Source organism: Callorhinus ursinus, unplaced genomic scaffold (assembly GCF_003265705.2).
Source record: "Callorhinus ursinus isolate GAN/ISIS: 27379988/994484 unplaced genomic scaffold, GSC_fseal_2.0 scaffold54, whole genome shotgun sequence".
In the NCBI taxonomy this organism is placed as follows: Eukaryota; Metazoa; Chordata; class Mammalia; order Carnivora; family Otariidae; genus Callorhinus; species Callorhinus ursinus.
Genome location: NW_027397116.1, coordinates 7,094,448 through 7,238,626, shown reverse-complemented (window position 1 = coordinate 7,238,626; position 144,179 = coordinate 7,094,448). Strand labels below are relative to the sequence as shown.

At 36.3% G+C, this 144,179-nt stretch overlaps 1 protein-coding gene and 2 long non-coding RNA genes across 3 annotated transcripts; 1 reads left to right on the top strand and 2 right to left on the bottom strand.

The window, feature by feature from the left end:
- Positions 1 to 15,881: 15,881 nt before the first annotated feature.
- On the bottom strand, positions 15,882 to 38,884 carry LOC141371046 (uncharacterized). Its single transcript, XR_012375655.1, has 3 exons — positions 38,808 to 38,884; positions 37,269 to 37,435; positions 15,882 to 16,108 (listed from the first exon to the last, which is right to left on the bottom strand). It is a non-coding gene; the product is annotated as an uncharacterized lncRNA (long non-coding RNA).
- A 3,428-nt stretch (positions 38,885 to 42,312) lies between these two features.
- Positions 42,313 to 102,415, bottom strand: LOC141371024 (uncharacterized). Its single transcript, XR_012375626.1, has 3 exons — positions 102,301 to 102,415; positions 100,768 to 100,862; positions 42,313 to 42,433 (listed from the first exon to the last, which is right to left on the bottom strand). It is a non-coding gene; the product is annotated as an uncharacterized lncRNA (long non-coding RNA).
- A 52-nt stretch (positions 102,416 to 102,467) lies between these two features.
- On the top strand, positions 102,468 to 137,509 carry LYPLAL1 (lysophospholipase like 1). The gene is made up of 5 exons (XM_025892084.2): positions 102,468 to 102,604; positions 107,694 to 107,793; positions 124,795 to 124,964; positions 136,243 to 136,358; positions 137,156 to 137,509. The coding sequence occupies exons 1-5, from the start codon at positions 102,511 to 102,513 to the stop codon at positions 137,393 to 137,395; spliced, it is 720 nt and encodes a 239-aa protein (XP_025747869.1). The 5' UTR covers positions 102,468 to 102,510; the 3' UTR covers positions 137,396 to 137,509.
- Positions 137,510 to 144,179: the final 6,670 nt, after the last annotated feature.

The following is a 144,179-nucleotide window of genomic DNA, read 5'->3' as shown; positions in this document are numbered from 1 at the left end:
ATAAGGCAGCCTAAGACTATAAGCAGATTGGGGCACCTGGGTGGCCCAGTTGGGTGTCAGACTCTTGGTTTCAGCTCAGGGATGATCTCAGGGTCATGAGATCGAGCCCTGCATCAGGTTCCATGCTCAGCACAGGATCTTCTTGGGTTTCTCTCTCCCTCTCTCTATGCCCCTCCCCCAACACTCTCTGTCTCTCACTCAAAAAATAAATAAATAAATAAATCTTAAAAAAAAAAAAAGACTATAAGCAGACTTTTCAACAGAAACCATGCAGGACAGAAGAGAGTGGGATGATATATTCAAAGTGCTAAAACAAAAACTACCCACAAGAAAATACTATATCTAACAAAACTTCCCTTCAAAACTGAAGGAAAAATAAAGGCTTTCCCAGAAAAACAAAAGCTGAGGGAGTCATCACCACTAGATCTGCCTTTCAAGAAATGCTAAAGGGAGTCCTTCAAATTGAAATGAAAAGTGATTAGATAGCAACATGAAAATATATGTAAGTATAAAGTTTGGTGGTAAAGGTAAATATAGAAACAAATATAGAATACTGTAATACTGTAATGGTGGTGAGTAAATCACTTTTAACTCTAGTATAGAATTAAAATAACAAAATTATAAAAAATAATTATAACTATAAAAATATTTTAATGGATGCACAATAGAAAGAGATGTAATTTGTGGCATCAATAACATAAAGTACAGGGAGAGAATAAAAGAGTAGAGTTCTTGTATTTCATTGAATTTAAGTTATTGTCAGCTGAATATATATTATTATAAATATAAAATGCTTTATGTAAATCCCAGGGTAACCACAAAGAAAATACCTTTAGGAGATACACAAAATAAGAAAGAAATCAAAGCATGTTACTACAAAAAAAAAAAAAAATCAGTGAAACACAAAGGAAGACAACAAGAAAAAGAGCAAGGAAAGGACAAAAAAGTTACAAGACAGAAAACAACAAAATGGCAATATTAAGTCCTTTACCATCAGTAATTTATTTAAATGTGAATGGATTAAATTCTTCAATCAAGAGTGACTTAATGGACTTAAAAAAAAAAAGGCAAAACCAAGATCCAACTATACATGGCCTATAAGAGATGCATTTTATTCATTTATTTTTTAGATTTTATTTACTTATTTGAGAGAGAGAGAGGAAGAGAGCAGGGGGAGGGGCAGAAGGATAGGGAGAGAAGCAGTCTCCAGCTGAGGATGGAGCCCAACATGGGGCTCAATTCCCAGATCCTGAGATCATGACCTGAGCTGAAATCAAGAGTCAGACACTTAACCAACTGAGCCACCCAGGTGGCCCAAGAAACCCTCTTTAGATTTGAAAACACACATAGGCTAAATGTGAGGTATGGAGTAAAATAATCCATGCAAATGATAAACAAAAGAGAGCAGAAGTGGCCATATTTATACTAGACAAAATAATCTTTAAGTCAAAAACTTTAACAGGAGACATAGAAGGGAATTACATAGTAATAAAAGGGTCAACTTACTAAAAAGATATAACAACTGTAAACATATAAAAACCCCAAATATATGAAACAAAAATTGACGGAATTGAAGGTAGAAATAGACAGCAACACAATACTAGTAGATTGCAATACCTTTTCAATAATAGAACAACTAGACAGAAGATAAATAAGGAAGTTTTAGAAGACTGGAACAACACTACAGAACAAATGGAACCAAAAGACACATTTAAAACATTTCACCCAAAGGCAACAGAATTCACATTCTTCTCAAGTGCACTCAGAATATTTTCAAAGGTATGTTAGGGTCACAAAACAAGTCAACAAATTTAAGAAAATTGAAATGATGCCAAGTTTTTTTTTCTGACCACATGAAATGAAACTACACAAATATATGGAAACTTCCACAAATATGTGGAAATGAAACAATGCAATCCCGAACAACCAATGAGTCCAAAAAGAAATGAAAAGAAGAAAGATCCCAAATAAACAAACTAAGTTTACACCTCAAGGAACTAGAAAAAGAAGAACAAATGAGTCCCAAAAACTATCAGAAGGAAAAAATAATAAATATGAGAACATAAATAAATGAAAAAGAAAAGCAATAAAAAAATAAAAAAACTTAGTTTTTTAAAAAGATAAACAGAATTGGCAAGCCCCATATAGTTTGAGAAAAAAGAGAAATTTTAAATAAATAAAATCAGAAATGAAAGATGAGACATTGCAACCGATGCCAAAAATTTAAAAAGAATTATAAGAGACTACTGTGAACAACTAAATGCCAAAAAATGGATAAATTCCTAGACACATAACATCTACCAAGACTGAATCATGAAAAAAGAAAAATCTAAACAAACTTATAACTAATAAGGAGATTGAATCATTAATAAAAATCCTCCCAACAAAGAAAAGCCCAGGACCAAATGGCTTTACTAGAGAATTCCATGAAACATTTACTTAGAATTAACATCAATCCCTCTCAAACTCTTCCAAAAAAATAGAAGGAATGCTTCCAAACTCATTTTGTGAGGCAAGCATTATCCTGATAACAAAGCTAGACAAAGACATATAAGAAAATTATAAACCAATACCCTTGATGAAAATAAATGCATGAATACTTAACAAAATATTAGCAAACGAAATTCAGTGGCACATTAAAAGGCTCATAAGCCATGACTCAGTGGGATTTATCCCTCGGATGCCAGGATGATTCAACATATGAAAATCAATCAATGTGATATACCATATTATGTAACAAAAAATAAGAATCACATTATCATCTCAATAGATGCAGAGAAAGCATTTGACAAAATTCAACACCCTTATGTGATTAAAAAACAAAACAAAACTGGTCAACAAACTAGGAATAGAAGGTAATTACCTCAACAAAATAAAGACCACATATGTAAAGCCCATGGTTAACATCACACCCAATGATGAAAAGGCAAACACTTTCCTCTAAGATTAGGAAAAAGACAAGGGTTCCCATTCACCTCATCTACTCAATGTTGTACTGGAAGTCCTAGATGGAGCAATTAAGCAAGAAAAAGGAATAAAAGCCATCCAAATTGGAAAGGAAGAAATAAAATTATCTCTCTTCATAGATGGCATAATCTTATACAGAGAAAACCCTAAAGATTTCACCAAAACAACAATAACAAGAACCTCCCCCCAAAACCGAAAACAAAAACACTCTGTTAGAACAATCAAATTCAGCATCATTTTAGGATACAAAATCAACACTCAAAAATCAGTTACCTTTCTTTTTTTTTTTAATTTTTTTTTATTGTTATGTTAATCACCATATATTACATTATTAGTTTTTGGTGCAGTGTTCCATGATTCATTGTTTGTTCATAACACCCAGTGCTCCATGCAGAACGTGCCCTCCTCAATACCCATCACCAGGATAACCCATCCCCCTCCCCCCCTCCCCTCTAGAACCCTCAGTTTGTTTTTCAGAGTCCATCATCTCTCATGGTTCGTCTTCAGTTACCTTTCTATACACTAACAATGAACAACTTAACCAGGAAACCAAGAATATGATACCCATTTACAATAGCATCAGAAAGAATAAAATACTTGTGACTAAACTTAACCAAAGAGATGAAGGACTAATGCATTGAAAACTACAAATCATTGCTGAAAGAAATTAAAGAAGACACAAATGAATGGAAAGACAGCCTGTATTCATGAATTAGAAGACTTAATATTATTAAAATGTCCATACTACCAGTGGATTCAATGTAATCTCTACCAAAATTACACTTTTTTTTCAGAAACAGAAAAACTATTGAAAATTCATATGCAAACACAAAGTTTCCAAGCCAAACTATCTTGAGAAAAGTGAACAAAACAATCTTGAGAAAGAAGAACAAAACTGGAGGCTTCACAGTTTGTGATTTAAAAACATTACAAACCTGCAGTAATCAAAACAGTATGGTGCTGCATAAAGATACACATATTGACCAATAGAAGAGAATAGAGAGCCCAGAAATAAATCCATGCATATACTGTCAAATACTCTTGAACAAGAATGCCAAGACTACTCAATGGGGAAAGGACAGTCTTTTCAACAAATTGTATTGGTAAAACTGTATATCTAGGGGTGCTTTGGTGGCTCAATCATTAAGTGTCTGCCTTTGGCTCAGGTCATGATACCAGAGTCCTGGGATTGAGCCCCACATCAGGCTCCCTGTTCCGCAGGAAGCCTGCATCTCCTTTTCCCACTCCCCCTTGCTTGTGTTCCCTCTCTCATTGTCTCTCTCTCTCTCTGTCAAATAAAGAAATAAAATCTTTAAAAAAAATTGTATATCTACATGCAAAAATGTAACTGAACTTATCTTATATTGTATACAAAAATCAACTAAAAATGTATTAAAGACTTGAACATATATCTAAAACTATCAAACTCTTAGAAGAAAACAAAAAGGAAACTCTCCATAACATTGATCTTACCACTGATTTCCTGGATATGATGCCAAAGCATGGGCAATAAAAACAAAATAGACAAGTGGGACTATATCAAACTGAAAAGTCTTCTGTGTAAAGACAACATACAGAAAGGGAGAAAGTATTTGCAAACCATATATTTGATAAGGGTTTAATATCCAAAATGCATATGGAACATCTACCAATTAAATAATGGGCAAAGAATTTGAATAGACATTTCTCTAAAGTAGACATAAAATGGTCAATTTGTATAAGAAAAGATGCTCAATATCACTAATCTCAAGGAAATACAAACCAAAACTATAATGACAAAGCACCCCACCACTACCTATTAAGATGATCATAAAAAAAAAAAAAAAACAGAGAATAACATGTTTTGGTGAGGATGTGGTGAAATTAGAGTCCTTGTGCACTATCTGTAGGATTGTAAAATGGGTAGCTGCTACATAAAACAGTATGGAAGCTCCTCTAAAAAGTAGAAAAAATAGAACTACTATATGATCCAGCAACCCTACTTTTGGGACTTATCTGAAAGACTTAAACACAGGATTTTGAAGAGATACTTCTGCTCCCTGTTCCTTCAAGCATTGTTCATAATAGTCAAGATATAGAGAGAACCTAAGTGTCTGTCAACAGATGAATGAATAAAGAAAATGTGGAAATGTGGTATACAGGTACAATAGAATGTTATTCAGCCATTAAAAAAGGAAATCTTGCTGATGTGACAACATGGCTGAGCCTGGAGGACATTATGTTATGTGAAATAAGCCAGTCACATAAGACAAATACTGCATGATTTCATTTATACAAGGTATCTGAAGTAGTTAAATTCATGGAACAGAAAGTAGTATGGTGGTCACCAGGGTCTGGATGGCAGGGGGATAGGAGCAATTACTATATAACGGATATAGAGTTTCAGTCATGCAAGATGAAAAAGTCCTAGAGATCTGCTCTATAAAAATGTGCATCGAGTTAACAATACTGTACTATACACTTACAAATTTGTTAATAAGTTAGATATCATGTTATATGTTTTCACCACAATAAAAAAGATTGAAACCATATAAAATATGATCTTTGACACACAACAAAATTAAACTAGAATTCAATAACATGAAGTTATCCTAAAAATCCCCAAATACATGCAAGTAAAACAACATACTTTTTAATACCCTTTTTGTCAAAGAAAAAACTACAGGGGAAATTAGAAAATATTTCAAACTGAAAGAAAATAAAAATACAAGTGTATTCAATCCAGTTCCAATCAATAGCTAGAGATCACAGAAATATACTGAATAGACAAAATTCAATGTAAAGAATTATTAACTAGTAAAAGGTGTTTAACTATAGAATATAGGAATAGCCAATGCAGAAACCTTTTCCTATCTCTAAGCTAAGGGAGAATCCACAAAGAAAAAGCTTAAAATTGGGGAGAAATCCACCTCTGCTAATACTAGTCTAAATTTAAGACCTTATTGGAGAGAATATGATGCCAAGGAAACTGCAACCTGCCTATGGCAAACAAATTTGCAAGAGGTTGAATAAAAAACTAGTCATTAAGAGAAGCCACTAAGTGTTCAAGAAACTCAGTTGAGGGTGCAGACAGACTGGAGCTGTCCTATCGAGATTAGCTGCATAAAGATAATAAAATGAGCCAAATAGTGCTGGCTGGTCAGGGCTGGTCAAAAAAAAGAGCCTATATGATGGCCAAGAAATTTATTGTAGAGTACCAATGGGCCAGAGTTGATCCACTATCAGCAGACCAAGAAAAGTTCACTGGTACCATGGAGTGTCTCATCTTTTTTGCAGTAGGCCCCCATTGGGTGCTGGCTGTATGGAGCTGTTCCACTAGAAACAGCCCACATGAGTGGTGAAGAAATTCACTGATAACTAAGCATTGTCAGGCCTCCCTCACATCTCTGGTTGCTAAAGAGGAAAAAGGAAAATGAAGACTATTTCTTTTCTTTTAGTGTTCCACTAGAATCCACTATTGACAAAGCTAACAACATGTCACTCATCAAAGGGAAATTTTTACAGGGTTCATCTTCTGTTTCCTAAAGTAAAACAAAGAAGGGTAGATACAAGATGAGAAGCAATAAATTAATAAACAGCATAATATATCAAAATTTGTGGACGACAACAAAAAGCAGGGTTTAAAAAGATCTTTATAACAAAAAAGAGCATATACTAGAAAAGAGAGCAAGGTTTCAAATCAGTGATATAATCTTCCATATTAAAAATGAGCAAATTAAACCAAAGTAAGCACAAAAAGGGGGAAAAATAAAAAATAAGCATAGAAATTAATGAATTACAGCAAATAGAAAAACAATGGGAAAACTGATGAAACCAAAAATTGGTTCCTTGAAAGGACCAATATAATTGACAAATCAGCCAGACTTAACACAAAAGAGTATCAGGAATAAAAGAAGGAACATCACTACATATCCTACAGAAATCAAAAAGATAATAAGAAAATGTTCTAAATATAGTCCTATACTATAATGAAGTGTAATTCATAATTTAAAAATCTTTGCACCAAGAAAACTCTAGGGCTAGATGTTTTCATTGGTGAATTAAAAAAAAACATATTTAAGTAGAAAAATGACTTAAGAATTCTGCACTAATGTTCAGAAAATGGAAAAGGGAACACTTCCCAACTCATTTATGAGGTAATCAGTAACTTGATATTAAAAAATATCAAATACATTACAAAAAACCAAACCCCAATATCTCTCCCTGAACATAGACACAACTGTTAATTTAAGAAAATTAAATTAAGAAATACATAAAAAGGATATTACATCACAATCAACTGGCCTTAATCCAGAAATGCAAGATTAGTTTTACATCTGCAAATCAATCCATGGGGTGGTGCCTGGGTAGCTCAGTCATTGAGCTTCTGCCTTGGTTCAGTTCATGATCCCAGGGTCCTGGGATCAAGCCCCGCATTGGGCTCCCTGCTCCGCGGGAAGCCTGCTTCTCCCTCTCCCAATCCCCCTGCTTGTGTTCCCTCTCTTGCTGTCTTTCTCTGTCTGTCAAATAAATAAATAAATAAAATCTTGAAAGAAAGAAAAGAAAGAAAGAAGAAAAAAAGAAAAAGAAAGAAAGAAAGAAGAAAAAGAAAGAAAGAAAGAAAGAAAGAAAGAAAGAAAGAAAGAAAGAAAGAAAGAAAGAAAGAAAGAAAGAAAGAAAATCAATCCATGTAACTAACTCACTGTTTATAAGAACAAAAAAACACTATGACCTACCAGTAGATGCAGAGAAAACATTTGACAAATTTCAACACTTATTCATTAACAAAAATTCTCAGCAAACTAAAAGTAGAAAAAAATTTCCTCAATTTAAAAGAGAACATTTATTTTGTTTTTTACTAGAGCTAATTTAATACTTATTGATGAAAAACTGAGGGTTTTCTCTCAAAGATCAGTACCCATTCATGATAAAAACCCTCAGCAAACTAAAAATTGAAAGAAACTGTCATTCTGAAAAGAACTTCTACAAAAATCCTAGTGTTGACCTTATACTAATGGTAAAAGAGTAAATGACCATAAACAAGGCAAGAATGACTGCTCTCATCAATTCTTACATTATACTGGTAGTTCTAGCCACAGTCAAAGGTAAGAAAAAGAAACAAAACAATCAGATTGGAAAGGGGAAAGTAAAAATTTCTTTATTAACAGATGCCATAATTGTCTATGTTGAAAATCCTAAATAACCTACCAAAAATTTACTAGAATTAATATGTGAATTATCAAGATTAAAGGCTATAAAGCAATAGTGAAAAACAAAACAAACAAAACACACACACACACAAACACATGGCGATGTTTCTAGGAAGAAGTTGCTGTGGCTGAGGTGGAAGAGGTTGCTGCCTGTGTTCTCCTTTAGGATTTTGATGGACTCCTGTCTCACATTTATGTCTTTCAACCATTTTGAGTCTATTTTTGTGTATGGTGTAAGGAAATGGTCCAGTTTCATTCTTCTGCATGTGGCTGTCCAATTTTCCCAACACCATTTGTTGAAGAGACTGTCTTTTTTCCACTGGACATTCTTTCCTGCTTTGTCGAAGATTAGTTGACCATAGAGTTGAGCTCTCTATTCTATTCCATTGATCTATGTCTGTTTTTGTGCCAGTACCATACTGTCTTGATGATGACAGCTTTGTAATAGAGCGTGAAGTCTGGAATTGTGATGCCACCAGCTTTGCTTTTCTTTTTCAACATTCTTCTGACTATTTGGGGTCTCTTCTGCTTCCATAAAAATTTGAGGAATATTTGTTCGATTTCTTTGAACAAAGTGGATGGTATTTTGATAGGAATTGCATTAAATGTGTAGATTGCTCTAGGAAGCACTGACATCTTCACAATATTTGTTCTTCCAATCCATGAGCATGGAAACTGTTTCCATTTCTTTGTGTCTTCCTTAATTTCTTTCATGAGTATTTTACAGTTTTCTGAGTACAGATTATTTCCCTCTTTGTTAGATTTACTCCTAGGTATCTTATGGTTTTGGGGGCAATTGTAAATGGGATCGACTCCTTAATTTCTCTTCCTTCTGTCTTGCTGTTGGTGTATAGGAATGCCACTGATTTCTGTGCATTGATTTTATATCCTGCCACTTGACCGAATTCCTGTATGAGTTCTAGCAGCTGTCGGGTGGAGTCTTTTGGGTTTTCCACATAAAGTATCATATCATCTGCAAAGAGTGAGAGCTTCACTTCTTCTTTGCCGATTCGGATGCCTTTTATTTCTTTTTGTTGCCTGATTGCTGTGGCTAGGACTTCTAATACTATGTTGAATAGCTGTGGTGATAGTGGACATCCCTGCCGTGTTCCTGACCTTAGGGGGAAAGCTCTGTTTTTCCCCATTGACGATGATATTCACTGTGGGTTTTTCATAGATGGCTTTTATGATATTGAGGTATGTAACCTCTATCCCTATACTTTGAAGAGTTTTGATCAAGAAAAGATGCTGTACTTTGTCAAATGCTTTTTCTGCATCTGACGAGAGGATCATGTGGTTCTTGTTCTTTCTTTTATTAATGTATTGTATCACATTGATTGATTTGTGGATGTTGAACCAACCTTGCAGCCCAGGAATAAATCCCACTTGGTCATGGTGAATAATCGTTTTAATGTACTGTTGGATCTTATTTGCTAGTATTTTGGTGAGAATTTTTGCATCCATGTTCAGGGATATTGGTCTGTAATTCTTTTTGATGGGCTCTTCATCTGGTGTTGGGATCAAGGTAATGGTGGCCTCATAAAATGAGTTTGGAAGTTTTCCTTCCATTTCTATTTTTTGGAACAGTTTCAGAAGAGGTGTCAATTCTTCTTCAAATGTTTGGTAGAATTCCCCTGGGAAGCCATCTGGTCCTGGGCTCTTGTTTGTTGGGAGATTTTTGATTACTGCTTCAATATCTTTAGTGGTTATAGGTCTGTTCAGGTTTTCTATTTCTTCCTGATTCAGTTTTGGTAGTTGATACCTCTAGGAATACACCCATTTCTGCCAGATTATCTAATTTGCTGGCATATGGTTGCTCATACTATGTTCTTTATTTGTTTGTATTTCTTTGGTGTTGGTTGTGATCTCTCCTCTTTCATTCATGATTTTGTTGATTTGGGTCATTTCTCTTTTCTTTTTGATATGTCTGGCCAGGGGTTTATCAATCTTGTTAATTCTTTCAAAGAACCAGCTCCTAGTTTCATTGATCTGTTCTACTGTTCTTTTGGTTTCTATTTCATTGATTTCTGCTCTGATCTTTATTATTTCTCTTCTCCTGCTGGGTTTAGGCTTTATTTGCTGTTCTTTCTCCAGCTCCTTTAGGTGTAGGGTTAGGTTGTGTATTTGAGACCTTTCTTGTTTCTTGAGAAAGGCTTGTTTGCTATATATTTTCCTCTTAGGACTGCCTTTGCTGCATCCCAAAGATTTTGAACAGTTGTGTTTTCATTTTCTTTGGTTTCCATGATTTTTTTTAAATTCTTCTTTAATTTCCTGGTTGACCCATTCATTCTTTAGTAGGATGCTCTTTAGCCTCCATGTATTTGAGTTCTTTCCGACTTTCCTCTTGTGATTGAGTTCTAGTTTCAAAGCATGTGGTCTGAAAATATGCAGGGAATGATCCCAATCTTTTGGTACCCATTGAGACCTGATTTGTGACCTAGGATGTGATCTATTCTGGAGAATATTCCATGGGCACTAGAGAAGAATGTGTATTCTGTTGCTTTGGGATGGAATGTTCAATATATATCTGTGAAGTCCATTTGGTCCAGTGTGTCATTTAAAGTCTTTATTTCCTTGTTGATCTTTTGCTTAGATGATCTGTTCATTTCAGCGAGGGGGGTGTTAAAGTCCCCCAGTATTATTGTATTGTCGTCAATGTGTTTCTTTGCTTTTGTTATTAATTGCCTTATATAATTGGCTGCTCCCATGGGGAGCATAGATATTTACAACTGTTAGATCTTCTTGTTGGAGAGACCCTTTAAGTATGATATAGTGCCCTTCCTCATCTCTTATTATAGTCTTTGGTTTAAAATCTAATTTGTCTGATATAAGGATTGCCACCCCTGCTTTCTTTTGGTGTCCATTACCACGGTAAATCGTTTTCCACCCCCTCACTTTCAATCTGGGGGTGTCCCTGGGTCTAAAATGAGTCTCTTGCGGACTGCATATTGATGGGTCTTGTTTTTTTATACAATCTGATAGCTTGTGTCTTTTGACTGGGGCATTTAGCCCATTTACATTCAGGGTAACTATTGAAAGATATGAATTTAGTGCCATTTTATTGCCTGTAAGGTGACTGTTACTGTCTATTGTCTGTGTTCCTTTCTGATCTATGCTGCTTTTAGGCTCTCTCTTTGCTTAGAGGACCCCTTTCAAGATTTCTTGTAGGGCGGGTTTCGTGTTTGCAAATTCCTTTAGTTTTTGTTTGTCCTGGAAACTTTTTATCTCTCCTTCTATTTTCAATGACAGCCTAGCTGGATATAGTATTCTTGGCTGCATATGTTTCTCGTTAAGTGCTCTGAAGATATCATACCAGTCCTTTCTGGCCTGCCAGGTCTCTGTGGATAGGTCTGTTGCCAATCTAATGTTTCTACCACTGTAGGTTACATATCTCTTATCCCAAGCTGCTTTCAGGATTTTCTCTTTGTCTCTGAGACTCATAAGTTTTACTATTAAATGTCGGGGTGTTGACCTATTTTTATTGATTTTGAGGGGGATTCTCTGTGCCTCCTGGGTTTTGATGCCTGTTTCCTTCCCCAAATTAGGGAAGTTCTCTGCTATAATTTGCTCCAATAAACCTTCTGCCCCTCTCTCTCTTTCTTCTTCTTCTGGGATCCCAATTATTCTAATATTGTTTTGTCTTATGGTATCGCTTATCTCTCGAATTCTGCCCTCGTGATCCAGTAGTTGTTTATCTCTCTTTTTCTCAGCTTCTTTATTTTCCATCATTTGGTCTTCTATATCACTAATTCTCTCTTCTGCCTCACTTATCTTAGCAGTTAGAGCCTTCATTTTTTATTGCACCTCATTAATAGCCTTTTTGATTATGATTTGGTTAGATTTTAGTTCTTTTATTTCTCCAGAAAGGGTTTCTCTAATATTTTCCATGTTTTTTTCAAGCCCAGCTAGTATCTTTTTAATCATCATTCTGAACTCTAGTTCCGACATCTTACTAATGTCCATATTAATTAGGTTCCTGGCAGTCGGTACTGCCTCTTGTTCTTTTTTTTTTTTTGGAGGTGATTTTTTTCTGCCTTGTCATTTTGTTCAGAGGAGAATAGAGGAATGAGAGAACAAAATGCTAACAGAGTAACACCGACCCCAGAAAAATATAGACTAAACAAATCAGAAGAGACCTGAAACTGGGGGAAAAGAAAGGGAAAGAAAGAAAAAAGAAAAAGATAAAGAAAAAGAATATGATCAAATATGATCAGGCTGGTGAATAGATCAGTGCCACACATTAGATTTTGGGCATATTTTGGTCTGTTAGAAGAAACTGCCTCCCAAAATTTTGAAGAAAGAAAAGCTTATATATGTACAAAAATAAGGGTAAATACAATGAAAGGATGGAATATGACTGTAAAGATGAAAATTATAAAAGATTTTATAAAAGGAATTGATAAGAAGTTGGTTGAAAAAGGAAAGAGAAATTAAAAAAAAAAGGGAGAGAATGTGATCAGTCAGGACACTAGAGCAAAGCCATACACTAGAGATTTAGGGTATATTTTGGTCTGTTAGAAGAAACTATATACCAAAATTTTAAAGAGAGAATATATATATATATATATACACACACATATATATATATACCAAAAATATGGTTAACTACTATGAAGGGATAGAATATGACTCTAAAAATGAAAAATAAAAAATATTTTTAATAAAGGGATTGATAAGATGTTGGTTGAAAAAGGGAAAAAGAAAAATTCAAAAAAAAAAGAAAAAGAAAATTAAAAAATTGAGTTTGAAAGACTAATGAATCATGGTAAAAAAGCCATGAATTCTATGTGCTGTATTCCCCTAGTGCTGGCATTCTGCCATTCTCATTGATTGGTAAACTTGGTCTTGGCTGGCTGTGCTTGCTGATCTTCTGGGGGAGGGGTCTGTTGCTGTGGTTCTCAAATATCTTCCCCAGAGGCGGAATTGCCCCACCCTTGCCGGGTCCAGGCTAAGTAACCTGCTCGGGTTTGCTTTCAGGAACTTTTGTTCCCTGCAAGCTTTCCTGTATAGCTTTGGAGGATGAGAGTGAAAATAGTGGCCTCCCAATCTCCACCCCGGAGGAGCCGAGAACTCGGGGCCCCGCTCCTCAGTGCACCCTCAGAGAAAAGCAGTCAATCACTCCCATCTCCCTGGTCTCTGGCTGCACTCCGTGCTCACCTGGCCTGGGACCAAGCATTTCTATCTCTGGCACACGACCCCGTGTGGAGTCTCCAAACCCAGCAGATCCCTGCGGTGTGCTCCCGCGCTGCTCCTCCTGGGGGATGAAGGGGAGTCTCCCTGGATCTGCCACTTCTTGGGTCCCTGCTGGAGGAGCAGTGGCCCGACTGTGCCACAGATCACTGTTTATGGCAACCCAGAGCTGAGAGCCCACTCCTCGGCTCCATCTAGGCAGCCAGCTTCCCCGCTCCAATAACTGGGAGCTCTACTGCATTCAGGCACCCCCAGTCTTTCTGTGACCCTGAGGGTCCTGAGGCCATACTGTCCCAGCAAGTGTTCCACCCCCTGCTTAGCCACTGGAGCAATGTCCCTCAGCAGAGCAGACTTGTAAAAGTTCCGATTTTGTGCTCTGCTGCTCTATCACTTGCCGGTAGTGGCTGACGGAGGCCCCCTACCCCACCATCTATCTTCCCGAATATCGCCTCGGATTCATTTGTCCGCACGTCCTACCTTCCAGAAAGTGGTCGCTTTTCTATTCAGAGAGTTGCTGCTATTCTTTTCTTCGATCTCCTGTTGAGTTCGTAGATGTTCAGAATGGTTTGATCCCTATCTAGCTGAATTCCTGGGACCAGACGAAATTTAGGTCTCCTACTCCTCCACCATCTTGCTCCTCCCCCCTCAATTCAAATTCTAACAGGTTTAGTCATTGAAATTGACAAGTTAATTCTAAATATATGCAGAAATTCAAAGAATCTTGAATAATTAAAAATAATTTTGATGGGGTGCCTGGGTGGCTCAGATGGTTAAGCAACTGCCTTCGGCTCAGGTCATGATCCCAGGGTCCTGGGATCAAGTCCTGCATCGGGCTCCCTGCAAGGCGGGGAGCCTGCTTCTCCTTCTGCCTCTGCCTCTCTCTCTCTCTCTCTCTGACTCTCATGAATAAATAAAACATTTAAAAAAATAAATAAATAAAAATAATTTTGATGAAGGACAAATTTGGAAGACAAGCTATCTGATTCAAGATTTACTTTACTTGTATAAAGATAGACATACAGATCTATGGGCCAGAATCAAAAGAACAGATATAAACACATATATGGCTAACTGGTTTTCAACAAAGATGTCAAGGTAATTCAAAGAGGAAAGGATAGTCTTTTCCACAAATGCCACAACTGGATATTCATATGCAAAACTAACAAACAAACCTTCCTTATTTCATATAATGCAGAAAAGCTAAATTCTAAATTCATGCTACATCTAAATAATAGAACTAAAATTTTAAAACTACTAGAATGAAGCAGAAAATTCTTATGACCTTGAGTTAAAGATTTCTCAGATAGAAATAAGCAGCATAAGTAATAAACAATGCTAAGTTAGACTTCATCAAAAATTTTAAAAATTGCTCTTCAGACATAGCATTTAAAAAAAATAAAAGGGAAGGTTACATACTGATAGTATTTTCAAAATATGTATCTGATAAAGGGGTTGCATGTGGCATACACAAACAACACTTGTAACTCTGTAATTTAAAAAAAATAAATTACAGTTAAAAAATGGGGAAAGATTTGGACAAATTGTCAAAGGAGATATGCAAATGGAAAATAAGCATACATAAAGACACTAAACATCAATAATGATTGGGCACTAAACATCAATAATGATTGGGCAAATGGAAATTAAAAACACAGTGACATACCTCTACACACCCACTAAAATAGCTGAAATTTAAAAAAAAAAACACAATTTCAAGTGCAGAAGAGGAGATAAAGCAACTAAAAATTACATACATGTATTGCTAGTGGAAATGCAAAATATCACATCCACTTTATTATTTTTTATTTTTTTATTTTTTTAAAGATTTTATTTATTTATTCATGAAAGAGAGAGAGAGAGAGGCAAAGGGAGAAGCAGGCTCCCAAGGAGCAGGGAGCCCGACACGGGACTTGATCCCAGGACCCTGGGATCATGACCTGAGCCGAAGGCAGATGCTTAACCATCTGAGCCACTCAGGTGCCCATCACATCCACTTTAAAAAACAATTTATGTCCCAGCAATTCTACTCCTAGGTGTTACTTGAGGAAAAAAAAAATAGATATATATATCTCCACAAAATAAAAAACAAAACAAACCAAAACTTTGTAGTTAAATGTTCATAAAGGTTTACTCTTAATATAGCCCCAAACTGCAAACAACTAAAATGTCCATCGCATGGTGCACAGATATACATATTTTATTATACGTATATAATAGATTATTATTCATTACTAAAAAAAGGTTGAACTCCTGATAAATGAATCTCAAAAGTATTATGCTATGTCTTTATACTGACATACTACATGAGCTGTATGATGCTATTTATATGAAATTTTTTAAAAAATGACAAAATTGGAATAATAAAGGAGATGAATGTCTAGGTTTGGAGATTTGGAGAGGTTTGGAGATTGACTCAGAACATGAGGAAAATTTGGGGATGATGAAAATGTATTATATCCTGATGATGGTGGTGGTTACACAACTGAATGTGTCAAAACTCATCAAATCATACTCTTAAAGTTGGTACATTTTTTGTATGTATATTACATGCCAATAAAAGCTAATTAAGTTAAAAAATCAGAGTAATGCCATAGCCTCATCATCTCCTATTTATTTTTATATCCCCAAAAGTAACAAGTGAGAGGAATCCTCTGGATTCTCTTCTTCTTCAGTAATAAAGTTCTTGATGTTTTGATGTTGAGAAATCTTAAGGTGTCTCTGACATCTTTAGATTACACATCCTATCTTCAAATTCCTGTGGCCTTAGGGAAACAAGAGGAGCTGTTAGGATACAAAGAGACACTCAATACCTAATATAATTATTATTGTCTAGAGTAATGTTACAAGATGAATGTTGCAAGGAAATGTTGTAATACTTGTAGACTGAAAATGTATCATCCCAAATAATGTTTTAAAAAGTAGTATCAAGTGTTTCTTTGTTGGCATACCTAATTATTGGTCATTGGTTTCCCTGAAAAAGCACTTAACTTTTAAGTTATTTTCACTAAGGATACATGAAATTTATTCTGTTGATTAGCTGAGAAGTCTAATCTCAGTATCTGTCTACTAAAGCCTGGAATTGTTCATGCTAGAAAATCCTCCATATTACAGACATTTTTCCTGTCATGCTTCTTAAGCATTATATTTAATCTGTTTTTGTGTTTGTATAAAATTTCAAATCACATACTATACTGGTGTTTGGATTTTCTGTGATTTGAAAATAATCTGTAATTAAATCACATTTTGAGTTAATAAAAAGTGATCTGCAAGACTACAAAGGATAGGCTATATACAATTCAGTTTCTTAAAAACTGTTAAAATAAAAATTAAACATAGAATTCATTAAAAGAATGAGAGCATATAACATTAGAATTTCTATTTCTGTCACTTTCTAATACAAGAAGGGGAGTAATTCTAAAACTAACTGAAAATACATACCGAATGAAAACACTTACTTATGAAATTACGTATTTCCACTTCAAATTGCTACTTGGATAATATGTTTTCCATATTCCCACACATTATAATACTGTAAATATTTTTATGCCCAAATTTTTCATCTTCATGAAGAAAAATAATGAGTTATGAAGAGAAATAAAACAGATCTTATTACTCCCCGGTTTGGTGTTTCAGGGATCAATCTATCTCTTCCTCTTAAATATTTGGCTGCATTTTGGTAAAGAAAGTTCTGTACCAAGGGAATACATAAGGCTAAAGCTGTACAAAGATGTTCACATTTTAAGTGTAGTTTGGTTCCCATACTCATGGTCTCTTCCTCACTTTCCTACTTGCACACTAATTTGTTCAAGTCCTGCCTTTTGAGCAATGTTGTCTACATTCATCACATTTCTAGACCCCAGACTGAGAAATGCTTTGTCATTGCACCCAACCCTACTGCAAAATGCCAGACTTGTCTTGTACCTTGGCCTGGCTTGGCATATGGAATGCCAGAGGTCCACTTAGGGAAGGGCGTTCGTTGTTTAAATGGACCACATCAGACCACAGAGAAAATGAGCCCAGTGAACAACCAGAATTGGCTCATCAGAGGAAGAGCTAAGATGTGGAGCTGTCCAAGAGAGAGACGGGTGAACTATTTTGTAGTGGAAACAAAGCCAAATGGACTGATAGGGTTCAGGAGGCAGCAGGAAGGTGTAACCGAAGTACAAGCAAGTGATACCTAAGATTGATGGTGTGGAATTGGGCTACGCTGCCTGAAACAACAGTGATGTTTTCTTTATTTCTCTTGGGGAGGCAACAGGGTCAAGGCCTAAACATTGTATAAGAACCATTTTGCCATTTTAAACAAATCAACACTCTCAAATCATATCCCTCCCTACCCCAAGGTTCATCTGCCCTGTGTAATCCTTCGGTTACAAAAAGCACTTCAGAACCCCAAATGCAGACCAGTTGTAAAGCCTTCTTTCACCAAGGCCCAGCCTCAGGGTTAAATGGGAGAGTTCTGCCAGCCATCAAACTTAACAGCCTTTAAACATGTGCAACATTTCTCTAAGCAAAGTGGTTCCTTAATATGGTAAAATGTGTGGCACCCAAGGGGAAATGCTGGTGATCTCATAGCCCAAAACTGATGGAGTCACAGCACTGTATTCCTGAAAAGCACTCATAGTTTCCATTTTGATAAAACCAGAAGCAAATACAAGAGTCAGTAGGTTTTGACATCCATTGTTCATTCTCACTGAACTTTTCTTCCTATATAGCAGAGCACAGTGGTTTAATTCATAGCTTATGAGATTTTTAAAATATAAGCCATCCTAATTTTTTCTATATTAATCAGTGGTTTCTAAAGATCCACAGGGATAAATAAACCCTGCAAACTGCAGGGGGGTTTTGTGGCATAACCGCTGGTAGTTATAAACAGTAAACAAAACATAGTAACCATTTTAAGCACAAGAGATTGCTGTATCACAGGGGGCATAAATCATTAGCTTAATAATTTCAGCAGCAGTGTCTCCAAAGCAAAATTAAGCCAACAGTTCCCCCTGTGGCAATAATGAAGTACTGTAATGCTAAAAGAAAAAAAAAAAAGCAACCAAGAGAAGGCATTATTGTGCCTCGCAAATGATTGAAAATCCAAGTTCAATAAATAACTGTAGAGCTCTTGTCTCTGTGCTGTTCTTCTGAGAGATGGGAAAGGGGTTACCTCTAAACCCCATGTCTATTCTTGTAGACAGTTTGACAAACACAAGTGCGCTTTCATTCAAGCCCCCGATGGCTAGGATGTGCTGTAGGTATGGGATGAATGTGATGACATATCACCATTGAGAAGATGACAAATTTCTCTCAGTTGTATAGGCAGACATTATTCACAGATTTAGAGAGAGCCAAAAGAATGTTAGGCCCAGGATAGGACAGAGAGATGACAAAGCTCCCCTCTCAGGGGCTCTCAAGCTACATGCCGATAATCTGAAAGAAAGCACCTTCCAATTGTGAACTGGGCCACTGCACCCAGCCACAGAATAAAACCATCATGTCCCCTCCCCCCCCATGAATTTCCCCAAGTGCCAAAGTTCATGTTTTTCTAACTGGCTAATGATTTGTTCATTTTGGAAAAGTGTACTTGGCTATGGGACATTATCAAACAAGAGGAATCAAGAAGGTCTCTGTTGTGTTAAGTCTATAGAGCCTTCATTTTTCACCTTGATTTTTTTCATCCATTTTATGAAATCAGTATAATCTTGTCATTATCCTCAAAAAAGAACGTTCTGATTGAAGACAGTTTTTTCCCCCTCAATAATACCATTTCTTTAATGTAGCATTTTACCTACTAACAACATTCCCTATGTTTTTGGAGTACCTATTATGGATACAATGATCTCTTAAGAATGGATTTGGTTTAAAAATAGTATGATTCAGTCAAACAGAAGCTGTATTATTTGCACCAAGTTAACCATCACCTTGACTACTTTATTTAGTGGATTGAGGTGGTGATGTGTTTGACAATATAGGGATACAGATTAAACTGGAGTGTATAGGGTGAGAGTCGCTTTTATTGGATAAACACACCTAGGCACTTTAGAAGTGGTCAAGAAATGTCTTTTTTTCCTCATCTTTGTTATACTTTGTTTTCAACTATGATGCTTTAGACAAAGTTGTCTTAAGGAACCCAATGATTGTCCTCTGAAAATTTAATTATAGATATCCTTTACTTTGAGATACATAGCCTTTTATCAATCTGAAATGAGAAAACGGGAAGGAGAGATGGCTCTCTCTGCACCTATAGAAAAATAACCTTTCTTCACCAGCTAAATAAATTATTACATCTTGTAGTTCCCTTAAAAAAAAAAAAAAGACACCTCTAGCATAATCACTATACCATGTATTTTAAGTACGGCACGGAAGTAATCTTGCCTACAAAGCGGTGAGTAGTTCATCTCACTAATGGTCAAAGCTGGATCCTAAGGAAAATTGTGAGGGAAATGTGTTTGTCTTTATTGCTCCTTTCTCCCTCCTCCAGACTCTCCCCTCTCCTTGGCACTTCAGTATTCCACCTTCCGTCTTCAGGGAGTCTGCTGATTAATGCCACCATTCTTATTTAAATTTGGTATCCTCCAAAGGTTCCCCATACTCAAGCCTAATAACAGGATATAACCTAACTCCAGCAGCCACACAGAAGACAAGCCCATCTGACACACAGTGGAGGAATAGGCTAAGAATGAACCTAACCAAAGTCAACTAATCAGAATGGACTGGTAATGCTCTACTCTAACAGGGCACAAAGATCTCCCAACCAGAATAAGCACCAAATTTACAAGCCGTGTCCAGAAAATGGGAGATTATGTATTTTATGTATTTGATAAGAGTCTAGTATCCAAATATATAAAGGAAACTTATAATTCAACAATAAAAAAACCAAACAATTAACCTAATTAAAAAATGGGCAAAGGATTTGAATAGACATTTCTCAAAAAAAGACATACAAATGACAAATAAGCACTTGAAAAGATATTCAACATTATCAGTCATTCAGAAAGAATATGCAAGTCAAAACCACAATGAGGTGCCCACTTGACACCCACCCAGGAAGTCTATAATCAAGAGACACACAACAGCAAGTGCTGAAGATGATGTGGAGAAATTGCAGTTTTTGTACCTTGCTGGTGGAAATGCAAATGTTGCAATTGCTTTAAAAAACTGTTTGGCTATTTCTCAAAAAGGTAAACATAAAGTTACCTTATGTCCCAGCATTTCCACTCCTAGGTAGACGTACAAGAGAACTGAAAACATATGTCCAACAAAAACTTGTACACAAATTTTCATAGCACCATTATCCATAATAACTAAAAAGTGGAAATAACTCAGATATACACGAACTGATGAATGGATAAACAAAATATGATATAATGATATGAAGGAATAAAATCCATAAAAGGAAATGAAGGATTGTTACATGCCACAACATGGATGAACTTTAAAACATGCTAAGTGAAAGAAAGCCTACATAGGAGGCCACATAATGTATATTCCATCTTTGTGAAGTGTCCAGAACAGGTGAATCCACGATGACAGAAAGTACATTACTAGTTTCCAGGGGCTGAAAGGAAGAGATAATGTGGTGTGGCTGCTAATGGGTATACAGTTTCTTTTGGGGGTAATGAAAATGTTCTGGAAGTAGGCAGTGGTGATGGTTGTACAACCTTGTGAATATGCTAAAAACCAGTGAAATGAACACCTTTAAAAAGATTAAATTTATGGTGGGTGAATTATATCTCGATTTTTTTTTAAGTATTAAAGAAAAAGTATTAGTTACCATTCCTGTTTCAACCTACCTACACCAAAGCTAATAATTCCCCTTTCCTCTCACCCTGATTCAGTGCAAAATAGGGTTTTAATTAAGCAATATCTTTATTTCTTGCTGTGTCTAGAAATGCCTCAGATACCTAAAAAGGCAAATAGGTTGTAGGTTCCTAGAAAGAGGTTATAGAAAACAATCTGAATGGTACATACCAATGTACTCAACTACCTTTTCCTAATTCAGTGCTCGCTTTTCTGGAAACCCATCCCAACACCCTCCCCTCACTTACTCTCCTTGATTTTTCTTCAAAGGATTTATAAAAATGAGACAAATCATGTATCCATTTTTTGTTTGTTGCTTATTGCCTATCCTCCACTCTAGAATGTAAGCCCCATAAACCAGGAAGTTAGTTTTGTTCCCTGTTGTATCCCTGTCACTCGGAACAATGCTTGGCACAGAGCAAGGCAGGCACTGAAGAAATGTTCGTTGAGTGAGAAAATTGGAGTAAGTTTCTCCCCCCATCAGATGAGGAAGAATAAAAATGGTAGCAGCATCCAGTACTTGCAGTCAAAAACATCAAGTCCTCCCTCAAGCCTACACCTTACCTTTCTCATGTTATATGCCCATATCCTTGTGGACCTCACCACTGAGCTCTTAGGCACCCCTGGTCCCAAGGGCTCCAAATGTCAGCATCCCCGTCTTCATCTTCTGTTTTCTGTATCTGTTTCACTCAAAGATCCCTTCAAGTGTTTCTGAACCTAGGTTAAAAACCTAACTTCTATTCCTAATTGAACTATTTGCTTGATAGTTTGGCTTGGGAATCTGAGGTCTGACTTGGAAATGAATTCTGACTACTACTGTTCTTGTGGTCAAACCAAAAGGCCAAAGGTTTGGTTTCTGCTACTCGTTTCTTTACTATGTTCTCGTTTCTCGTTTCTACTACTCATTTCTACTACTCGTTTCTACTCGTTTCTCATTTCTACTACTCATTTCCACTCCTCTCTACTACTACGCATTCAAAATCATATTGTAGAAAAACAACAACAACAACAAAAGAATACAAAATCATATTTTGGCCAAACAAAACATTCTATTATGAAGTTTAAGGGGTATGTAAGTCAGCCTTTGGCCTTAGGAAGAAGCTAAACTTGTCACAGAGAGTTTCTCAAAAAAAAGAAAACAAAAACAAACAAAAAAACAAACAAAAGAACACTCTGTGGCTTCATTTTGATGGTACACTTGTTTTGCCCTAAGTTTTAACTTAGACTTTATTTTTATTTTTGTAAAGATTTATTTATCTATTTGAGAGAGAGTGGGGAAGGGACAGAGGGAGAGAATCCTCAACCAGACTCTCTATCGAGCACAGAGCCAGACATGGGGCTTGATCCCAGAATCCCAAGATCATGACCCCAGCTGAAACCAAAGCCAGACGCCCAACCGAATGAGCCACCCAGAAACCCTTAGACTTTATTTTTAAATGTCACATTGTATAGGCCTATGTTGAATTATTCCAGATCATTCGGTTCATTTATAGCTGCATTTTTATATTTTTCCTGCCATTACGTATTACGTAGAACTCATTGTCTTTCAGAAAATAGGATTAAAAGTAAACAACATGAAATTTACTTTTAGAAAATTAACCCTTCAATAATTTCTAACATACAATTATCTCACTAGAATCAAACAAGTCAAAGCCCCTGATATTGCTCTAAGGGCCACTAAGATAAAGAGTGGTAACTGCTCCCCACCTTTCCATAAGCTCCTTATAGGCTGATCATGCAGAGCTCTCCTACGACTTATTTCTATTTAAAATTCCATTTCAGTATGATTTCAACTGAATAGAAGTATTTGAAGGGAGTGTGGGAAGACTGATATTTGCCTTCACTCTGCCCCCGCCCCCACCCCGTGATGACCCTGATGACAACACACATCTGGCTGTTTTGAATCATCCCAATGATTGATTTGATTTTTCCACTCTTCACCTAGGCTTTTGGCATGCCTAGACAAAGCTATCTCACATTGGGCTTTTGTCCCCAACTCGCTTCCAGCTGCATGCTTTGCACTACACTCTGCTTCACCTTTCTTCTTGGCTACACTCATCCCAGCCTCAATATGCTTTTTTTCCCATATGTCATCCCAGCCCAACTGAGCACCAAACCTCACTCTGCTCCCTGTCCAAGACATACTTCTTCCTTGAATCCTGCACAGGGATTCATAGTCACAAGTCACTGTGTGTCTAATTACGCCTGGATAGCTTCACAGGAGATAGCAGTGCGTAAAACTGGTATGAAACGAAATGCCTGCCCCCAACTCAGCAATTGACTAGCATTGATTAAGTGTTGCCTTTATGTTTAGCATGCAAGCAGGTCCTGAGCATCCAAATTATGAAATTTCACTCTGCAATCTTACCTCCTCCCAGCATGAACTATATGGAACAATTCCACTTCATTTAGGCAATGCTGACTTGAATGTCTATTTCTTCAAAGGCTACTGCTAAGATGTGTTAGGGATAAAGAGCATACATCCCCTGCCCTCAGACCAGTTTCACAATACATACAGATGAGATTCTAACTTATGAAATAATTGAAACTATGGGATTAAAGTAATGTTTATACCAATTTTGAACTGATTTATTTAATTCTTGCAGAGTTGCATAATTTGAAAACTGAGTTAATTGCAACCTGTGTTTATGTTATTGCCATCACCTACGAGACCAGTGAAAAGAAACAAACACTCCTTTGTCAGTATTATGAGAACCACTCTTGATTACTTGCATCAGAATTTCTAAAAGTGACTTTTGGTTCCATAACCTAAGCAAGCACTGTTATTATCATTTCAAATCTCATTTTCTGTATCTTTTCACAGTGTTATCCAAGTTCATTAAATGGTGCTGCTAAAGCTAACGCTGAAAAAAACCCAAATTCAAGAACTTTAGAGTGGAAGTAAGATAGGATAAAGCACCACAGAGAGGAAAAAAAAAAAAAAAACCACCAACATTAATTTAGAAAAGAGCCCTCAGTCATGTAAAAAGTAACTTCAAAGAAAATATACACTAAAATAATTATAAATTTATAAGTTCCAAAACTGCATCCCCCCTTTGGGAAAATTCGTTTTGAATTATTTGAGTTTTCCAGTTGTACAAAGTCTCCAGGAATAACATTTCTCTCATATGAAATGCAAGTGCCCTGTACTTAAATTTTATTTCCCACTGATCTACCTTACAATCCCCACAGTTTAGTTAGAAAAATCTCTTTATTATTCCACACATCCTCTGCCAAGGAAACCAGTATTATTCCTTTCACTATTTCTTTTATTATGCTCCTCTTCCTGTTTTAAATATCTTCACTCTTCCTACCCACTAATCCAAATATACGGCCCAGCTTCAAAGGCCCACTCAAGCCCCACCTCATCTGCAAAGTTGTACCTGACTTAGTAGAGTCATCGGATTTATATTTGGAATGGATCTTGGAGATTATCTAGCTCAAATATTTTCCAACTGTGCAACACAGAGACATTTAGGAGCCTTTTGAAAAAGCATCAGAAATGGGAAGAGAAGTGTAAATGGGCAGCTGAGTCTCAGGGCTCTCACCCTCCCATCCGGCCCTGCTTTCAGCATTTTAATTGTTTTACCTTTCCAAGAAAGAAATTGCATGAACAACAGATTGCTTTGGGGATGGGAAAACCCATAGCCCAACATGGTAATGAAGAAACTGGGGCTGTAAGTTAAATGTCTTATCCTGGTTTACAAACAGCCGAGGGGCAAAGTCAGGCTAAATCCTAGGACCCATGGACTCCCGGCCTAGCTACACTGATCTATTGTCTTTATCACTAAAATACTTCAAATTCGCGATGGATGATTCAATGGCTTCTTGTGTTAGTTGCATATTTGTGTCTTGTCTGTCCAATGCATTGAGTGAGGCTCCAGCTGCCCCATGCTGGGGTGTAATTTATACTCTTCTGTTTTTCTCTTAGCAGAGCTGTTGTTTCAGAAAGTATACTTGCTCCGTCTTTCCTTCCCAGAAGCATGGGCATTCCCGCTTCATTTATAAAGTTGGATAACATTGAGAAATCAACATTAGGGTATTAACTGAAATACCCTAAACTCCATCCTTTACAGAAACTCTCTCTTCTATTTCCAAACTTTACTCATTAAAGTTGGCATAAATTGTATTCGGTACAGCCTCTTTTCATAAAAAAATAATGGATATTTCTGGCCTCGTTTCTATTTTTACTGTCATTGGGTTTACGAATCTTGGGTTTAATCAATTAAACTTGTTCTAAATGGCACTATATTTTTTACCTCAAGTCTCATTTTGGTGATCTTTTACACTTGTAACAAGATACTTTAACAAGAAAAACTGACCGCTACTCTTATTAAAAAAATTTAATTTTTTAAATAATTAAAAACTTTACTCAGTTCTTCATCCTTTGTAAGCTTTTCTTCCAGCTCTCGTTTCTTGTGATAAACTTCTTGAAAGGGTACACTGTATGTGTTACCTTTCGATCCTCTCCTCTGAGCTCCATCTTTAGATTCTATACTATTTACCTCTTCCATGAGGTTCTATGGCTCCATCTCTTTTCTTCCTCTATGTAGTCTATTTCATTTGCTCCCCCGAGTGTGTGAGACTCCAAATCTACTTTTCTAGGAGTGTCTTCTCATCACTGCCTTTAGACCAGGGCAAGAGGAGCCCTCTTCTGGACTCCAGGCTTTAGATACTCCACAGGGTGAGTAGTCTGCAGGCGCAATAGGATGTGCTCACCTTAGGCCTACACCCTTCCATCCAAACTACCCTCTGATGTGTGCAATGTATCCCAAGGTACTAGGGATGGCCAACGAGTGGTTGTCTGTGACAAGGGGGGATGTAGGCAGTGAGGGTGTGGACAGGGCTTAAGCCTGCAAGCTGGAGCCTCCCAAAAGGGCACCTGAGGCCCATGCTGCATAGACAGGGCCAAGATAAGAACCAACAGGGATGGAAGGCTCTTCCGAAGCTACTGTCATCACATTTTAGCACAGAATTTTAATTCAAACCTAGCCATCAAGGTTGATATGAAGGCAATTTGGTCACAATAGGAGGTTAAACTATATTTAACAGTTTGTGGCTTGGTTTATAACATTTATTTATTTATTTAAAATTTTGTTTATTTATTTGAGAGACAGAGCATGAGCAAGGGGGAGGAGCAGGGGGAGAGGGAGAGTGAGAATCACGAGCAGGCTCCACGAGACCCTGAGATCATTGTGACCTGAGCCGAAATTAAGAGTTGGCTGCTTGCTTAATTGACTGAGCCACCCAGGCACTCCTTGATTTATAACTTTTAAATATTTAACATATGGAATGTAATCCTCCAATTTCACTCTTACCCAAGGACCTACCAATCTTACAGGAAAATAAGGGATTTTTCTATTTAAATCAAGATTAATTTGTGACTTCATACTTGTCTTCTTTTTAAAGGTGCACATGCGACTTAAAATATCAAAAGCTAAGTTAATATTTTCCTTCACATCTTAGACCTGCTTGTCCATGTTCGTGTCTTTTCTTAGTTAATAGAATCATGATCCACTCAGTTACCAGCCAAAAGGTCTTGAAGTTATGTTCAACTTTCCTCTTCTCCAAACCTCAGGATTTAATCAGAGAGAAGATATATCTTATGCCTAAAATGCCTGATTCCATATTTCAAGCCCCATCTCTCAGTTGATTCATTATAGCAGCCATTCAACTGCCCTCTCTGTTTCTGTCCCTCCTTTCTTAATCCACAGACTACATTTGCACCAGAATGATCACACTCACATTGGTCACCTGTCTCCCATCCCTGCCCCATTTTCCATGGAATGGAAAACTAATTCCTTTTCAGTTTCAAGGTCTTCACAATCTGACCCCCACCCTTCCTACGTTACTTACTTTCCATAATCATTCTTGTTTCTTAGTCTTTATGCTTTATAATCTAGTCACTTCAGACTATTTACTAATCCCAAACGATTGGCTAATTTACAACTTTGTCATAAATTTTCACATAAATGAACATTTACTTACACTATTCTTCTATCTGCACTTTCTTCTTAGGTTTCTCTAAAATTCCAATTAACTGTTCTATTGCCATTTATTCCATGAAGTTTTCCACAAATATTCTGCCAAAATTACTTTGTCTCTTATGCTCACTTAACATTTATTTATGCCACTATTACAATGCTTACATTTTTTGCAAGTTATGAATGGATGCCTTTGTATCCCTTACATACAAATTCCTTTTATGGGGGAACTAGTCTGTACTCATTTCTGTACTAGTGTATTCCTCGGGCCTTGCATAGTGTCCCACACATAGTAAGTGCTTTGTAAATGTTTGTTTAATTTCTAAGCCAAATTTAAACAGAGATTGGTTTTAATAAAAATAAAAAACAAGCCATACACCATATTCACTCAGAGAGGACTATCAGAATGTCTTTGTTCTATTCCAACCCACTGTGCAACTCTCAAACATGTACTTCATTAGGAGATTCCAAGATTTCTCTCTCCAGAATGGGTTTAACATCTCCTCTAAAAGCTGCAGTGGTGTCTGCAAAGCTTGTCAAGAAACCCTGATGAAAGGCAGTGCAGAGCTGCAGGCATTATTACAAAGACAGGTACAGTGTGCAGTCCAGAACCAGCCACCTGCGCGTCCTTGGTTCTCAGAGATGACTTGCACATGTAGGCCACAGGTTTCCCCAAGTCACTTATCACCCTATACACAATGCTCCTTAGATGGAGACCATCTGGGATTGCAGTTTTCAATCCTGAACTTGTCCAATGTTTTGATCACCTGCTCTGACAGAAGTCTGGTTTTGTTTCGTGTTTATAGTGTGTCTCCTGGGCAGTTTATGGATCTGTTTCTGGCATTTTCCCTCAAATCATCTTGGGAATCACAGGATGAAGTAAGGGGAGCAAAACCCTAAGTTGCTGCTTTAACTTTCTGTTCTGGGATTTCCATATCATTTTGGTTTTTAGAACCAGTGACAATAAAATGCTGTGTCTTTACTCAGTGAATATGCAGATGAAAACCAAGTAAGCCTATCAAATACCTAGATAATGGTGACAGCATTACCAACATCTTGGGAGTTCACAGGTGACTTTCACATATATTATCTAATTTAATTCCTATTATAATCCTGTGAGGTACATGTTCTGTTTTATAGCTCAAAAACAATGGTTCACAGATTTTTCTTTTTTGGGGTTACAGAGCTAGTTAGTGATTGAGCTAGGACACAAGGCTTCTAAACCCAAATCCCATGATCTTTAGCAGAGCAGAACATATAGGAAATAGCCAAATAATTTTTAAAAATGTATCAGCTATCTTTCAGAATAAAGGATGCAATGTTATATTTATTTGAAGAGCTAAGAGTTATTTAAAGCACAGCAAATTCTCACTCATATGTCACAAAGTGTGTTTGTGAAAAAGTACCAAAAAGGGGAAAAAGTCCAAATTGCAGTATTTTAAAGCAGTTTTATTACTGATAAACATGATGTGAACGATAAACTAAAATGTAAATGGATAATAAGTTAAATACGGTCAGTAAAAGAGAAAGAATAATTTGAACCAGGCCTTTATTATTGCCTTCAATTACCAAGCTCAAAAATATTAAGAATTACTCAAACAATTTTATATATCCTATGTAAAAATTTTCATAGATTTTATAACGCTAAACAAAGTTTATTACAGGCTGCATTGAGCTCTGCCTCACAGCATGATGTTTGTTTTTTCTCAATGTAATTATTATTTATACTATTTCAAATATTGTTCATTATAATGCATTAAAGAAACTGATCTTTAAAAATCAATTTATCAATATTAAGCCCAAGTTTTATTTTATTTATTTGTTTGTTTTTTGAGGGGGAGAAGGGGCAGAGGGAGAGAGAGAATCTCAAGCAGGCTCCATGTCCAGTATGGAGCCCGACTTGGGGCTTGATCCTAGGACCCTGAGATCATGACCTGAGCTGAAATCAAGAGTCAGACGCTTAACTGACTGAGCCAAGGAGGTTCCCAAGCCCAATATTTTTTTTTCCAAGCCCATTTTTTAAAGAAGTAATTGCAATGGTACTGATAGCAGTAATAGCATCGATTTCTGGTACTACCTTCTTGACTTTGGGAATAATTTGGTCTTTTTAGGCCTCTTTTATTTTTCTACATGTAATATCAGCCATAAAGTATGATTTTTTTTCCTGTGGGTGATAAGATTGAGAAGAAATGGAGAATGCCCAAGGTCCTATGTATATGTTGTGTTATTTCCTGAATTATCTGAGGGACTATTGATGCCAATAATCTAATCAAATGAAGTTACTTCACCTTCCTTCTACTTTATGAGAATTTACTCCTTTTTCATTTTAATTCTTGTTGTTTATACGTGAAGTGAATCGTAACTTCTTTTCAGTATATCTTCTTTTCTAACTTAAATACCTAAGGATATAACTGGCCACCAATACCTTGCTTTAGCGGTAGCGTTTGGGCATACAGCGTTTTCACTGGCATTCGGTATTAAATGCTGTACAATCGCCCTTATGATTTATTTTCACCCATAAGTTATTTAGACTTGTGTCTTCTGGTGTTGAAACATAGGTGAGGGAATAGAGCTATGTGTCTTATTCATTTCTGTGTTTATTTCATTGTGATCAATATACATCAGCTACTTAGATACTGACTGGTATGTGTGGAGACTTCCCTTGTGTTCCAATATATGTTTCGTTGTTTTAATTTTTATTTTAATGTCCCAGGGGTGCTGTAAAAGAGTGCATTGCCAAATTATACATGGTTCTCTATATGCTCATTAGATTGAAGTGGTTGTTCAAATATGTTCTAACTTTACTAATTTTTATTTGGTTTATCAGTTTCTGAGAAAGTTGAGTTCAAATCTCTTACCATATTATTTTTAATAGTTTTACCTATTATTTACGGACACTTTTTTCAACTATTTTCTAGATATTGAAAATTACCCTATTTTCCTAGAAAAACATCACTTTTATCACTAAGTAATGAAAGTGAGAATGCTTTAAGCCTTGAATATACCTTGTCTGATATTAATATTGCTACCCCAGGTTTTTTTTTAATGAACATTTACCTGAGAGATTTCTTTTGTACCCTTCCACCTTCAGCTTCTCTGCACCTACAGTATGCTTTAGAAATCTCTTCTAGAAAATATTCTTTCTTATTCATTCAATATCAAATTTTTTTTAAAGATTTATTTATTTATTTTGAGAGAGTGAGAATGAGAGAGAGAGAAAGAGTACATGAGAGCGGGGAGGGTTAGAGGGAGAAGCAGACTCCCCGCTGAGCAGGGAGCCCGATGCGGGACTCGATCCCAGGACTCCAGGATCATGACCTGAGCCGAAGGCAGTCACTTAACCAACTGAGCCACCCAGGCGCCCCAATATCAAAATTTTTAAAAGGCAAGTTTAGATGATTTACATGTTTTGTAATTACTTATATTTTGGGATTTATGTTGTTTTTCATTGCTTTTTGTTTTCTCTTTTCTACCTTCTACTAATTCAGATCTAGTCATTTCCTTTCCTCCTGCTACAGGTTTATGTTAAATATCTTGTTTCTATTCTTTAGTTGTTGCCCTAAAAATTTTAACATATAGGCTTAAATTAACAGCCTAATTACCAATATTAATTTTCTTGAGCAACATAAAAACAAATTTTTTTAATAAAATATTTCTCCCAAAATCTTCCATGTTTATGCCTAGTACTTAATTACTAACTTTTTCCACAGCTTTATGGAGATATAATTCACATATCATAAAATGCACCCATTTGAAGTACAGAAATCCATAATTTGGCCATTGTAGATAATGCTGCTATAAATTATTAGGGTGCATGTATTCCTTTGAATTAGTTCTCTGTATCCTTTGGGTAAATATTTAGCTGTGTAATTGCTGGATCATAAGGTAGTTCTATTTTTAAATTTTTGAGGGAACCCCATACTGTTTTCCAGAGTGGCTGCACCAGCTTGCATTCCCACCAACAGTGTAAGAGGGTTCCCCTTTCTCCACATCCTCGCCACACTTGTTTCTTGTGTTGTTGATTTTAGCCATTCTGACAGGTGTGAGGTGATATTTCATTGTGGTTTTGATTTGTACCTCCCTGATGCCGAGTGATGTTAAGGTTCTTTTCATGTCTGTTGGCCATCTGTATGTCTTCTATGGAAAAATGTCTATTCGTGTCTTCTGCCCATTCTTTAATTGGATTATTCATTTTTGGGGTGTTGGATTTTATAAGTTCTTTATATATTTTGGATACTAACCCTTTATCAGATACACATTTGCAAATATCTTCTCCCATTCCTGGAAAACATCAGAAGTGTCTGTTGAGTGATGAATGGATAAGAAAGATGTGGTAAATATTTACGCACACACACAAGCATACACATATACACACATAAAATGGAATATTACTCAGACATAAAAAAGAATGAAATCTTGGCATTTGCAATGACATGGATGGAACTAGAGAGTATTATGCTAAACGAAGTAAGTCAGAGAAAGACAAATACAATATGATTTCACTCATATGTGGGATTTAAGAAACAAAACAAATGAGCAAATGGGGAAAAGAGAGAGAGGCAAACCAAGAAACAGACCCTTAACTACAGAGAACACACTGATGGTTACCAGAGGGGGAGGTCCATGGGGTGATGGGTGAAATAGGTAATGGGGATTAAGGAGTGCACTTGTGATGAGCCCTGGGTGTTGTATGGAAGTGTGAATCACTATATTGTACACCTGAAATTAATATTACCCTGTATATTAGCTAACTGGAATTTAAATAAAAACTCAAATTAATTAATTAATTAATATGGTATACAATTCACAGCCTTTTAATATATTCACAGAGCTCTGCAACCATCACCACAAAAAATTCTAGAACATTTTCATCCCCTCTAAAAAGATATTCAGCATCGCTTAAAATAAGTCCAACCCCTGGCCCTGGGATACTGCTAATCTAATTTCTCTCTATAGATTTGCCTACTCTGCACATTTAAAAAAAAATGAATCATACAACATGTGTTCCTTTGTGTCTGACTTTCACTTAGCAAGATGTTTTCAAGTTTACCCAGGTGGCAGCATGTATTAGAACTTCATATCTCTATTTTGCTTGAATATTCCATTGTATGGATATATCACATTTTATATACCATCCATCAGTTGATGGACATATAAGTCATTTCCACTTTTAGCTATTATGAAGAATGATGCTTTGAACACATACACGTTTCTGTGAGGATATATATTTTCATTTCTCCTAGGTATACGCATAGGTAGGAATGGAATTGCTGGATCACATATAATTCTATATTTAGCCTTTTGAGGAACTGACAGAATATCCTCAAGGGCAGCCAAAGTATTTTACATCCTCAATTTACATTTACTTTTATATCACCTTTTACAAACTAGCAGGTTGCATTCCCACCACATTCTAACACTTGAAATTATCTGTCATTTTGATTATAGTCTCCCTAATAGATGTGAAGTAGTATCTCATTTTGGTTTTGATTTGCACTTCCCAGATAACCAATCATTTTGAGCATTTTTTCGGGTACTTATCAGTCATTTGTATATCTTCTTTGGAGAAATCTCTAGTTAGATCCTTTGCCTATTTTTAATTATTTTTCTTTCTATAATTTAGTTGCAAATTTTCTGTATAAATTCTAGATACAAGGTCTTCATTAAATCTATGATTTGTGAATGTTTTCTCCCATACTGTGGGTTGGTTTCTCACTTTCTTGGTAGTATCCTTGAAACACAAAAGATTTTTAATTTTGATGAAATCCAATTCATCTATTTTTAATTTTGTTTCTTGTGTTTTTGTGTCATATCTCAGCTTCCATTGTCAAATATGAATATAAGATTTATCCCTATATTTTCTTCTATGAATTTTATAGTTTTAGCTTCTACATTTAGATCTTTGATCTATTTTGAATTCATTTATATGTATAATGTGAGGTAAGCGTCCAAATTCATTCTTTTGCCTGTGGCTATCCGTTCTCACCATGTGTTGAAAAGACTTTTAACTCACTGAATGGTCTTGACATCCTAGTTGGAAATTAGTTGACCATAAATACATGGTTTTATTTTATTCTGCCCTCTATTCCATTGATCTATATGTCTATCTTTATGTTAATACCACACTCTTTTTTTTTTTAAGATTTTATTCATTTGAAAGAGAGAAAGAGAGACCATGAGCGGAAGGAGGGGAAGAGGGAAAGGAGAAGCAGACTCCCCACTGAGCAGGGAGCCCAATGTGGGGCTCAATCCCAGGACCCTGGGATCATTACCTGAGCTTAAGGCAGAGGCTTAACTGACTGAGCCACCTAGGTGCCCCAGTGCCACACTCTCTTGATTAACATTGCTTTGTAATAAATTTGGAAACTGGGAAGTGTGAGTCCTCCTACTATGTTGTTCTTTTTCAAGATTGTTTTCACTATTCTGGGTCCCTTGAATTTCCATATGAATTTTAGGACAACTTGACAATTTTTGCAAAGAACCCAGATGGGAGTTTGACTGGGATTACATTCAGCTATACATAGATCATTTTGAAAGTATTGTTATCATAATAATATTGTCCTGCAATCCATGAACATGGGATGTCTTACCATTTATTTAGGTATTTCTTAACTTCTTTTAACAATATTTTGTAGTTTTCTGAATATGTTTATACTTCTTTTGTTTACTTTATGCTTTTTGGTTATACTGCAAATAAAATGTTTTTAAATTTCATATTTGGATTGCTCATTTCTACTGTATAAAAATACAAATTGATTTTTGTATATTGATCTTGAACCCTGCAGTTTTGCTGAACTTTATTAACTCTAATAGTATTTTCTGGATTTTGGGAGTGTTTTCTATATACAAGATAATGTCATCTGCAAATAGAGACAGTTTTAATTCTTCCTTTCCCATCTGGATGCCTATATTTATTTTTCTTTCCTACTTGCCATGGCTAGAACCTCCAGCACAGTGCTAAATAGAAGTGAGACTGGACATCCTTGTCTTATTACTGATCTCTAGGGGAAAGCTTTCAGAGTTTCACCATCAAGCATAATGTTAGCTGAGGTTTTCATTGACACCCTTTATTGGGTTGAGGAAGTTCATTTCTATTCCTCTTTGTTGAATGTTTTTATCATAAAAGGGTGTTGAATTTTGTCAAATCCTTTTCTGTTTTTAAAACCCTCTTAAAATAATCACTGTAATTTTAAGTGTTTTACAGTGAAGTGTATTTATATTCACCCACTTGTTTACAAACTTTTAAGCTCACCACTGCTTCTTGTATTGCATTCTTTTCTTTGGGCTTAATCTTATTGAGGGTCTTAACGGAGAAGATCTTTCAACAAAGCTCTGTGAGTTGCAAGCTTATTCATTCTTTATCTGAGAATTTTTCTATTTTATTACCTTTCACTCATGAATAATTAACTGGATATAGAGCTCCAAGTTAATATTTTGTTTTCCTCAGAATTTTTAAAATATCTTTCCACTGTCTTTTTTGCTCCTCTAATTACTTATGAGAAGTAAATTGTCATCATGCTAATTGGTAACTTTATTTTCCTTTTTTGCTGCTTTTTAAGATTTTCTCTTTGAAGTTGATATTCTGCACCAAATTCATCTATGCTGTGTCTCTATGTGAATTTGTTTTCTTCATCCTACTTGGGAAATAGTATGCTTCTGCAATCTGAGAATTCAAGTCTTTCTTCAATTCCAAATAATTCTGTCTCTATTTCTTGAAGACTGTCACTCATCAAATTCTTTTTATCTCCATTCCATGAAAGTCTTTCTTAGTAAAAGTATCTTGAACCTTATCATGCTATTTCCCATGTCTCTTGACTTCTTCATAATTTAAATTTATGTATATCTATGTTTCATTCCAAGTGATTTCCTCGGAACTATGGTTATTAATTCTCTCTTCACTTATATTCAATTTATACATCCATGGAGGGTTTTGTTTTTTCAATGACTACATTTTTACTTCAAGTAGTTTTATTTTATTTTTCAACTATTCTTGTTTCATTAGCATTTATGATTCGTCATTATATCAAATTATTTCTTCAATTACTTTAACAAGATTATATTTAAAAAACTATAAACTTACTTATTAATATCTTTCAAATTATTCTATTAACATTATTTCTTAGTATCTTATAATCATATTCTCTCATTCTCTCATCTTTAGTAAGTAATTTATTTCTTTCCTTTGTTCCATGTATCCAGGGGTATAGAATTATTCTTATAGAGTGACTGAGTTTTTTTGTTTGTTTCCTTAAGCCTGACAGTCCAGTGTATTCTTCTGGTCTCAGATAAGTTTTTAAAATTAATTTCAAAGCTTGTTATTCCTACTTTATGCATTGACTATAAATTTTGACCACATACTTGCTTTTGGTGCAGACTTAGGTTCTTGATTTTTCTCTCATGAAATTATTTATAATTTTGTCCAGAACAAATCAGCAACATTTTTTGTTGTTGTTGTTCTTGCCTAGGTCTGTCTGCAGGGATTTCTCTTCTAATGGCCTGTCCTCAAGGGACTCTAGGCTATATATGATAGTCCTCTGAGCATCACTTCAAGGTTCCTTCTGGATTTGAGTTATCTGTTAGTTTCTGGCATTTGGATTTAGAGATTTCCTTTTCTCTGTGTTTGGCTATGTGTTTTCTTAGTTTATATGGTATTATATCTAGTATTTTTTTCTGTGTTTATAGTTTAAGAGTGATCATGAAAAAGGATTCATGCAAAATTAAATTCAGTTTGTGCTTAGTAGTAGTTTAGACTAGAAAATTAAATAGGGGGAATGGCTTGACCAACTATTTCACTCCCTGATTTTGTACTTTTGGACACATTTTCTAGAGTGCCTAACTCTGTATGGTGACAAACTATGAAGACATACATAAACTTCAGTTATTCAATCCTGATTCAATCCATATTCAAGCCTCATTTATGAACCAACATGTTTCATCTTCACCTTATAGTGAGAAATCAGCAAGAGAAGTCCAAATGAGAACAAAAAACTACTTAACTTCTATATCATACCTAAAACTTTTGTTCTTGCTTTCTTGCACACATAAAAGAGATATAGACCTCAGAGAGTATTTTTATGGACCATGGTCTCTCAAATTGAGAACCTCGATAATGATACCACTACTTTTCCCCCACGACTGCCAGCCAGTATGTCTTAAAATTTAAGTCACATCATGTCACTCTCACTGGTTCCCATCTCATTAAGCATAAAAAATTTAACTCAGTTCTATGAGCCTAAAAAGGCCTGTGAATCTATCCCTTGATACTTCTTTATCCTCATCCCCTTCTACAGTCCCCTTAGCTCACTTCACACCAGTCATACTAGTTGTTTATTTTTCCTCTATATGCTAAGCAAGATCTAATCTCAGAGACTTCACACCTGCTCGTCATTGTATTTTGAACCTATTGAAGAAACCATTTACTCTCTAACTTTCCTCAGTACTCTGGTCAAAAGCTACCTCTCATGCAACCCAACATAAAATAGAAATCAACACACACCTCTCATTCCCCATACCCTGTTTTTTTCCCCCTTTCACAGCACTTATCAGCAACTGACACAGTATCCATGTGCCTGGTTATTTGTTTATTGTCTGTTCTCTTCTCATAGAATATCCATAGATTCTGGGAAGACAAGTTTAGGTTTTTTGTTTTGTTTTTTGGGGTTTTTTTTGCTTGCTTGGTTTTTAGTTTTGGGATTTTTGTTGTTACTGCTGCTGCTGTATCCCTAGTGCCTAGAAAATTGCCTAGCATATAAAAGATTTAACCTGAAACACTAAAGGAATACCATAATTTACACTTTTTCAAAAGTGAAAAAAACAGATGTATGTAAATAAAATTTGTTTATGGATATTATTTGAAGAATAACACACACTCATATCTGTATTAGAATATATATTTGATAAACATTTTATTTATTCTATGTATTTAATATATTAAGGTTATATTAATATATATTGTAGATTTTAATATATATGTGTGTATAGACATACACACACACACACACACACACACACACACAGAGAGAGAGACAGAGACAGAGACAGAGACAGTGACAGAGGGAGATCTATCAGCTCATTGTCTGATCCAAAAGTGTGGACTTAGGGATAAAAAATCCTAAGTTAAATAGTAATGGAGGAAAAGTGCTCTTACTTCTCAAGTAATTTCTCCAAAGAACCTTCCATCTTCAACTAATCCATACAGGAAACACAAAGAGCCCCAACAGAATCTCACTATCTGAGTCATTGCCAGTGTCCTCTTAGAATATGGAAGACTGGGTTTGAGGGCAATGAGCTCAGTATCATCCCAGGGAAGAGAATCTAGAGAAAGAGAATGTTAATGCAGGAAATATTCTGATAAACTAGTCCATGCTGTTTATGACTCAGAAAAAGAAAACAAATGAATATCAGGATTTTAAATAGTCTGTTTATGTAAAGCATTAATGGTTGAGGAAAACAGATATTATCATGCCTTAATATATATTTCAACTATGAGTTATGATTAAATCTTAGAAATGCTTTTGAAATAACCAGTTTACTGCCAAAACATTAAAACTTAAATAATAATAAATAGCAGCAGACGGAGGGAGGAAAATGTAGAGATAAAGTTATTTTTAAATTCCTGATTGCTCAGAGAGCATTACTTTTATTTACCATTAATTAGGAAACAGAAATTTTAAAGAAATGGTAGGTTTTTGAGAAAGTTAAAAAAAACTCAGACAAGAGGCACATTTTGCTAATCAAGTCACCCAACTCAGTCACATGGATTATCAGTGGCATATGATGGAAAGAAAATGGAACATGGAGAGAACATTGGAGATGTAGGTCCACCATTGGTTTAATTTGGGGATTTTAGCTATAAATATGTCAATGTACTCAGCTTGAACCATGAAACAAGTTAGGTGGACAATTGCACCTTTCTTTTCTTCTTCAGTTATTTCCATATAACTGTATCAGCAATCTTTGCTACTCCTCCTTCAGTTTGATTAATTTGGCTGCTGACATCAGCCAACAAATGGCCAATCCATTATTTCATTTGTCTGCCATAAACAGAGTCTGAGCCAGAGTGAAACAATGAATAAGCAATCAGATTCCCTTCAGAGGCCATATCTAATGAAAAAAAATTAAAGGATGATCGAGATCCCTTTTTTGCATATCCACTCCCTATCTTTTTCTACTTAATTTCCTACACATTTAAGATACATAAGCCATGCTAGAGACAAGTCCCACAAATTATCCCTTTAGTCTCAGAAAATAACAACAGAAATACTGAGGATGAGGAGTTCTTGGTTTTCATCCCAAAATGGATTTCCCTAGGTCACTTCTGTGACACTTCTCGTATTTGTAGAGATTTATATTCTGTGTGCCTAATTTTCATGGCTTTTTAAGTCACGTGAAAAACACTATTATTTTTACCAGAATAATTCAACTGGTATGTGACAGCTGAAATTAACAGTTGGCCCTTAGCCCTATATTCTCCTTCTACTCTTAAAAAAACAAAAACAAAAACAAAAAAAAGAAAAAACAACAACAATCCCTGTTGACAGAGAAGAGTTTAATTTGATTTGTGCACCTGGCCACCATTTGTGGGACCCTATTAATTTCTCTCTTATAATAGAATTTGAATTGCTGTGGCACAATGTCTCATCTCCATTGGCAAGAAGAGAGACAAATACTAACAGTTAGCACTTACCTATGTTACTTCTTGCCAAAGGGTCCTCACAGCTCTACTCCACTTGTGAATGTACCACTTAAGGCACTAAAGTATTCTGCTAGTGGGAAAAGCCAAGAAATAACTTTAAATGCTGGTAATGGGTGATTTGACACCAAACATATTTAAGATGAGGTTAAGAGTTATATACATATATGTGCATTATTGGTAGAGTAAACTTTCTACATCAACAAAAGAGTAGTTTTCCACTGCAAATTAATAGATTATAAAATCAGTAGGCTTTTCATGAAAGCAACTTAAAAAAATGGGGGCAGAAATAACTTCAATCTTTCAAGAATATTTTGCCTTTAAAACAACTTTCTGTAAAATCACCTAAAATAAAAGTTAACTCTGATTCTGTGAGTTCAGTGGAGTCAAATTTAACTTTAAAACATCTTTCATTTCTATAGCTACTTTATTATATTTATACAAGACTACAAAAAATTAATTGGGTGATTTAAGTGAGTCAACTGTCACATATATTATGAGCTCTGCATGTGTGTGTTATGAAGCAATGTTGACTATGAGTTCAGCCTTTTACCAATTTATTTAGCCAAGGTTGCTAGAAGTTACTTAATGAGCATGAACACACAAACTGTCAATAAACCTACAGGAGGAAAAGGGGCCCATGACCTAAAAGGACCCCTCTGTTAGGCCAAGGAGATGATGAAGTATGTTAAGTCACCAGTCCCTCTGTGTGATGCTTGTTTATGCTGCCAAGGCACGTGTGGCAAATTTGCAGAGTTGGGGGAGAGGGGGGAAATAAGTGGGAAGGAGAAGGTCAGTTTCTAAAAATTCATCTCACGGCATGTATTAAATAAAAAGCTTGAAAGAAGTACTTTTTCCCATTAAAATGTAAGAAGGTATGAATATTTGTAACATCTACTCTTTGACCTCTCAGTACCTAAGCTACTCCTTGACTACACTTGGCAATCTATTTGATGCTTTCAGCTTATAGAACGTTAGAGTCAGGGAAAAAAAAAAAACCTTACAAGTCACCTATTGAATGAATAATAAATAAATATGAATGAATGGAAGGGCTAAGTGTAGTGGTTCAAGAATCGGGCAGAGCTGGCTTGCACCCTGGCTCTACCACTGACAAGCTGTGTGGCACTGGACAAGCTATTTAAACTGCTAAAGCCTGAGTCTCTTCATCTGTTATATGAAGAAAATAAATAATGCCAACTAAGTGAAATAAAACAAAAATCCATATACTATAATTGCCTCAGAAGTATTACCTCTTTATAGTTGCCAGGGTCCTCAGTTTTAAGCAATAGAGACTGACTTTGGTTTAATTAAACAGAAAAGGAAGGAATTGACAAGATATCAATAACTCAGAGAATCAACTGGAAGAGTGGAGAATGAATCTCTGTCAGAAAACCAAGGGACGCAGTTATAAGAGCAGAGGACAGGAACTGATATTGCTACTATTGGATTCTTGCTGTCATACCATTGGGCTCCCAACTCCTCCATATTGGCTGGGAAAAATCTCGAACTGACCCCATTCCCACATAATTCAAAGCCAAAGACAAGGGAATATTATTAGCTAAGCTTAACACATATATCCTTATTGTACCAAAGAGTAAATAAGGGCCCCTTCTGTTTCTATAGTGGGAGATAGGGCCTGTCTCCCCATCTTAAAAATTCCTCCATGTAGGAATAGAATGGGACATAGAACACACCACTAGGTTGTAAAATAAGACTCATTACATTTCAAAGGATCAATATCAAACAGAATGTATTCTCTGACCACAATTCCAATTCCAATAAATTAGAACTTGTTAATAAAGGATACATTTTTTAAAACTCTATATATCTGTAAATTGTTTAAAGTGCATTTGAAAATGATTCAGCCAAAAAAAAAGAAATTATAGTGGAAATTATTAAATACTTAGAAATGGATGAGAATAAAAATATCAAAACATAGGACACAGAAAATATTTTGAGAGAAATTTATAGTCTTAATGCTTACTTTAGAAAGAAATAGTCTATATCAGTGACCAAACTGTCCAGTTGTTAAGAAGTTAAGGACAGAACCACGTTCCTTCACCTATCTCCCTCTCCTTCACCCTCCCTATTCCCTGGGACACAATATTGAAATTAGGCCAACTAGGGACCCTACAATGGTCTCTAAGTGTTTAAATGAAAGGAAGAGTCACATGTCTCTCATTTTTAATCAAATGCTAGAAATGATTAAGCTTAGTGAGGAAGGCATATTGAAAGCCAAGATAGGCCAAAGGCTAGTTCTCTCGCACCAAACGATTAGCCAAGTTGTGAGTACAAAGGAAAAGTCCTTGAAGGAAATTAAAAGTGCTACTTCAGTGGACATGCAAATGATAAGAAAGTGAAACAGCCTTATTGCTGATACAGGGAAAGTTTGAGTGGTTTGGAAAGATCAACTTCTATCCAGAAGTTAAGCCACAACATTCCCTTAAGTCAAAACCTAAGAGCAAGGCCTTAAATTCCTTGGATTCTGTGAAGTCTGAGAGAGGTGAAGGAGCTGGAGAAGAAAAGTTCGAAACTAGAAGAGGTTGGCTTATGAGGTTTGAGAAAAGAAGCCATCTCTGTAACATAAGAGTTCAAGGTGAAGCAGTGAGTGCTGATGGAAAAGCTGCAGCAAGTTATCCAGAAAATCTAACTAAGATAATGAAGGTGGCCCCACTAAGCAACAGTTTTTCAATATAGACAAAACAGCCTTCTACTGGAAGAAAATGCCATCTAGACTCTGAAAAACATACTGAGGGTTCTAGAGGGGAGGGGGGTGGGGGGCTGGGTTAGCCTGGTGATGGGTATTAAAGAGGGCACGTTCTGCGTGGAGCACTGGGTGTTAGGCACCAACAATGAATCATGGAACACTACATCCAAAACTAATGATGTAATGTATGGTGATTAACATAACAATAAAGAAATTTAAAGGAAAAAAAAAAGAAGATGCCATCTAGGACTTTCACAGCTGGAGAGGAGAAGTCAATGCCTCGTTTCACAGCTTCAAAGGACAGGCTGACTCTCTTGTTAGGGACTAATACAGCTGGTGACTTGCAGTTGGAGCCAATGCTCATTTACCATTCTGAAAATCCTAGGGCCCTTAAGAATTATGCTAAATCTACTCTGTGCTCTATAAATGGAACAACAAAGCCTGGGTGACAGCACATCTGTTCATAACATGGTTTACTGAATAGTTTAAGCCTACTGTTGAAACCTACTGCTTAGAAAAAAAAACAATAACTTTTAAAATATTACCTCTCATTGATAATGCCCCTGGTCCCTAAAGAACTCTGATGGAGATGTACAATGAGATCAATGTGTTTTCATGCTTGCTAACACTACATCCATTCTGAAGCTCATGGACTGGGGAGTAATTCAGACTTTCAAGTCTTATAACTTAAGAAATACATTTTTGTAAGGTTGTAGCTGCCACAGATAGCGATTCCTCTGATAGATCGGGGTGAAATAAATTGAAAACCTTCTAAAAAGGACTCACCATTCTAGATGCCAAGAACATTTGTGATTCATGGGAAGAGATCAAAATATCAACATGAACAGGAGTCTGGAAGAAGTTGGTTGAAACCCTGACTTTGAGAGGTTCAAGACTTCAGTGGAGGAAGTACCTGCAGATGTGGTGGAAACAGCAAGAGAACCAGAATTAGAAGTGGAGTCTGAATATGGGACTGAATTAGGCAATCTCATGATAAAACTTTCACAGATGAGGAGTTGCTTCTTATGGATGAACAAAGAAAGTAGTTTCCTGAGATGGAATCTACTCCTGGTGAAGAGACTATGAAGACTGTTGAAATGACAATGAAGGATTTAGAATATCACACAAATTTAGTTGTAAAGCAGTGTGAGGGTTTGAGAAGATCGACTCCAATTTTGAAAGAAGTTCTACTATGGGTAAAATGCCAACAAACAGCATGGTATGCTAAGAGAAATCATTTGTGAAAGGCAGAGTCAATCTATGTGGCACACTTCATTGTTGTCTTATTTTAAGAAACTGCCCCCACACCCCAGGATTCAGCAACTATCACCCTGATCAGTCAGCAACCATCAACATCAAGGGAAGACCCTCCACCAGCAAAAAAATGATGACTTGCTGAAAGCTCAGATGATGGTTGGTATGTGTTTTTAGCAGTATTTTTAAGTTAAGGTATGTACATTTTTTTTAGACATAATGCTATTGCACACTTAATAGACTACAGCATAGTGTACACATAACTTTTGTGTACACTAGAAAATCAATAAATTCATTTGACTCACTTTATTGGGATATTCCCTTTATTGTGGTGATCTGGAACCAAACCTGCAGTATCTTTAAGGTATGCTTGAACTTATGAAACATTGATATATGAGATACATATACTGCAGGTGAGCAGAGAAAGGTGGGAGTCTTCAGTAAGTGGTACCATGACAACTCATTATCCATAAAGGGGAAACATGGAAACTAATTCTAGGTAGGTCAAGAAATTCAATGTGAAAAGCAAAGCATTTAGTTGAAAACACAGGAGAATATTTTTCTGACCTTTGGTTAAGGAAGGCTTTTTACGTAAAACACAGAATCACTAATCCTAAAAGAAAAAATATATGATAAAAATTAACTACATTAAAATAAAGAATATGTGTTCATCAGAATAAGTCACAGAGCAGAAAAGAAAAAAACTAGCCATGAGCTGAGAGAAAATATATGTAACATAGACTTTCCTTGACAAAAAATTGTCAAGGAAAGTCCAAAATCCATCAAGAAACCCCTACAAACTAATAATAAAAACACACAACTAGCAAGTCAGGAGAAAAACTGATATGATCATACACTTCACAGACTGGGAATGGCTAAATATATGAAAAGATGTTTAACTTCATTAGCAACCAAAGAAATAACAAAAAATTTAATGTGCAATCGATTGGCAAAAATTTGGAAGTCAGACCATATCAAGTGCTAGTGAGGCTATTCCCCCACACTGCTTTTGGGAGTGTAGACTGGCACAACCACTTTGGTGCCCTGTTTAGCTTCACCTCCCAAAGTTGAGCACTGCGTACTCTACAACCCAGAGATTTTACTCCTGGGTATACACCTCAGAGAAACTCTTGTTCATAAGTCCCCGATGACTGTAAGATAGGCAACGTGTTTATAGCAGTCTTCTTTATAGTATCAGAACACTGAAAGTCACCCAGTGTCCAAAAGAAAAAGATACAAAACTATGATACAGTCACATAATTGATATCATAAAATAGTAAAAATGAAGGAACTAAAACTACATGCAATAACATAGATGAATCCTAGAAGCATAATATTGGATTACAAAGCAAGGCCCAGAAGACTACACGCAATATGAGAGCTTGCTTGTAAAATGTGAAACCGGCTAAACAAACAAACAAAAAAACAGATAGTTTAGGCATACATGCTTATGTGATAAAGCCATTTTGTAGAAGGAAGGATAAATACAAAATTCACAGGGAATGCTGGGAAAGCACAAGTGCTATAAAAGAGACTCAGCTGTATTCAAGTTCTGATTTAAAAACCCCCATCATGATTTCTCTAAATTAAGCTACATTATCCAGTACAAATGTTTCATAATCAAACAAAATTCTTATAACAAATTCTTCCTGTGCACCCTCAGTGTCCTCTCTCTCTTCTTTAGGCTCTAGCTGCACCAGGGAGCTGAGGCTAAGATAAAGTGAACATAATTTTAAGTGCTGGAAAATATTATGCAAGAAACAGAGTTAAAAGAAACAGAGCTGGCAAATAAACCATTCAGCATTTGGCTGATTTTGGCAAATTGTTCTAGAGCTAGTTAAGAACAGAATTAGTTATCAGTCAGGGGGTAACTGCAATGTTCCAGGTGAGGGAGGACAGTAGCCTCGAAGAGGATGAGATGGACATAGAAAAAAACAGATTCAAGAGGTATCATCTCTGTCACTGTTGTCATAGCAGTGACAGTGACAACAGTGGAAGTGTTCTCATCATAGTAATCATCTAATCCAACTGACAGTCTCCAAGAGCTGATAGAGCCTGGATCAGGTGATCAGACATCATCCCAGACCAGGATGCTTACGTCACTTGGTGGTTGGGTCCGGTACTCAATCTCCACAAAACAGTTGTGATCTTAAATTTCCTTACATATATGTGGTATGCATATACAATGGAATATTACTCAGCCATCAAAAAGAATGAAATCTTGTCATTTGCAAGGACGTGGATAGAACTAGAGGGTAGTATGCTAAAGGGCATAGGTCACTTAGAGAAAGACAAATAGTCTGTGATTTCACCCATATGTGAAATTTAAGAAACAAAACAGATGAACATAGGGGAAGGGAAGGAAAAATAAAATAAGACAAAAACAGGGAGGGAGACAAACCATAAGAGACTCTTAACTCTAGGAAACAAACAGGGTTGCTGAAAGGGAGGTTAGTGGGGGGATGGGGTAACTGGGTGATGGACATTAAGGAGGGCACTTGATGTAATGAGCACTGGGTGTTGCATGCAACTGATGAATCACTAAATTCTACCTCTGAAACTAATAATACACTATATGTTAATTAAATTGAATTTAAATTTTAAAAAGAAACCTTTCTTATCTCCATTTTCTTCAATGTTTAACTGACTTTCCTGACCCTAACACTGACCCTGCTCTCAATGTCTCCACTCTGCTTTAAATCTCTCAGATCTGCTGCTTCACAGGCAGTCCAGGCCCTTAATCCCCTACTTTGTTCCGAATATTCCCTTTAACTCCTTGTCTTAATGCAATAATTTTCAATCCTCAGTGCACATATGAACTCTCTGGGAAAGTTTAAAATACTGTTGCCTGTGCCCTAGCCCGAGAAATTATGATATAATTTATCTGGGGTGGAGCCCAGGCATTGGAATTTGATTAAAGCACCCTCTGAATTGCTAATGGGCAACCACAGGTGAGAACTATTAACTGAAACCTGGATCTCCTTTGCAAAAGTGAAGATGAAGCCTATTGATCCTTTCATGCCTTCATACCTCAGGACTGTATTCTCAACTTCTTGCTTTCCACTGCCTCTTTGAAACCAGTACTCCCTGATCCTAAACATCCTTGCTCCCATGAGCCTCAATCCATAGGAGATTATTTAGATGTGACATCAAAAGCATGATCCATAAAAGAAAAAATAGTAATAATTTGGATTTCATCAAAATTTAAAATTTCTGCTCTCCAAAAGATACATTAAGTGCCTGAAAACACAAGCCACAAAGTAGGAGAAGATATCTGCCAATCAAATATCTGATAAGGAACTTATAACATAGAGAGATCTTTCAAAATTAAGTAACAATAAAATAACTCAGTTTTTTAAATGCGCAAAAGATTTTAACAAATATTTCACCGAAGATGTATATTTGTCAAATAAAAATATAAAAATATACTAAGCATCATTAGTCATTAGGAAAATTTGAATCAAAACCCCCATGAAATATTACTATACACACACCTATTAAAATAGCTAGAATTAAAAAGAAAACTGTACCAAGTGTTGGTGAGGATATGCACTAACTTGGTGGGAAGAGAAACTGGAAAATCACTTTGGAAAACAGTATGGCAGTTTCTTAAAGAAGTTAAAACATGCACTTACTTGTGACCTAGCCATTTCACTCCTAAATACATGCCCCAAGAAAAGAAGGAATATATCCATGCAAAGACTGGTACCAGAATATTTGTAGCAGCTTTATTAATAATAACCAAAAACTAAAAACAACCCCCTGTTCATTAACAAGTGAATAAATTATGGAATACCCACACAATTACATATTATTCAGCAAGAAAAGATAATGGTTATCAATACATGGAACAGCACAGATGAATCTGTAAATAACAATGCTATGTGAAAGACATCAGAAAGAAGAAAGGATACTGAATGATTGTGTGTGTGTGTGTGTGTGTGTGTGTAAATGCAAACTAACTCATAGTGACAAGCAGCAGAGCAGTTGCTTGGGGAGGGTGGGACAGAGATTACAAAGGGGCACAGGGCAACATCTGGGATAACAGATATGTTATATTCACTGTTGCTTCTGGTGAAGGTTTCATAGGTGTATACATATGTCAAACCTTATAAAATTGTACTCTTTCAAACTCTTCAGTTTACTGAGTTTTTATTATACTTCAGTGATGCTGTTTAAAATAGTAACTCTAAAAAAGAGAAAAAGTAGCTCCATTCCAGATATTGGTCAAAGAAAATAACTTCAAATTCCAAGCCAATATCCAACCATCAAAACTCAGCTAGGGGCACCTGTGTGGTTCAGTTGGTTAAGCGTCTGCCTTCGGCTCAGGTCACGATCTCAGGGTCCTGGGATCAAGCCCTGCATCGGGCTCCCCGCTCAACAGGGAGTCTGCTTCTCCCTCTCCCTCTTGATCTCCCTTGCTTTCACTCACTCTCAAACAAAAAAATAAATAAAATCCTTAAAAAATAAAACTCAGCTAGAGATACGATGGCTGCATTTTTCATTCACTATTCATTCACTCAGTCAAGAAATATTTCTCGAGCACCCAATGTAGCACTGGGGATTTTAACAGTGAACAAAACAAACTGCCTGCCTTCTTGGAGCTCATATTTTAGAGGGGTAAATTTGATAGTAAATAAAGATTAGCTATGTACAATGTTATGTTGATAAATATGATAAAAAAAATACAGCAGAATCATCTTTCCTGACACCATTAAATTTTCCTCCGAATTCACCGATCTGCATTCTTTTTGCCTCCAGTTGGATTGTTTTTATGCAACCGCACGTTTGAAGTGTTGTGACCAACACACACTGAAGGATCCATTAGGAACAAGTGCACAGGAGTCATACATAGAAGAAAAGATAGCAGACAAGCTCACTTGCAGTGGATTTTACATTGTAAAAATTTCATTTAACAAATAATTTTATAGCACTTCCCACATGCCAGACACAAGAAAGCTTTAATAGGGATGCCAGGTTTTTTTTGGTAGATTTCAGCAGTGGTATGTAGAATAGGCATATTCCAGGAGAAGTGATAAAGAAAAATAATGAAGGCTAAGAAGAAAGAGCATTGCATAGGAAAAGAACAATTGGAGCAAATAACACAAATAGGAACTGCCAAAAAAAAAATTTAACTTTTCAACCAATATTTAGTAAATGCTAACAAAAGGGGACAAAACAAATGGGTCAGAGGCAAATCCAGCCAGCAGACAGGGTCAGCTTCTCACATTTATGTCACCATCCTGGCCTTTGAAAGCATGATCTTCTCAGTTCCTGACTAGGAAGATCATTAAATGTTGGGAAGGAAGAGAGAAAGAAGACCAGTCTCTGGACCAAATAGCTCATTACGTTTATTCATTCATTCGTTCATTCATTTGTTCTTACACCGGTCAAACTCATTACAAGTATCTATTATGGGCAGGGTCAGAAGAGGCACATGGCTATACAGTAAACGAGATAAACAGTCTCTGCCTTTCTGAGGATTACATTTAGCTTTCTAGGAGAAGGTGCAAATGCTAAACTAGGAATTTAATAAGTAATTATTTAAAGTGTACTTGTTACAAATTACCATAGAGAATAAGTTCAACTGCTGAGGAGATATGAACACCGTCACAATTTGGCGCTGAACACTAAGAGTGTCAAACACAGGGGGGTGAGGAGATGTAGAAGAGGGTCACCAAACCGATCTTGGCAAGACCAGGGAGATGGGGCGAATGGGGAGGGGGCAGGGGGGAGTCTGGGGAAACATTTCGGAGAAGCAACCCATTTCAATGATCGAGGTCAAAAAGAAGGAAGGAGACTCGAGCTTCCATTTTCCCCTCCATACAGGCTGCAGAGATGATTATGGAAAGCAATTATCTACTACCCCAAATTGTTTTGTTTTACTGACATCTAGGTTTGTCCCAATTTTAATATCCCGTTCACCCCCATATGCATCCGGGAGGGCGTGCAGCTCCCTGTGCCCTAACGGCACCACCCTTGCACCATCTGTTTCTAATTAGGTGGTAACTCAGGCTCTCCCTGGGTGAATGACTTAGCATGACTCTGCAGCCTATTTTTTTTTAAAGGAGCCCGATTATTTTATGACACAAACAAGTGATACGAAACACGGCTAACCCATACCTTACTGAACAAAAAATATATTTCTTACCTGTGAACAGATAGGTTAAATGACTTGTGCAAAGTGCCTGCACTGACAGCTGGATTTTAGGTTTTCTGTTTGTTTGTTTGTTTTAACCTTTAAGACTGTGCTCTTTGATAAATCTGAGAATGCATTTTCTGAGGGCCCTTCTTGCAGAACAATTTCTTTCAGCAGCCTCCTTTGTTCATTTTTATGAGTTAAATCCAAGTTGCAAATAAATGGATCTGTCATCATTTCTCAGAATGTGTTGTTTTCAACATGACCTGCTGATTTTCCCAAGTGCTCACTGTTATTGCGGAGTCATGGTAGCATGGCCCATCAACCCCATGTGCTTGCTTTTTGGCCACTGAATCCCTTGCCTTTCCTTTGACCTCCACCCAAGTGTACAGCCTTGCATCATTCTTTTCTCCAGATGTCTCCACTTTTTTTTTTTTTTTGATTCAAGTCCAAAGTATTTTAACTTGGATTTCTTGACTTATCCCAAGAATAAGAACAGCTGCTGGAAAAAAGCCCAATCTTGCACAGTCAAATCTAGGTAGCAAGACTCCCTCACGTGCACAGCAACCTCACTGTCATACTTCTGTAAACATCCCCTCTACTTTTCTTTTACTCCCCGCAGTGTTGTGGAGAAACTCAAATGAGATCAAGTATGTGAAACTGCTTTGTATATGGTAAAAATATGAGGAGGGATAACTGTCCTATGGCTTTCTTCTTTATTTGAGTTGGCTTTGTTAATCTGGTCAACAGTAAATTGAATGCATGGTTTGTTAGATTGTGATGTAGATCAATCGACTGGTTGTGACACTTGCTTTATCTACTTCAAGGTTTCCCTCAAGGGATCACCTCCTCCACGAGCCTATGGTTGAACCTTGATTCTCCACTTAGCTGCACAGTAGAGTCAGCAGGGAAGCTTTTTATGCCCAGGCCACATATCTCAGAGTGATAACATTACACATTCTGGAAGCAGAAGCCAGGCATCAGTACTTTTTAAAGCATTGCAAATGATTCTAGTGCGTGGCAAAGCATGAGAAGTACTGGTCTGTGCTCCTAAACACTGTAAACAGACCCCTGTCACAGCCCTTAGCACATTGCATCAAATCTGTCTGTCCGTGTGTCCATCTCTCCTCCCAGACTATAGCCTCCTTCTTTATTTTACTTGATTTCACATCCAGAGTCGAGCACAATGACTAGCACATGCTAAGTGTTCAAGAAATATTAAATTAAATAGAAGGAAATTACAAATTGCTCCAGATTCTTCTGGATGATTTTTTCCTTCTGTACTGACCAGTAAAATGGCTCAAAAAGAAGACTGGGTAAAAGATGAATTCTTGTTTGTTTCGAATATTTAAGCTATTGGCTGTGAATTTTAAAAGATAGATTGAAAGAACTATTAAAATTTCATCTCTGAGGGAAGAACATCTTTTTGATATATAGTATTTAACTTTTTGAGTGAAAGTCATCAGACCGAAAACTGGGTGGTAAATGTATTAACAAATTCTTAACAACTTTAAAAGAAATGTATTAGAGTTCTCTAAAAACAACTTTCTCTCACTATTCTAAAACACTAGTCCTAGTACTCTAGTATGCTAATTGAACTTACAATTTTGTTAAAAATTCAGGGTCTGGGTGTTAGTACCAGAATTTCAGATTCAAGAGGGCTGGTGTGGAACAAAAAAACTTGCGTAGGTAACTTTGTGGGGTTTTTTTTTTTCCCTATGCCCAAGGAATGTTTCATTCTCTACACAAATGTATACTATCTCAGGCTCTAATCAACATGTTAAAGAAGCAATGTCAGAGATTACCATTTTGGAAAATAAGATATCACCATCAAAATGCTAGACTAATGTCAAAATACCTCTGTGTTAAAATATTTCAAGCTCAGTATTCCAAGTCACAACAGAGGCTTTATTTTATATGAAATTAATGGAAGACATCATCATTTAGAGGCTCAAATAATATTGTTGGCCATACAACATTAAATTAATACAGTCAAAACTAGTTAGATCACTCTCTCTTTCAAAAGCATTTTCCTTCCTGCCTGTGTTCTTGTTATACAATTTGGTTTGTTCCCAGTTGAAAGGGGCTGCCAGGGTTGTCAATCCTACAAGAGCAATTATCAGATAGACTAACATTCTTAGTTGTGATAACAGAATCTACTCCAGTTACTTTAAGAAGAAAGGGTTTTATTATGAGATTTGGGTGGCTCACAGAATCATCGAGAGGCCAAGGAAACAGACTTTAGGCTAAGTTCCAGGAACGACTCCCAGAATCACACTCCCAACTGGCCCACCCAGGAAGCTGAGGCCTCTGCCAAAATAAGGAAGCTAGAGATTCAGTAAGCTGCTATTAACAGCTCTGCCACAGTCCACTCTGAAAAATGGAGGCATCACATCCATTAGTTTTCTCTACATAATTCAGTTCCAAACTCAAGTCTTCCCCAGATGCATCTGTTTTCTAGAAACCTAATTAAACGTTTGTTCCCAGCAGAAAGGGAATCTACCTTGGAAAGTGGGATTGACTGTAGGGAACTCTAAAAGTGTAGAAATGGCATTCCCAAGTTTATGGGTAGCTGATGCCCCTGTACAAAGAAAGTCATCACGATGATTAATTTTTGCATTCTGAAACACTCTTAAATGCTTTTCAATTTTTATTCAATATCCTGAAATAAAAATCTAAAAGTCCCTAGATCTTCCTCCAAGCATCATGCCTGCTTCAGAGTCAATGATTGCAATTTTTTTTTTAGTTTCACTCGGATTATTCAGTCTCCCTTGGAGCTGTGTTTATTTTCTGGTTTTGTATGGGTAGCAAAATAGATTTTGATGGAAATATTTGAGTAGAGACTCCATGTAGATACCTTCACCTTTGAAAGTAAATAGAAATTTTTTTCTCACTTTGTGAATTGAAAGCATTTTAAAATGTTTAATTCTTGGAAAGAAGTAGGGGACAAAATATTTGCCTACAGTGTGTACCGGAAACAGAATAGCCAATGCCCTTTAGTTATGCACACCTACAGCATAAAGGGTAAAAATATATCAACGTGACATGCTTATCAACACTACCCTATATTCACTAGCACGAGTATGATCCATAATAATAATAATAAAAGAAAGAAAACAAAGAAAAGACCATTTGCCTTAGTTTTAGACAAAGCTACCTGACATTTGGGATGGATGCTAATTAAAGAAATAGACAAAATTCAGTCAAACTTGACAACTATATAAAGCAGCATGGGTTTCCTTTAAACAAAAAGGGAGGTGGCTTGAAATTAATACTGGGCTTAGCTCATCGCCTCTCTCTTGTGTGAATTATCTAGTACAAATACAATGCATGTGAAGAGCTTCTAGGAGTCCATTATCACTTGCTATTGGAATCTCTGCATGCGCCCTTGATGAAAACTTTCCAAATCATCTCACGAAACTCAATCTGCCCAAACTTCCTTTCTAATGGAAGGTTTCCTTGCCTTACTATATCACCTGGTCAAAATTGTGAAGTTGCCACAAAACTTTTATTCTCAGTAACCTTAAGTCTCCCTATCTGGGAACATAGCGAGCTCCTTTGCTATTGCCTATGGGACCAAGGTCTTTATACATCTACTTATTCCTCATTCCAAATGTATTACCTGATTTCATTCATGCTGAGAAGAAAATAATTCACAGCTTAAGGGTCAATATTTTATCAGGAACTAACAGAGCCAAGTCTTAAAAAAAATGGTGGTTCAGAGTATCACCCAATTCATAAAAGGATTTTAATATGGGTTTAGTAGAAAGATCATATATATACAAAGAATACATCTCTCCATTTACATGTGAAGCTGAATGTGTAGGTAAAAGAACACAGGTAATGCAACTGCCTTTTTAAAAAGTCTTTAAGTCACATCTTTTTAAGAATAAATAATGAAGGAACAAATTAGCCTTTCCCTGTATCTGCCTCCCATTGACATGGACTTAATTCAGATAAATCATTACTATATAGCTTATAATAAGGCAAAAGCCTCCTGAGGAAATTCTAAGTTTCCAACCCCTCCATAACACCTCCAGAGTCATCTTTCAAAAATAAATGTTATGTTTGGTCACTTCTCAAAATTCTACAAAGTTTCCCAGTTACCCAAGAGATAAAGCCTAGATTTTTTTATGATGACATAGCAAACTCTTTGATCAATATAAATCACAGCCTATTCAGGTCCTACTCAGCCATAGGTCCTAAGAATTTTTTACTCCAAAGACTCAGCCCTGACCAGGTTTGGATCAATCCTGCATGAGCCAGTTATACATTTTGCAGGGGATCAGACCTTTAGGAACTAATCTTGCTGCCCTAACATTGGCAACTAGTATATCCTAGTTTAACCTTCAATATGCACAAGCCCACCAAGATTCGTCTTCTCACTGACCTTCCAATATTTATCTCTTATTACTGTGCCTACTTTAATTTCCTAGTTTACCCCCCACTTCTATCACCAGGACTCCAGCCTTACCCAAAAGGCCAGCTTACTCGGATAGGTCCATAGAACCCCATAAACCCAGGGCAAAAGCCATATGACTGGGTCTTCACCGCTGGCTGGAGATCTGACCCATCTTAGATGGTCACCTACAGGACCCTTCGTTATTACTGCCACCTTGAGATTCTTGGTGCTGTGTTCTGCTCAAAAGGCTAGATTCTTTAGTACATCGCCGCCTTCCCAGATAGCACCAAATGAGCCTTCTGAAGCCAACAGTATGGTTTCCTCCCTGAATCCTAGCCCTACCTGTTCTGGGATTACTCCATCGTTACTAGTTTGTACTTAAGGGGCTCCAACATGCTTTTGGCACATTGCATATAAGTTATGGCTGTACAGTCTAGCCCCTGATTCTTGAATGCAACATGATGCTCTTTTTACATCAGTCCTGGCCCATGCTCTTCTCAGGCTTTCCTTACCTTTTTCCAGTCGACTAACTTACCAATCTTTCAAACGCCATGCTTATGAAGTCTTCATTAAAACTCTAAAACTTGCTCCCCCTTGGCATATGCCTTGATTATAGAACTTCTCAGATTGCATTGTAATTTTTTTGTTCTCACATATGTTTACCCCAAAAAAGACTGAGACCTCCTTAAGGACTAGCTGAGCCCTTAACAGCTCCTTCCTCACTCACAGCTGAGACCATATGTGCCCTATAAAAATGTCCCTGGGGCTACTCCAACATTTCATGGAGTATGTCCAGGATACACTCCCACTCTTTTGTCCAAATCCTGTTTTAGTCTTGTACTCACTTGCTTCATATCCAAATGCCTTCTTCTTGGATAAATGGTGGATTCTGCCCCTCTGCCTTGCCCCTTAAGTTTGAGCCCTTAAACTGTATTCCTGGCTTTTGATTTTGGTTCCATCTTTGGATCTACTCAAGCAACGTGCTCTTATACCCACTGGCCAGAAGCACTCCAGTCTGTATCCAGCCTGGCCTCTGGGGACCCTAACATCGGTCCTGTTTGTACAGGCAGAGAGGTTGGACAAAATAAATAAACATATTTGAGATCTGTGAAGCTTTTCCTAATGAAAGAGAACAAGACTCCTCCTTCATTAAGGAACAGTTATTGATTTATGTCTTAAAAAATAGGATAATAAGATATCTGCTCCACAACCCACGATTTCAAGCCAAGCCAAGGGCTTTAGAGGTTGCAGAGATGAAACCCAAAGTGACATGGGGTAAAAATGAAGACCATTTCAGGTATTAATTTATTCAGTGAAAAAGACCACAGTATGATTAGTAATGGAAATACTGTAATCATCACTTCATCCCTCATACTTCCCACCCCTTCACACTGACCTATCTATGTTCCTCAAATGTGTCATGGTTTTCTCATGCTATTGAGCCTTCTATGAACACCTCCAACAGTCTGGCTTCTACTTTTTTTTTTTTTCCCCTGATTATATCATTTTCATCCTTCTGATTTCAGGTAAATACCTTTTTTTTTTCTTAGAATATGCACATGGTACTCCTCTCACTGAAGACATTTCTTTTTCATTTGTTTGCAACTCTTACTAGACTTTAAACACAGTTAGGACAGGGATTGTGAGTCTAGATACCAGAATATCTGGTACAGGGTGTGGCATTTAGTTCATGTTCAATAAATATTTGTTGAGTGAATGAATGGACAACAATCATTGCTATCTCTTAAGTATGATGTGGCTGGTCACAGGAGGAATGACAGCATGTGTACAGATGGAACTCAAGAGACTGGATGTGTTTACTTTCGAGGAGGAACAATGGGAAAGTAGGGGAGAACAAAGACTAGTGATCCAGTGAGACACCGAGCAGAGACTGTGATGACTGGTAGAAGACGTCATGGCCAGAAGAAATTGTTGGTATCAAAAGATATAGCTGAGATCACAGAAGATACTGGTAGATGAGAACACAGTAATAAAGAACCTTTGATTCAGCAATGTTTACTATTTGAGTCAGGTAATGAACTTCAGAGGTATCTTTGGGAAAGCAACTAATGCATAATAACAAAAATGGAAAGTCAGTACATTTCAATTATCCCATAAGCTCACAGGTGTGATACAGAAAGGCTGGGGAACTGCACAGTTCAGCAATGTCTGTGTACAGTAATGGGAGGGGGAAGGGCAAATATCCAATTATAAGAATCATGCCACAAAATAATGACTTCATGTCAAGAGCCAGTTAAAAGTCCAGTTATTAAGTGTTATATAGAGGCAGCAGCATGGAAACTCATCTTCCATCTTTTTCTCTTTCCTTGGTCAGAATATACTAGACACAGAAGCCTCCGCTGTTCCTTTAAAATGTAAATCAGATCCCATTACTTTCCTAGCTAAATGCCTTTAATGGCTTCCCATCACACCTAAAACAAAGTCCAAAACTTGATATGGCTACAGGAACCCTACTTGATCTGGCTATTGCTTGCTTCTCTAGTTTACCCTGTAATGCACTTTTTCCTATAATCTCAGCTCCAGTTATTCTATCTTCTTACACACCTCAGACACATTAGGTTTGTCCCAGTCTCAGGGCCTTTCATATATGCTGTTTTCTCTACCTTAAATCCTTTCCATCAAATATTTAGATGACTTCGAGTCAAGTCTTAGGCAAATGTCATCTTATCAGAGAGAGCCTAGCTAAACTAAATATCATTGCACTACCTACTTTACTCTTTATCCCCCACTGTGCTTCATTGTCATAGTCAGTATCTCTTAACATCATACCATATATTTATTTTGTATCTATTCTCCCAGAAGAACATAAGCCAGTGAGGGCACAGGCCTTGTCTGTCTAGCTGATTACTCTATCTTCAGTGCCTTGTGTATTGTAGGTACTCAGTAAGTATTTATTAAACAAGAATATAAGTTTTCCTGCTTCTTTCATTGCCAATTTGGTTGTTTTCCTTTTCTTCCAATGCTGCATCTAGAATGGAGTAATCACAACAATTTTTTTAAAAATGTTTTTCATTTTTAAATGTGGAAAAGAAGAGGGAAAGAAGTTGGGGACAAAGCTAGAATCCAGGGGAAAAAAACCATTGTTATAGGAAGAATAACGATCACTATGTATTAAACTACAGGTCTGGATTTGGCAATGGATAGCACCAACTCTAGGGAGGCATCTTGAAAGCGAGCAAGACCCAGAGGCAGCAGTCCCGCAGACGAAGGGCTTTTAGGGGATAAGGACACGAAGACAGAGGGTCACTACCTTTGTACAAGTGGCAGTAAGAGGAAAAGAAGAGAATAAGAGGAAAATCTAGGATCTTGTAAAACAAAAACAAGTCACAAAACATGCCAACCTCTACCCATTCCTACCACCAATATCACCCATTAAAGAAATTAGGCTTCACTGGTCTGAGAGAAAGATTGCTATTAAACTAGAACTTCTATCTACAATATTATTGTAAGTAGAAAAAGGCAGTCAAACTCCATGTAAAGCTACTTTTTGAAAAAAGCAGAGGTTGGCAGCTAAATACAGAAGAATGAAACTCGCCCATTCTCTAACACCATACACAAAGATAAACTCAAAATGGATGAAAGACCTCAATGTGAGACAGGAATCCATCAAAATCCTAGAGGAGAACTTAGGCAGTAACCTCTTTGACATCGGCCACAGCAGCTTCTTTCAATACACATCTCCAAAGGCAAGTGAAACAAAAGCAAAAATGAAATTTTGGACTTCATCAAGATAAAAAGCTTCTGCACAGCAAAGGAAAGAGTCAACAAAACAAAGAGGCAACCCACAGAATGGGAGAAGATATTTGCAAATGACACTATAGACAAAGGGCTGATATCCAAGATCTATAAAGAATTTCTCAAACTCAACACCCAAAAAACAAATAAGTCAAAAAATGGGCAGAAGACATGAACAGATACTTCTCAAAAGAAGACATACAAATGGCTAGCAGACACATGAAAAAATGTTCATCATCATTAGCCATCAGGGAAATTCAAAACAAAACCACACTGAGATACCATCTTACACCAGTTAGAATGGCAAAAATGGACAAGGCAAGAAACATCAAATGTTGGAGAGGTTGTGGAGAAAGGGGAACCCTCTTACATTGTTGGTGGGAATGCAAGTTGGTACAGCCACTTTAGAAAACAGTGTGGAGGTGCCTCAGAAAATTAAAAATAGAGCTACCCTGGGGCGCCTGGGTGGCTCAGTTGGTTGGGTGACTGCCTTCGGCTCAGGTCATGATCCTGGAGTCCCGGGATCGAGTCCTGCATCGGGCTCCCTGCTCGGCGGGGAGTCTGCTTCTCCCTCTGACCCTCCCCCCTCTCATGTGCTCTCTCTCTCTCTCTCACTCTCTCTCTCAAATAAATAAATAAAATCTTTAAAAAAAAAAAATAGAGCTACCCTATGACCCAGCCATTGCACTCCTGGGTATTTACCCCAAAGACACAGATGTAGTGAAAAGAAGGGCCATATGCACCCCAATGTTCATAGCAGCAATGTCCGCAATAGCCAAACTGTGGAAAGAGCCGAGATGCCCTTCAACAGATGAATGGATAAAGAAGATGTGGTCCATATATACAATGGAATATTACTCAGCCATCAAAAAGGATGAGTGCCCAACTTTTTCATCAACATGGATGGGACTGGGGGAGACTATACTAAGTGAAATAAGTCAAGCAGAGAAAGTCAGTTATCATATGGCTTCACTTATTTGTGGAACATAAGGAATAGCACGGAGGACATTAGAAGAAGGAAGGAAAACATGAAGGGGGTGGAAATCAAAGGGGGAGACAAACCATGAGAGACTATGGACTCTGAGGAACTGAGGGTTTTAGAGGGGAGGTGGTTGGGGGAATGGGTTAGCCCGGTGATGGGTATTAAGGAGGGCACGTTCTGCATGGAGCACTGGGTGTTATATGTAAACAATGAATCATGGAACACTACATCAAAAACTAATGATGTACTGTATGGTGACTAACATAACATAATAAAATTAAGTTAAATTTAAAAAAAATCAGAGGTTGAGAATCAAATTATTTTGCTGAATGAAAATTTCTAAAACACATTATGAATTATTGTATTACAAGCACTCCAAACTGAATTTAATAAATGAAAACAATTAATGACTTAAAAATTGGACATTTAAAAAACTAATGTCAAAGGCACCTCGGTGGCTCAGTTGGTTAAGCGACAGCCTTCAGCTCGGGTCATGATCCTGGAGTCACGGGATCAGGTCCCACATGGGACTCCCTGCTCAGCAGGGAGTCTGCTTCTCCCTCTGACCCTCTTCCCTCTCATGCTATCTCTCATTCTCTCTCTCTCAAATAAATAAATAAAATCTTTAAAAAAAAAACTAATGTCAAAATGGACAAAAATATTAGGGAAAATGAAATGTGTCAATTGATTGACACCCTAAAAGACAAACCCAATTCAGAAATTTAGAATAATTTTTAAGGTAACAAAGGAAGACCTAAATGAAATTTGAATGAAAATATAACAAGAGGCATTGAAGAAAACTAAAGCAAAAACAAGAGAATGAAAATGAAATAAAGTAAAAAGTAAAAAATAACTCAGTTTACAAGTGTTGAAATTAAAGAGAAGATTAAACACACATGTAACAAAACCATGGAACACAGCTAACAATTAATGCAATAATATCGAAAACTTTCCAGAAACAAGAGATGACCTAAGTCTATGTATTGAAAGGTTTAACCATTAGGATATCAGGAAAAATGACCTAGAATGATCAATTTTGAGACAGTATAGTTATATAGTAAAACTATACAACTTTAAAGAAAAAAGAAATTCTTCAGGACGTTCAGGCTACAGAAACAAATTACAAGGACAACAAAATTAGATTGGCATAAGGCTTCTCTAAAGCAACATCAAAGCATAATAATAGTGACACAGCATTTTTAAGAAATTCAAGAAAAGAAAATATGAACCATTGAAGTTTTGATTTGGATTTCCCTGATGCCAAGCGATGTTGAGCACTTTTTCATGTGTTTGTTGGCCATTTGGATGTCTTCTTTGGAAAAATGTTCATGTCTTCTGCCCATTTCTTGATTGGATTATTTGTTCTTTGGGTGTTGAGTTTGATAAGTTCTTTACAGATTTTGGATACTAGCCCTTTATCTGATATGTCATTTGTAAATATCTTCTCCCATTCTGTCGGTTGTCTTTTGGTTTTGTTGACTGTTTCCTTTGCTATGGAAAAGCTTTTTATCTTGATGAAGTCCCGATAATTCATCTTTGCCCTTGCTTCCCTTCCCTTCAGCCTTGTTTCTAGGAAGAAGTTGCTGCGGAGGAGGTTGAAGAGGTTGCTGCCTAGTACTAAAAAGGGCACATATTGAATGGAGCACTGGGTGTTATACGCAAACAATGAGTCATGGAACACTACATCAAAAACTAATGATGTAATGTATGGTGATTAACATAATAAAATAAAAATTTTAAAAAAGGAAAAAAAAGAAATTTTACTATGTAAGGAAAATAAAAGAAAATATGAACCAAAGATGTTTTTATGTACAATAGAACTCTTCTAGTCACAGAGAAAGAAAAATGGTTTTAAATATGTAACAGCTAAGGTAATATTATATTCACAAACTCTTTCTGAGAAATCTATAAGAAAAGGGACTTCATCTAACCAAAAGATAATTGGAGAGACTTTGGCAAAAGGACAGAAAGTGAACATTTAATATGTGTAATTGCAGATCTAGAATGAAAACAAGGATGAGTCTATGAGTCCAAGAATAGTACAAAACCGTTATGTGTTCCAATAAAGTAGAAAGTAGAATATGATCATTGATTTTTCCATAAGTACTAAGTGGGAGTCAAAAGATCGAACTTAAAATTTATAAACCAGAGTGAAAATGATAAAAGGGGGATTAAAGGCACTATAAAAGGTATGGATACAAAATGAACCATTAGGACAACAAAACATAAGTCCTTTTTATTTTTATTTATTCTGTTTGTTTTTTTAAAAATGTCAGCTTTACGGTGGTAAAATTGATATATAAAATTCTAAGATTTTTAAAATGTACATCATGGTGATCTGATATACCTATACCTATCCCTATACCTTGTGAAGGAATTCCCCTCATCTAGTTAATTAACACATCCATCACCTCACATATTTATCTTTTTTTTTCCCCTTTGGTGAGAACATTTAAGTTCTACTGTCTTAGCAAATTTCAATTTATAATTGTTATCAACTATAGTCAACATGTTTTACATTAGATCCTTAGACATCGTTCATCATATAGCTGAAAGTTTATACATTCAGTTTCTCTACCCATTTTTTAATTGATGTTTTTTGTTTGTTTTTGTTTTTGTTTTTTGCTGTGGAATTGCATGAGTCCTTTATATATTTTGGGTATTAACCCTGTATCAGATATATTTTCTCCCATTACAAAGGTTGTCTTTTCATTTTGGGGCACCAGACATGTGCACCCTTTAAAAAAAATTTTTTTTAAGAGAGATAAAAGAGACATTTCATAAAGAAAGAAACATAGCATAATATATGTTAAAGTAAAATTATACTATACAATAGGAGTCAAGACTAAAACTCACTAAAAGAAAAAATGCTTTCAATTTGACTTATCAAGTAAAACTGAACTCTATGATAGATAAAAGTAACACTTAAAATGACTCCAAAAGGCAAGGCAATGAGCAAATTACAAAAGATGCAAGTAGAGACAGAAAGAAACACACAAATCATAGTAGATTTTAATACATCACTCCTAGGACATGACAGGTCAGATGAACACAAAATATGAAATTTAAACAACATAATTAATAAGGTAGATTTTACTGCTATATAAAGAATATATCTTCTTCTACACCTCAAAAATACAAATATCCCTTCTCAATGGCATAAGGAATATTTACAGAAATTGAACATGTATTAGATCACAAAGAAAACATCTATAAATTCATAAAATAAACATATCACTGACACTTTAACCATAATGAATTTAAAAAAATTAGAAATAAATTCGAAATCAAAGGACCTTCACCTTAAAATTTTAAAACGTATTATGAAAGACTTTTGAGTAGGAGGGGAAATACAAACAGAAATTAGAAAGCTTCTGAAAAACAATGAGGATAAAACTACATATCAGAATCTATAGGATTCAATTTAAAAAGTGATGAGAGCAAAATGTATCACCTTAAACATCTATAACAACAGAATAAAAGAATGAAAATAAGTGAAATAAACTCAACTCAAAAAGGGAGGCCAAAACAAATTAAACAAAGAAAGTTCAAGAAGGAAATGATAATGATAAAGCAGAAATTAAAGAGATAAAGAAGTGGAAAAAATAGATTAAGTTAATGAATCAAAATCCTGGTTCTTTGCAATTCAACAAAATACAGAAATCACTAGCTAAATGGATTGAAGTAAAAGGGGAGAGAGCACAACAATGTAAGAAATTACACTGGGAAAAACTATTGACAAAGAGGAAAGTTTAAAAGTCATGGTAAACTATTTTTCTCATCTCTATGAAAATAATTTTGAAAAACTAGATGAAATGGATCATTTCCTAGGAAAATACAGTTTATGAGAATTATCTCCAGGATAGAAAGTAAGCTTAGTAAGATCAATTTGCATAGGAGAAATAGAGAAAATGATCAAAAATGACTCCACAAAAATGTAACAGGACCAGATGGCTTCCTAGGTAAATTCTACCATACACTGAAAGAACAGTATTGGGAGAAAGTATCTGCCAAGGATCCTGAGCTTCCTGCACATTCTTGTTAGGTATGCCAAGGATGCAAGACCTTGACCATTCTTTACTTGAGCCATTTCTCCAGATTATGTTTCCAGTGACCAGCTTTGATGGATCAAGTAACTTCTCCCACACAAAGAACAGGTTTGTTTTTGCTTACTACAGAAGCAGTGGTTCTCCAAATTTCAGTGCTCCTCCTCTGTAATGATTGTAGGCAACCATCTAAGATCACCAACATAGACACTGTGGGATTTATAGGGGATCAAAGGGAAAATGAAACTCTGGCTGCTACTTTTGCCAATAAAGTTCTTTGTCTCTGACCCAAGAATTTCATGTCTTCTACTAACACCCCATGAGAGAGGAATAGGCTTATAAATAGGGAAAAATTACAGACCTATATAGTTGTTGACAATGAGATAGTCCCAATATTATATAAAATATGTCAGATCATGAAAAATGAAAGAAAACTTCTAAGTTATTTTTACAAAAAAAAGTAATGTCAATACCTAAGCCTAATAAATATAGCATAAAAATGAAAATTACAGTCCAACACACTTATTAATATCAATATAAAAATAATATGTGAAATTTTTACCAAGACTCGAAAACCATGTTAAGAAAATAATTCAACATGACCAATTGATGGGATTTATATCAGAAGTGTAAGAATTATTCATTATTAGAAATCTAATAATGTAATCAACTACATTAATAGATATAAAGAGAAAATAATATAATTATCTACATAAATGCTAACAAAGTCTTTAATAACATTCAATATCCATTCCTAATTAAACCTACTAAAGTCTACTTCCTTAATATGAAAGAATGTATATGCCTCTTTCCTAAACCCAGCATATTGCTTAAAAGGGAGTGTGTGTGTGTGTGTGTGTGTGTGTGTGTGTGTGTGTGTGTGTGTGGAGGGGGACTACAGGCATTACTATTAAGGAGAGAAATAAGGTGAGGATACCCACCAGCTCCACTACTATTTAACAGTTGAACTAGAATTATTAACCAATGCAATTAGATAAGAAAAATAACTAGAGTCATAAAACTTAGAGAAAAACCGTTTGGAGATAACAGACTATAGCTAGTAAATGTAGAAAATGAATAATAAAACTAGGTAAAACAATAAAAGAATCCAGGTACATAGTAAAATATAAAATAAACACACAAACAGTAAAAAGTAAAAATGCTTTATTGTACATGAATAACAACCAGGTAGAAGATATAATGAAAGAGAAAATTCCACTTGCAACATTTTCATTAAAATGAATAGAATAGTCAGGAATGAACTTAGAAGAAATGTGCAAACTAACATGAAGAATCCTATAAAACACTACTGGAAAACCAAAAGTAGACATGAACAAATAGAAGGATCTCCCTTGTTCTTAAATAGTACATTTCAACATCATCAATTATATCAGTTATCTCAAAGTTAATTCATAAATTAAATATAATCCCAATAAAATACCAATAAATTTTTTCCTTGAGCTAGGAAATAGGTGATTTAGTTGATATTAAAATTCATTTTAAAAATAAACACACAATAGCCAGGAAAACATTAAAAAGGAAGAGAGAAGAGGGAGAATTAGCTGTATCAGACCTTAGAACATACTACAAAGCCTCTTTAACAGCACTGTCCAATATAGTAGTCATTAGCCATATGTGACTAAATGGAAATTTTCTATATCCACACTGTCCAGTATGGTAGCCACTAGCCACATGAGGCTAAATGAACTTAAAATGTAGCTAATGCAATTGAAGAACTGGATTTTTAATTTTATTTAATTATACTAAATTTAAATAGCCATATGTGGCTGACTACTGTATTAAATAAGGATAGCTTTATAGTTGAGTAAGAATTGTACTGTGGGATGCCTAGGTGGCTCAGTCATAATCTCAGGGTCCTGGGACTGAGCCCAACATTGGGCTCCCTGCTTGGCAGGGAGCGGGAGCCCACTTCTCCCTCTCCCTCTGCCCCTCCCCCTGCTAATGCTCTGTCTCTCAAATAAACAAAATCTAAAAAAAAAAAAAGAATGGTACTGGTGCATAAATAAACAGACCAGTTAAGTGGAATATCATGTCTAGAAATAGATTCTCACATAATATAAATATAATATTTCATATATATATATGAAAATTTGCTATGTGAAAGGCATCATCTCAAATCAATGGGGAAAAGAACTTCATAAAAAATGATGCTGAAACTGGATAGTCACTTAGTAAAAGGAAAAGCTAGATTTATTCCTTATGCCATAATCAAGAATAAACTCCAAATGTATCAGTAATGTAAATGTAATAAATGAAACCATACAAGTACTAGAAGAAAACATGAGTGAATTCCTCTTTATTAACCTTGGGATAAAGGAAAACTTTCTATCTACCAAATTCAGATGCAATAAAACTGATAAATTTGACTATATAAAAATTTTAAACAATTTTTTGAATGGCAAATCAAAGTATCATCATAACCAAATCAAAGACAAATGACAGAAAAATATCAGAAGAAATATTATTTGCAACAAATATCAGAGTTAAATATTAATATCCCTCATATATAAAAAGCTTTGAAAAACTGAGAAAAAAAGTTTTTATAAATGCTATGGGAAATGAGCGCAACTATAAAATATAGTTGACCAAAACCCTTAAATACATGAAAAGATGCTCCATTTTACTCAAAGGAATAGAAATGCACATTAAACTTCACTGAGATAATTGCTTTCATCCATTGTACTGACAACAAAACCTCAAAAGCTTATAATACATAGTTGGCAAGACCTGCTCACATATTGCTGATGTTAAGGCAAAATGTCACAACTCTTGATGTGGGGGGGCGGGATTTAGCAGTATTTAACAAAATTCTATATGTAGTTGTCTTTTAATGCAGTAATTCCACTTTCTGGAATTTACACTAAATGACATGAACATACATGAAGAGATTATTCACACTTCATTATTTGTAATTGCAAAATACTGGAAACTACCTAAATGTTCAAACATAGGAAATTGGTTGAATACACTGTGTTACATGCATACAATGTAGCAGTTTATTTTTTTCTTACTTTTATTTAAATTTAATTAATTCACATATAGTGTATTATTAGTTTCAGAGGTAGAGTTCAGTGATTCATCAGTTGCATACAACACCCAGTGCTCATTACATCAAGTACCCTCCTTAATGCCCATCACCCAGTTACCCCATCCCCCCACCCACCTCCCCTCCAGCAACCCTGCTTGTTTCCCAGAGTCAAGAGTCTCTTTGTCTCCCTCTCTGATTTTGTCTTATTTTATTTTCCCTCCCTTCCCTTATGATCCTCTGCTTTGTTTCTTAAATTCCACATATGAGTGAAATCAGATGATAATTGTCTTTCTCTGATTGACTTATTTCACTTAGCATAATACCCTCTAGTTCCAACCATGTCATTGCAAATGGTAAGATTTCATTTTTTTTTTCTGATGGCTGAGTAATATCCCAATATACCACATCTTCTTTATCCATTCATCTGTCGACGGATATCTGGGCTTTTTCCATAGTTTGGCTATTGTGGACATTTCTGCTATAAACATTGGGGTGCAGGTGCCCCTTCAGATCACTACGTTTGTATCCTTTGGGTAAATCCCTAGTAGTGCAATTGCTGGGTCATAGGGTAGCTCTATTTTCAACTTTCTAAGGAACCTCCATACTGTTTGCAGAGTGGTTGCACCAGCTTGCATTCCCACCAACAGTGTAGGAGGGTTCTCCTTTCTCCGCATCCTCACCAACATCTGTTGTTTCCTAACTTGTTAATTTTAGCCTTTCTGACTGGTGTGAGGTGGTATCTCACTGAGGTTTTGATTTGTATTTCCCTGATGCTGAGTGATGTTGAGCATTTGTTCAATGTGTCTGTTAGCCATTTGTCTGTCTTTGGAAAAATGTCTGTCCATGTCTTCTGCCCATTTCTTGACTGGATTGTTTTTTTGGGTGTGGAGTTTGCTAAGTTCTTTATAGATTTTGGCTACTAGCCCATTATCTGATAGGACATTTGCAAATATCTTCTCCCATTCAGCAGGTTGTCTTTTGATTTTTTTTGACTGTTTCCTTTGCTGTGCAAAAGCTTTTTCTATTGATGAAGTCCCAATAGTTCATTTTTGCTTTTGTTTCCCTTGCCTTGGAAGATGTGTCTAGAAAGAAATTGCTGCAGCTGAGGTCACAGAGGTTACTGCCTGCGTTCTCCTCTAGGATTTTGATGGATTCCTGTCACACACTTAGATCTTTCATCCATTTTGAGTTTATTTTTGTATATGGTGTAAGAAAATGGTCTAGTTTCATTCTTCTGCATGTGGCTGTCCACTTTTCGCAACACCATTTGTTGAAAAGACTGTCTTTTTTCCATTGGATATCCTTTCCTGCTTTGTCAAAGATTAGTTGCCCATAGAGTTGATGGTCTATTTCTGGGTACTCTATTCTGTTCCATTGATCTATGTGTCTGTCAGTACCACACTATCTTGATGACTACAGCTTTGTAATACAACTTGAAGTCCAGAATTGTAATGCCACCAACTTTGGTTTTCTTTGTCAACATTCCTTTGTCTATTTGGGGTCTTTTCTGGCTCCACACAAATTTTAGGATTATTTTTTCCAGCTCTGTGAAAAATGTTGTGTAGATTGCTCTGGGTAGCATAGACATTGTAAGAATATTTGTTCTTCCAATCAATGGGCATGGAATGTTTTTCCATTTCTTTGTATCTTCCTCAACTTCTTCCATAAGTGTTCTATAGTTTTCAGAGTACAGATCCTTTACCTCTTTGGTTAGGTTTATTCCTAGTTATCTTCTGGTTTTTGGTGCAATTGTAAACGGGATCAACTCCTTAATTTCTCTTTCTTCTGTCTCATTGTTAGTGTATAGAAATGCAACTGATTTTTGTGCATTGATTTTATATCCTGTCACTTTGCTGAATCCCTATATGAGTTCTTCTGGGTTTTCAACATAGAGTATCATGTCATCTGTGAACACTGAAAGTTTGACTTCTTTGCTAATTTGGATGCCTTTTATAAGGTCTTTTGGTTGAATGCTGAGTCTAGGACTTCTAGTACTATGTTGAACAACAGTGGACATTCCTTTCCTGTTCCTGACCTTAGGGGAAAAGCTCTCAGTTTTTCCCCACTGAGAATGATACTTGCTGTAGGCTTTTCATATATGGCTTTTATGATATTGACATATGTTCCCTCTATCCATACACTACAGAGAGTTTTAATCAAGAAAGAATGCTGTATTTTGTCAAATGCTTTTTTGCGTCTATTGAGAGGATCATATGGTTCTTGTCCTTTCTTCTATTAATGTGGTGTATCACACTGATTGATTTGCAGATGTTAAACTTGCAGCCCAGGAATAAATCCCACTTGGTCATGGTGAATAATGTACCTTTTAATCACTTTTGTATCTTATTGGCTAGTATCTTAGTGAGAATTTTTGAATCCATGTTCTTCAGGGATATTGGTCTGCAATTCTCCTTTTTGGTGGGGTCTTTGTCTGGTTTTGGGATCAAAGTAATGCTGGCCTCATAGAATGAGTTTGGAAGTTTTCCTTTCATTTCTATTTTTTTGAAACAGCTTCAGAAGGATAGGTATTAATTCTTTTTAAATATTTGGTAGAATTCCACTGGGAGGCCATTTGGTCCTGGACTCTTGTTTGTTGGGAGAGTTTTGATTACTGCTTCAATTTCTTTGCTGGTTATGGGTCTGTTCAGGTTTTCTATTTCTTCCTGTTTCAGTTTTGGTAGTTTACATGTTTCTAGGAATGCATCCATGATGGGTGTATGTCTATAAAAGACTCAAGATATAAGAATATAAGTATAAGATACAGATAGTGACCAGATTGACTTTGCATCCCATGACAAAAAGTGGAATGGGTAACCACTTAGAACGAAGAGAGCAGACTGCAACCCTTTCCCCTGGCAGGCCCAGCCAGGGGAAAAAGAAGATGAGTGAAATTCAGAAGGAGAAGTGGCCATTCATTCTTCCATTTGATGAGTATTCATTATTTTTAAGGTGCTTATTTTTAAACATGTCTAGAAAATATATCCTCAAATTAGTAATAAACACCTCTTTCAAAATTCCCATATACACAGTTGTCTACATGACAATGCACCTGTAAACTATTTTTATTAAATAACTGCTTATTCAATATTTATTAAATACCTAAGAAATGCCAAATACTATTTGTGTACTGGGAATATAAGCAGGAAAAAAGGCAAAGACAAAATCTCTGTCGTCAGGGGCTTCCATTCAAGTAGGGAGTGATAAAAGTGAAGGACATATCTAAGTTTATGTGTGCGTGTGTATGTCTTTTTTTAAGATTTTATTTTTAAGTAATCTCTTCACACAATGTGGTGCTCGAACTCACAAGCCCAAAATCAAGAGTTATATGCTCTACCGACTGAGCCAGCTAGGCACCCAGACATATTTAAGTATAAAACATGGTCTCTTGGTGGTGGTAAAGAGTGCAGAGAAAAATGAAACATGAGGGGGAGAGGAAGGGTTGAGGCAGCTGCAATTTTAATTAAGGTTTTCAGGAAAGTCTCACTATGAAGGTGTTTGAGAAGACTTGAAAGATGTGAGGGATGAGTCATTTAGAGAGCCAAGGAACAGTGTCCAGAAAGGAAGGAGGGAGTACCCAGGACTGACCTGGTGTGTCCATAGAGAGCAAGGAGGGCAAGCAGAAGGGTGGTTGAAAGAGTCAGCAAGGAGCCTGAGCAGGAGACTTGGCCATTTTAGGTAAGGATGTTGGCTTTTATTCTGAGTAAACTGAAGAGCCAAGAAGGATTCTGAGTAAAAGAATGACATGACTTATGTTTTAGAAAATCACTCTGGTGGCCATGTAGAGAATAGATCAAGGAAGCAAAATAAGGAGCAAGGAGACCAGTAAGGAGGTTACTGAAATAATCCATGAAGGAGATGATGCTGTCTAGGTAAAAGGACATGCAGTGAAGTGGATGTATTTTGAAAGTAGACAGAGAATTTTTTTAATCTATTTGTTTTCCTCTTAGAAGAAATATTTACATTGAGGGAATGGGTGTTTTCTATGAAGTATCTGAAAGGAAGGAATGTGTGGACATAGAGCAAAAAAAATCCCAGGCTGCCTAAAAGACACAAAAAGGAGCACCTAGAAGGGAAAAATGGATACAGAAAGGTAGGAGCACTTCAAACAGAAATTGACAGGGGCACCTGGGTGGCTCAGTCAGTTAAGCATCTGCCTTCAGCTCAGGTCATGAACCCAGGGTCCTGGGATGGAGCTCCATGTCGGGCTCCCTGCTCAGTGGGGACTTGGCTTCTCCTCCTCCCTCTGCCCCTCTCCCTCCTCATGCTCTCTCTCTCTATCTCTCTGTCTCTCTGTCAAATAAATAATAAAATCTTTTAAAAATTTTTTAAAAAGAGAGAAATTGACCACTTTGTAGTTTTTTTCTAGGGACTGTGTGACAGCAATATCTATTAAGCCACTGGGTTTTTCCCCAATTTTTAGCAGTTAGCACGCCCTCTCAACCCCAGCTTAATGCCTCTGGGAGAGCTTAATTAGGCCCATCACTAGGAGCTCTTACCAAAGTAATCAGAGAAGGAGTAAAAAGAGAGAGAACTGAAGAGAAAAACAAAGAAGAAATCCAGAGAAAAGGAATAGAAAGAGGAGACAGAAGGGAAGGAAAAGCTTCAAGAGGAAAAGAAAGAGGAGCAGGGACACTATTCTAACAGTGTCACAAGCAATTGCTCCAACTGCTTTTCAGTGGCACTCATGGTCCCAGCAGCCAACATCTGATGGAGGGCAAGCAAGAATATGGTTGAGCAGGGAGAAAAAGATTTCTGCCTACACCGATTTGACAAACTTTGTGCATCTAGGTAGAACAGACTATCTGGTTATATTTCAAATATAATCATTGACTTTTTTTTTTTGTAATAGCAGAATAAAGACTAAAATGCATTATGCTATCACTAAATTAAATCAGATTGTTTTAATTCCCTTTGATTGTACTGTTATTTTCAGCTACAGATGTGGAAAATAATTGAATATAGAAATCAGAACCGGATGAAATTCAAACCAAAACTTCATTGGAATTTGGTTAATCCAATCAATTGAGACAGCTAAACTAGATAATTCAAGCTTCCAAGTGGATTTTTTGGATCAAGTAATCATACAAAAATGAGTAGTCCAGTTTGGCTGTCAGAATTGATCAAGCAAACTGGATAATTGCAAAATTTCTCCCTTATTTGTGCTGTATAGATAACAGTTCAATTGTAGAAAGGTAGCTTTTAAAAATCCTAATGGAATTACATTGGCCATGGAGTTTTTAATTGTCAGCTCTTCTCCTAATGACTTGTTTAAACAGAAATGTGGTTTGCAATCCAGGGTTGAGGACAAATGGTGCTGGAGTGTTTATTATTATTTTGTGGGCTCTTTCAGCTTTTTATCACAGTTCATGTCCCTGTCATGATCCTAACACAGGTTGTTAGGTCATTACTTTTCTTCCTCCTCCTCCTGACATGCATCTGGAAGCTCACCAGCCTTTTTTCCTATTCAACTGCTGAGTAGGCCTATTTACGAAAGTCAGTGCCAAGCAGCAATTGTGAGTAACCACCCTTCTCCCTGCTCTTGAATTTCTCCCCTTCCCCTCCCCTGCACAAGCTGTGCACTCCTCTACCTGGCTCTACTTTGGGACAGATACAAGGGCAAGACACTAAGGCAATGCAAAGCAGTGTCAGGAACAATGGTACCTCTACACATCTGACTACATTACACTCTCTCTAATACCTCTTTTCTATCGCTTATGGGTCATAGGCCCTAAATCCCATTTGTTTCCTGCTCCCCATTATATAAGTAGTTGCCTTGTATAATAGCCAGCGTATCAGTGCTTAATAAGAGCCAGGTACTGTTTTAGCCACAATATACATATTATATATATATTAGCTCATTTGATCCTCATTCAAGTACTACGCAATAGACACTATTATTGGCCATCTTTTATAGATAAGAGAACAGAAGTACCATTAAGTAACTTGCCCAAGGTCATGCTGCTCACAAGTAGGAACACAAGGCCCCATGATCTGGCTGCAAAGTCCATGCTTTTTTTTTTTTTCTTTTTTTTCTTAAGAGAGTGAGAGAGAGCGAGCGAGCACAGGCAGGTGGAGGGGCAGAGGGAGAGGGAGAAGTAGACTCCCCGCCAAGCAGGGAGCTCTCCACATGGGGGCTCAATCCCAGAACCCCAAGACCACAACCCGAGCCAAAGGCAGAGACACTCAACTGACTGAGCCACCCAGGCACCCCAAATTCCATGCTTGTAACTACTCTTCCTCAACTACATCTCAGCAGATCCTACTACAGCTATATGCACATCTCCTGGCCTGGCAAACAACTGAGTGGTTTTCTCTGCTGGTTTTCCTCTAGGAGTACAATAAGCATTCCTCTAATGCATGCAGGGAACTTGGAGATTTCCTCTCTTCCCAGTGCCTGGGGGTCACAAGTGCACCCCATGGCACCATGAGGGTAGAATCAGGACCAGTGCTGATGCTGCTGGAGTCCCTGCTTCCTCTAAGTTTCCCCTACCCACTCTTCTGAAAGGCTGTGAAAGCACTGGAGGAACTAATGAGCCACTGTAAACTGCTGAATCCTCATTCCAGTGGCCAAAAAAGTCACAGGTTAATGTGTGGATGTCGATCCCAAGGTCTAGCTAAAAGGAAGCCCACAGAGCTGTAGAGTCACTCAACTGCACTTATGTGCCAGGCACGAGGCCAGCTGTTGGGTGTTCTCAGTATCCTTGTCTGTTTCATTCCATGACAATCATTAGCCCTTCTTTTTTTTTGCTCACCTTGTTGTATTCACTCATTAATTCATGTAGCTTTTATCAAGGACCTATTGGGTAGCATCAGATAATATGCTAAGGTGGAGTAGACAAAGTTGAAATGTAATCTCTGGAGTGCAGTTCCTCATAACAGCTGAGGAGTCATTGCTTGGTGACTCGTACCATACTTGATATCCTTTTTGGTGGTAGTATGTGTGTCTTTGTTCACACAGGTTCAAAAAAGTAACTCCCTGAGTACCAAACCCTTGACCATTAAGAGGCCCTTTTAATACTAAACTACAGCCAATACCTGCAAGTCAGAAAGGCCAAAATTAACAAGTTTAGGGCTTTCATTTCTCTGACTTTTGAAAAATTCTCCATTTAAGAATGTTGGTTGTTGAAGCAGAAGAGAGGATAGAGGGTATGTGTTGATATCTATTTCTCAGTAATTGTCCCAAACCAGTTTGTAACTGAATCAGTTTGAGAAATTAATCTTTGAAGTCTCAATTTCCTCATTTGTAACACTGGATAAGAATATCTAATTTGAAGATTATAGTGAAGATTATAATGAAATGATGTGCATAAGATGCCTATGTAATCGATACTAAAATGGCAGTGGAGAGGTGTGTCTGGGTGGCTCAGCTGGTTAAGTGTCTGCCTTTGTATCAGGGTCCTGGGACTGAGACCTTTGGAGTAGGGCTCCCTGCTCAGTGGGGAATCTGCATCTCCCTCTCCTTCTGCCCCTCCCCCCTGTTCTCTCTCTCTCTCTCTCTAATAGGTAAATACAATCTTTTAAAAAAAATGGCAGTGGAGAAAGAGGAAAGGAAAAGGAGGGGAGAATTTGTGCCATGTGATTTTTGCAGGAGTAAACATGTGATTTATGCCATGTGATTTTTGCAGGAGTAAATGTGATTTATGTGATTTATGCCATGTGATTTTTGCAGGAGTAAACATGTGATTTATGTGATTTATGCCATGTGATTTTTGCAGGAGTAAACATACTGAGGTAGAGTAACCTATAGGACCAGTGAAGTATCAGGATGACGACTTTCATAAAGAAACAGAGGGGTTTTTTGGTGGTTGGTTGGTTTGTTTTTAACTTCAGAGATCTTTTTGTCAAAGTACAAAAATCTTTTCTATATTTTTAAGTGCTTTAATTATACTCTTTCTTGGCTTTCTGTTCTCTCTAAGCCTTAATCTGATCCCCCATATTATTTGGGAAATTTTCAGTAGTCCCTATTTTCCCAATTCCCTCACAGGAACACAATGCTTTATTTTAGCATGTGGTGCTTTTTTCTCTCCATTTTAAAATACCTCTGGGACAAGAGATGAGCCCACATATTTCTTTTTAATAAAAAAGCAGTTCAGAATGCCATGGTGACAAATAGATTGAGAAAATGCAAGATTCCTGGTTTCAAAGACCCACTTTTATATTAAGTAGAAAGTATTTGAGACCAAGAAACCACAAAGAAAAAGGGAAAGAAACATATTTTATCCACTTTTAGGAAAATATACATAAGATGAGTAAATATGAGTTCAATAGCCAGCTCAGAATACAATAGGAATAATTAGGGAGCTGGAAAGACTAAAGCACCCTGACCTGGTTTTCTGGGGCTCTGGAAAGCTTACTATAAGAGATGAAATATATTTAAGAAACTGCTAAAGATCCAGCAATTGAAAATGTTTCAAGTTAAAACCAACCAGAGTAAGAATAATAATACAGGCCACTACAGTAAAGTGGGGAAAGGGATATAAAACTTTTATATGCAGAAAGCCTTCAAAAATATATATAGAAATCTAGTACAAGGGGCTTGGAGGTGCCATATGTAAAAATAAGTAGAAGCAAGGCCAGAGATTTTAGCTTTAGCAATGACTGAAAAGATAATATGCCAAACCACGGGAAAATATTTTAGTGGAAAATAGTGGGCTCTTGAAGTATATTTTCAGAATAAAGGAGCAAAGGTAAAAGCTGTTCTCCTGACAAAATATAATGAGGAATTGAAGACAGGGGAGGAAGAAATGACATGAATAGTAGTAACCCCAGTGATTACTTCCTTGAGAAGGAATACCAAGAGAAGGGGAGCTGGCCAGCACTGGGAACCCATTTCCTGGAATTACTGGGAAAATGTTTTAAGGCGAGATAGTAGAAATAAAAACTGCAGGAAAAGGCAGGAAACTGATAAGGCAAAATATACACCAGGTCTTAATAATGTATCATTATTATTATTAGATTGATAGCATATTCTTCCACTATATCAAAACCTTTTGTTGTAAAGGGATCATATAAAAGGATCAATAAAACAACTCTTTAAAACAATAAAGCAAACATATTCCATATGTTTTAGAGGAAATGAAGAAAAAATTAGTTAAGATTTAAGCCTGTTTAGGTCTCTTTTGCCAGGTTAGATTAGTAAAAATTCAAAACAGAAGTAAACATTATTTTTCTAAAGATTGGGAATCCAAAATCAGAGGAGCCCAGGCAATAGGTACTGAAGATCTGGCAGTTTTCTGGTTAATTTGTTTAACGTGGATAGCCTCTAAATCTTTTTTTTTTTTAACTTGTACTATTAAAAATTATCTTTCTAGGGGCACCTGGGTGGCTCAGTCGTTAAGCGTCTGCCTTCGGCTCAGGTCATGATCCCAGGGTCCTGGGATCAAGACCCGCATCAGGCTCCCTGCCCTGCAGGAAGCCTGTTTCTCCCTCTCCCACTCCCCCTGCTTGTGTTCCCTCTCTCGCTCGCTTGAATTCGAGTGAATTCAAATAAATAAATAAAATCTTTAAAAAAAATTATCTTTCTATAATATTAACTATGTATTGCCAAGTTTCCACTTTGTGCTTTATGAATATAACAGGATTTTTCAGCAATATTTGCAACAATAAATTATGAAATAAATACATATTATACAAATATTATATATTAAGTTCTGTGGATACAATAAGGGAAAATACTTACAAACCTAAACCCTTTCCATGTGTATTAACGTATTTATTCCTTACAAAAATCCTCTAAAGTAAATTCTATTATCATCCCCATCTTATAAGTGAGAACACAAAGGTTCCAAGATTAGACTGAATCTAATTTGCCCAAAATCACAGAGCCTGTAGCTTTGATTTGAATCTAGGTTGTCTCATGTCCATGGTCCCCTACCCACTGTTATGCAGCTATCAAATAAATAGGGATCTCTCTGTTAAAAGTATGAAAACCATGGTATGAGGGCAAAGGAAGGCATAGCTTACTGTGTGGTAGGAGGGAGGCAGGGTTAGGAAAGTCTGAAAGTCAAGTAGGAAATCACTTAGGTAGTAAGTTGGAGAATGACATTTCTTGCAAACATGGTCTGAGAGAGCATGTATTTTGGGGAAAGGGAGATTACAAATACTTAAATGTCACCAGTACACAAACAGAAACATGTATATTCACTATTTTTTTTTTGCAAATGTGCTCCAAAATGAGTTTTCATATTCAAAATGTATTCTCCCTAACCTGAAGCCAAAAATGTATCCCCTTCAAGTGAGGCAGACTTACATATTAACTCTTAAGTGATTATAACTGATTAGTGTGCTGGAGGTAGATTATTCAGGATGGCTAACCACTTCAAATTCCAAATATTTTGATTTTACCAAAAAGCAAAAAGATAAAATGTTTGACCAGTCTAAACTGCACAGAGACAGAGAATTCAAAAATTCATGTTTCTTCTATGTTCTCTCTGTGTAAGCCAGCCTTAGGAATATTCTATCTTCCTAGTAAACACAGTTCTCTGTTTCCATTAGCATGTCTGCTCTTATACTCTCTGTTTTTAAGTTATTTGAGCATTTAAAAAATATCATATTACGGTCTATTTTCTAACAGAATCTTTAATGAAATAAATATGAATACAAATACAGACCACAATATAATGAAGTCACTCAGTATTATTAAAATGGATTAGGCTGCTAACTTTTAAAATTTTTCTATTAGCCCTCCCATACTTAAAATCACTGGGGTCCTTTTTCTTTACTTCTTAGAAAATGAATCATATTTTCAATGAACTAGGTTTCCTGAAATGCCTTAGAATTTCCTCTTAAGAAAAGGAGTTAATGTTTAATGTTCTAGTGCATAACTGATGTCCCAAATAAACAGAACTGGACAATTAGTTTTGAGATTGACCAAACTGCATGAAAAGCATGGTTTGAGGGCAAAGGAAGGCATATCTAAGTGCGTGTTGGGAGAGAGAGAGAGTTAGGAAATTATGTCACTTCTGCACATGCTTTGGGGGGGGGGTAATAGACTCCTCTCCACTTTAGAAGAGTCGCTTTATGAAGAAATCCTATAAAATTGCTTTAAGCTGTGTAGTAAGGAATACCAAACCTCTGAGTTTATGATAATTTAACATAGGCTAAGTTGAAGTCTTGTATACTCCATGAGAGCATGATCCATGTCCACTTTATTTATTTTTTTTTACATTTGCCTGCCCCCAAACACCTAGGGACACTACTTTAAACAATACTAAATATTGATGAATAAACTAAAAGAGTTCATGTACTTGAAAGGATTTAAATTCAATATAACTTCAACTTCACTATGTCACAATTTAAGCTTCTTTGTAATTGGACCAAATTCCCTATAGTTTTTAATACATTTGAATTATGTCTAACTTTGGTATCATTAGCTGAGATAAATTTCATTACTTGGTATTAATATAACAAGCGAGATTGATAAATTCATTGTAATACATTTATTTATGGATCTATCACATCCCATAAAAAGGTAAGTTTAAAGTAAAAGAGAAAATATACTATTAAAGGAGAATAAATTGGAACAGACGCACTAGAAAATGTTAAACTTTTTTGGTGGATTTTGGTTTTGTTAAATTCTTAAATATGTTTGGCCTAACACATTTCCCTTTAATTCCCTTAATATACCCTGCGGATTTCCACAGAAATGTGAACCGTATGTTTCTGATTCATTTATACTTAACTCATCAACATGTTTGGTAAAAATGATTTGAAGCACAAAGCCCCACGAACAGTTTTTGTGGGCTCTTTTATTTTAGTTAGTAAACAACTGGAATCTGAACCCAGAAATCTTGGGGCTTCATGTAATACTCAAATTCCATAAAGAATGAGGGAGTTCTTAACTCAAAGGATCAGGCACACTTGGCCTTTGACGGCGCCTTGCTCCAAATCTTGCAGCTGGGAGGAATTATTTTGATAGTTAACTCTATTTCTTGTCACTTTTATTTTAGAGAATATAAGCCTTTGATGGTGCAAAACGTGTTTGAGTTCGGGGCCAGATGACACCCCATCAGCTGCGTCTGTTTATGTAGGTCTAGGTAAGTGCTGTAAGTGCCCTGCTCATGAAGGGAGTCTGAAGAAAGGAAGGCTTTTTCTCTCTCGGTGGAAAATTAAGAGTAGCAAGCAGTGTAATTCTGTAATCTCTCAGGATCCACCCACTACAATTTGTTTATTTATGTAGGGAGAGAAAGAGAAATTTTTACCTGACTCCCCAGGATGTGAGGGAACAAGTATAAAATCATCTATTTAATGACTATTGTTATCAAGCTAATTATTCCTTTGTTTTCTAGACTAACACCAGCATCTTTGATAAAGCATAGGGACACAACAATTTCCTTTCTCTCCCAGCTTGGGAAAGCATACACAAAAGGTCTATGAGTATTTAATGAAAAATGGTTAGTCCCAGCATTCTGGCTAGTTTCTCTCTGCCATTAGTCTATCACCCCATGGGGGTTTATTTTTCTCATTGAAATGGCTGACATCTTGTTTTTTGAAAATTAGCAACCACACCTCCTATTCCTCCTTCTTTATGGGCATTCCTCCAAGAGCTGTCAGATCCCGGTTACCCTGTGGTTTGTATTTATAAAGAGCTTAACACTCTGTAAAACATTAGAGATAATCTGCTTATACCGATGTCTACTTTCCCTCTACCCACCCCCACTACTCCATTACCCAACCCCACACCTTCCCTGTTACTTCTAAGGACTCTTTGGGAAACAAGATCTTAGGTCTACAGGCATTCCTTTCCTTATGCTACTCATTGCAAATTAGAAAAAAAAAAATCCTCTGGCTATGAGATATATGTAATTTCTGTAGAAGAAACTTAAAAACAGAGGATTAGCATACTGAAGTCAGAATAATCCGAAGGAAATGCCTAAGGAGAAAAATAGCTCCCTTTCATCAGCTCACTTTGGAATTAGAGATAGATGAAACAGATATGTGTGGTATTTGCAGAAAAAAGAGTGCTTTTCAACACGGAGCATAAAATCTACCTTCTAAATTTCATAAGCAAAGGTCCTGATCGTTTATCAAACTAGAGTGGTTTAACTTATCAGGAAAAAAAATACAGTGAAAGAAAACGGTGGAGAAATGGGTCCTGAGCCACTCATTTAGAAATATTTCTGGCCCAAGGTATTGTAGAAAACAAGGCATTAGATGGAAGTGTGTTGCCCATACCTATAATCATTAAGGACTTTTTATTCCCCTATTTCCATAGATCATTCTGCCCTGTGAAGACAAAAAGTCTGAATGGCCTCACTTTCCAGTTGGGAAGAGGAAGAAATTCCTAGTACATATATATAAATATGTACTATTACATATTATATATATATGTATATATAATAAATTATATATATCATATATTCTTCCAAGAGCTATCAGATCCCAGTTAGTCTGGAACTATATATATATATATATTTTATATATCTTTAATATATATAAAACTATATAATTTTAATATATTTTGTATATATTAATATAATATATATTTATATTATACATATATATGTTTACACATATATAATACATTTTATTTTTAACTCCATCTTCTAAAACTTTCTTTTAAGATATATTGTATAATATGAAGAATGCACTAGTTGTGTAGTACATACATACATTTTACAGGTAAATACACAGATATTGAAAGAACAGGATCAAAATGCTCTTTGTTTTGTTTTGTTCGACTAAGAGGGAGGCATAATCAAAACTATGCCTGGAGCTGACTGACATAAAAACAAATCTTGGACTGGTCATTCTGGATCTGAAGCATAGGTCCAGACCTGTTACCACTTAGCTGCTTTCCCCTGGACAACTCTTAGGTCTCTCCAAATCTCCATGTGAAATTCCAATATTAAATTAGATACTGCCTAAGGTCCCTATTGGCAAAATGCTAGTCACGTGTTATACACATGCTTGTTAGAACCAGTAACTTGAAACTCAGAGTGACTTGCAACTGAACAAATTGTAGAGGTGAACAAGACAGTCATCAAAGAGCTGGGAGTATAACAGTAGAAAAAAATTAAAAATCTTCTATTCTAGCCTTTATAATGAGGCCACCAGGAACAGCTCCATTCTACTGTACTAGATGGTTGCATGTTGGATACAACACAGTAGCTGTCTCAGGAGTTTCCTGGTGGTGAGTTTATGGACATAGCTTATGCACACAGCACAGGGAAAACTCTTAATTGTCATAAATCGGGAAAAAATGAAGGCTCACCTGTTAAAGATGAAGAAAGAAAACAGGTAACAAAATTTGGAGCCAGCTTTGGTAAGTATTCTTCTAGATCTTCATTATTTGCATCCTCATATTTCTATTGTAGAGAACTTTTTGGACTTTATGGTTTATTCAAAACCATTTTCTTAAATTCTTACAATTCATGTTCTTAAATTGAGATTCCTGGATGTATCCTTTGTGAGTTCAGAAAGTCAGTTCTTATGTTCACTCAGCTGATCAAGGTCTACTCTTTAAATTACACTGATCAACTATGAATTACATGAAGTACATTTCACTCATTGCCTTTTAAAATTCAAAGATATATATGTGACATATTTCCCTTATTATATCTTTGATTTCTTGAAAAGAAAAGTCACTGTTTAATTCACTTTGGATCCTCCAAAGCACCAAGCATGATATTTTTCACAGAGCAGGCACTCAACACATATACTGAATGAGTGAATGAATGTGCAAGAGGAGAGCAGTATCTTTCCAAAATCTAGAACTTTCCCAAAATGTAATCTGTGGACCATCTGAATCATTCTCTCTTTTGAGACCTTGTGTAAATGTGCTTGATTGGGCTCCACTTCAAACCTATTGAGTCCCTCAGTAATAAGCTCACCAAGAGATTCTGAGCATGCAACATTTGGAACCACTGACCAAGAGCAATGTCAATGAGGTAAATTGACAGTAGGCATCTTATTGTAATGGTGCAGGGGTATGGGGCCAATTGAAAGTAGACTGTAATAATGGCTACAATGATTGAGTATTTATGACATGCCAGGCTTTGTTTTAAGCATGTTTTATATAGGTTTATTTATTTAATCTTCATATTGACCTCTATTTATAAAGTACTGTTAGTAGGTCCATTTCAAGAAAACACAGGCACAAAAAAGGGTAAGTAATTTGTCCATGGTCACATAATTAGTAAATGGTAGAGCCCGGATTCAAACCCAGGCAATGTGGTTCTAAAGTACACACACTTAACCGCTAGGTTAAACTGCCTGACAAGAGAAGGTGGGAAAGAACAAAGTTCTAAGGAGTTCAAGGGAGAAAGAGATCACTGTGCTGCCATAAAAAGAAGACTTCTCACTGAGAAAAAAGTAATGATGCGCTTTGGTGACTGTGAGCTATTAAAAGCCATTGTGAAGATATGATTTGATAGCCTGTGCCTGAACAGCAGTTGCCCAGCTGCTCATACACCCACTACGCCCCAAGCACAAATGTCATTCTTGGAGTTGATGGCTCTGGCTGACCTTAGTATGAGCTGTCACCCAGGAAATCTGGGTTCTTAGTGAGGGGGAAAGTTTAAGAGTTACAGGAAAGTTTAGACAAAAGACAAGACACCTAAGTGGAATTAAAGATTCCATATAGAGCACAAATAAAAATGTAATCTTAACAAAACATAATATGTTCTTCACTGTGGACACATTACAAAGTGGGAGCAAGGAACTTCTTAAGAGTGCCTTGATGCTGGCCCATGTTATACGAGATTTATCAAAATGAAAGGAATATGGAAATAGCGACTCCAGACTAAGTCATTCTCACCAGCCTGAACAGAATGCAGTTTCCAGGGAGTTGGGAAAAGTCACTGACTTGAGTTTAGGGTAGTTAGGCCAGAGAAGGTTCTGACAGGCACTTCACACTTCAGTCCTCTCTGAATAGGAAGCGCTGAGATCCATTCACTTTCTTTATTGTCTAGTTGTGATACCAAATTGTCATCAACAAGAGGGATATAATGTCAAATATGTCCTTCTGAGGCAGCTTCCTGATGCTTTGCTTACTTTCAATAAGATATGAGGAACTTTGATCTTAGTAGTCAAGGGGAACAGGTTTAGAAGAGAACTAAGAACCAGAATTACCTGTGGCATTGAGATGGACACACACTTCTAGTCATCAAGTTTTCTGAATGCCTGCTATATGCCAGGCGTAATGCTGGTCTCCAGTGGGAGAATTTCCCGCAAATCACACAGAAAAGTATCTAATAGGGCAAGAAGTAATGGGAATAAGCCAGATTCTGGTCACTAGATCTGGTGAACAAACACAGGAAGACACATAAAGTAGATCATTCTTCTGAGGGATGCCCTTAACCAGATTAAAGTCCCATGGTAAGGTTTAAAAAAAGAGAGAGAAGAAAAGTTGTGTTCTCTTTCCCTCAACAAGGTAGGATGATTTTTTAAAAGCAAATACTAAACATAAACTTGACAAAGGGGAAAGATCTTTGAAAAAATATGCTTTCAGCATGAATATTTCAATATAACTCAGCATGCATTCAAAATGAAATGTGAATTATTCACTATCAAGAAAGTTCGAAGCCCTCCAACTGAATTTGTTTGACCTATTTGGCAGCAAAATAAATATGATGGGTGGTCTGGTTCAGGCACCTGTCCAAGTCCAATCCCATTTTCATAGTATCAACATTTAAAAGCCCCATTCCCGCTGCATCAACAACAGCACATGGGAACATCTCCTGAACACATGGCAACCAACACATTATACAAACACGTTTGCTCCACAAGCCAGAACTGTAGTTTTCCAGAAAATACAAACTCAGCAAATGAAGAAGGGATTTGCATGTTACAACTCAGTGCTCTACCACTTGAAATACATCACATGGATTTCAGGAGTTAGGATTCATCTCATTAAGAGTCATGCTGAGGGGCAACTGGGTGGCTCAGTTGGTTGAGCGACTGCCTTCAGCTCAGGTCATGATCCTGGAGTCCCGGGATCGAGTCCCATATCGGGCTCCCTGCTCAGCGGGGAGTCTGCTTCTCCCTCTGACCCTCTTCCCTCTTGTGGTCTGTCTTTCATTCTCTCTCTCTCAAATAAATAAATAAAATCTTTAAAAAAAAAGTCATGCTGAGTGAAATAAGTCAATCAGAGAAAGACATGTATCATATGACCTCACTGATATGAGGAATTCTTAATCTCAGGAAACAAACTGAGGGTTGCTGGAGTGGTGGGGGGTGGGAGGGAGGGGGTGGCTCGGTGATAGACATTGGGGAGGGTATGTGCTATGGTGAGCGCTGTGAATCGTGCAAGACTGTTGAATCACAGATCTGTACCTCTGAAACAAATAATGCAATATATGTTAAGAAAAAAAAAAAAAGAAGATAGCAGGAGGGGAAGAATGAAGGGGAGTAAGTCGGAGGGGGAGATGAACCATGAGAGACGATGGACTCTGAAAAACAAACTGAGGGTTCTAGAGGGGAGGGGCGTGGGGGGATGGGTTAGCCTGGCGATGGGTATTAAAGAGGGCATGTTCTGCGTGGAGCACTGGGTGTTATGCACAAACAATGAATCATGGAACCCTACATCAAAAACTAATGATGTAATGTATGGTGATTAACATAATAATTAAAAAATTTAAAGAAAAAAAAAGAGTCAGTACACTTTGCAAAAGCATGGACATCATTTTCCAGCTCAAATGGCAGAGAAGAGGCTAAAACACAGGTCTTCTGACTTTTAAATCAGTCTGTTTTCTATTACACAGGATGCTTCTCAGTTCAGTTTTCCAATCACTGAAGCCTGGTATAAAGCTCCTATCGACCAACCTCCCCCGCCCTCCTTTAATGTATAAGGTGTAGCCTATAGGTCAAGTAACCCAGATTTGAGTGCACAACTCTGTCATTAATTCTGTGTACCCAGATAAATCCCCTAAGTTCTCTTAAATCCATTTTTTTTTCTAGCCTAACTATACTGACTAAATTGAAGAGGTTTTGAAAGGGCTGTAAGAAGAGTCTCAAAAATTACAAGCACCATGCAAGTATGTTAGTATTAATAATAATCATCTTCCTGAGGTTAAAGATTATATAAACACTTGTTCAACTGAAATATCTTGTTATAGTACTAATAATAACTCAACATTATTAAATGCCTGCTATGCATGAGGCACTGTTCTAAACTTGTGTAACCTGATTTAATCTTTATCACAAGCCAATGAAAGAGTTGCTATTATTATTCCCATTCTGCATACAAATGTCTGAGGCTCAGAGAGGCCAATAGGGGAAGTGAGATTCTAGGCCTAAAGGCCCCACTGCATGGTTACTATTACATAAAGCGTATGATATAATTACTAGAACCAGACCAGTAGTCAACAAACCTTCACTCTGTTTCTGGTCTCAGGGACCTCCTAGCCAGAACCTAGAACCAAACATGCGTTCATGAAACACTTGCCAACTCACTGATGAGCAGCATGTTCTTTCACATGTTTCTGAACCCCACTTTGCCCACCTACCTCAATGACTGTGTGAAGTTCAGTGAGAAAATACATTTTGTACAGGTGTAATGGGCTATTTGCAGTATCTGTTAAGAAACAAATGCCTCAAATTAACAACTAGACTGGTTTGTTCCACTCTTGCTTTACCGCTTCTGTGGTCTAGTCTAGCAGGTGGTGATTTGGTTTTGATATCAAGGTAGAACTTGCTGATTCTGTTCCCATGCATATAAGAGTCAGGAGATGCTGTAAGACATGCAAGGCCATAAGACTGCTGTGGATCCATCCAATGATTCTGCCATGTCATGCAAGGTCCAAGGAACGGCTCCAATGCCAGATCACTTCCTGTGCCATATCCTGATGTCTCCACATTTTTAGCCAATCACCCCAGTAGGCCCTCCCCTCTACAACTGGTCTGGCTGACAACTTTTAAGGCATGAAATAATTCAAGCTTGAGCTATTATCATGACCACTTGTAGTGGGTCAAGTGTTGTCCTCTCAGTATGTTACTTTATTTGGAAATAGGATCTGTACAGATGTAATTTATTAAAAATTTTGAAATAAAATTATCCTAGATTTAGGGTGGGCATGAAACCCAATGATGCGGGTCCTTATCAAAGAAAGGACAGGGAGATTTGGGCACAGAGACACCCGGGTACAGAGGAGACAGAGATAGAGGAAAGAATGCCATGGGAAGATGGAGGCAGAGATTGGACTGATGCAGAACAAACCAAGAAATACTAAGGATTGCCAGGAGCCACCAGAAGCCACCAGAAGCTGAAGGAATCTTGGAAGAATTCTTCCCTAGGCCCTTGGGAGGGAGGATGGCTCCCGCTTTGGTTTCAGACTTCTGGCCTTCAAATCTCTGAAGAATAAACTATCTTTTTAAGTAACCCAGTTTGTGGTAATTTGTTACAGCAGCCCTGAGGAATTAATGTACCACTCCTACTACTTATTCTATAGAGAATTACACAAGGTATTTCAATGACTTTAGAGTTCACCAAAGAATCAGAGATTCTAAGTACAGGAGTCAGTTAAAAATTCTGTAAATCATACTACGCCTGGGAAAAAAATTATGTTAATCATATTTCACATACAGAAAACACAAGCCATTACTGGCAACATTTATTTTCACTTTTGATGGTCCAATAATGAGAACAAAATCTATTTACAGTCGAGAGACTTTTTTCCCTTGTGTAGCATACTTCTACATAATTATCACATAGCATACTCTTAAAAAAAAGTCCTAGAAAAATAAACTTAAAGGAAATAATTTAGAAAAAACTTAATTCCAAGAATACAATAAAATATTGTCATATTTCTGCAATCAAACAACCATTTCAAGACATATTTTCATTACTTTTGGTTACAAGTGATCTATCTAGCCCAGTTTTAAATCTATTACACAGTAAAGTTCATTTAAAATATTCACTAATCCACATTTTTCCACAACCTAAATAACTAAGAACCATCAAAGATGATTTTTTTAAACATATTTTAACTGGGTCCATTTATGCATTTTGGACTATTTTGTCCTGGATTATTACCCAAATGAAACATAGACGAGACCCCAAATTTTCACTTATTAGGGGAAAAAAAGCCTGTAAAAATTTTATGCTTTGCAATCAAAGGTAGTGCTCCCAGCACGGTGCCTGCTACCCATGTGCAGCTGTGAATGAAAAAATCAAGGTGTGATTAAAGAGTCTTTTTCATATTATCCTCCCTTAAAGGTTTTTTAATTGGAACACAGCCATCATTAACAGAGCCTGTTCACCAGAAGTCTTTGCTCCAAGTGACGAAAGGAGCCACCCAACTTCTGACTTCTTCTTGCCAGGCTGATGCCTGCTACTAACATCTCAACAGTGTACCCATGTCAGTTTTAATAAAAGAAATAATATAAAAATAACTCTATTTATAAGCTTTTGACGTCCTGTGGCTCCATAAGAAATTTCATTTTCATAGCAAAAACAGGAAGCCCTGGGGTAGATTTCTCTCCTCTGTACACACCTCTCTCTCTCTCCCATCTCCACTCTGTCCCTCCCTTCCCATCTCCCCATGTCCCTCAGTAGTAGGACTGTGTTCTGGTGGCCTGGCCTGAAAACTTCAGAATCACTTTTGTGCTTCCTTCTGTGTGTCCCCTGCATCTAATTTGTCGTCAAAACATCCCTTAACTGAAGCTGTGCCCATGTGTGTCACGGCTCCAGCTCTCAGATCTCCTACTTCCTGTCACCTGAGTCTTCTCCATGACAACCTTGGGCAGGCAGACTTCTCCCTGCTGGAATCCCTCCCACAATCTCCTTCTAGGCAAATAATGCCCAAAACATTACCTTCTTCATGGCATTCCCTTGCTTAATATTTTGTTCTGGTTCCCAACTGCCCACTAGATAAAAGCACTAATCTCACGATGGGTTTTCAGATCCTGCTACAATGTTGCTCAATTTGTATGTCCATCTTTCTTTTTCTTGTAAACTCTAACACAGCTACTGTTCCAGACAGGTCAGTGTCCACACTGCTTCCTTTCCAGCTGCACCTCCTCCTTCTCCAGGTCTCATGATTACTCTTTCAGCCTGTCCCAGGTTCCTCTTTAACTTTGGGTAGAGAATGTCCTTCCTCTTACCCACCATCAAAACTACCAACTCTTTAAGACCCTGCTCAGTCATACTTCCTCAGGGAGTCTTCTCACACTACTCTAAATAATAATTTTCCACCTCTGAAATAATTAATCCCTGTCTTTTTTTTTATATGTGTCTTCCTGTCCTTCCTCTCTCACATTCCCTCATGCTCAGACACCTGGTTGAAGACCTGTAGGTTTTATCCTCTCATTATTTTTCCAGTTTATCTGCCCTTTCTTGGCTTAATTCTTTCCTTGTTCAGCCTATACGGTATCCCATTCTCATCAATCTGATCCATAGTCCCACCTCACCTTGACCTTCAGCCTTGCTATCTCCAATACTGATTAATGAATTGTTTATTTCTTCTGTTTCTTTTCAGTAGCTACTAGTACAAATCTGAGGACAATGTAGATTAGTTCCTTTAAATTTTCTGTATGCATTTCTGTCTATTTAACAAATCTTTCCCACTCTTATTCAGCTTCCTTTTCTTTTAAGTCTTTATAGGGTTTCTTAAGTGCCTAACCTATTCCTTTTTCCTTTCATTCTTAGCAAATGGCCATCAGAAGGTATAATCTTGTTCAGTGTCACTATTGTCACATTCAGATTTGCCTATATTTCTTCCTAGTCTTCTACTCTCCACGGCTGCCACTCCCTTCCCTTTCCATCTTCTCTGGGTTCCATTGTTTTGATCCACCCTCTCCCTTGGCTTCTCTTGCCAATTTATAACAGGCTCAAAGCATCCCCATATTTTGTGTTTTTTAAAGATAGATTTATTGATTTTAGAGAGACAGAGAGAGAGCATGTGGGGGGAGGGGCAGAGGGAGAGAGAGGAACTCAAGCAGATTCTGTGCTGAGCATGGCGTCTCACATGGAGCTCAGTCTCATGACCCATGAGATTATGACCTGAGCTGAAATCAAGAACCAGACACTTAACCAACTGAGCCACCCAGGTACTCCAGCATCCTCATATTTTAAAATGTCCCCATCTCCTTCTTGGTTTTACAAGTAAACTTGTTAAAGGAATAGCCATGTTCACTTTTTTACTCTTGATTCCCAACCTGAGCCACTGCAATCTGACTCCTACCCCACTATTCCACTGAAACGACTCTCAAAAACATACATATATACACAATGGAGTGCTATTAAGTCATAAAAAAGGAAAGAAATCCTGCTATTTGCAACAACATGGATGGACTCTGAGGGCATTATGCTAAGTGAAAGCAGTCAGCCAGAGAAAGACAAATACTACATGATCTCACTTACATGTGGAATCTAACAACAACAAACTCATAGAAAAGGAAATTAGCTTTGTGATTACCAGAGGAGGAGGATGGGGGAATTAGATGAAGTGATCAAAAGGTACAAACTTCCAGTTGTAAGATAAGTAAGTACTGGGGATGGAATGTACAACATGATGACTGTATGGTATATTTAAAAGCTGCTAAGAGAGTAAATCCTTAAAGTTCTCATCACAAAAAAGGGGGGGGCAGGTTGTACCTATATGAGATGATGGATGAACAAAACTTACTGGGGCAATCATTTCACAATATATGTTAAGTCAAGTCATCATGCTGTACACCTTAAACTTACATAGATTTGTATGTCAATTATATCTCAATAACACTAAAAGAAAAAAACACTTAAAACATTGCTAGTCACCCCCCTCCTAACCTGCCAAATCCAATGGCCTCATTCCATCCTCATGTAGCACTCCACAGTTGTTTGCCTACATCTTCGCTTTCATGACATACTTCCATATTTCCTTCTACCTTCATGATTCCTCCTGAGAGTTTTTCACTGATTTCTCTTCCTTGGCCTAGCCTTTAAATGTGGGTCTTTGAAAAAATTATTCCTAGGTTCTCCTTCTTCCTATGAAATGATTTCTTTGATTCCTATGGTTTTATCTGATTCTTATGCACTGACTACTCTCAAGATTTACTTCCATCCCTAATCTAAACTTTAGACCCATATTTCTAGCAGTCACCAAATTTCTCCTGACATCTCCATAGCCTACAGAAAGTTGAACTCATTGTTTGCACTTGACACTTGCTCCTTCCTCTGTATTCTTTATCTTTGTTAACAGCTTCACCAGAATACTTGGAGATAGTCATTTGAGGCTATTTCCTATACCATACCTCCGAGTCCAGTGGGTAACCAAGTCTTAACCCATTCTACCTTTCCAATCCACCCTCACCCCCATCCTGAAAACCTAAATTCAGGTAATTCCTGAATCTCTCTCGTCTATTGAAAAAGACATCTAATGAGTCCCTCCTTCAAAAGAGTGCCTCCCCCTTTCAATCTACTCAATATGCCAGCCCTAAAGTTTTTGTGTTGCTAGAGCTACCTTGTTACATACATGATCATGTCATTTTTTTATTTAAGAAAATCAACTTTGATCTGAGAGATGTTTCTAAAAGCTAGCCTGTCTTTTATCTTCCCAAGGTAAAATATTTTTCTTCAGTCTTCTCCAGGCTGGTTGAGAAGACCAGTGTATAACGTTTGCCCACGTGCTTTGTATTTGAGAGATGGTTCCTATTTTCTTCTATTGTTCCAAGTAGCAGGTGCCATCTGTGAAACCATTTCTTCCGCTTTCCGGATGCAATTCCCTCTACTCCAAAAAGGGTCTCTCCTCATCAGTGGTTACATACCTGCCTCATTTGCCTGCTGTGGGGGTACGGTTGTATCTCATGGCCATGGTCAAAGGTTGGCATTTGGGCTTCCGTGAGCTCTCTTAAAGATGTTATATTTATTTCTACAGGAAAAGTGTTTTCACTTGGCCATAAAATTAATGTCACTATTAAAATGCCTGCTGCAAATCTAGTGCCTGGCTTTCCAGCTGGAAGAGGATAACCAGGATTAAAGGAACTCACCTAACTGAAGACGGTCCTGGATTTGCAGGCTTATTTTCGAAGATTTACAATTGTTACTTTGCATTTTACATGTGCAAACAAAACGAGCAAGCCAATTAAACCTGCTTCCAGTTTACTCTGACAGCATAGGAAGGTGCTTATTCACTGTCCGTGCCAGCCTGGGCATCATGCAAGTCTTAACACATGGATCTCCCCTCCCGCCATGGCTGGGAGAATTTGAGGATTTTTTTCAAACCTTAAGATGTGGAAAGGCTGTCCTTCCACTCAACCTTCCAATGTAAAGCCCTACTTAGCAGAAGACTGAAAGCCTGATTTTGTGTTGACTTTTAAGCCTTTCACACAACATAAATACTAAGAGCTTTATCTGAGTTTACTTGCACTGTCTTACTCAAGATGGATCTTAAAAAATGCCTTAAGGATCTCCCCCTGGTTTGTCATGTGTTAGGGCGTGTGTGAGAGCAGGAAAGAAGCAGCCAAGGATTAAGGTTGTTGATCTTAAAATTTTTAGCTTGCAGTCAATCATTTTGTTTTAATGTGCTACATCATACCCCAGTAATTGTTTTAACCCATTTGTGCCAGTCATACCAAACTTTCTGTGAAATCAACTTACTTTGTCTTTTTGAAACTGCTCCCCAGAAAACAAGGGAAATGAAGATTTGAAGTGATCATATGAATAATTACATCAAAATCCCACTATTTAGGTAGAGTTTGAGCTTGTATTTTTCTCTATTGACTCACAATTTCGAGCATATTTGTCATGCAAGGCCCTAGCTATCTATATTTTGCAGGATATAAAAACGCTCTATCAGTTCATTAACTAATGGATTAATTAACTTTTAATGAACTTTCTGTTTCACTTGTCCTCTAATGACACAGCTGTCAACATTTAAGAGAGCCAAACATGATATACTGATAATCATTTTCATAAGCCATTATTCCATGTTTTAGAAGTTTTGGGATACAAAATCATACAACTATGATGTCCTCTTTAAAAAAAAAAAAAAGACACCCTTCCCCCATGCTAAAGAAAAGCTATAAATTTAGGCCAATATAAACTTGTCAGAGTTCTCCCTCTCAATTTCACACCAGGGCGTGGTGCTACACAGCTGGGGAGCTGAGCTAATAAGTGTTGAAAAATGAAAAATGCTGCTTTATGGCATCACATAAACTGGCAAAAAGATTACTTTTCCCTCCACCCCATTTTCGACAAACAAATGCCAAAATGTAGATGCTCTAAGAATGAGACTTTATGGTATTAGACCCATGGGGCAAACAGAGTTGTCTTGTGGGATTTTCTTTTTATTGAATACTATATGTAATAAGAAGTGGCATAACATTTATAAAATCTAATCACTTTTTGTTCCTTTTTGAACCTCAAAGGGGTCATTTCTAGGAAAGCTGTTGGAAACACTGCATAATGATCTATTTATCCAGTAGTGAAACAGGATTATCCCTCCTACAAGGAGCTTTCCCCAACAGTATAAATACCATAATACGAATGCACAAAATGAGCATTCTGAGGAACATCGCATTCAACAAATATTTATTGAGTAACTATAATAAAGTTCAGAGGGTGAGGCTAAGGGCGCTTGTGTAACTTACATTAAATAATATAATCAGGATCGAGTTGTTTTTCTTGGGTGGTTTGTTTCCTAGCTGATGGCCATTCACTTACTCACTCATCCCTCACTAGCCATTCATTCGGCACTCAGTCAGCAAACATCTATTGTAGATTTACCATTTCCAAGTCATATAGGCCTACTAAATCACGGGAACTCTGCCATTACAACAGACATCCTTCTCATCCTGAGAAGAAATCCGTTTATTCAAGGACTAGAAATCAACCTGGTAGAGCCAGAACAACAAGGTAAGCAAAAAAAGAGAGGCAAGACAATGTACCTTGTCAGGAACATTCCTTCCTTGTAGAAACATATATTGAACTTCAGTGAAAAAGGGAGGAGAGGGCACCTCAAGGCCCTATCCTCAGGCTTCTACGTGTTGTTAAGAGTCCAGTGGCTGGGAATTTCTGATTATATTTAGAGAACTATGGTTTTCTATTCTACCTATGCTTTCCTGATTTTCCACACCTAGAAACATATTCTTTCTCCTCTGAGCTTGCTAAAATTTTACCCACAACCTTTTTATTGTAGTTATTAGTATTTACCTTATAAATATGTACACCTTCTGTCTCTCTACTAAATGTAAACTTCTTAAGGGTAGGACGTCTTATGTATCTGTCGTAATGTCTTATGTATGTCATTATATTCTATATAATTAAATACTATAGCATCAAATGATACTTATTGTAGTCGTAAGTAAAGACAAAAAGTACTAACTGAGAAAACTAAAAAGCATGCCTAACATTTGGGAAAAGTACCATTTGAGTAGTCTAAATCATATGCTGATTAATAAATAATAGGATGAAATGAGAGAATTCTGATTATAGCTTTTAAAATGTGTAATTACATGAAAAAGCCACTGAAAAGTGACCTTCAAATTCCCAAAAGTATTTGAGTACATTTTATAGGATAAATTGAAGCCTACAATTACATGAGCCGAGTCATTTTACCATTTTTATGTTCCATAATTTAATAAAAGGCATCACTGAAGTATTTTCCTTGCAAACAAAGGCAAATTCTGCAAACGGCAGATGGTTTTAGAGAATGAATCTATTCCCCTGTCACTATTACTACTGAGTTACTACTCAGTTTACAATTACATACATCAAAATGGAAAGAACAAGAAGGATTTTGGTTAATTGTAATAGATTCTAACAATTAAGCAGATGGCCATAATATGTATCTTTTTTCTCATTATCTTGCTGCTATATACTCTGAGCTACAAAAAGGAAAACATAAGGTCTTTAAGAATACAGATTTGTCAATCTATCGGTGCCATTAACATTTTACCTAATTTGGTTAAGTTTAAGGAAAGTTTCTACTACCAATCCTCGGGTAATAGTTACTAAAGTTTTGGTATCCGGTCGAACTCTCAGGATGACTACTAGAAACGTGAAGGCAGTTCACCATATCTCCACAACACGTATCTAGGAAGGGCACTAATTCCTGACTTCACTCTGGAAGAGAGGATTATTATAGTTTTGTTTTGTTTTTTTAAGATTCGACTGTTCAAATTTGGAACGTGGTGAATTTTGGACAATGTTACATGAACACGAAACGTCTGGATATGTGAGAAATCGCCGATTTTGTGTCACTTACAATGAGATTTTTTTCATCCACTTGAATTCAAATGATGGTCATCACGATACAACGTCACCAGGCTAGGCACAAAATACCCAAAAGGCTTACGTGAGCTTAAAGTGAGTCAACCACAATCAGCAGGGCCTGACAGAAACACTTCTTCAAACAACGTGGGAGGTGGGAAAGAAACTTCAGCAGAACAACTTGGAATGTAGTAATGTGGAATGTGGGGACATCTTTCGAGGAAAGGATTTAGTCAACCACAGGTCAAACAAGACAATAATTATAAACAATGACAACCTCTGAGAACTGCCAAAGCCACAAATTAAAGTTTGCTCTTCAAAGGGCTTCATTTTAAGCTTCAGATCCCAAAATAATTGCCATGATTAGCAAAACCTTTGAATGTAAAGAATGCTGATATAATTAAAAGAAAAAAAGGATTTGATTCTTTACAGTATTTCTGTGCTGTTTTTTGGGTTCTGTTCTTAGGTTTTTTGTTTGTTTGGAGCTCATATGAATCTTTTAAATGAAGTCCTTAGAGAAGTTTCTTCAGTTGACCCTATTGGAAATATCTCAGAGATCTGCAGAACACAGTTAAGAAATGGTTGTTGTTGAGTACAAAAGAGCACGGCTGAACTTTTAGTATTACACTCTGTATTTTCCTTCTCCTTCTTTTCTCCTTACTCAAAAATGAACAAGTCTCCCCTTTTTAAGGATTTTATTTATTTGAGAGAGAGCGAACAAAAGGAAGAGAATGAGCTGAAGGCAGATGCCTAACTGACTGAGCCACCCAGGTGTCCCTGAACAAATCCCCTTAATGAGAGAAACTTGGTGCTTTCCAAAAAGCACAACTTGGAAAAAAATGCATGCACCTTGTGTTTACGGCTGGGTCCCAGGTCAAAATCAAAATCGTGTCCTGCGTAAACCGAAATAATCAAGAGATTTCATTTGCTGTGCATTCTTATGTTTTCTGGAAGTTTGTTTTAAGACAAAGAACGTATTTATTGATACTTCAGTTTTCATATTGGTCTACTGAATGACTTCAGACAATAATGAGATTGGAGTCTATGTGTGTGTGTCAAAGGAAACATAGGATTTGCCTTCTCTACCTCCATTCTTGGTATGCCTTCTCTGAATTGGCAACAAATTGGTGGTAGGTTTTACCCCGAGGGGCTTCCAGATGTTAACCATGTGACTAAACAGAGCTCCTCTCTGATGAGACTGGCAAGAGAGGGAAACTTAGTCTATGCAATGATTTTACTAACAATGAAACACACTTTTTTGTCTATAAGCTCCACCTGCACGAAGTAAAAAACCTACATAAACATAAATAGGATACTTTTTTGGGGGGGGAAGATGAAGATTTAAATTTGTAAGCATACGGGAATCTACTCATTTTTTTAAAAGAAGAAATAGCCGACTAAATGAAAGCTGATTATTATTTATTTTTTAATGCTTTAGTTTTTTTTTAGCTTTTCATGCTTTATAGAGAGGGAGATACGTTCTTACAGTCTGTTAAGATACGGCAAGCCCTTTTAATGTTTTACATCATCTAAGTAAAAATTTGCTGTTGAATTGTTTTCAGCTAACGTTGAACACTGATGCACTTCACATTTCTTTTGTGTGAAGAAAAATAAATAATTCGCACTTTTGCAATTGAAATATGTACTTTTTCTGGCTTTCTTGAAATTATATTATTAAAAGTAAGTACCAGCAGGCTTCATGGGTGGCATTTCTCACTGAGAAGCAAGACATGAATCAATATTTTTATTAGAGTCAACCCACTTGTCTTCATAAACAAAATATTATTAATATTTTTCCATTTAGACTTCAATGTTAGGAAGAAGAATACACAAATTGTTAGAAGAGAGAAGTAAACTACCCTGATAAACAGTTTTTCAAAGACCATCATTGGTGCAAATTGAAGCAAGCAGTTGAGATTTTCAGTTAAAAAGTTTCAAACGCTGATATTTAATGTGTTTTTTTAAATGTAAAGTATCAAGTAGATTGCTTATTCATCTCCTACGTTCCCTATTGACACAGCTGTAGTTAATGAGATTTTTGAACCTCCTTTGTCTATTATGCATTCTATAATGACCATGTAAATATAAACTAGTGGAGAATATGGGGAAAAAATTAAGTGAAAATCCTTTCTGCAAACACACACACACACACACACACACACACACACAGCCCTACAGCCTGCCTTCAAGTGAGAGAATAATTGCAAACAACGTAGCCTAGTGGCAACATTAAATGGAAGCTCTTTATTTTTGTTAATACTATTTTTTAGGGCCACAGTTTAGGAATGGGAAGTGGGAAAGATAGAAAAGTAAAGGGTCAGGTGTGCAAATGCTAGGTTACTGGTGGCTGAGCTTACTGTAGAAGCAGGTATAAAAGGCATTTGGGCTCAATGAAGACAATCAGAGGAAGAAAAGATAGACTTCAGTTTTGAAGGACAAGTAGGCAAGTAAAGGATGGGGTAGCGGAGAGCTACTCCTGGCCAAGAGATCAGAATGGCCAAAGGCACAGGGGCAGCACAGCACATATGAAGAATTCTTCGAGTTCAACATGATGAAAGAATAGAATAGGACTAATGAACAAACAAACACAGAGACAAACAAAAAAACAGACACTTAATAAAGAGAACAGGCTGGTGGTGGTTGCCAGGGGTGATGGGGGAAAATAGACAGATTGAGAATGCACTTGTCTTGAGCACTGAAAAATGTATAGAATTGTTGAATCATTATATCATATACCTGAAACTAACACTGTATGTTTATTATACTTCAATAAAAAAAGAAAAAAAATTTTAAAAAGCGCCCCCCTCCCAAAGAAAAGAATAGGAGACTAGCTGTCTCTGGAAATAAACAGGGAACTGAAGAGTTTTTTGAAAGCTGGTTTTGTAAAATCAAACCTTATTATTAGATATTTAAAAAAATCTTTAAAAAATAACTCTGTGAAGAATCCTTTTATATAGTCTAGGTACGGGGAATATAAAGATGAAAAAAATCCAATTTGCCTTCAAGAAGGTCAAAGAAATAAACACCCACTGAAATATAAATTATACCATATTTAATTTATCCTGTAAATTTAGACTTTGACATGAATATCATACTTTCTTAAAATGAGGCATTACTATAAAAATAACCCCATTTGCGTGTTGTTTCCATGTGTGGATTTGCAAGAATCATCCTAAAGAATAGTATTTTCTAAACAGGTTAATTTTACCTCAAGAGTGTACAAGATAAGACAATCTTTTGGAATGTGGAAAGAAAATATTGAAACTTCTTGATATCTTATTTTTATCCCATGCTTTTAAATTTCTACTTTAAATTTGTTTTGTATGTACAGAATATATCACTAAATAGTGCATTCATAAAACAAATAAATAAATATGCACATATAAGAAATTTGATAAAAAACATTTTACTGATGGGGCATATAGTGGAAAAATTTTAGAGACAATCACTATAGAAGTTAATTATTTTTCTCCTACCAACTGAACTGAATGACACGGTAGACAGACCAGGTAAATAGCATTGCTTTGGTTTGGCTGAGGGTTTAAGGCAAAGGGTCCACTAAAAGCCTTGCTTGTTGGGAATTGGAGTGAACCTGTGGCCAGTAATTGTATGTGTTGTTGCTTTCAAAAATACAGAAGCCTGAAGCAGGGTCATGCCTGCGATCCACACATTTCTAGGGCGTCCTTTGGTGGGTTCACAATACCTCTAAAGTACGTTCAAAATGGTGTGTGTGTGTGTGTGTGTGTGTGTGTCTGTGTGTGTCTGTGTGTGTGTTGGTGTCTGTCCCTTTCTTTTAAGATGGTCCATAACTTTAAGCTGAATCTTAAAGGACACCATGAACATGCCCTCACCACCCTCACTACCATCAAATCAATAGACTTGCCATAGGACAACATCCTCTCTTCATGCGCTGGCTGATTTCAGTCCTCCAATCACACATGCCACATTTTAAGCAACTGGCCTTCCTGGATTAAGGCTGTTTCTTTTCCTTGTCCTTTATTACCTACTCCTTCTTTTCACTCAGTATCATGTCCTAGTTTTGTCTGATTCCCACCACAAGATTACTTGAGAATAGGCTTTGTGTTTTTCAAAGAATTCTGCCTCACAAGTGAAGGTGGAAACCAGTCCTAATATTGTGATCCTGACGCTGGCCCTGTCTGGTTTACTCCAAGTCTTGGCCTGTCCACCTCTAGCTACTGCCAATATGGCCAATGACAAGCAGGTGCCTAAAGGAGTGTAGAGTTTCACTCTTCATTCACCCCTTTTCTTCAAAATATAACTCAATTAAAAGCATACTTTAATTCCAACAAGTAATATTTATAATCCTGGTAGGTATTTCAAGAGAATACAAAGATAAGTAAAATAGTTCTTGCCCTTAAGAAAGTGCAGCTTATGAGATCACAGGGCCAGCAGAATAAGTATTCACACTTAGGTTCCCTACTTCCTATCCACTGCACCTGTCACCCCAGAAGACTGACAAAAAATTATCAGTAATTATAGACAAAAGTCTATAATTAGATTGGTATTGTTTGTGGAATTTCAGATTTTCAACACGGTTTAATAAAGATCTTTATCTTCGCTTACATTCTTTTACTCTGTTAACCTCTGTAAAGGCAAATGAAACTAATGTATACAAATGAAAATGTATAAAAAATGCTAAATTAACATTCTGAATAATCCACTCCTTGAAACTCCTATTTTGTCACTTGCATCCATTTACCTATTGGGATAGAAAGCATTTAACAACAAAATTTTCCATCTTAACCATTTGTGAGTGTACCATTCGGCAGTGTTAAGTATAGTCACATTGTTGTAAAACAGAACATTTTCATCTCTTAAATATGAAACTCTATCTGAAACTCTGTACCCATTAAATAACTCCTTCCCTTTCCCCTGGTAACCACCCTTCTACTTTCTCTTTCTATAAACTTGACTACTCTAGATATGTCATACAAGCAGAATCATGCAATATCTGTCCTTTTATGACTAGCTTATTTTACTTAGCATAATGTTCTCAAGGTTCCTTCATGTTTTAGCACGTGGCAAAATTTCCTTGCTTTTTAAAGCTGGATATATTCCATTGTATGTATATACCACACTTTGTCTATCTGTCCACTCAACTCTTGATGGAATTTGGGTTGCTTCTATTACTTGGCTATTATAAGTAACACTACTATAAACAGGGATGTGCAAACATCTCTTCAAGACCCTGCTTTCAATTATTTTGTATATATACACTTGCATCCATTTTTAACCTATATAAAGAAAATTTGCTCTTAAAGACTGACATTTTGCCAGCATTTTATAAGAAAGTAAATTTTCTGAAAGTATAATAATACAAAGGAATGCTATTTGCTTTTAGAATGTAAATTAAGGAGAATTTTACAAAGCTCTTTTATTTTCTTAATAAAATACAGATATGACAATAGGAAATCTGCTGTCATACTTTACATAAAATATTTCCTATTGGTCAATGATATAAAGAGACAGATAGATATACACACTTGCGTTTACACATATATATTCTGAAAGAATCCACTTTGGAATAAATTACACTTACTTTTTAAATTGCAAAGATTGATTTGTATTATCTAGTCATTTTTTTGAAATATCCTTTTCAACTCTTTTGTGCCCACTGGCTTTTACTAACCAACAGGGTAAGTAAGAGAGAGGGAGGGCGCTAAAGTCAGTCACATGAGGGAGGACAATCATAATGGCTGATCTTTCTGATACTACCAAATAGGAGTTTGTGCAGAATAATTAAGAGTGTTGAGCCATAATTTTGTGAGGAGAATTAAATATCAGAGGTGCATTTATAAAAATACCAAGTGTTCCATATTTAGACTTTCATGATCCTAGAATCATAGAACTTGTAAGCTTATCAAGCCCTACTCCTTTATTTCACAGTTGGAGAAACACGTTCAAGAGACAAATGGCCCGTCTAATGTCACCTTGTAATTCCTGAAGTTGGAACAGGAAGGAACTCCTTATTATCATTTAAAAATTCTTCTTACTGCATACTATTACAATTACATATATATTTCATCTCCTCCTAACTGAATGTAGCAGGATACAGACGTTCAGACTATATTGATAGGGAAATTATTCTTTTTGCTTTTCTTCCTTTTCTTTGTAATAGATGTATGGAATGCAACAGAGTCCCCTCAGCAAATGGGAGGGTTTGAAGATTTAACCTTCACTTCCCTCAAGGAAACAAGATCTCGTGAGGAGTTGCCAGTAGTTATTGCTCTGAATTTGAAGATCTATCAAGGTCTGTGGTAGGAGAGCAAAGAATGGATTCTCAAGTACCTAAGCAATATGAAGACCAATGGAGGGACCCCAAGACTCCTACGAGGACTTAGAGAAAATGGAATAAGAGAGTAGCTTGGTAATATGAGAACCGGTCATGGGAGGTGCTCAAAAGGAAGACAATCCCTTTCCTAAAGAGTCCCATGACAATACAGAGAACACGGGTGGGCGTCCAGGTATGGATGCTGACCACCCAGCCTACGTTCAAAGGAGGAACTTCTGCAGTCTTCATCCAGGGCCTGCACACTCTATTGGTGGAAATCACTTTGTTAACAGCGCAGCAGAAGTGATAAGTACCCATGTTCCAAAACTGTATTTAGTCATTATTTGAAAGTCTCATGTCCCCACCTCCCCCGTGCTGCCTCAGCCCAGCTCACAATGCCCCAGGTAACCAACCTATCTGCTCTAAAAAGGCCCCAACTATGCCTTGCAGATTTAGTAGAAGTAGGGGGACTCCTCTCATCTGTACCTAGAAAGACTGTGTCTAGAATAACAAACACAAGTTTAAGCTCCCTAGAACTGAAGCAATGGCTGTATTAAAGTTTATAAACTCAAAACGACTGTTCCTTTCTGGAGTTCAGTTTTACTGTTTCCTAAGAATTCAGGACCTTAAAGTGTTTTCTAGTTTTTCTTTCATAAATGTATAAGGGGAAGATATAAAGGACTTTACTTTGTTAATTTATAATATTTTTAAAATTACCTAATGCTGAGACATTGTGTCTGAAGTGTATGTATTATTTACATTCATGTGTTTCTCTGTTCTTTTAAGTAACTCAACAGATGAAAACAAACCAATGGAGAGGATACAATTTGATGCTCAAGAACCAGGAAAACAAGATGCATAACTGCACACTGTCTGTACGGTGAATGAAACTTCACTTAACTGAAATCATTTGAAAGTACCAAACATACTACTGTCAATGACTAGTCTTTCAATCATTTTTTTTAAGCCAACAAGAGTTTCTGAACACACAGAGTAACAGCAAACTAGATAATGACCTTGCCTTTATATCTTTAGATTTCAGTAGATATCAAAACCCTACAAAAATGGAGTTTTGTGTTTTTTTTACTTTTATTTTGTCTACTAGCTTTTTTTTAGTTTAGACACTGAAGTTACCAAAAGTGGAGTACATCAATAATGGGCAAATAGACTGTCTAAAAGCAAATGAGTAACAACAAAAAAATTAAGAGACACAAAGAGTAAAAGAATGCATGAATAAAATCTACCAGGAAGAATTTTTCCCCCAGTTCAATAGGGCAAAAGATCCACCATAAAAGAAGCAAACAACCATTCTGAGACTTAATTACATTTCAAAGTAATGTAGTTACATGAAAGGAACAAAACATTTTTGTTCAATAGTTTGCCTACCAGATGGCACTTCTAAATATAGTAATCTAAAACCTTCTGTTTGTTCTATAAATAAGATGAAAGGAATAGCAATAATAGCTAAGCACTTAAATCACTGGAAATAAAAGAGCACTTTGATTAGGTTCGGGAAAATCTGGGTTTATTCTAATAAGGATCCTGAATCTGGGAAGACTCAAGTTCTAGGTGAAACTCAGAATCCCAACCTTCCAGGACTGCTCTTCTATCTGCTCAAAATGGTTTTCATTCAGGTAGAGAAACAAACCAGGAGCTAATACCAGGAGACTTGGGGAAATCTGAAGTAACTGATTAGTAAGAACTCCTAATCAGTAGAGACTCTAAAGGGCTACAGTCCAAATCCCAGAAGTATTTCGGAGTTTGGGGGTTTTTGTTTTGTTTTGCTTTTGAAATGAAATAGTTGGGGCATGCCCTGTCTTATTTTTGTGAGCTCATGTGTAAATGTGTAAGAGTTAAGGACCTGGACTTTGGAGTCAGGCCCAATATGTGAGCCCAGGCTCTACAAACGACTGGCAGGATGCTCTTCGGCCAAGTTCCTTACCTCTTTGAGCTAAACTGGCAAAAACAGAAAGCAATAGTACAGAGTTTTATGGGAATTTACTTATGACAACACTTGGCATTTACTAAGTCCCAATGAATTTCAGCTGTGTAGTATCCCTATTAATAATATATATTAGCTACAATACATTAGCAAATAATTATGTTTCTGATTTTCTGCTATCTCAAAGCATAGGATGATGTGCAGCCAGGTTGTCTGGCAGTAATGGAGTTCTAAGAGCAGAACTTGAAGACTTACCTGGCATATCTCCAAGTGGTTTCGCCTAGTATAACATTGGCCTCTTTTCACCTGGCTCTGGAAAGTTATCAAGAATTCATGTGTGGAAGGCAGGCCTAAAGATAGAAGTATTTTTTAAGAATTGGTTATCAGAGGTCAGTCCACCCCACTCTGTCCTCTCAAATGACTTCATTCTCGGTACTCTCAGCTGAAGATCTAGAGGCTTTAGTGAAATGACTCAGAGTTCCTTTTGGATCTGGTGAACCAAAGGCATGTAGGCCCATTCCCATGGACAGCATTGGTCCAACACTGTGATAGCATAGAGCTTATCTTGGCAACTAACCCATGATGTTAAGCAACTTAGTCACTTGGGAGTAGGGTGAGTACCATGAACAAATAAAAGATAAGTTGGAATTGCTTAAACATGATGCAAACTACAATGAATGGAAGACTGGTGTTTAATGGCACTTAAAGTTCTACTCGGTTGTTTGATGAATTTTACATAAGGAAAGAGCCATTTTTTGGGTCTCCAGCCCTCAGCATTAAAAGATGTCTATGGCTAGGTCTTTATATAGAAGGTGATTCCATTTGTTTTTAGTAATTTAAAAATTGTGATAAAATGTACATAACATAAAATGTACCATTTTAACCAGTTTTAAGGGTGAGTTCAGTAACAATACGTATATTTGCAATGCTGTACGACCATCATCATATTTCCAGAAATATTTCATCATCCCAAACAGAAACCCTATGCCCATTAAACACCATCTCCTCATTCCCCCTTCCCCTTTGCTTTTGGTAATTGCTACCTTACGTTATGTCCTTAGGAATTTGCCTATCCTACGTAACTCATCTAAGTGAAATCATACAATATTTATCCTTCCGTGTCTGGCTTATTCCACTTGGCATACTGTCTTCAGTGTTCATATATGCTGTAGCATGTATCAGAATTTCATTCCTTTTTAAGGCTGAATAATACTCCATGGTACGCACACATACTTTGTTTTCCATCCATCCACTGAGAGCCGGTTGGGCTGCTTCTACCTTTTGGCTGTTGTGAATAATGAACACTGGTGTACAAATATCTGTTCGAGTTCCTGCTTTCATTTCTTCATATATAACTAAAAGTAGAATCGCTACATCATATGGTAATCATTTAACTTTTTGAGGAACTACTAAACTGCTTCCACAGCTGCTGCGCCATTTTACATTCTCATTGGCAGTGCACAAGGGTTCCAATTTCTCCACATTATCACCAACATTTATTTTGTTTTTCAAATAATAACCATCTTAATGGGTGGGAAATGGCACCTCCTTAGATCTGCTGTGTAAACTATTTTTTAAAACTACAGAGTTATTATATAGTTGTCTTATTTTGTATATAAAAAGCTACAAACATCCGGTTCAAGGCCCAAAGTGGAAGGTAAAATATGATTATACCCGCTAAATTTTGAACATAAGAACACCAGTATTTCTCGAAATAAAAAGGCAATCCTTAATTTCAGGGTTGCAGTTAAAAATCATACAGCAAATAAATATACCCATTAGGCTTACCGAAGCTGTCACCTGCACAAAACCACCCTCTGCAAAACCAAACTCTCAAGGCAACAAGAACTGCCTCAGACTTGACCCCGAGTCAGGACCGCACCGGCCCCACCGCGCATGCGCGTCTTCAGGCGCGCGCCCCCGCCCCTGCGTGCCTACGTGCGCGGGCCCGCGGGACGGCGGAGGGGCGGGACCCACGGAACTCCTCGGGCGGCAGCGATGGCGGCTACGTCGGGTTCAGTTCGGTTGCAGCGTTGCATAGTGTCGCCGGCTGGGAGGCACAGCGCCTCTCTGATCTTCCTGCACGGCTCAGGTGGATTACAGTTTTACGTCCTAGTTTTCTGCTTGGGAATCGTCCTCCCCTTCGGTCCCCTAGTGTTGCCCTAGTGGAGGAGTCGCTGGGCCTCGGTGGGGCTCAGTGGTCTCGGAGAGGACGACCCTCCCCTTTCTAACCCCGCGGCTGTGGACACACGGCCTTCCCCACCGTGTCTTCTCTTTTTCGATCATTGACCCATCGTCCTCGGTGATGGCCCTTGTGTCCCACCACTGGGCCATCCCTCCATCCACACCATTCTCTCCATCCATTGCAACCCTTGCTACCACCCCGACCCCCTCATTGTTCTCCCTCAAGTTTAAACAGAGCAAGTTAGTAAGGTAAGTTTTCTGCTAGAGACAAATTATTTAGTACTTTCCCGGGTCAGCTGTTAGTGATTGGGGCTTTCAACCGCCTTGGATTATTTGCCATTTTCTTTTTCCAGTCTCTCGTACTGCTGTAGACTATTGAGACAGTTAATACTTATAAAAGGAGGCACTGTGCCAGGGCTGGAGTACTTTCTCCCTTTCCTCCCTTTCCTGCTACTTCCTTCTTTTTTCTCTTTCCCCTTCTTATCCTTAAGCCCCCGAGTTACAGCACAGGGTCCACTCTCAATCCCAAGGGCAGATTACTCTCCTTCCACTGCTCGCCCTTAGTGGTGTGTGTGTGCTTAATTTTGTATAGCATTCCTTACACTCCTCTGTAATGACGTAAGCCTGTCTTTCCCACTTCACTTTCCCTTCCTCAAGAGTAAGGACCCTTGTTTTATTCTTTGCATCCCTAGTGCTTGGCCTAGGGTAAGTTCTTGGGAAATATTTTTTAAAGAAATGAGATGCAGCCAGTGTCCTCAGGGCGCCTACCTAAAGTTAAAAACAAAAACAGTTCAATTAGTTTGAGTCAGCAGTGGATGGGAGATCACAAGATGGTACATGATTTACTGCCAAGAGAATTGTAAGGAAAAAACTGTGGTTAGGCATATTAAGGCATTTGTAAGACGAAGAGTTTGTCAGATTTTACCAATTTGACCGAGAACGTGGGCTTTGAGCTGAGACTTTTGTAGGCTTAAAGAGGATGGTGGTTGGATAATGGAGGGAATTGGAAAGGTACAAGGTGGAGACCTGGAAATGGGCAGGTGTGGGAAGTATTCTCATTTTAAAAAAATGAGCCCTGATAAGCTGAACAGCTTGCCCAAGGTCACGTGGCTGTTGCCATGAGTGGTAGTGGAATTAGGATTGGCACCCAGATCTCTCCGACTCCAGAAGGGGTAAGGTGGAAAAACTCTGAACTAGACTGTATCATTTTGGAAATAGGGAAGAAATGGGCCAAAGATGTTTAAAGGGAAAGACTTGGCTAATATATTTAGAATGGTGAAGTGAGGTGTCGAAGAGGACACCAAAGCTTTACAATTAAGAGACTTCCTGGCACTATTTGGGGCTCCAAGGATGCTCATTTATAAGCATCCAGAAATTCCTGGATACCATAGTCTTTGTAATAAATAATTTAATTGTTTCATTAAATCTTTAGGAAATAACTCCTAGATTTTTCTTTTTTCCTTGGGCCACTTTGCTTAAAGTACCATCCTTACTTTTTTCAATTCCAAATTACTGATATTTTTATAAAGTGTAAACCCAAAATATATATTTTTCCCTTTGAACTTTGGAACAAAGAATTCAAAGAATTCTGCTAATTATGCAAATGAAATGCAATTCCCATATAATTAGAGCTCTGTTGTAGTAAATTAAAACCCTTACTGGAAGTATGATTTTACATTAGACTTTATTATATGTGGTTATGTTATAGGTGTTTGGGTTCTGGTTAATCCAAATACGGCCAAACCAATTTTAATAGTTTTACCACGCTCTTAGAATAAAGTGCTGGCTTTTTAAAAAGTGGGCCTTGTGAATGGCTGAACGGATGTTACTTTGTAGCATTAAGTTTTGCTCTTCAAGGTTGGAAAAGTGTATTTAGAGGCAGTTTTTTTGTTTTTGTTTTTGTTTTTAATCTTAAAGGGCTGAAGTTCTCTTCTAGAATATGGAGCCGTAGAAGGACATATGGGAATGTAAGATATAGCCAACTTAACTTGAGCCTTTCCTACTGCTAAAATACCAAAGAAGTACCTTTTTTCAGGATGCTAAAAACAAACAATAGTTTAATTAGCTTTGTTCAGCTTCCCAGCTTAGATTAATTCACTCTGTTGTATGCTCCTTTAGAACACTGTGGTACTTCTTTTAATGGTACTCATATTTGTAATTACCAGATTTAATGTCTGTATTCCACACTGTGCTGTAAGGTTCACACAGACCCAAATCGTGCATATCTTGCTTTCTCTTCATGCAGTAAGTCTCAGCAAACTGAGTTGGCTCTTAATAAAGTTACTTGTAACTTCTGTGTTGCTAAATGTGGGGAACATTTTTTATTCATCATCTTATTTGAACTGTCCACAACATTCAGTGTTCTCGAAACACTTTCTTGTTTCTTTCTACCTGTTTACTCCTTTTCACTGATTTTTGCACACTCATCCTGTTCTATCTGTCCATTAATGTTGGGGCTCCTCAGAATTTGGTCCTATGACCTCTTTTTTCATTTCTCTCCAGGCTAATGTGCATATATGCCTGAGTATTCTGTCTTTTCCTCTATGTGGTGACATAAATTTGTGTCTCTATTTTAATTTTCCTTCAAGTTCTGGACAAGTTTTTCCCACTGCCTAATAAGTGTTCATTTATTAATCCATTCAAGAAATATCTATTATATGGCCACTGTGCAAGGCACTGTTCTAGGCTCCAGGCATATATTGATGAACGAAACAAACAAAAATCCCTGTTCTTGTATTTATTTCTTTATTTGACAGAGAGAGACACAGTTGAGAGAGGGAACACAAGCAGGGGGAGTGGGAGAGGGAGCAAAAGGCTTCCCGCGGAGCAGGGAGCCCGACGCGGGGCTCGATCCCAGGACCCTGGAGTCAGGACCTGAGCGCAAGGCAGACGCTTAACGACTAAGCCACCCAGGTGCCCCAAAAATCCCTCTTCTTGTGGAACTTACATTCCAGTGGAGGAGATATTATATAGTGGGTAGTAGTAAGTTCTGTGGAAAAAACGGAAAGCAAGGCAAGGGGGATAGAAGGTGTCGGGGGTGATAGTTTTAGATAAGGTGTTCAGAGTAGGCCTCACTATGAATGTGGTCCTTAGGCAGCTGGCCTCGAGTGAGTGAATTATGTGGCTGTTGGGTTAGAATGTTGCGGACAAGGGAGAACCTGGGACAGAGGCCCTGAGGTAGGTTCCCCGACATTCATGGGAACAGCATTCAGCAACCATTTCAGGTTTTGTGAGCCAGATATGGTTTCTTGGACATTTTTCTTTTCTGCCTCTCTTCCCTTTTCTCCTTTTTCTTTATTTTTTTTTTTTAGCAACTCTTAAAAAAATGTAAGCACCATTCATAGCTTACAGCGTTTGTCTTGCGGCTGGTTATAGAGGTAGAGGACCTTGTAGGCAGTGTAGCGAGTGTAGCCCCGCTGATTTCAGGTGTTTCCTGTCTCAGTGGGTAGTTCCATTGTTCACTCCGTTATCCTGGCCAGAAACCTCACCGTCATCTTTGAAACCTTCCACCATTGACCCCCCATAACTAATCCTTTACCAATCCCTATTTATTTTATCTCCTAAGTATCCTTGTACCTATTCCCGTACATGCCATCGCTAGACCCCTAATTTCAGCATCTGTCACCTGGACAGTAGCCTCCTAATTGGTCTCCCCACACCTACTTTTGTTCCCCGCTCCTGTCTTCCTTCACGCAGCTGCCAGAGTGACCCTTAGAAGATGGCCACCTTTCTGCCAAAAAGTAGCTCCGTGCTCAGGATTTGCCACATCCCTATAGTTTCTCTGGCCTCATCTTGCACTCACTGCTCTTTCTCTCATTCCTAGATGTCCTCCTCCTCCTTCCTGTAAAGGATCTCAGCATTTGCCATATTCTGTCCGAGTTGCTCTTTCCTTGTGCGCTTCACTTTTCACCATCCTGTAGATCTGAAAGCTGTCAGTTTGTGTCATTTGTGATCTAGGCATTAAATAAAAAAATGACACCGGATAAAATACAAAATGAACTTCGCTTTGTAGAGCTTATATTCTAGTAATGTTACCCCTGACCTCCTTAGCTGGGTTCGTTCTGAATATAATAAACCCTGGCAGCACCAAGTGTCTCATCTCTGCAGTGGTTACATTTGTCTTTCATGTTTATGTATGACTGTTTGACTTATGTGTGTTTCTCACAATAAACTGTATCCTCAGTGAGCGTAGGACTCTTCCTCATCTTGCCATCACTGCCTCTAGCAGTGAGCACAGTGCGTGACACAGTAATAGGTATTCAGTAGATAGACTTTGAGTTGATGTCTTAATGAGCTGATTTAAACAATTAAAAGTTGTTACCTTTAAAAATTTCCTCTTCATGACTACATAACATGGACCTATATATTTCCTTCCATTTTTTTAATGGAAATATCCATACATTAATTCTTGCATGGATTTTGATTATTTTTCAGCCTTGGAATGTATAATCATTATTTTACACCATGTAAACCTGTTATCAAAATTAAATTTAGATTTCTTCAAGTTAAAAATAAGGTTTGCTAAATACCCCTTTTGAAAGATCTTGTTATTTTAACCAAAAAAATTGTTTTAGGTTGTTCCAACTACAAAAGTTTATATTCACTTCAGAAGTTTACTATTTTTAAGAGTAAGATAAGAAATGACAGTTTAAAATCAGATACAGAAAGAATTTTTTTCGGAAAAAATAATTTACTTCATGTATTTGTGCCTGTTATACCCTTTAAACAAACAAGGAAACCTAAAACTCAAACAAGGTCTTTTAAGTGATCAGTGGTGAAGTTAGGAGTAAAACTGTCTAAATTGTTTCTAGTTATTGATGCCTGATCAATTAATTCATGTTGATAAATTGGTTTCTATGCAGTTATTTTTATATATGGAGATTTTTTTTGTATTCCTTGTTCCAGCCTCTGTATGATAATGAAAGTTACAGACTTGCTTTTAAATACACTGTGTTGTCAAAATGTTTTATCTTAATCTACATTTTGTGATCCATCAGGTGATTCTGGACAAGGATTGAGAACATGGATCAAGCAGGTTTTAAATCAAGAGTTAACATTCCAACACATAAAAATTATTTATCCAACAGCTCCTCCCAGGTATGCAGTAATAATTTATCTCACTGCTCAGTATAACTGTGGCATAAAATTATATAAATAGATGTACTAGCTAAATGTTCTTTAAACTTAATTCTGTATTTAAAGTTATTTTGAATTGGGGTACCTTTTCTTCTAGAACCTTTTTTTCCCCCCAATTCCGCAATTGGGCCAAGTTTTGCGAGGCAGATAATTTCTTCCCTCTTTGTAAAGCATTCCCTGAAGCTCTTAACTTAAACTTTGTCCTAAGCACACCTACAGAACTCTGCTTCCTGTGGCCCTGCAGATTGCTCATCTTTCAAATTCTCTTTTCCCTTTGTTTACCCCAAAAAGAAACTAATAGCTCTCAACAAGTATAAGCTTTCTAATTTAGTTATGCCAGAGTTCAAAATCTCTGGCAAAGGGTTTTGTGGCATGCTTTCTACACTTAAAAAGATTTAGAAACAATGTTAAGCTTTTTGAATCAGTAAACCATAATAGGAATATGGAATTGACTACTTAATAAATATTTAGATTATACAACCGGTAGATGTGTTTAACAAAATGCACAATCATGAGATTGGTATAGTTTTGAAGTCATACTGCTTTTTGTAATTATTTAGTTAGCATCTGCATAGGCTTTTATCCTGAGCACATGCTTAAACTGGGGTTTGCAAATACTTTTTTGGGTAACCAAAATTATGTTCTCTGAGCTATGCATCCCACTCTGATTTCCCATGATCTGTTCTTGATTTATTCTTATTAATTATACTGTGTGCTTATGCAAAGGCATTTTGTTTTTATTTTTCTATTAACTTAGTGTTAAGGAGAATCAGAACCAGAACTTCAAGGACCTTTTTATGTATAATTAAGATTTTACTTACTGCAATTGATAGAATTGAAAGAGGTAGAACAATAAAATGATAATTTTGTTGTAAAATTTAAGATTCAAAAAAGTTATTATTTTTATATAATTTTAGAGGAGTTTAGTAGTTTGGTAGTGCAAATAAAAGACCTACTGACCAAGGGGTTAATTTTGTGTTGTAAGTTGAATGTCTTTGAAATGTCAAAAGAGCTTGTCATTGCTGTTGGTTTTTAGGGTAAGTGAAGTTTGGAAGGAGAAAGACAGTGGTATTCCTATGGAGATGGGAAAGAGAAGTTCATTTCAGCCTAAATATAATCATAATTGTCTGACTAAATTGAATGGAAGATCATTGGAAATAGATTCTAGAATTAATGCTTTCAGCTTATGAATTTTATATCATCGCCAGTTTTTTTAACTATGTTAATCACATACATTACATCATTAGTTTTTGATGTAGTGCTCCATGATTGTTTGCATATAACACCCAGTGCTCCATTCAGTACATTGCCAGTTTTGATATGTGTTCCAGACCAGTGAATCTCAAACTTTAGGCCCTGAGAATCCAAAAATCTCCATGTGCACTCAGTATTATTTGTGGGTGCTGTTGTGTTTAAGTAAAATATAAAAGCACTGAAATATTTCACTGAATTCATGGTAACTTTTTGGTATTATATATTTTCATCGTCAATACCTATTTGAACACACCATCAAACATTTTAGACCATGCTAACCAATGAATATAATATGAGCCACGTATGTAAAGTTAAGTGTTCCTGACACCACATTAAAAAAAGAAAAACAAACAAGTAAATTAATTTTAATAATATATTTTATTTAACCCATTATATCCAAAATATTATCATTTCAACATGTAATGTTGAATCAGTATAAAATCAATATAAATCAATATAAAATTATTAAAGTGATAATTACATTCTTTTATTCATTCTGAATCTTTGAAATCTGGTATATATTTCACATGTGCAGCATATCTCCATTTGGATGCTGATTGATCGATTAGATTTATATTAAATAAATAATTATTTCCTCAAAGAAAACAAAACACTAATTTGAAAAGATAGATGCACTCCTCTGTTTATTATTGCAGTGTTATTCACAATAACCAAGATATGGAAGCAACCGAAGTGCCATCAATAAATGAACAGATAAAGATGTGGTGCGTGTGTGTGTGTGTGTACACACACACACACACAGGAGTATTACTCAGCCATAAAAAAGAATGAGATCTTGCCATGTGCAACAAGGTGGATGGACCTAGAGGTATTATGCTAAGTGAAGTAAGTCAGAGAAAGACAAATACCACGTGATCTCACTTATATGTGGAATGTAAAACAACGAACAAACAAAGAAACCAAAAAACAGATTCTAAAATACAAAGAACAAACTGATGGTTGCCAGAGGGGAGGTGGGTGGGGGATGGGTGAAGCAGATAAATGGGATTAAGAGGTACAAATTTACAGTAATAAAATAAGCCACAGAGATGAAGAGTAGAGCATAAGGAATATAGTCAATAATGTTAACAACATTTGACAGATGGTGACTACATTTATCAGTGGTGAGCACTGAGTAATGTATAGAATTGTTGAAGCATGTTGTATACCTGCAACTAATGTAACACTGTATGTTACTTATACTTCAATAAAAAAATGACATTAAATAAAAGTAAAAGTTAAGTACCTGGTTAAACTAGGTACATTTTTAAAATGCTCTATAGCTCCACGTGGCTAGGAGTTACCATTTTGGGCTGTGTAATTTTAGACTTTTAAAAGGAGGTCCCATACATTTATAGTATGTCAGGGATGACTATCCTAGATCAAATCATTTTTACTTAGATTTCACATGGGTTTTAGTGCTTGAACTTGTAAGATTTTTTTTTAAATGATGAGACGATTTATTTTTTTTTTAATTTTTTTTATTGTTATGTTAATCACCATATATTACATCATTAGTTTTTGATGCAGTGTTCCATGATTCATTGTTTGTTCATAACACCCAGTGCACCATGCAAAACGTGCCCTCCTCAATACCCATCACCAGGCTAACCCATCCCCCCACCCCCCTACCCTCTAGAACCCTCAGTTTGTTTTTCAGAGTCCATCATCTCTCATGGTTCGTAAATGATGAGACGATTTAAATGGTTAGTTCTCAAGCAAGGATGATTCTTCCTCTGAGAACATTTGCAATGTTGGGAGACATTTTTGTTTGTCACAGCGGGCTGGGGAAGCAGCATAAGAGGCTCCCAGCAGCTAGTGGGTAGAAGCCTGGGATGCTGCTCAGCATCCTACACTGCTCAGGACAGCCCCCGCAACAGACCGTTATCCAGCCCCAAAGCACAGTGGTGCCTAGGCTGGGAAACCCTGCTTTAAAATTACACCTCTATTCCCACACATACCAGATGATTAGTATCTTGGTTCTCTGTTAGGGAAAAAAAAATGTTACAGTGTGGTCAGCTGTTTATATTTTAGAAAAACAAATCTCTGAGGTAATTAAAGTATGAATAGCATCATTGTCTTTGAATCGATACAAAAAGAAGTTGAGATTGCACCTAAGAACAGGTCTTTATGTACTAGGCTTTCTTTATTTTTAGATTTAATTACTCTAGGTCAGAAACATTAAATACAAAAGTCCACTTTCCTTCAGAATTTACTCTTGAGAGCATGGGATTGTGAAGCTTTGCTTCCCAGTTTTCACTGGTTCTAAGATTCCTAAAATGAAGAAATAAAAACCTCACAATTGAATAAACTTTGCAGTTTCCCATTCAAGAACTCAAGGGCTTTTCAAAAATTTTCAGAAACGGTGTATACATGTGTTTTTACTATAAGTAAGATCTACAGATCTGCGTCATGGGATATTACATCTCAGACCTCTATCTTTGATTAGAGGCATCAAATAAGAGAGTGAAATGAAATGCATGTAATTAAGGATAATAATGCCAGTTAATTTTCTGTCAACATAACAATTCAAGTAAGTTTGTAAAATGTTTATTGTTTTCAAACATAAGTACCAGAGCCCTCAACTGACCTAGCAAAGTTATTTTGTGTCACTTATGCAGCAAGTTTTACATTCTGTAGCTCTGCTGTATTTCATTGGTCCTTTTGCACATTGGAAATCAAATGTCACTGACCAAGGATTACCAATGGCTCCAGACCTTTGGATTTTATGATCTTCTAAATGTCAGAAGGGATCTTATAACAGGCAAGTATAACAAGCAAGAACTGGTTCAGCATTTTATTATATTAGAAAATCTATTTCAACATTACTGTGAAATCATTTTTCTTTTGTTCCATGAATAGTGCAGAAATCAGCAAGTCTTACTTCCAGATGTCTTTGACTCTTCAGAACAATTAGAAACTGTATTTAATATGTAATTTAAAATTACAAGATCTGAACTGTTTTCATTCAAATATGAACCATATCTCTATTGACTGAGGATTTTTTCCATCTTAGTTCATCTTACATCTCATTGTAGTTTTGGTATATGCTCTTTCCTTTCTGTTTTAATGTATTTCCAGATTATTTTTACTTAAGCACATGGGCATTCAAGGCATTGAATTGAAGACACTAGATAGTGTTTACAATTCAATAATATTTTATTCTCGGGTGCCTGGGTGGCTCAGTTGTTGAGCGTCTGCCTTCGGCTCGGGTCATGATCCCAGGATCCTGGGATCGAGTCCCACATCGGGCTCCCTTCTCAGGGGTAGGCCTGCTTCTCCCTCTCCCACTCCCGCTGCTTATGTTCCTGCTCTCCCTGTCTCTATCTCTGTCAAATAAATAAATAAAATCTTTGAAAAAAAAATTTTATTCTCTTGTCCTATTGAAATTGGTGATGATACTTCCTTAATTTCGTGGCAAATTAAATGTGATACATTTTAAGGGTTTTCATATTTTTAGACCTAATTTTCTGTCCCACAAATGATCATTTCTTAGTTTTTTCCCATTAAATTATGTTTGGTAGTTATGTATTATGACTCTTGTTCACCATCTGGCCTCTTCAGTATGCCTTTTCCAGACTATTCAATCAGTCCACCCCTAATGCCCTCAGATTTTAGAACTATTAGTGGTGATTTTATATAAATATAGTTAATAAAAATTTGTCCTAGAGGAACAACATTTTGGAAATCTTTTGCATTTTTCTAACTAAAAGTAAAAACTTGAGTAAACCACAAGTATCATAAAAAGTAGATGGCCACTGTTAAAACCATCATCCTATCTTTAATATCTTTAATGTCTTATTTGTTTATTTAGTTTTGCAAATGTGAGTTCATACTAAACATACAATTATAAATTCTGCCTTTTTTTCACTTAATACTGTATTTGATGATTTTCTATAACAATTTCTCATTGAAATATAGAAAACTTTTAATAGCTATAGAATATTCTTCTAAAATTTATTCTCTTGTAGACTGTTTTAGTTTTTATCCTCAGTTTATCCCTATATATCTATCTATTTACCCTATTTCTGATTTTCCTTCAGGAAAAATTCCTAGAAAGTACTCAGAGGCCTTATAGTCAGTTCCTTTTTGTTTAGGGGATTAGCTCTTCTAAATTGTTTTCTAAGAATGGACAGTTTGCATTATTACTAGCAGTGTATCAGGATACCCATTTCACTGAACACTTACTAGCATTAATTTATTTTTAAAAGTTTCTCATTTTATTTCTGAGGCTCTCTAAGGGTTATCTATCAGTTATCAAACAAACAGTGTTTTCAGTATAACTAATTCACCCTAGCAGTTTACTAATCTAATGTGTTTAGGTAAACATAGATAGATGATTTTTTTCCTTGTACACTCAGAATTCTTTAAATATTTTTTCTTCATCACAAAATCGTTGCCTTTACAATGAGATCTACTTTATAATTTAACAGCCTCTAAAAGATAACAGACTGAGAAGAAAAATACAAAGTATCAAAACAGGAACAGAGTACTAATTTGTTGGATTATTTCTAAGTTTAGTTAATGGATATAAGGTTTGGAAATATGTATAGTTACATTTATGTTTTATTCATTTTCGTGCCATTTATATTTAAGTGTATTATATGTTAATAAAAGTAAAAGTTATGTGATACATATCCAGAGTGACAAATATAGTAATATATAAGCAATAAATTCATTTGTTATTCCTTCTGATTACTTTGAATCAGCAATCTGATATGTGCTATACAATGTGCAATCTTTGAGAAACCAGTACTTCAGTTAAGGAGGAAAAGTGAAGACTTTTAGAAGTATGTCATCTAATTCTTATTTAAAATAAAATTGTGAAGTCCGTTAATGAAGACTTTATCAGTTCTGGGGTCTTAATTTTCACATGTCTAAAATGAACAGATGGGACTAGATTTCCAAAATCCTTTAGTCATTAACTTTTTGAATTTTAGGTCACTTCAGATTTTATGGAGTATAAATAAGAACCAGTAATGTAATACTCTTCTTTTTTTGCCACACTGTTGGACCAATAGGTCAGGGAAATATCCAAGATATCATATTGTTCAGTAGGCTATTGAAGATAGATAGAATTATTGTGGTACAGTGGTTAAGAATATCTTTGGATTAGGCAGGCCTGGGTTTGAAGCTAGATTTCTCTACTTAAGTCCTGTAAGATCTTGAGCAAGGTATTTCACCTCTCTATTGGTGTCCCAATTTCCTGAAGTGCAAACTGGAAGTAATAATTGTATCTACTTCAAAGAGTTGTCATGAGAATATATGATGTTATTGAATATATATGTAAATTCCTCAGCATGATGACTGACATAAAATAAGCACTGAATAACTGTTAGTTATTAATAGTAATCTGTGATATCCTTGTGGGCAGATGTAGGAATATTATCCAGAGAATTAATTGCTGATAATCCTTGAAGAAATTTCCCAGACCTATGTGTGTGGGTTGTTATTTCCAAGGAATATTTGGGCTAGCAGTTTTATTTTCATATACATGAGTTTTATTTTCACACTGTTCAAATTTCCAGACGATGTAAAGCTGGGAAAAATAATGAATATATTGAATAACAAAATGGAAGTCTGAAATGATCTGATCATCTAGAGTAGGGTCAGCAAACTACAGCCTGTGGGTTAAATATGGCCAACCACCTATTCTTACAAATAAAGTTTTATTGGAATACAGCCACACTCTATCATTTACATATTATCTGTGGTTGCTTTTGTGCTACAAAACGGAGTTCAGTAGTTGCCAAAGAGACTATATGGTCCACAGAGCCTAAAATATTTACTCTGTGGCTTTTACAGAAAACGTTTGCTGACCCCTGGTCTAACGCAGTAGCTTTCAGAATTTTTAAACTCCAGCTCACGATGGGCTATATATTTTACTTGCTGATCCTGTACATACATTTCAGTGATTATTACCGATGCTAGAGTATAGGGTTGCCAGCTTTATTTAGCAAGTAAAGAAACAATATCTGGAACATATTTATACTAAAAAAAGTATTTATTGTTTATCTGAAATTAAAATTTAACTGGTGTCCTGTATTTTATCTGCAACTGCATCTGGTTGTTACCCCCAGAGAGTTTGATTTAATTGGCTTGGGATGTGGCCAAGGCAGAAAGATTTTTAAAAGCTTCATTTCTGATTCTCGTAGGCAGCCAGAGGTGAGATCCACTGGTCTAGCAATCATAAAAGTCTGAACTAGGTCACTGTGGTGGAAATGTAATACAAGCATTCAATTCAAGAGAGATTCACACAGCAGAGACTGGGAAGAATTGAAAATTAGAGGAAAGGAAAAGGTGGTGATGTTAAGGTAGGGAATCTATGACAATATTGTACATGCAGTGATTGAACATGCAATGTGTTTTGTTTGGGGCATTTTAAATTTAATACACTGGCCCAATGTTCATGAGTCAGCACCCAATTGGAAGGATTTTTTTTTTTTTTTTTAGCTTTACAGTTAATTGAAAAATTGGAATTTTAAACTGGAAGATAATTGTTTTTAAAATACACTGTTCCCAATAAGAATCATCTGGGATATAATTAAAATGTGGATTTTTAGGTTACAATCTCTTAGATTCTGATTGAGTAAGTATGAGATAGAGCTCATAATTTGCAATTTAAGGAGCACCACTTCTCATGTAGGTAGATTAAAGTATCTGTCAACCATTTGTACTCAAGTATACCAGCATATTTATATTAAAAAAATTACAGAATCTTCCTTCCCACCTCTGAAAATGGAAGCAGATTTCGGATGTGATCTGGCTCCTTGCATTTTCTGCATCAAAATTTGAGAGCTCTTACTTTGGAAAATATAGGTTAATTTGAAATGGGGTTTTATATATAAAAACATTTTTGCAGGAGGTAACTTTCTATTTTAATTTTTTTAATTTTTATTTAAATTCAGTTAACATTATTATTGGAGATAACTTTTTAAATGTCTTTATTATTTACATGCTTGAGATTATTAGAGATAGTAATTTTAAGTTTGGAAAAAGGTACTAATCAAAAAGCAAAAGGAGGGGAAAAGATATCCTATATAAACAGTAAACATAGGAAAGCTGACATACTATATTATTATTAAATAAAGTATATTTCAGGGTATTACCAGAGATAAAAATGAACAGTTATAAGCTAAAAGTAGATATTAAAGAAGAAGACTTTATAATACTGCTTATAAGCACATGCAGAGAAAACTGACAGAACTAAAGGGAGAAGTAGACTGATCTACAATCATAGTTGAAGATTTTAATACTCATTCGTCAGGATCTAATAGGACAATTTAGAAAAAGAATGGCTAAGCAGATATAAAATTTGATTAGTGTCTTGAACATTGATATTTATAGAACTCTATACAAAAAAAGCTTGTAGGACAGTCACCAAGAGATTATATAGAAGGAAGACCATACTATAAGTACCAGTGAGTATCAAAAGACTGAGATTGTACAGAATATTTTCTGTGACAAGGATGGAATGAAATTAGAAATCAATAGCAATAAGATATCTAGAATACTCCCAAATAATTTGGAAATTAACAACATATTTCTAAATATGAAATTAAAGAATATCAGCACAAATCCTAAAGGCAGTAAAGGGAACTATCATGAACAACTTTATGCTAATAAAGTTGAACAATTAGAGAAAAGATACAAATTCCATGAGAAACACAAATGACCAAAACTGACATAAAAATACAATAAAAATCAGAATACCCTCATTATAAAAGAAATTGAATTCATTATCAGAACCTTCACACAAGCAACCTTCAGGTCCACTTAATTCCACTAGTAAATTTTATTGAACATCGAAGTAAGAAACAACACAAACTCAGGAAATAGGAGCATTTCCTAACACATATTAAGAGACCAGTATAACCCTGATAACAAAACTTTACAAAGACATTGAAGAAAACTACAAATCAATACCCTCATAAACATACATGTAAAATTCCTTCACAGAACACTAGCAAATCAAATTCAGCTACATATAAAATGGATAATACATTATGACCAGATGGAGTTTATCCCAGGAATGAAAAGTTAGCTTAACATTTGAAAATCCATCAGTGTAATCACTGTGTTAACAAAACGAAAGATTAAAAAACATGTTTATTTCAAAGGATACAGAAAAAGTATTTAACCAGTTCATAAAGAAAACTCTCCACTAATTAGGTAAAGAATGAAATTTTCTCAACATAATAAAAGGTGCATAGATAAAAACTTGTATAACATCATATTTAAATGGTGAGATACTGAATACTTCCCCTCAAAGATTACAGAGAAGGAGGTCCTTTTTTTTAAAGTTTTTTTTATTTGAGAGAGAGAGCGCGAGTGGGGTGAGGGGCAGAGGGAGAAGCAGATTCCCTGCTGAGCTGGGAGCCCTGACGCTGGGCCAGAGGAGGTCCTTGATTCTGTTCAACAATGTATGGAAGTTCAAACAAGTGCAGTAAGGCAAGATGATGAAATAAAAAGAATAAAGGTTGAAGAGGAGAATGTAACAGTGCCTTTATTCCCAGATGATATGACTGTTTACACAAAGATCATAAGGAATCTACTAAATAACTACTAGAATTAGTGAATTTAGGAAGACAACAGGATGCAGGAACAAGATGCTAAAACGCATTTTTATGTACTTACAACAAATAATAGTATAGTATGTCTTTTTTTCATCTTTTTGCTTTTAGCCAATCTATATCATTATATTTAAAGTGGGTTTCTTAAAGACATCATGTATTTGAGCTTTGTTTTTTCTCTTTAACCAATGTGGTGGTTTCTTTTAAGTGATTTGTTTAGACCATTTACATTTAATGTAGTCAGTGATAATGTTTGACTTTAAGTCTACAGCTTTTTCTTCCTCTTTCTCCCTGTGCTGTCTTCTTTATGGATAATTTGAATTTTGTTAATATTCCATTTCAACTGTGTATTTTTATTTTTTCCCAATTGTTCTAGGAATTACAAGATGTATATCAAACCTTTCACCTAGTTAGATTTTTACTTGACATGAAATGTAGGAAGCACACAACCATATAGTTACCTTTATCTCCCCCCCCGTTATGCTTGTCATATGTATTTCATTTACATATATTGAAAACCCTGTCAAAACACAGTTATAATTTTTGTTTTCAATAGTCATACATATTTTGAAGAGCTTAAGAAGAGAACAATAGTCTGTTATATTTACCAAGTTGTGGTCTATTACGGCATGTCAGTATGTTTTGATTAAAGTGTAAATTGCCATTTTGACTATAAGGTATTCCTTTTCCTCAACCCTATTTAATAGATGTTTTTAATCAGCTAAGTTAGGGGTATATTAAGTAAAAGTCGGCAGTTAACTTGCTGTGTTGATTTAAATGGAAAATATTGCTTCATTTTTTTCATTATTAATTTGAACTCTATTTAATTGAAGTGCTCAATAAAGATTTTTGTTTCTAACGCATACTTTAGTTGTATTTGTAATTAGAGGTTTTCTTGGTTTGGGCTTACTATTAGAATTTCCATTTTAAAAATAATAGCAATTTTTTAACAAGCCAATTAATAACTTATATGATGATATAAATTGCTCTCATTGTTTTGAAAAATTCTAGCAGTCATAAGATTTGCATAGTGCCTCTACTTTTTGATTACTGTTTTTCCAGGGAAATGTATGTTTATATTTTTTATTAAATGTATTCCAGAACAGGGTTAGGTATTTTAGATTTAGGTGTAGATAATAATGGATTCATTTTTACTCTGTCACTTGAAATTCGATTCCTATCTGAAGCACAATATTAGGAGATCACTCTCCTGATACCAATAGATCTGTACTTCAAGTACACTTCACTGGTAAGGAACGTACTAAAAACAGCTATTTTGAAGAAATAGTTTTACTTATTTGGTAATTATTTTAAATAGCACAGTTAAATACCTATTTGTATGTAAAAACTTTTCTTAGAAACGTTTTTTTTAAGCAACAAAAAAATTTGACCTTTTCCTAGAAATCGCGATACGGATTTTACACAAATTAAAGTCAAAAGATATTCAGAGCAAAATAGACCAATATTAGATAATTCTCTTATTTCCAGCTGACCCAAATTATTCCCAGTGACACAAATGATTATTGACATTCATCATTCAACAAATACTTGTTCTTGGCACTGAGGGTATTGCTGTGGAAAAGAATCAATGGAAAATATAAGAGCAACTAAATATATTCATTTCAAATAGTGATACATTCTGTTAAGACAGGTAAGTAGAATAATGGAATAGAAAGAGAGAGAGAGAGAGAGTGTATGTGTGTGTGTGTTTTAGGGTGGAGGGGAGATACACTTTAAATTGTAGGGTCAAAGAAGACCTCCCTAAGGAGGGAACATTTGAGCTGAGACCTAAATGATCGATGGAAGCCCCACCATGCAGAAGTGTGACACAGAGCATTCCAGGTAGAGAGAATATCAGATGCAAAGCCCCTACATCAATAATGAGGCTGTCCTGTTTGAAGAAAAACAAGAGGGAAATGTGCCTGGACCTGGTGATTGCTGGGGAGGTTCTATGAAATGACACAGAGGTAGACTGGAGCCACGTGATGTTATCTTAAAGGTTATGAATGACCTTTTGATTTTATGACTTTCAGAGAACACAGATCAAAACAGAACTTGGTATCAAGCTGAATGTCAACTCTTTTGTTTTTTAGCCTTGGACATTTTATTCCAGCTTAATATTTTACCAGTGTGTTTGATTGATTGATTGACTTAGGAGCCACACAGATGTTCTTTACCAAGCATATTTATTTATTGTGGTAATGTCTGAGCTGTTTTATACTAGCTAATAAAGTGATTTATTTGAGGGAAAAGGTGAATGAGTATAACATGTGTGCCAGTTTGTTTAGCTGTTTTAGAAAAGTCTTATTTTTATGCTTTCTTTAAAGGTTATTCTAACATACTAAGAGAATTATGCATTCTTGATTATGTTTTCTTAGCAAGTTCTAAATTATTCTTTGTCTCATTAAATTTTCCCAGTTATCTCTTTTGAACAAATTGTAATTCTCTTAGAGAATTGAGAGAACAAAAAACTCCTATCTATCTATATTTGTGAAATTTACTTCGGGAATCCACCTCCATGGAGCATCTATGTCTGATTAAGTAAGGCACTGTCAAAGACAAAAAGTTAAGTGAGTGTCATTTTTTTCTATTAATGGCTGAGTTCCCAGAATGATTCAGATTTTAGCCTATGATATCATCCTTATTTAAGTGTTTAGACAGGGAAATAAATACTTACAGAAATAGCAGAATAAAATCAAGAGGGAAGTAGAAATAACTCAAAAGAGTAACAGTCTAATTCAGGCTTTAGAGTGAATGCTGTATATTCAGTTTTCATTCAGAACATTGAGATTTCGTTGACAAATGCAGTTTGGGATTTCATTTTGTCTGACACTGACATTAATACCAGTAGAAAGCACCTGCTTTCATTTTCAGAGTACTTTAAGAAAGTTAATCCTGAGAAAGGGATTCTGGGAGATGGGAGGCTTGAATGCTTTCTGTGTTCTCTCCCCTTCTGATTCCAATTTATTTACCTCTCTTGAGCCAAGCAGCTTCTGAGGTCAGAAGGCCCTCAGGAATGAGGGAGAAAGTAGGTTCTGTGGAGTCCTAGTAGAAATCTGATGCAGAATTTTATCTCCTCTGTACCCTTTGAAAGCCTGGAAAACAATGCAAGAGAGGCCCCATATGAATGTGGCAGATCCTAGGAAGAGCTCAGTCTGCAAAAATCTTCCTTCCTCTCAGTTTTATGTCATAAAATGTTAATTCCCAAACAATAATGCAATATTAGTTAAAATTCCACAAGGACTTTTAAGGAGAATTCTTTGAAATTATTTTTAAATTACTAAATATGCAATTAATTTCTTAGATAAAAACTAATGGATGCCTGAGAATAGGGAGGACGAGTCTGAAAAATAGATTGGTTTTGATGATGTTAGAGAGTAACTAACATTACTCAACTTTAGAACACACTTTAAAGCCACTTCAGTACCATCAATATCATCCTAACATAAGGATAGATAAATACCTAAGTAGAACAAAATAGAACCTTTGTCAGCCAGAGTTCTTCACCTGAATCACAGAGCTCAGGGATCTCAGGAAATGATTTCGTTGTTTTCTTGATTTCCCCAAGGATAATACAGAACTAGTACCATTCTAGATGCATTGGAGAGAAGTCCATTTATTGTATATAGTGTATGTGTTAGGCATTAGGGCTTCATTCTTTCACAGAATCTAGGTTGAGAGAGACTAGATTAACTCAGAACTATAAAATTAAATATAGGGTGAAGATGGAATTTCACCTTTGTGAAAGATTTTTTTTTCTTTTAGTAATAATAGTATGAACACAATTGACTATCCATATGGGAGAAGATGAACTTGAACCCTTATGGCACTTCATGTATGAAAAAAATTCCAGGAAATTTCATGACTTAAATCTAAAAATGAAAGCAAAAATCTTAGAAATTTTTGAGTTCCACATGTAAAAATGTATGGATTAGGAAGAGCATCTTAAATCAGTAGACCTAGAAATTTTAGTTGCTTTTTCTTTTAAGGACAAATTATATCAAATGCAATGTCTTTTCTCTAATTTTTTGAAAAGACACCATAAATACATAATGTCAATATGTAAAAATAGATGTTAAAGAATACTTGAAATACAAATGACAACTATTTAAGTGTCAATTATAGACCACGTGCTCTTCTAAACTAATGGGAAAACAAAACCACAATAGAAAAAAATAGAAAATGATACAGGTAGGTAATTCTGTTCATGTAGAGCTCTAGAACAGGAAACACTTTCTATAGTGATAAAAATCACTCCATGGTTGCCTAGGATAGTGAATGGGAATTGCCTGCAAAGGGGCAGGGTGGAATTTTCTGAAGTAAAGGGAATGTTCTGTGTCATTGTGGAGATGATTATATTGGCAGGTCTTGGACCTATATATTTAAATGTGTACTTTTATGTATGTATGCTTCAAGAAAGTTGATTTAAAACTATAGTTGATACCCTTAAATGCTAATATTTTAAAAGGATGTTAGCACCTATTGCTGTTAGGGCTGTGGACAAAAGGATGTTCTCTTTTCTTGCACAAAAGTGAATTTTTATAGCCTTAATGGTGGCAACTTTGAAACATCTAATAAGATAAAAATTAATATCTTTCCAGTAGTCCTGTTTCTTAGACTGTTCCATAGGAATAAAAGTCCCAGTACATAAAAACATGTATGCAAATATGTTTAATGCAGCACCATTCTTAGTGGCTAAAACCTGTGTACCAAATAAATGTCCATTAGTAGGGGAATGGCTGATGAAACTGTGGGACATATTTATCATATGGTATTATATAACCATTTAAAAGGATGGGTTCAATCTGTATCAGGAAGAATATCCATAAGTTACTGTTAAGGGAGAAAAACATGAGGCATATAAGGAAAGCAAATAGGCTATTTCGTTTTTTAAAAGGAAATAGTGCTCTAAAAAAAATCCTATAAAGATGGCATGTTTTAATGTATGTGCAAAAAAAACACAAAAAACAGAAAAATTCAAGGATATATTCCAGATCCTAAACACAGCTTACCTAGTGTGAAAGGCAGGATGGGGGAGGGGGAGAAGAGAGGAGCAATGGAGAGGAGGAGTGGTGCACACAACACGACTTATCTGAAAAACATCAAAACAACACACATATAATTTCCCATCTTTGCAGAATATCATATATCTTCATAAACCAGAAGAAAAGTTAGGTTTTTATGTCCTGTCTTACAGGGGATATTCAAAATATACATTCAAATTTTAGAAAGATGTTGCAAAGTAATGTTTATAACATTCTTCTATTTTAGTAAATAAACAAGATCCTCTGTAGATGAGCTCTTATTTTCAGATTGCTTTCAGTTTCTCTTAGAAACTTTCCAAATATAATCCTCTTGATTTCCAGGCATCAAAAGTGGATGTCCATTTATGTTGGAGTGGTATGATCAATGCAGAAAGATTAGTTCTGCTCTCTCCAGTATCACTCCTTTGGTCCCATAGAGTGGATGCTACTCAAGGGCAGATCTGCACAGATTGTGGAGTCTTTTGATAACAGTGCATGAGAGAATAAGAATTGAATATTTCTAGCTCTTGGGGTGTGCTGAAGTTCCAGTTGGTTGTTCCAGGTGGAGAACATTTGGTTTTCCCTAGAGCACATATAGGAAGGCACTGTCAGGTCTCAGTTGGTGTCGTTCAGCCCTCTTTTTTTCCCCTTCTACCTGTACATTTTATACTTTTATTTCACTGACTCTGGAGGGTGAGAGTATACAACTAACTCTGAGATGGTCCAAGTGGTAAATATAGGAGGAATTCTGCATCTGTGATCATCCCTGGTTTAGATTTCTTTGAAATTATGATGGGTACTTTTAGCACTGGTTGTGTTTTCCAGGGCTTTCTTGCACAGGACATAAATCCTGTTTTCACTGTCATGTAAAGGGAAAGCATACTTTGCCACGTGGAAAACAGTTTTTTTGATTGAACCCTCTTATCCCTCATCTTTGGGAAACCTTCTCTGTGTTTATCTTCTGTATCCTGCTATACCTCTATGTTTGTTTACAGGAATGTCTAAGGTTGTTTTCATTCCCCTTCATTAACCTTTACCAACATCGGACATGAACACAGGAACCCTTAACCCCATTGTAATTGGTTAAAACAGAATATTTGTAATACCTTGCCATATACACACACTCACTCACTTTAACAGAGCATTCCAGAGTAGGAATATACAGTGAATGGGTGAAGATTCACTAATACTATAACCATCTCACCTCATATGTAAATATAAAGCATCTTGTAAGATCAGTTTTGTTCAACAGAGCACCCAGTTCAGAGCATCTTATCACATAAAACGTAAGTCCCAACGAGGCACCCAGTTTGAGACCCAAATGATGCAAACAGTATGGATAGCTGTTTGATAAGTGCTTCCAAAGATTATTTGTACCCCATTAAATTCTCATTTCAAGGTCCCTGAGAAGACCAAAAAAAAAAAAAAAAAAATAGAAGTTCTAACTCTTGATTAAAAAAAAAAATTGAGCCCTCATTCTAAGGATCATCTGGATGTGATTAAGAAAGCTCTTAAAATATTAACTCATCTTTTCATACTTAAGTGCTACAAGTTAACCACCTTTTAAAAGCATTTTGGTGAATCATTTTTTTCCCCTCTTGAGATATTAAACTTTTTGCGGGGACAAACATTATTCAGTTGGTTATGAATACTAAAATATTGATCCTACATTAAGGGGGGGAAGGGACTAACGTAAATCAAAACAGAAATTGAAAAAAAAATGGTAGACCTGATCAGTCATTTAAATTGAGCAGAAAAAAATAAACACGTGTACACTATGTATATTAATTATATAATTATATGTTATACATATATAATTCCTTTTTCATGGGAATTCTCTGGAGAATTTATGAATCTGAAAAGATGGAGAGAAATAGGGAAAGATGATGAGTTGGCATTAGGAAATGTTAATGGAATCAGTGTAAGTATAAGCAAGTAAGTTAATGCAATATGCATGAGACTGCTTTCAATATGAACTCTTTATAAAACTTGGAGGAAATTGAGATTATTCAACACAGTAGTGTTTTAGAAATTGAAACATCCATTTTAATAACATTCCCTTTTCCTTTGTTTTCTTTTTGGTTTTGTTTGTTTGTTTTGGTTTTAAACAGGCCATATACTCCTATGAAAGGAGGAATCTCCAGTGTATGGTTTGACCGACTTAAAATATCTAATGACTGCCCAGAACACCTTGAATCAATCAATGTAATGTGTCAGGTGCTTACTGATTTGATTGATGATGAAGTAAAAAGTGGGATCAAGAAGAATAGAATATTAGTAGGTAAGACCTTTAAATGTTGGTAATTTAAGTTTCTTTCAATTTCGTCTATTTCAGTACATTGAACTTTACTTGGAATATTATTTAGAAACACTTGTATATCACTTGATGTGTTCATAGTTTCAAATAAGAGTTTACATAATAAGGGTTTCAAAAATGTTAAACAACAGCTCATGAAACCTTAATTTATTTTCTTTCTGATAGTAACATAATTTGAGAATTCCATGCTCAAATTTCAATTAAGAGATTTTTCACTTCAGTTTTTAAAATATTTTATTTTAGTTAGCTTAAGTTTTATAAATATGTTTAAACTATTGCCATGATTAAGGTAGTATACGCAGTCAAAATGTAATATAAAATCCATGAAAAGTAAACTCTTCAGACTTAGTATCACAGGAGTAGGGCATTTATAAACTCCTTTTAAACATACCTTCAGCAATTCCTGTTTCCAAGAAAATATAAAGTACCTTTAGATAAGCTGTTTATTCTACTTAATGCCCTTTTCTTTCTCTGTAATCATTAAATACATAAACTATTAAAATCTCTATTTCTATAATACATAGGAAAATGAGATTGGCTGGGTAGGATGTGGACGGTACAGGACATATTTTGGTGAAGGAGTTTTATTTTCAAATACAACTATTCAATTTATAATGAGTTGTATTTAATGATGAAATTATAAAGCAAATTAGCTATCTCTATCATACTCTAAATAACATTAAAATGCACACTGAGATCTCGTATAGACAAGATTTGGGTAAATTAATAAACTTCCTTTGTGTTTATTGAAGTACTGAACTAGTCATTCAGTTGAGAGGCAGTATAATAATACATTGAATAAAATCCATTCTCTTCTGGCTTGCCTTCAACTTCTACTTTTGTTAGTTAAAAGCAGTGTGCACTCAAGCCCAGCAACATTCCCTTTCTGGTCCTCTGTTTCAACATTAAATGGAGAACAACAACAACAAAAAAAGTAGGAATAACAGTACAAAGTCTGTTTTACTGGGAGGCGATGTTTGTGAAATACATGGCTCATTCTGGATTTCAAAGCCCATGATTGTCCCATTCAGTTAACCAAACAATTTTAAGACTTCTAATACATATTGTCAGATTCCTTTCACGAAAAAATTGTACCTATTGATACTTCTACCACCCCTATTACACTGTCCATCATATTAAATCCTCACTGAATAATATTGTCTTGAAAAAAAATTTGCTAAAAATAAGGTAAATTTGTACTTAATTTGTTATTTTCCTTCTAATTTTGTTATATTTTAACACAGGAAAGCTTTTCTTAGTTGTCTATTGGTCTTTCTTCTTACAATTTTTCTTTTCCAAATAAGGTCTCAGTTTAAGAAAGTCTCTAAAACTTGGGTAAATATTCAAATAGATTTTCTACTCGTTTTCTATAATGTGATTTATTTTTTTTTACATGTAATTTTTGGTTCATCTGGAATTTATTTTGCTTTCTTTTTACCATGTCATGGAAGTATTATTTTCTGAAGTACCAAGAGAACCTTGTTAAAACATCATCTTATTTATAAAGCATTCAGTAATATACTCAGTATTTTATCAAAACTCCATTGAATTTATAACAACAAAATTTCTTTTTGGTAGCTTTGTAGATGATTACATTATAAAATGATAAAACTTGAAATTTATGACAAAGCCATGTTAAAATATTAAAATATTTACATATTATATTATTTTATGAATATAAAAAGCTAGGAAAGAAGGTATTTTTTTAGAATTTGTGAGTTGAGCTAACTTCTATAAGAAAGCCTCTTTCCTCATTTGAGATGTGAAAGAAAGTGCAGATGCAAGGTAGTTTGTTCTTGTTACCTGTATTGTTAGTTATTTAACTAGTCAATGAACATAAATCTTCAGGAACAGTTCTGTAGCATTAAACATGTACCCCAAACTACACATGATCCTTGACCTCTTATACTATGACAAAACATTAGTTATATTACCTCCTTTTTTTTTTTAAAGATTTTATTTATTTATTTGAGAGAGAGAGAGAATGAGAGAGAGAGAGCACCAGAGGGAAGAGGGTCAGAGGGAGAAGCAGACTCCCTGCTGAGCAGGGAGCCCGATGCAGGACTCAATCCCGGGACTCCAGGATCATGACCTGAGCCGAAGGCAGTCGCTTAACCACCTGAGCCACCCAGGCGCCCAATATTACCTCCTTTTTTGTGTATGGGATTCTTTACATAGGTTAACTCTTAGTGCAGAGAGGAAGTAGCATTCCTGTCCTGTGGGGATTTTTTTGTTGTGGTTGTTATTTGCTCATCTTACTGACCTAACTGAACCACCCATTTATTTGAAAATTGTGGCACAAGAAGCAGTGTCACTGTGTTCAAATATGTGTACATGAATTCCCTGCATTATGCATATCATAATTGCAAATGCGCTGATGCAGCTGATGGCAGTAGAACACAGGCAAGAACCAGGGCTCTGGACTCGGCCTGCAGATTTCCAACCTTAGACTCACTACTTTGTAGGTATAGAATCCCCTTAGCCTCTGTGCTTGATGATAATAATAGTACCTGTCTTACAGAGTTGTGATGATTGAATTAGTCAATTCATATGAAGTACTTAGAAGTGTGTCTGGCATAAGACAGGCTTCTTGCTGTTATTAAATAGTCTTTATACTCCTTACGCCATGGTCACTCCAAACAGCAGAAAGGCCCTACTGGGCCAGGCCTGCCCCTGGGAGACTCAGGTAGCTCACTGCTTCTTCCCTACCAGCTGTCTTCATTTTTTGCTCAGTGGTGGACATGCTGTGTTTTCCTCTTTCTTTTTCATAGATTATTTAAACTTAACATTAAACATACTGCTTAATGTTTTTCTACTGGTTTTTGTACTTTTGTGTGTGTCTCTCTCTCTCTCTCTCTCTCTCTATATATATATATATATATATAGTACATTTGAGGTGAAGTAAGATTTAAGTGCTATTCATAACATTTTAAAGAAGGAGGGATTCAGTGGGAAGTCAAAGAAAAATGCATTTAAGATTCTGAACAATTTTTATTACATACACACATATGCACCACAGTGAGGTTGGGTTATTTTTAAAAAAATAATTGTAAAAGGAAAAACTAGATAATTTTAGGATCAGAAAGGAAAAACATGGAGATAATAGGTACAAAAATTGTTAATCCTTATTGATTTTGTTTAATATGTGATAAAATTTCTGATTTAATATCATACAATATATGTTGATAGAACCCTTATCTCTGAGGTTATATGCAACCAGCGTAGCTTTGTAAAACAACACTATTCTCTATATTTGGGTAGGTGGGAAGCTATTCATTGTGGTTTTATTTTGATGAGTGGTATTTTATTATAATAAACTTAGTTTTAAAAAACAATTGTTTTAATAATATATGTTTTCCAGACTGTTTTTGGATAGTGTACCTAGCTTGATCAAGTCAAAGATGGTACTTCTCATACCAAACCTGATCTCCAAATTATTAATAAAAATGTTAAATATTGGAGTATCAAGAAAACTATCAAAAATTTTACAGCCTAATGAGGGAGATACAGAAATAAGGTGCTTTAATACAGTATATTGTGGAAGTGTATACAAGGTACAATGTGAGCAGTGAGGAAAGACAAGTAAATCTTTGGGGGAGTTAGGGACTGCTTCTTAGAAGAGAGAACTCTCCAACTGAGGTTTTTTTTTTTTAAGATTTTGTATTTATTTGATAGAGAGATAGCAAGAGAGGAACACAAGCAGGGACAGAGGGAGAGGGAGAAGCAGGTTTCTCATGGAGCAGGGAGCCCGATGTGGGGCTCGATCCCAGGACCCTGAGATCATGACCTAAGCCGAAGGCAGGCGCTTAATGGCTGAGGCACCCAGGCGCCCCTCTCCAACCGAGTTTTAAAGAATGAGTAAAAATATGACTGATAAACACACTCATGCAAGAAAGGAAGGGCACATCAGAATCTCTCAGGATATACTAGTTTAGTATGCACTACAATTCCCGAGGATTATTGAATTAGATACAGAGAATAACATGATTGAATGTGCATTTCAGAAAGCTTATGCTGATAACGCGGTGGAGGGCAGGCCAGTCTGAAGGCCAGGAGAACACAAGGTGGCTAAATAGATCCAAGAGAATGATGGCGATTGACACACACACTGTTTCCAGATTTAGGGAACACAAAGATGAATAAAGTTTATACTGAAGGCCATGATAATCAACTGCAAGCGTTAGCTGTGAAAACAAATTGTTGGTTTTCTAGGCATCAGTGGAAATAGATTGCCTTCTTCATGGAAAAAATAAATTAACTTTGGTTGGATAGGAAGAACTAGACAAAAAGTTCACTACCCATCCTACTGTTGGGGTCAGATACAGCGGGGTGGCCTTGGGGACATCCGTGAATCCTCACTCTGTACAGTAAGACTCTCAGGCATAAGAAAGTTTCCTTATTTAATTTTATGTATTTATACCACACATGATTCTACAGAGTGTATGAGAAAAGTTAGGGGAAATGTGGGCAGTAAAATAGTAACTTTAAATCAGTTTCTGATTGTTGACAATATAGTTACTGTAATAAACCGTTGGTTCAAATCTTGTATCCTGAAAAAATTATTAATAATGCTAGATTATCCTGTCTTCTTGTTTTATTAACATGTGGGGAGTGTCTATCATGCAGAATGTAAGCAAATTCATAGTACTACATTCTGTCTCTCTGTTAATGTCAGTCCTGAAACTCATTTCCTTCTGATATATTTCTGTATAATGTGAGAAATCATAATGGAGAAAGGTATAATTTTTCCCATTTGTACTGTTGTGCTTCAAAAGTATATACAGTAGTAATACTACTAAAATAGTTGGCATTTATATCACACTTGACAGTTTTTAAAAATTGCCATTATTAATACATCATAATGTTTTATTTTCAGATAGTGTTTAAATTATAAGGTTGTTTTCATGCACAGTATCTCTTTTGAGCCTTGTAATAGGTAAAACAAGAAATTATTATTCTCATTTCAAATTTAAAAAAAAAAACAAAACTAAAATTCAAAGAGATTCTAGCTACCATAAAATCGAGTTGGGACTAGAACCCAGATCCTTTGACTTAGTCACCTTTCTACCAGGATGGGATTCCTTTTTCGGCCACTAGATGGTGACAATTTGTTAAGACAAAACTGATAAAATTTAGGGTTTAACTTTGATCTAGGACATATAGAACCTGACAAATGATATAACCAGATTATAAGAATTTTGATAATATGAGCATTTTGTCAGAATTTTGAAGCAGGGAGAATCAAGTACTCCTGGAATTACACCTGATGTTCTAAATACCCATCATGAGAGAGATAGTTAAGGGAATTATGGTCTATTAATACAATTGAATGTTATGTAATGATCAAATACTGTATGTACACATATAAGGAACTTTATGAGTGTGTGTTCGATGAATAAAATTATGGATTTTGTAATTCTGTTGAAAGACTTTATTCAGTATGATATTGAAGAAAAAGTAAGGTACAAAAATTATACATGTTGAGTGTTTAACTATTAAAATGAACATTTAAAAACATGTCAGAATTATGTATGAGTAGTGAAATTTTGGATGACTCGTTTTATTTCTGTCTGTATGGTGAAAACACTTTATACACTGGATATATATCAGTGTATTAATTTTATATTTAAAATAAAAATGAAGGGATGATTGGAATGACCAAGATGAAGATTAGCACCAAAATTTCCAGGCTCCCTTTGTCCTGACCTTATACAAGTTTCTTCTGAAGCTCTTTCTTGGCCTAAAACTTGAGAATGATAGCAGATTCCTACTTTCTTTTCCACATATGTACGCCTTCATTAAACAACTTGTGTTTCTTCAACAGCAATTAGAACTTTAAAGGCTGGGAACTCCTGTTCCAACAGCTTTTTCTGGAATATGATAAGTATTTTGTTTACCCTGTAAATATCAGAGAAAATAGACAAAGATATATTCCCAAACCTTTTGAGACTTTATCACAGTTCAGTCTGAATAACTATAAAACATAAGTTAAATGGAAGAACTGTTGAAATTTGAAGGGAGGGTAGATTTTATTACATTCTAAAAATCCTGATGTAGACTTGAATTTGTAAGTATTTTTTTTCCTCTGGATTTTGCTTTCAGATAGATTAGTTTTCCCAGTACATAGTTTTTTTATACATTGTTTCTGTTTTATTTTATTTAAAGAGTTCATAAAAGCTAAGTTTATTATTTTTTTAACATGTTTTATTCAGCTTGTTAATCTTAAATATATGTTGAAATGTTAACTCTTGACGTTTTAATACTTTGCCAGCAACTATAAATATACATTATAACCATTACCTACAATGAGTTTACTCTTTGGTATTTACTTACTGAACAGTATATTTTATATTGCATTTTAGACATTTAGATGGAAATTGAATTCAAATAACTAGTCTTTTGTGTTAAATTTCCTTCTATTAGAAAAAAATATACAAAGTCCCTTTTCATAGTAAGTTGTGATGCTAAAGGTGATTGTATTATCAAAGTTGACTGGTGAGAAGTTGCATTACCTCACAAGATTATAATTGGGTAAGGGACTTATATTAAATCTTCAAATAATAAGATTTCAATGAGTACATTTATTTTCACTGTAAATTATGAATATTGAACATGAGGGTCAATGTCTGCAGGATGCATTTATGTTTGTTCGTAATGACATCTCAGATGTGGGAAAATGTTTTCTTTCTTTCTTTTGGTTTTGTTCTTGTTAGGCTGGTTTCATTCAGGGGGCTCTGAAACCACACCAAGTTATTAGGTTACCCTGGTCAATAAAAATGAAATGTTGAAGGGGAAGATTTAATCTGTAAAATTTTCTCAATATGGATGGTTTTAAAATAATTTTTTAAGTTATTTGTGCTTGCTAATCTGTTTCATTCACCTTTTACCTTGTGATCTTTAAATCTCTATCATATTAAAAGATCACATTTAATGATCCTCGCCTCAACATCTCTTTATGAAATGTTTTCATTTTGCTCCATTTATGAATTGTGAAGCTTTTTTCAATTATTGGTGCAGCTTAGATTACCAGAACTTCATTGTCCAATATGATAGTCCTTAGCACATGTGACTATTTAAACTTAAATTTGAACTAGCTAAAATTAAATAAAATTAAACATTTAGTTCCTTAGTCACACTGGTCATATTTAATATATTCCTTAGGTACATTTGGCAAAAATATAATTCAAGCTCTTGAATTTCTCCAAAAAATAAAAACATTGTTCCTACAGCCTTGGTATCTATAACACATGGATTTCTTTTAAATCGTGACCATATTTTCACTTTCTGTTCTTACCCATTTTACCTAATCCTGAATTGTCTGCCTTGCAGCTATTGATACTTTTCTAAGACTATGATTCTCATACATTTGATTTATAGGTAGAAGAGCTTTTAAAAATTAGACATATACTTTGAGATTGTGTTAAAGGGTCTGGGGCTGACTTTATTTTTTATTTTCTTTTTTCTTTTTCTTTTTTTTTTTTTTTTTTAAGGAGCCGGATTTAGGAATCATTAGCCTGGGGCACACTAACCATTCACCCCTGCTTTTTCTAAACTTTACTGTTATATCCAGTCAGATCACCAAAGAGCCACGTTCCCTGATGATATAAATTTGTCCCCTTGCAGAAATATTCTTACAGAACCACAACCAATGTTTATTCATTTATTCGATAAAATACTTACTAAGTGCCTGCTATATGCCAGGCACTGTTCTAAGCATGGGGACGGTACCTCAGTGAATAAAACAGACAAAAATTCCTGTATGAACCTTATAGACTACTGAACGTTGTCTTTCTGTCCCAGACTTACATAAAAGATTCAAGAACAGAAGATGCTGTATGTAAAAATGTCTGGTTTTGAGTTTTATGTTTAATAAAGATCTCCTTGATAAATTCCACCCAGGAATTCAATGCTGGTAGAAGCTTCTAGTAGGATTTGGCATGATTCCTTCTGTTAAAGAATGTTGTCTTGCTACAGGGAAGCAGTTAGAAGACCAGCCGCACCCCTAATTGCTGCTGCCTCCTCATATTATGGTCTGTGTCTCTCTTTTGTTCCTGATCTCTCGTTCTTCCAGCAACCCCATCTCTCCCTCCCTCACATTTTCCCCTCATTTTAGAGATGTAGTTTTATTGTGAACATTGTGTTTGGTTATAAGCAACCTAGAATTCATTTTGTAAGTAAATTGGAAAAAGAGGGGAGATCTAAAGCGATGAAGGAAGTAAGCGTTTGCTAAGATTGGTTCTGTGAACTTGAAGGAAGGCTGCAATTGTATTCTGGGAGATAGGGATTCTTATTCTTAAACTGAAAGTAGGCTTCTGTATTTACAGTAACCCCGTAAACTTTGAAAGTCCTTGCTCTTTGACTTTTACAAGTGATTATTAAAGCATTTGTATATAATAGATTTAAAAACTTGGTGGAAACCCTGGGGCATCTGGGTGGCTCATTTGGTTAAGTGTCTGCCTTCGGCTCAGGTCATGATCCCCGGGTCCTGGATCAAGCCCCACACCACCTCCCTGCTCAATGGGGAGTCTGGTTCTCCCTCTCCCTCTGCCGCTCCCCCTGCTTATGCTCCCTCTCCCTCTTTCTCTCTTTCTCTCTCAAAATCTTAACAACAACAACTTGGTGGAAACCCTAAAGATCGTCTAGTCCAACTATCTAATCTTACAGGAAATGAGATCCTGGGTTTTAAATAATTTACCTCAAGGCAACCGCTAGAGTATCACTGGTAGGATTAAAATTCAGTTTCCCTTTATTTCACTGTGGTCCTCTTTCCACCAGACTTTAAATTAGAAAATGTTTTGTGTGCCTTTAAATATGATAAATTTAGGAGATGATGTAAAACTTTGTATTACTTTCATCCTATAATATATGGTTTCTAAGAATTCAGCTAAACAGACTTTTATTGAATTGCCACCGTGTACTAGCAGGTGTACTCACCACTGGGCACAGAAGATGAGGAAGCCAACTCCTCAGCACATGCGTACCAGAGAGTGGGGACACTTTGCTGAGCTCCTCATAAGCCTGCAACCACAGTGTGCTGATGGAAGAAAGAACTGTTTCTTACCCTCAAGGATTTCAAAATCCAGAGAACTAACTTACAGTTGCTAAATTAAAACTTGATAGGAATTCTGTTTCAGAGTGTTTGCTTTATAACCCATGTACTGTATCACATAGAAAAACTTGAGAAGAAAAAGAGGAGTCTATAACTAGAACTGTAGCAAAACCCAGTAAGTTTCTCATTCTATTTACTTAGAATGAGAGTTTACCAGAAACACTCATCATCTGCAGCAAGCTCTGCTATCCTAATGGGGCATGTCCTGTTGATCAGTGTACACATTAACAGGTAATGTAGTCCAGTGGTTTTAAACTTTTTGGAAATCTGATGCACATATGCAACTTTCACACACTCAATTTTAAGATGTGTATGCTGCCTCCTCCCCTGCCAAGCACATTCATGATCTCTCATCAGACATATCTGTGTCTGTGGCTGGTGTGGGGGGTTATTTTGAAAGAGACTTTCAAGTGGTTCTTATCCATGGTGAACTTCTGCTACTGATGAGACCGTATTATTTCTTTCTAGTATGTTGAAAACCACAGATGTAATATTTATCATGTACTGTCATTATTTGCATCTTATGTACTTCTTAAAAATCTAAACTTCACAAGCCTAGTAATCTTCATTCATACATTGTATCCTGGGTCCAAAATAATATCGGCCTGCCCAGTAATATTATTAGACATTATTAAATAAATAAATAAAATATAAAAATAAAAAAATTTTTAATTTTTTTATTGTGTTAATCACCATATATTACATCATTAGTTTTTGATGTAGTGTTCCATGATTCATTGTTTGTGCATAACACCCAGTGCTCCATGCAGAATGTGCCCTCTTTAATACCCATCACCAGGCTAACCCATCCCCCTACCCTCCTCCCCTCTAGAACCCTCAGTTTGTTTTTCAGAGTCCATCGTCTCTCATGGTTCCTCTCCCCTAAAAATAAAAAAAATAAAAAAATTTAAAAGCAGTTCTATTTTAATAAATACTGGAGGATAGTAGAGAGTACATTAAGGTCTGTTGCAAGCAATCTGGATTCCAAAAGTCCTAGCTTTACAGCTACAGTTAGGGGCGCATCCTTAAGGAGATCACCTAATCTTGGGCCTTGGTTCACTTCATCCGTAAAAGGAGATTGTAGTAAATTCAAATTTATCATCTCTAAGGACTCAGCTTTACACTTTGTTAAGTGAAATAAAACAGGAATCTGGAAATGAGATCTGGATTCTACACCAATGTATATTTTTATATTTCCACAAGTGTGTGGCTGTGTGATTTACTTTCTATACTGATTTCTCACAAAATGTAAATAGGACACCTTTTAACCCTCACTCCAACGGAGGAATAGCATTCCAGGTCTCTAGCCTGCAGCTGGGCCACCGCATCATATACCTATCTCCATATTCTGTGATGTCTCTGGTGCTCCCCTCAAGGACAAAGGCCCATGTATATGTGCTGCTGAAGGGAGCACGGAGACCATGCATTTTAGTCTGCATATCTCCAGTGGCTAGTACGGTCTTCGGGCACATAAAAGACAATAAAAATTTGTTAAATGAGTAAATTATTTTTTGGCTCCTCTGAAAAAGTTTGTATAGGTATGTTTTAATTATGTTTTAATTACACCATCGTAAGTTGGTTTCCAAAACAATATTATAATTCAGAGATATTTTAACTAGCTCATCAAATTTTTGATCATCTTCGCTAAAAGATCACTAAACATCTATTTTATGGCAGGCCCTAGAAATGTAACTCCTCATGGGTCTTGGAGCTTGGCAAGTAAGACAAAAAAGATGTGTGTTACTAATTCTGGTGGCAGTGTGAGGACTCCTATAATACAAGTATAAGCAAGATATAAGTAGACATTAGAAGTTTAACGTGCTATGACTTATATTTTGGAATTATGATAAATATTTTAGTCAATAAGTATGATTTCTTTGTTTAATTCCCAGCTGTTTTTATAACAAGTCTCTTTACCACTGATGACATAGATGAACCAGTGTTACTTACTCATTGCAAGTATTTTTTTAATGAGCTGGAAAGTAGACTAAGTTGCTTTTTAGCACTGTATCTCTCTAAAGGTCTCCAAATACTTTAAAACATGCGTGGAAGCCTGACACAGATGTATCTTGTTCTAAATTATTGTCCCATATATTCTGCCTTTTCTGATAAGTGAATTTTTGCTTCTTTTAGGAGGATTTTCTATGGGAGGGTGCATGGCAATGCATTTAGCATATCGAAATCATCAAGATGTGGCAGGAGTATTTGCTCTTTCTAGTTTTCTGAATAAAACATCTGCTGTTTACCAGGTAAGTTTTTAAAAACAAAACAAAAGAAGCAGTCATGATATAGTCACACATTGAAACTAAAAATTGGTAATTAAGCAATAACAGTTGGTGCACAGAGCACTGCTGGAGATCCATCCCCAATGAGTTAATGTTAAATATTAATTCCAGCTGGTCATTAATGTTCAGGAAATGCCATACAAAGAGTATTGTTAAGCACAGTGTCGAAGGGGAAAGGATAAAAAGAATCTATGTAAGATACATATGTATCCCTTACACATAATAAAAATATGGGTGATTATAGTAAGGTTTGTTTATTATGTCACAAATGTGATCAAAACAAAGACTCACATTCCCGATACCTGTTTCATAGCAACATGCTAATATATGAATACGGTACCTTATAGCTTTGTAACTTCATACCTGAAGTAGAAGCAGCAGGTACAGAAATGAAAACTAGAATGTAATTTTTCCCTTGATTGTCCCTGCCTTCCTCCGTCCTTCCACCCTGCGTGAAGAGGTCTGTCTGACCGAGTCTCACAGTCTCTTCAGGAAGCCCTCTGACCATGTTTGAGACAGTCCTCTATGGAGTCACTGCTGGTCACATACAACTAACTGTAGCTCACGTGGTGCTGCAACCAGCTGAGCCCCCAGCCAGGACCACCAGGTTATACCTTAGACTGCACCACGACTGCCTATTTTCTCCCTTGGAATATTGAAGCTTGGGTAAAATTGCAATTTTTCTGCCCTGTGTGATTTCCCAGAATGATGTTCTTAAACTAATTTCGTAAACATTCCCATTTCTATTTCCTGTTCTCTAGGCTGTTCGGGAAAGTGATGGTGTGCTCCCTGAATTATTTCAGTGCCATGGTGCTGCAGATGAGTTAGTTCTTCATTCTTGGGGTGAAGAGACAAACTCAATGTTAAAATCCCTAGGAGTGAGCACAAAGTTTCATAGTTTCCCGGGTATTTACCATGAGCTAAGCAAACCTGAGCTAGAAAAACTGAAGTCATGGATTCTTACAAAGCTTCCAGGAGAAATGGAAAGGCAAAGTGAATGAATCAAGATTGATTTGTTAATCTGCATGTCATGCCTCTGCGAAAAGTGGTTTTTACTGCCAAATTACAATTTGATAAATGATAATTAAAATATTAATAAATGTGAAGTATACTGACTTATTTAGTAGTTATTGAAATGCTTAATACCACAGAAGTAGCATCGTTCTTATTAATGGTAAATATTAATTTAGACAACCATCTGTGGATTGTTTTTCAGATACATTTGTAAATAATTGGAGATCTTTTTGAGTAATTAAATATTTAAATTTAAAAAATAATGTAAAGTGAGTTTAAGTAAGGGCAGTGAGAAGACATGAAGAGGCTTAATATGGCATTTTATTTAAGTGTCCTATTTTGTTCCCAAATATTTGGGAATATTTTAGGTATGTTTGTTACCAATTTCTAATTTAAATCCATTGTGGTCAGAGAGCATACTCTGTGTTACTATTTTGTCTATGTTCATGAAGGATGTTGGTCTGTAGTGTTTTTGACCCCATAAAATGAATTGGGAGGTGTTTTCTTCTCTTCTATTTCCTGGAAGAAATTGTATAAAATTGGTATTAATTTTTTCTTTAAATGTTTGTTGGAATTCTCTAGTGAAACCATGTGGGCCTGGAGATTTCTGTATACTGTACCCTTTTAGCTCATCACATTCGACCTTCAAGTTCATTATACCACCTCACACTTAGTATAAGGACCTTCCATTTCTCCCTTCCTGGTCTTAATGCTTTTTTTCCCACTTGTAAATATGCTATAAATAGCATGTACCATAAATCTCACAACATATTACCACTATTTTATTTCAAGCCCGTTTTCCTTTAAATCAACTTAAATAATGAGGAAAACATCTTATACATCTACCCGTGTGGTTACCACCTGCTGTGCTCTTCAGTTATTTTTGTGCTGATATGTTTCTGGTATCCTTTTCATTCTGCCTGAGGGACATCATTTAAATAATTCCACTGTAAATGTGCTGTTAATGACTTCATTCAGCTTATATGTCTGAGGAAGCCTGTGTTTTACATTTGTTTTGAAAAGGTACTTTTCACTGAGTATAAAATTCTGGATTAACATTTTTTTCTTCAGTATTTTTTTTTTTAAACATTTTATTTTTTGACAGAGAGAGACACAGCGAGAGAGGGAACACAAGCAGGGGGAGAGGGAGAGGGAGAAGCAGGCTTCCCGTGGAGCAGGGAGCCCGATGCGGGGCTCGATCCCAGGACCCTGGGACCATGACCTGAGCCGAAGGCAGACGCTTAACGACTGAGCCACCCAGGCGCCCCCTCTTGAGTATTTTAAACATGGCATTCCCCTCTCTTCTTGCTAACTTTATTTCATACAGTATATCTGTTGTTATTATCTTTGTTTTTCTGTATCTAATGTTGTATTTTGTTTTGTTTTGTTTTTACTCCTGATGTTTTTAAGAGTTTATCACTGATTTTGAGCAATTTGATTATGATACATATTGGTCTGGGGGTTCATGTTTCTTATCCTTGTGGTTTCCACTCATCTTGGGTGGTTCTTCCTCGGGTTTCGGGTAGTCTACTCGCACACGTGTGGCATAGGGACTCTGCTGAATAATCCAGGTCGACCATGTCTGGTGTCTGGAGCTCTCCTGTGCAGCTCGTTCTTCTCTGGTACGCCATCCTACAAACTCTAGCCACCCCATCTACTCAGATTCTTAGCTCTGCTTCCCGACACAGGAGTTCTCCAAGCTCTGCATGAAGTGCTCCTCTCAGCTCTGTGGCTGGGGAGTTCTCAAAATGGCAATAAGCTGGGGCAGTCATAAGGCTCACCTTGTTTCCTTCCCCTTCTGTCAGAGACCACTGACCTTTATTGCCTGATGCCGAGTACTTTGAAAAACTCTGTTTCCAGGATTTTGCCTTCTTTGTTGTTGTTTCAGATGAAAGAATAAATTCATTTCCTGTATTACCTCAATGGCTGGAAGCTACACTAAATTATCCTTTGAAGTTTAATTTTTTTAATTCTTTTATATCTAGTTTTTCCAGTGCTCTTCATTCCTTAATGTAGTTTCAGATTTCCACATGATATCATTTTCCTTCTGCCTGAAATACTTTCACATTTATGATAGTGCGGGTCTGCCGCTCTTAAATTCTTTCAACTTTCGTATGTCTGAAAAAGTCTTATTTTTGCCTTCATTTTTAAAAGATACATAGAATTCTAGGTTGACAGGGTATTTTTTTTTCCTTTCATTACTTTTAAGATCTTACACTACTGTCTTCTAGTTTGCATTTTTCTCTGCTGCTTTTCTAATCTTTTTTTTTTCTTCCTCTGACTGTGCTTACAATTTTCTCTATCTTTAGTTTTAAGCAGTTTGATATTATGATGTGCTTTGGTGTTGTTTTCTCCATTTTTCTTATGCCAGGTGTTTGTTGAGTTTCTGCTTTTTAGATTGTGGGTTTATAGTTTTCATCAAATTTAGATTCATTTTGGCCACTGCATTTTCAAGTATTTGTTTGCCTCTTCCTCTTCTCTTTTTTGGGGGACTCCAGACTTACTGGTGCTTATTCCTTTTTTTTTCCCCCTTTTCTTTTTTTTTTTTTTTCATTCTTCTGCCCTGCATTTCATTTTGGATAGTTTCTATTGCTTATCAAGTTCATTGATCTTCTGCAATGTTTGTCATTAATCCTACCCACTTTATTTTTTATCTCAGATACTGCACATCTCTATAAGTTCTGTTTTTATTTGTTGCATTTTATATTTAATATGCTTATTCTCCTCCTTGAATATATGGGATTTAGTTAAATAGCAACTATAATATTCTTCTTTATTCGGTCTGTCATTTGTTAGTTTGTTTCTATTGATTAATTTCTCTTTCTACTAAGGATGATATTTTCTTGCCTCCTTCGTAGGCCTCATGATTTTTTGTTAGATCTCAAGCACTGTGAGTTCTACCTCATTAAGCACTGGGCTATTTGCATTTCTATAAATAGGAGCTTTGTCACTGAATGCAATTAAATTACCTGGAAGGTACTTAGAAAGAGTTTGAGCCTTTCAGTCTTCCTTTTAAGCTTTCTTAGGAGGTTCCAGAGCCCTCTTTCTCCAGGACTGATTTTGCCCCACTCCTCAAGCAGCGCATTGTGGGTAGTCCAGCAGACACTTGCTGGACTGTGAGGTTCACAGGCTGGCTAGTGTAACACAAACGTCCCAGCCCTCCATGAGCCCCAGTGATTGTTTCCTCTGTTCCTCGTGGGTCACCCTCCCCTCAGACACCTCTCTCTGATGGTTAGTGCTGGAGTTGGTGTTGGGGGAGGATCTCTGCAAATCTGTGGCTCTCTCATACTCTGCTCTGTGAACTCTAAGCTCCTGGCTCTCCTGGCTCCCTCTGGGTCTCCCTTCTCACACTGCAGCCCAGAAACTTCTTCACACAGAAGGTGAGCATTTGTAGACCTCACCTCATTTGTTCTTCAGGAACTGCCCTGTGCTGCCAGTGTCCAGTATCTGAAAGCGTACACATGGTTCAGCTGTTGAGCTGTTTCAGGTTGAAGAATAAATCCGGTCCTTGTATCTCCATCTTGGTCATCTTGGTCATAAGCAGAAGTCCCTTTATTAGTCTTTTATTTAAAGTTATCAAATCTAAATGTGAAGGGGGAGGGTGGGAAAGAGAAGGACTGATAAAATTTAATAAAATCCAAAATCCCTTTGCAGAAGACTGGGCAGGGTTTTAATTATCCCAAGCTTTTATTGACCTTCAACTCCTTGAACTTTTAAATGCCTTGGCTTGAATATACACAGTATCACTCATGTATAAAACCCTTACGGCTGCAATTTACCCTAAGAGTACCACATATATATGGCATAAAGAAAGTATCAGGTCTATACATGTCAAGTGTATACATCCCAAATATAGTGTAAGGAAAGGAATCCAGATTTTTTTTTTAAATATTTGTCCTTTCGCAGAGTAATCATGTATTCTGGCATAAACCCAGCCCCTGCCACGGTGTACTCTTCTGTGAAATTGTTTTCTGAAGATCAAGCTATATAACATATGTAAAAGACTTTAATAAAATATGTTAAACAAATTTAAGGTGTTACTAGTATTGGTTAGTATGGTTCTAAATCCATCTCCACAAATACATCCGTGCATGGAGGATATATCTAAAATTTTATGTGGCTATAGCCTTCAATCCAATTCTCATGCCTCCCCATTGGGCTAGTAGGATATCCATTGTGTTATCGTGAGCAGCATGTTCAGGGGAGATCCTCCAGGCTCCAGTTCTCACTAATCTTGAGGTACCTATTGTCCATATGCATGTGGTCTCTTAAAGCCAGGTTTTTGGAAAATACATGCCAAGGCTGGAAACACCGGGGCTTAAGGTATCCTCCTAAAGAAACCTCTCAGTCATTCCTTTCATGTCCCATCCCAAACCTTTCTGTTGCTTTACCCACAGAAACATTTCTGAAGGCAAGGGAATTGAAATAGCTGTGGTACTTTCTTACATGGGAGAAAAAAAGTGGCAAGAAGAAGAAAATGTAAATCAATATCACAATCAATTATATATGTTTATGTTAGGGAGACCGGAATTTTGCAAGGGAGGAGAGGTAAAGCTAGGTTACGAGTGAAAGGAGATTTGCACTTTTTACTCTTTCTTTTGTTTGAATTTTTATGGTGTGCTTTATTACTTTTATGATCCATAAGTGAAGCAAAATGTTTATTGCTAGTATTTTTCCTCAACTGAAATCTGAATAAGAAAGATCATCATCAGTAGTAAGGAGCTTAAATGTATTCTTTATAGGAAGTTGAGTATTTTAATTGATGTATAACAAAATGAGCTGAGAACAAAATATAAAGCTGAATGACAATTTGGCTATTGATAATGTGTGGTACTTTAGTCAATCAGAGAAAGACATGTATCATATGACCTCACTGATATGAGGAATTCTTAATCTCAGGAAACAAACTGAGGGTTGCTGGAGTGGTGGGTGGGAGGGATGGGGTGGCTGGGTGATAGACACTGGGAAGGGTATGTGCTATGGTGAGCGCTGTGAATTGTGTAAGACTGTTGAATCACAGACCTGTACCTCTGAAGCAAATAATACAATATATGTTAAAAAAAAAAAAAAGAAGAAGATAGTAGGAGGGGAAGAATGAAGGGGGGGAAAATCGGAGGGGGAGACGAACCATGAGAGATGATGGACTCTGAAAAACAAACAGGGTTCTAGAGGGGAGGGGGCATGGGTTAGCCTGGTGATGGGTATTAAAGAGGGCACGTTCTGCGTGGAGCACTGGGTGTTATGCACAAACAATGAGTCGTGGAACACTACATCAAAAACTAATGATGCAATGTATGGTGATTAACAACAATAAAAAATTTAAAGATAATGTGTGGTACTTTGATATGTAAAAGAGAATGTCCATATATCATTTAGCCAGAATGTATTTAAGCAAAAAGTCTTTATCATATAAAAGGGATTTCTTGATTTATAAGAAGACAGAATTACCAAAGCCATGCAAACCTTTCAATACCAAAAGCATGCAGATATTTCAAGAAAATTCAGATTATATGATACATAATGTCAGTTGGTTCATAAGACTTTGACTTGGAGTAGTTTTAACATTGTATTTACAGAGAAGTATGCTGTTGTATATATTTTAATTTTACTTCCCAGTTTGCCCTTTAAAAATATGTTTCTGTGGGTGTACACATGTAAACTCTTCTGAAGTAGCCTTAGCATATTCCTACAGTGAGGGCAAGATGTGTGCGATATTTCTATCATATTTGTTAAATTCTGCCATTTAGCTGCGACCAAATTTGTTCCATACAACACTGAATTAAGACTGCTATGAACAGGACTCTACAAACCTGAATGAGGCCACCCTGTAGCACTGACCTCAGCTGTGTCCACAAGGTTCTGGTCCCGTCCAACGGAACAAATCCCATGCACCATTAAAGATTTACCTTAGGAGGTCAGCTGTCCTTCTCAAGTTTCTGTATTGCCCTTCCCACTTGGTCATTAGCATTAATCCAGGTATCGCAGGATATATGAGGAATTACACAGACTCCATCTTGGTCTATAAGGATATCATCTAGGACATAGCCATGTGTCATAGCCATGATTGGAATGGGCGCTGAACATTTCCAGAAACAAGAGGAGTGATCTTTGATCATTTTAGCTAAAGACAGGCACAAATTTCTTACCAACCTTTTTTTATTGGATGATTCCCACTGTAGAGATCAGAACCCTTAGGCTATACATAAATAACAAATTAGTTATCCTCTCTAGAAAGCTTTCACGAATAACAAGGGTAACTTCATTTTGGAGCAATCTTTACAGTCATATGAGATCTATATGAGCTACTTGTGTTAATTCCAAAAACACTTGAAATTGTCTTACGATAGATGCAAGTCACCATGTTTTCCAGCGAGATAAGTCAGCACCTACTTTACAATTGTTAGCCCTCCTAAAATGGGACCTATATCAGTCAAGGGCACAGGTGACAGTGTCTCCAATGTGAATTCCTGTCTAGCTGATAAGCCTTACAGTTTCAAGTTCCGTTCAATAATTGAGTCAATGCAACAAATAAATTCCTATCTGTGAGCCAAAATAAATTTGAATCCCTTGCCTCCTTTTGGCTAAGCAGCCTCCCAGAAGGTGTACCAACCAAGCCAGCCTGTCGTTGTCATTAGGATAAAGAAGAATCATACTCAAGAATGATCAGGCAGTGGGCGCCTGGGTGGCTCAGATGGTTAAGCGTCTGCCTTCGGCTCAGGTCATGATCCCAGGGTCCTGGGATCGAGTCCCGCATCAGGCTCCCTGCTCTGT

What these genes read in the sequence shown, in the direction of transcription:
- LYPLAL1 (XM_025892084.2), top strand. Translation starts at nt 102,511, where the DNA reads ATGGCGGCTACGTCGGGTTCAGTTCGGTTGCAGCGTTGCATAGTGTCG. An exon ending in GATCTTCCTGCACGGCTCAG is followed by an intron (nt 102,605 to 107,693) that starts GTGGATTACAGT and finishes GTGATCCATCAG; the next exon opens with GTGATTCTGGACAAGGATTG. An exon ending in AAACATCTGCTGTTTACCAG is followed by an intron (nt 136,359 to 137,155) that starts GTAAGTTTTTAA and finishes CCTGTTCTCTAG; the next exon opens with GCTGTTCGGGAAAGTGATGG.